At 38.8% G+C, this 136,424-nt stretch overlaps 1 protein-coding gene across 7 annotated transcripts; it reads left to right on the top strand.

The window, feature by feature from the left end:
• Nucleotides 1–25,042: 25,042 nt before the first annotated feature.
• On the top strand, nt 25,043–131,747 carry SEMA4G (semaphorin 4G). 7 transcript variants are annotated; one of them, XM_083363669.1, is made up of 18 exons: nt 25,068–25,221; nt 33,676–33,831; nt 72,732–72,885; nt 73,318–73,386; nt 75,090–75,334; nt 108,119–108,276; nt 109,831–109,893; nt 110,016–110,114; nt 115,262–115,355; nt 116,556–116,669; nt 116,972–117,138; nt 117,413–117,582; nt 121,175–121,319; nt 121,782–122,004; nt 122,883–122,998; nt 127,475–127,629; nt 129,875–129,936; nt 130,621–131,747. In XM_083363669.1, exons 5-18 carry the CDS (start codon nt 75,202–75,204, stop codon nt 131,466–131,468), a joined length of 2,547 nt encoding a protein of 848 aa, XP_083219795.1. In that variant the 5' UTR covers nt 25,068–25,221; nt 33,676–33,831; nt 72,732–72,885; nt 73,318–73,386; nt 75,090–75,201; the 3' UTR covers nt 131,469–131,747. The 7 variants fall into 7 exon arrangements, with proteins under 7 accessions (XP_083219792.1, XP_083219797.1, XP_083219795.1 ...); XM_083363667.1 differs by having other exon boundaries at nt 72,729–72,885; XM_083363666.1 differs by lacking the exon at nt 33,676–33,831 and having other exon boundaries at nt 25,043–25,221; nt 72,729–72,885.
• The last annotated feature ends 4,677 nt before the right edge of the window (nt 131,748–136,424 follow it).

Raw genomic sequence — 136,424 nt, 5'->3', positions numbered from 1 at the left:
ACACCGCAGGTATTTTCTTGGTGGCACAGAAAGATTTTTAATTTTCCTATGTGGCCCTTTCCCTTCTTGGCCTAGAGTACACCCCCCCTCCATGACTATGTGTCTACGAGCAGCGTACAATAAAATCAACAATTAAAACTTTATACAAAAGCCATGTAACAAATATAAAAAACAAATCAAATGAAAAGAAATGCATCACAATATTATACATGATACAATATTATCACAATATTATACACGGGCTCCCTCTCGGCAGGAGATCCCCGGCTTGCTAAAAAAAGCCATGTTTTAAAGAATTTTTGGAAAGTCAAAGTCTGGGCAAACCTCATCTTGAGGGGGAAGATGATCCAAAGGGTGAGTCCCACAGCAGAAAAAACCTGTCTCTTGGATAGACGGATAAATGTAATAGGGAGTGGAAATAATCTGGTCCCATGCCTTCTTGAGCTTTAAAAGACAAACCCTTGGTTGCAAATTTATTTTTTTATTCACACTTATAACTATGAACGGTCACTAAATGACTACCTGTTACGTTAACTGTATATGTTTTAATTTATGTGGTAAAGCTGTAGCGTTGCACATTAGACACCACCAGATGGTGGTATTGTTCATCATGTCCCATTTTTATTCTTTCCAACCCAAACGAATGCAGCAGATATTATGTAATTTCTAGGTTCAATACTCTGTCCATCACCGGTCTGTTAGCATGGTAACTCTCTCAAAATCATACAGTACTGGACTAAATTGAGTATGGGGAGAGAAGCCAGTCAAAGAAAGACTGAGAATAGGCCTGATTAGGTTGGGGACTGCAGAAGGAAAAAAAAAAGTCTAGAAAATCTCCCGAGGGGAGATGGGACACAATTAATCAGTTCCTTGCCAGGTTGGTGTCTTCTTCATTCTAAGCCCTCCTCCCTTCTGCCTCAGGGCACAGCATATGCAGTCTGCCTGCTGCTTCCCGGTGCACACAAATACATGGATACTAGAATAAAGACTTGTATACCCATGCAACATATTACTTCATTACAAAGAAGAAAATGCAGTTGTTGTTTGTTCTATGGTCAGTGCTGGCAGGTAGTGGGATGAATTCTGGAAGCTCTTACTTTGTGTTTCATTCCAATCCAACGGCATGTTGGAAAGAAACTACTTGGGGATTCTTTTTTTATTCATTCATTTATTTATATCCTGCCTCTCTTATCTTCACAAATAAGGCAGCGAACATATCCAACATGCTTTCTTTGTGTTTTCCCCACAACAACAATCCTGTGAGGTGGGCTGGGCTGAGAGAGAGGACTGGCCCAAGGTTACCTAGCTGGGTTTCTTGGCTAAGGCTGCACTTGAACTCATGGTCTTTTGCTTTCTAGCCTAGTGCCTTAACCACTAGACCAAATTGTCTATATCTCCATCAGCAAGATAAAACCCTGGAAACAACAATATAGCCAAGTCACACAGGGGCAGGGGTGAGGGGATGGGGAACCAGAAAAAGCAATACTGAATTTGAAAATGGGTCAGATCTTGCTAGAAGCTGCAGAGAAAAACATTCCCCAAAATTTCCTTGGTGTTCTTTATGAGAGAGTCTGTTGAGTAGTGTTGGCAGCTGCTCCATTCTAAGTCCTCCACCCACAATACAACCCAAAGTCCAGGCAAGTTGGCCAGGTGCTATCACCTACTGAAACATCTTCCTGTTCGTTTTTTAATTTCATTAATCTTGTTTATTTAATGTTATATTATCCAAAATGCCTATTCCCGAGTCCACTTTTTTTTCTTACCAGGAGCATACTTCTTTTTTCTGGATTAATTTTCAGTTAGTTCTCATCCAACCCATTATTACTACCAAACATTTCACAACATTAAAATTTCCTTGATAGTAGATGAAAAGGCAAAACAGCCCCCTGCCTATTGGTATTGGGGTATCCTAAATACCCTAATAAGCTCACCCAATGGTTTCATTTAGGGGTTGAATAATGTGGGATGTAAGAATGGATTCTGAGGAATAACTGTGTGCCAAAGTTCATAAACTTAACTTTTTATATCCAACTTCACCACCTAAAACCAACTTCTGAAGAAGGATAGGAAGCATTTAGAAGCATTGCTTTTTAAACCACAAATTCCTAAGAAGTTCAGAAGAATATGGTCAACGGTAATGAACGCTGCTGAGAAAACCAGTAAGGATTGCTCCACTTGTTTACTTCCCCACTTCATTAGACTGTCTAAAAATATCCTAGTGCAGAATCCAGAGCTGAAACCAGAATGAGGGGTCCTTGGTGCTCTCTGAGCTTAGTTGTTTTCTTGCAGATGTTTCATGAACCAACTAGGTAACAACATCAGTGCTAGCTCACTAGCACTTGTGATGTTACCTAGTTGGGTAATGAAACATCTGCAAGAAAGCAACCAAACTCAGAGAGCACCAAAGAATCCTCATTTCAACTCTAAGCTACAAATATTCTCCTTTATTGAAACCAGAATGTAATAGATAACAGTTTAATCCAATTGGGGATGCGGTGGCTCAGTGGGTTAGGACCCTGAGCTTGTCAATCAGAAGGTCGGCAGTTTGGCGGGTCGAATCCTGAGTGCCGCGTAACAGAGTGAGCGCCTGTTACGCGTCCCAGCTTCTGCCAACCTAGCAGTTCGAAAGCACGTAAAAATGCAAGTAGAAAAATAGGGACCACTACGGTGGGAAGGTAACAGCGTTCCGTGCGCCTTTGGTGTCTAGTCATGACCACAGAGACGTCCTCGGACAAGCGCTGGCTCTTCGGCTTTGAAACGGAGATGAGCACTGGCCGCTAGAGTCGGAAACGACTAGCACGCATGTGCAGGGGAACCTTTACCTTTACCTTAATCCAATTGAAATATGAATTAAAATGAAATATTAAATAAATATATGAACTATTTAAAACTTGGCAAAATAGTTTTTTCTCAAGTTCCTAAATGCTGGGAAAGTGTTGGCAAAGCACCTTTCTCTTGGGAATATATTTCATAGCCTGGGAGCCACAAAGAAAGTGTTTTCTTGCAGAAGGGCCTTTTCTGCTGAACTGAGCAGCCAGGCAAGTACAAGGAGAGAGCCATCTTCAGATACAGAGGCTCCAGCATTTATGGCTTTATAGATCAATCAATCTCAAAGTTTTCAACTCTGTCTGATAGTCAACTGGCAGCCAGTGCAATTTTTAAGCATAGGGATCATGTGATTCTTGTATCTTGCATTTGTCAACAACCTAGATGCTGTATTTGTACCAATTACAATTTCTGGACACTTTTGAATAATAAGTGTTAGGTGGGATTGCAATGTGAAGAGATTTCAGCATCCCATAAAAAGAGATCAGCCAGTAAGAGCAGTGTTTGTAATAAAAGCTGCTTTATAGGGATTCCCTCTTTGTTGGCTCTGTGTGCCTTCTTTGAGTTACTTCATGTCCTTCAATTTGATTAGATGCTCAAGGCTGTCACCACTTTCAGTTCCTGATCCTTTTTTCTGCTTTATTCTTTTCCTTAGAATTCAACTAGATCTGGAGGTTTGCCTTCCTTTCTAAATGTAATTCCCTAATCAAGTTCTTTAAAAAAAGATAAGCAACAGTCTGGAGAAATCTTTGTGCAAATTGCTCTATTACTTATATATCTGCACACATATTTATGCTGCACAAAACTAATCTCACAAAAATCTCTTGAGGTTTACTCAGAGTACATCTTGCTTACTTTCTTATGCCTTCCCTTTAGTCCAGCCTCAGAGTAATTTAAGGATCATGTACATTTTGTTCAGAACTCTGTAACTATTATTGAATCTTGCTATTTGTTCTTTTCCTTTTGAGAGCTGACAGGTAAAAGATTAATCCAGAAATGGATTGCTCTCAAATATTTCTGTTCATCCTTGTTCAACATTAACTTTGGTCCATTCTGATATCTCTCTTAGTATCAGGCAGAGAATAGACAAGATCTGGAAAGCAAATTTAAATGCCTAGCCAAGTGCCACTGTTTAGCTACCTTTTAACTTACTTCTATGCGAAATCCTTACAGTTCAGCTTGAGTTTTTGCCTTTATTTAACTGTAGTTAAAAGCTTGGAGAATTAAAAAAAATAGCTTGCTGTGCCCACAGTCTAATTTTCTGTAACTTTGTAAATCTCCACATTGCAATCACTGCTAAGGTTTAAACTAATAATACACATTAAGTACCTCGATCAATGCAGTATAAATCACTCAATGAAATATAAACTATTAAATTAAAACTGAAAATCTATTTTAATTAGAGTAACAATTCTTTATTTAAAAATATAATTTATGAGTAATGATAAATTTGAAAATCATAATGTTTATAGTATTTTATATCCTTTGTTTACTTATTTGTATTTTACTTTTTTATATTCTTTTTACTTACCGTTTATCTTTCTTTGTTTATACTCTCATTTATTCTCTAAAATGCTTAATTAAAAGAATAATAAATTATCCACATAACCACCAGGAGCAGGCTTTGCCTGAGGTAATCTTTACATTTTCAAGCCATACACAAATTATGGAACAATAGTGTTCTGTTTCTGTTTCCTCTCCAAAACCAATTAAATGTTCTAAGCCCACCATTTCCACCAGAAAAAATATTGTCAGCTTACATGCCCTGTCATGTCAAGAGTGGCTCCTTCCTTAGCTTATTTAGCATTGGACTAAATTCTTTATTTTCTAGATACCTCTCATTTCCCCATTTTATAGAATATGCAGTAGTATAATCAAAATGCTGAGAAAACTAAACTCTAATCATTATTATTTCTGTTACAGTGTATTTAATATTTCCACCATGAACACAAAATAACCACCATAGGCCCCAATCCATTTAATCCTCACAGCAACTCTATATATATGAAAAAGAAGGACAAGAGAACAACTTTCAGATTTCTAATTTGGATGATAGTTTGAGCTACCAGTAAATATTCTCCAATTAGAAGTATCTATTTTTGAAGAAATTGTTCAGAGTGTGACATCATTTTCAAAAAGACTAACACATCAGTGATTGTCTTAAACAATACAGGTAGTTGTCTATGGAGATTCTCAGTCCTCCAGATCATAGCTATCCCAAAGCTGCTTTTTCATGAGGCAACTGGACTTTCTTGTTTTTCTTTAAAAACGTTTCACTTCTCATCCAAGAAGCTTCTTCAGCTCTGACTGGATGGTGGGGAATGGAAGGAGTATAAATCTTTCCATTCCCCACCATCCAGTCAGAGCTGAAGCAGCTTCTTGGATGAGAAGCGAAATGTCTTAAAAAAAAAACAAGAAAGCCCAGTTGCCTTGTGAAAAAGCATCTTTGGGATACAGGTAATCCTCAACTTATGACCACAATTGAGCCCAATATTTCTGTTTGCTAAGTGAGACATTCGTTAAATGAGTTTTGTCCCATTTTACAATTTTTCTGGCCACAGTTAAGTGAATCACTGCTTAAATTAGTAACATGGTTGTCAAGTGAATCTGGCTTCCCCATTGACTTTGCTTGTCAGAAGATCACCAAAGGTGATCACATGATTCCAGGACACTGCAACCTTCATAAATATGAGTCAGTTGCCAAACATCTGAATTTTGATCACATAACCATGGGAGTGCTACAATGGTCATATGAAAAACAGCCATAAGTCACCCTTTTCAGTGCTGTTGTAAATTCACATAGCCAATAAATAAACTGTTGTTAAATCGAGGACTACCTGTATTAACATACTCACATATATACATGTTAAGCTTGTAACATACTCACATATATACATGTTAAGCTTGTATACTACTTAGCTAATGCTAAGCTTGTAAGCCGCCCTGAGTCTTTGGAGAAGGGCGGGATATAAATGGAATTAAAAAAAACATGTGATCTAAAGGCGCATTGCAATATCGTATTTGATAAAACAGAGAAATTTTGGAAGCCTGCAGTTGCATTGAGATAGATAAGACAATAAAATCATGATTGGTGAAACTGGAATTTCTGAGGTCATTTTTTTGGGGTAAATTTCTTGTTGGGTGTCGTTCTTGGTTTTAAGATGTGTTTTCTGGGACTTAAAGCATATCTTGATGACAAAATCTCAACAAACTTGCAATGCGATTACCACATAAATGCTTTCATCATGCGTCCCAACATCTGGCACAAATAAAAGTAGCTGTCAGATTACAGCATTATCCAATTATCAATTGCGCTCAAGATTTACTAACCATTCACATGTTTGCTGGTATCAGATTAATGCTAGGAGAACTATAAATTCCTGTGGAGAAGACATTAATTCTCATATGTTCGTTATTCCCCAATCCTGCCTGTTCATTTCCAGAACATGTTTACTGGTCAGTAACTGTCCTTTTACCATCAGTGTGACTAGATGCAAGACACAATTCCATGGTTTTGCTGGGAAGTGCTGTGAGACTAGCGGATAAACATACTTGCTGAAGCTCTTTGAGCATTATGTCAGTTGAAATCACAACTGAAGCTTCTATGTGAAAGGGGGAAAAAAGCCCAGCATTATGCCAGAGGGGTTTTTAGTCCAGCTGTCAGTCAGTTGATGGCCATCTAATGCATCCAGGAAACTCGTGCAGGATTTGAGAGCAATAGACTTCAATAACGCTGAGCTACTGATTTTTAAAAATTGTTTTCTTTTGATTCTGTAGGTAATACGGCCCTCAAAACTGCTAGTCCTTGATGGTCCTTTCTTCCAAAAGTATGTCCAAGTGTGCTGTCCCATTCACTCACACACATACATAACTGTGGTTTAGTGGGTTTATTAATACTCGCCAGCAATTTCCTTCACCAAAAACCCAGAACGGTCCCAATTAAGTCCAGCCACAAGCAATCCAATTCTAGTCCCCAGAGCAATGGCCAATGTGTTCGGAGGAGTTACCACACCAAACTTCAGCTAACACCATAAATACCAAATTCGAGTCATGCAGTTTGGCAGTTCGAGTTTCACCGGCTCAAGGTTGCCTCAGCCTTCCATTCTTCCAAAGTTGGTAAATCGAGGACCCAGATTGTTGGGGGCAATATGTTAACTTTGTAAACCGCTTAGAGAGGGCCGTAAAGCACTGTGAAGTGGTATATAAGTGCTATTGCTGTGTACTGTATAAATCAAAACAAACAAAAAACAAAAACACCTATTTTGAATCTTATCAAATTTATTGAATTGACTGTGAAAGGAGGTGTTTCTTTTCCTCTATGTTTTCTATAAATTGATGTGCTGCACTTCATTGTCTTTTTCTAAGTTAGAAAGTCCCAAAGACTATACTCTTTCCTTGGAGAGCAGCTACTCTGTTTTTGTTTGGTGAGGACAGAGAAACTCCCTACTCCTGCGCACACACACACACACACACACACACACTTTCCCAACTTGGAAACCATACTGACTTAGTAATTGCCTGAGCCAACAAAAACTGTATCTGTCATGATGGTTCCTGAATCTTTCTTTTTTCTTTCTTTCTTTCTTTCTTTCTTTCTTTCTTTCTTTCTTTCTTTCTTTCTTTCTTTCTTTCTTTCTTTCTTTCTTCTTTCTTTCTTCTTTCTTTCTTTCTTTCTTCTTTCTTTCTTGCCTTTCTTTCTTTCTCTTTCTTTTTCTTTCTTCTTTCCTTCCTTCCTTCCTTCATTTATTTATTTATTAAATTTATATGCCACTCATCTTGCAAGACGTAACCCTAGCCAATACATGGGCTACAGAGTTATGCAAGTAGGGAAATCAGTGGTAAAATAACTAGGTGGTTCAGAAAAGTGGAAGAAATGGTCTGTTGAAGAAACTTGAGCAGTCACACAATGCACTTTCGAATCAGACCCTGAAACTATAAGATTTCCAAAGAAAATGTCTGATATTTGAAAACATAAACAATCAGATTTAGAAGTAGTAGTAGTAGTAGTAGTAAACTTTATTGTCATTTCAACAATATACAGTGAAACGAAACGTTTCCCCAGGACCAAGGTGCTACATCAGACAACATGAATCAAAAAAGGAACAGAACACAAACTACACATAGCTCTAAACTAAAAACTTAAAAAAAACTACAAATACAAGTTTATAGTTATAGAAACTGATGAAAATGAATATGGATCAATGAAGACTTAGAATAAAAAGATATTATCTTGCAAGAATTGGGAAAAAAACAAGTATTATTTGTTTGTTTGTTTCTTGTCTTTACTATTATTTTCACAAATAACTGAAGGTGACAAACATATCCAATACATCTTCCTCCTCCTATTTTCCCCACAACAGCAACTCTGTGGAGTGGATTCAGCTGAGAGAGAGTGACTGACCCAAAGTTATCCAGCTGGCTTTCGTAGCTAAGGCAGGACTTGAATTCACAGTCTCCCACTTTCTAGCCTGGTGCCTTAACCCAGAGTCCCCAACCTTTTGGGCACCAGGGACCGGTTCCGTGAAAAAAGTTTTCCACGGACAGGAGAGTACGTGTGTTTGTGTGCAGCCTGCATCCCATGGAAGGGGCTTTGCTTGTTTGTGCAGACCGGTTGCTGGCATGCTGCAGCCTGATACCGGTCCATGGACCAGGGATTGGGGACCCCTGCCTTAACCAGTATGCTAGTAATAAACTGACAGGAAGGTGGTCATGAATGATTTGAGCAAAGCTGTATGTCAACACCTTTGCCCGGTAGCATTTGATTCTGATACAAAACCAAATCCCTAAGGACATCCTGTTGTTCAAAGAAGGTGTACTACTTATTCTTGTCACAATCTTTTCTTGGCCTTGTTTCCACTTGATTTACAAGCCCGTAATTCTTTGCCAGTAATGAAATGCAGCCACTTTGGAGATAGTGAAAGAGTTCCCTTTGTTTTGAACAGCGCAGTGTAACAACACCAGTATTGCGTTTCTGTTATTGGCTGGCTGAGAACAATTTCCCTTTGTATAGAACTCCGATCACATGTCATGGATCAGCAAGTCAAGGTGAGAAGAATAGAAAGGCATCTCAAAGTAGTGCCCAGGAAAGAAGAGGGTAAAAAGGAAATTGGCAGTTTCCCTTTTAAATTTTCTATTTTCTACAATATTTTACTATGAAAAGTCAATTTACCTTTAGCTACATTACTCAACTCATTACTGTTTTGGGGTACATCATCTGGCAACAATAATGAGTTTTGGTTAGAGATAATATTCTTTCAAAATCAAAAAGCCACTTGTAGCAACGATAGCATGAATGTATGGTAGTAGCAGTGGAGTTCTGGAATCTGCTAATATGGCAACTTGTTAAGAGATGGCTTGATTGTAATAAAAACCAGGTAGAAAATGTTATAAGTAAATCCACACTGAAATAAATAAAATGGCTCCTATTAGGATTCCCCTAAGTGAGGAAAGGTCAGCCCTTCCCTATTCTACGGCCTCCAAAAAAATTGTTACAGTTCCCATAATTGTATAATCCAAGACATAGGAAGAATAGGAAAGTGGTCTTGCATGTATATTTATGTGTATCTTTGAGGTGCACATTTATTTGAATAACTACTGAACTCATGCTGGAAAGGAGGGGGATGGAGGTGCAAACCATTCTGTTTCGCCGATTCCTTTGACAAAAGAAGGTGGTTGGATATCCTCTTCCCTGTTTATAGCTGAAGAAAGCCAAGCACAAGCAAAATGGTACTAATGTTCCATTATATGTGTTGTTTTAAGATTTTTAGCCTAGAAAGCAAAACATGTTTAACGTTGACCCTTCAGTTCTGAGGAATCCAGGAAGTTCAATAAAGCTAATACAAACAGGAATTCAGTTGTGGAAAATAATGACTTCTTACATCTCAAATGCATTTCTTTAGGAAATATTACATATAGTCAGGTTACGCAGACACATAAAGAAAGATGAAAAATCTAAAGAACTTCAGTGAGGGTTTAATGAATACTTCCAGGATGCTTAGTGTAGTATATAATGTAGTATATATAATGGAATCTGGTAAATCTGGTATAGTTTTGTTGCTGAACTTCAGAAGCAATAAAAAGGATCTTCCAGGGACACTACAAGATTTTTGTGTGTCAGAGGTATGTGGGTTATCACAGGTAGTTAATCAGCATAAACCAAACGGGATAAAAATTGAAGAAGTGTGGGAAAAAACTGTATGTCAAGAGAGCTACACTTTTTCAAATGTTCACTCATAAACATAGAATGGATCTAGTATGCACAGGACTCCAATGGCCAGGACTTCAGAATTCATTTAAAGCACTATAGTAAATCCTTAAGTATAGTAGAAGTTGCACACAGATTTCAGATTCACTCTGCTGTCCAAGATTTTCCATTGAACGCAAGCACTGAAAATTTGGCAGACATTGCTACCATTCTGAAATGCTATATCCACAAACTAAACTATGAACCTTAACTGTTTAAAACTGTTGAAACCGTATCCGTTAAATCAGGGAGAAAAAATCTGTGCCATGGGTTGCACAGCCCCACTCACTGCATAATTGCCCTCCTTACTGTATCAGGTTTTCTCTGCAGTCCCCGGCATCGAAACATTGCGCTTCTTTGCATTACAAGTATGACTACTAAATCTGAGTTATGAAAATCTGACTGACCACATTATGCATCACTTTGTTGCTTGTTAGACTTTTGTAGCTCAACTCTAAGAGCTCAATTGCAGATTTCCAATGAAGAAAGTTAAAAAAGAATTTTCCAGTAGCAGTAACTCTTAAAGGAAACTATTATGTTTGCATCAGTTCTAGTAAGATGTCTGTATGTCACAAAGTCTGTATTTTGTTTTTTCTCTGCAAAGGATGCAAAACAAGCTTGGGCCAATGCATGGAGTTAAAATATTACATTAGTTTGTTTGATTTATATTCTGACTTCTTCCCCATTCAGTGCTCCAAGCAGCCCCAGTGTGATGTTCAGATAGATGTTTCCTAGTTCAATTGCTAGTTTACAAGATTTTATTTTGTAAATCAACAAACTCAATTTCTTGATAGCACAAAATATGTGTTGAATAGAACCAGCTCTGTGCAGGCCTTGGCACTATTCCAAACTACTCTGTTGTAAAACAAGTTAAAAAACATGGGGGATGATTGCTGTTAAATTGTCTTGGGCCAGCAGTGACGCAGTAAAACAATGAAAGGATTTAATAAAGTGGTTTCTCTGAAAGGAGTCTAGTGGATTTAATTGCAGCAATGCAAACAAGTTGGAGAGGGAGCAAACCTCCCCCACAGATTCAAATAATGGTGTGTTGCAAGGTTGACAGCACAAGGTAAAAGTGGTGTATGCCTGTAGTGCAAGGTAGGGCTGATAATAATTGCTATATTGTTCTACATTTGGAGACAGCCAAAATGAAAGACTTCCTGGTCATGGTGTTCAAAAAACACAGCAGCACATCATAATGAATAAAGTACTTAGTCATTTTCATATACCGACTATGTCATGCTTTATGCAAAAACCATTATATGGTTTACTTTGTTGTTGTTTGTTTAGTAATATAAGAATCCAATCACAATTGTTTGTAAACTACAAAATATAGCTTTGTGGCATTGGCCTATTCGATAAACTATGATTAAAATAATAGCTTATCCAGCTATATGAATTCAGCACTGAATTACTTCACTATTAACAATTTTTTAGTAGTGGGCAGAGTTAGCCTGCAATGCTGCATTCTAACCACTGTGCTACTTCTTTGTCCCAAACAGGACAATTAATACATAGATTCATGCAAAGAGAAGCATGAATTTTAAAGGTTAAGAGTATATGTAAAGGTAAAGGTTCCCCCGCACATGCGTGCTAGTCGTTTCCGACTCTAGGGGCCGGTGCTCATCTCCGTTTCAAAGCCGAAGAGCCAGCGCTTGTCCGAGGACGTCTCTGTGGTCATGTGGCCGGCATGACTAGACGCCAAAGGCGCACGGAACGCTGTTACCTTCCCACCGGAGTGGTCCCTATTTTTCTACTTGCATTTTTACGTGCTTTCGAACTGCTAGGTTGGCAGAAGCTGGGACGAGTAACAGGCGCTCACTCTGTTACGCGGCACTCGGGATTCGACCCGCCAAACGGCCGACCTTCTGATCGACAAGCTCAGCGTCCTAACCCACTGAGCCACTGCGTCCCTTCTAAGAGTATATATATAACAGCAAAAACAGTCTTTCCAAGAGATTCTTGGTAATAAGTTTACCCAAGGATTTAGGCTAGAAGGGCTGCTGCAATGATTATGGGATCAGAAAGAAAAAAAAACACATCAACAAAGTGAGATGATACGAAATTAGGAAGAAATACCTATCTCAAGTGAGGACAAACAATAATGTTGTCCCAAATACCTGAGGAAACTGTAAATGTGATTGTTGTGGTAGAGAAGGAAAGTAAGATAATTTATTTTATAGTACAAGTTTAGATGAATTCTAGAATGATTGCACACTAAAAGAAAATTATTGCACACTAAAAAGATACATTAGTAGCTAATAATTAAGTCTCCATAGTTACGTGTACTTAGCCATAAGAACATAATACACAGTTAAGTAAAGCAGGAATAACAATGATTAGCAATTACAGAAGAATTAAATTCAACAAAACCAGAAGAGATAGCAGTGTTAAAGATAAACACTGAAACCTCATTTAAAGCTAAACTTTAGCTAAAACAACTTTTAATGTTAACTTTAAAAACTCTGAGCAGCACAAAGATTTATCTCCTGTAGTGTAAAATTATGGTTAATTAAAAGCCATATTAGCAAGAATGTTGATAATGTGTGGCTCTCATACCACTGCCTTTAAACAAAATTATTTTCTTTAAATAGAAACAAAGCAGAAATTCTATTTCCAAATAGACATGTTGTTTAATAGTGAAACAAGATAATTAATACACTGATGAAAATAAATTGGACGCAATCCAGGGAAAGGCTAACACGTTATGTTCCAGGAATATAAATGGGACTAATAACTTAATTCTATACACCTTTAATATCAGGTTTCATGTAATAGGACCCAGACGTATGGAGATCTAGCAAAAACGGTAGGACTGTAGCATGATAGAGCTGCAAACTTTCAGATATGAATTTTTAGGATCCAATCTGAGTTGGTCACCAGGACCAGAGGTTTAGTCTTCCGAGCTTTCAGACTTGTGCAACATTATTCTGGGACATGTATATTTGCCTTCATTTGTGTGTGAAATTTTAGTTACTCAACAACATTGTAGACCTTACCATAATGTGTAGTTGACTAGCACCAACACTTGAGAGTTCAAAATATTATATATAAACATCATTAACTTTAATAAGCTGTCACTTTTTCCAACACTTGATTTAGACCTAAGCTTTGGGCTAACAATAACCAACATTAAAATCAGGTTACATATATATGTTAGCTTTAGTTAATATTGTGTCTCATGTCTCTCCAGGCAAAAGAAAACGTAAGTCTGCAATCAAGTATATATTCAAAAGAAATCACTTCTAATCAGTGGGGAACTTAGGAGCTGATCTCAGTAGGAGTTGAAGACAGTACCTGTTCATAGCCTACACATGAAATTATGCTCAAAGAAGGATGTGCTCCAAACATTTAGGCTCAAATGGCACCTGAGGGACATACACAGCCAGCTAGACTGTTTCTTTCAGCAGAATTAACAGAGAATAGAGCACTTTTCTTTGTTCCAGATATTTACACTGATCTGAGTTACCCTATAATAAAGACAGTAGTGGTAGTAATTCCATCTTTATACAGTTGTCATAGACAGACAGACATGGAGATCTGTGAGTAACAGGCATTTTGTGACAACAGGCCCCTGTGGTTATGTGATATTCAGAAATGGGTCCAATAGGAACAAATATGCTTGTCTTCATTTATATTTTTATACGTAATGCTTACTTAAAAATAGACAAGAGTACCACTGCTCATGAAAGAGGAATGAGAAAGGGGTATACCACTTATGTTAACGTGCATTTTAATAAATATAGATTGTTATCAATTTTAACATTTTCGATCAAAATTGTACATTATAATTTTAACAGTATCATAAACAAAGTACACCAAAGCCACCAAAGAATTTACAGTTTGAGTTGTGGAGGAAATCCTCATTCAAAGTGTTCAGTTGCCAGATTTCTTTCAAAGTGTTTTTTGTCCTCTGGCACAAATTGCCTAGATAATTTTAATAAAGAAAATTATCATTCTTTCCTTGTCTTCATACATACTTTCATTCATGTATGAGAATTGCAGGAGTGGAGTAGGAGTAAAATATAATTCTAAGATAGAAATAAAAATAATCAATCTGTCTCAAAGTGGACTCCACTTTTTCTGATCTGTCCTTATAATACTTTTGGTTCTTGGAGTTTGGTAAATCATTCTTTGACAACCTTGACTACTAGCCTTTAACTGACCATTGCGTTTACTTACCTTGGTTTAATAGTCTTGTACACTGGTAATCTTTGTCTGTTTCTAAGATTGTGGTGGCAGAATTATTCTGATTATTACAAAGCAATGTGAAATGACAGCTGTCAGTTTTTTAGCTGGTGTTGGCCTTCATATGCATAAAGTTCTTCCCAATATTCTAAGATGTTATATTTTCATATAGTATATGTGCAGACCCAAGCAATCTTTTTGTAATTGACAGATGGAAATTTGTCAAGGTGCAGATTTTCTAAATGGTATCAAACTTTTTTGATATGGCACCCAGCGTGCTGATAACTACTGGGACAACCATGACTGATTTAGGTCATAATCTTTCTACTTTCTTATTTGATTTTCAAACCTTGAAATTTTGTAAATTTTCTCCAGTTTTTTGTCTTCTGTTCTGCTTTCGCCTAGTATTGTTGCATAAATTATCCACACTTTCACTTTTTCAATCACAGTTAAATCTGGTGTGTTATGAGCCAAGACTTTATTAGCTTGTATCTGGAAATCCCATAATATTTTAATCTGCTAATTTTCAATTAATTTTTTAACTATATGTCCCTATCAACTTTTCGTCAGTGGCATTTGATCATCTTATAAATGTGCTAATGAATCATTTTGGTGGCTGTTTTGTTATTGTTTATAGTCGGTTTGTGTGATCTTCTGGCATGAGCCGAATATACGATCTACTGTTTCCTCTGCTTCTTTGTACAATCTGCACTTTATTTGATGATTTTTTTCAATGCTTGCCTTGATTGCATTAGTTTGAATAGCTTACTCTTGAGAGCAGTAAAAACCAAACCTTCAGTTTCTTTTTTTTGTTTCGGTTGTAAGCCATTGCTAGGTTTTATCTTCATGCATTTCCCCCTGCTCTTTTTTAGAAATTGACCATGTGATGATTTCCTTGCCAGCAATCAAGTTTTTATTACTTTATTTTGATATTCATGTTTTGTTTCCTGTACATTCTTTTCCATAGTTCAAACATTCGCTTTAAATAGCCCTATGTTGTGATTCAGGGTCAGCCTGTGGGTTCGGCAGTTGGGTCGGACGACTCAGAGGAGGAGGAGGGGGGTGTTGAAGAGCTTGCTGAGGGGATTGGACAGCTTGATGAGAGCCCCCCAGCCAGGCCCCTCTCATCTGGTCACGATGCAGACCCAGCTGTGTGAGCCTGACAGCGTGGATGAAGATGACCCACAGCTGGCCCTGTTCAAGGATGCCTGACGCAGGAGGCAGTCAGTCAGGAGTAAACAGAGGAAGGCAATGGGGCACCTCGGAAAGAGGCAGAGAGAGGCCACGCCCTGAACTGTATTTAAGGGGAATGTGTGGGAGGGCTGGTTTGCTGAAGGCAACCGCTTGGATTGTTCCTGTTTCTTAGCTCGTGTTTTATGGTTGGTGTCTTGTCTTGCTCTGTTTTATGTGAATAAATTTGGCAGGCTTTATTCCAGCCTCTTGCCATTTGTAAAGGGGTTGTCCCTGCTTTTGCTGCAGGGCCGGTAGCAGGCTGGTACAGAACAGCCTACTTTGTGGTTCCAATTTATAATAGCAGGCCATAATGGCATGATTTTCAAACACTGTCTGTGATTGTTGTTCTTCTAGTAATCCAGTTGCCCAGGCATAGCTCCTGAGTCCTGTTCCCCATTTGTCAAGATGCCCATGAAGTCTAACATCTAATGTTGTCCTTCTAGACCCAGAGGATGACTGATCTAGTGTAGGATTCTTCGTCTGTTTTCTCACCCATATTAAATGGGCTGATAGTCTGGCTCTTCCACTACAAGCTGTCTGGAATGGGTGAGCCTTCTGTTAGAATACACTATTGCCAACATAACTCTCAAGCTCATCAGAGCATCACAAGCCCTTTCCCCTGTAACTCCACGAAAGGATTATGATGATGATGGTTGGTTGCACGATCACTCAGATGTTTAGACTAGATTTGGCATTTTTATCCACCTGTTGAGTCTTTCCCAAGAACTAGGATGGGCAGATGTTTCTCTTTAATAATATGAAGGGTAATGTCACAGGATGTAAGCTGTTCCAAGTAAAGCTGCTTTTTGTAATTGACTGATGGTCATTTTGTCAATAGTGATGGTGTTTTGGTATTGGAATTTTGGAATTGCACCCAAGCTGCCTATTACTATTCCTACTACCTTTGCTTTCTTTTGTTTCAGTTATCATACTTTTAAAATATTATATATTATTATTTAGAAATCTGATTTAGAACAGCATCTCTAAAAGTAACAACTCATCTTAGATAGGTCATTAAGAGCTTTAGACCACAGATGCTCAATGTAATGATGATAACTTTATTGTCACTTTGAATGTACACCAATCGGCATACATCAAAATGAAATTTCGTTGCATACAGCTCTCAAAGGGTCACCACCTCCGATATATACTTCTTGTTCGTGGCCCGCTCAAATTTCACATTGTCCATTTTAGTCTCTAGGGAGTGAACGATGGCACACAGGACAGATGGAAATGGGGCTCCATGTGGATTAGCCCTCAAATTCGCTTGTATTCTGACAACCTCGCCTTCTTTCCTTTTTCTGATCCTGACTCTTCCACCTTTTCCTTAAAGAGGCCTTGCTTCTTTTTGCCCCTGGAGCACACTGCCGCCTCCACCAACTCCTCCAAAAGCCTCTCTCTCTTCCTCTGGGCCTGCCGACAGCCTCATCCAGTTCCTTCATTCCATAAGCTCCAGGTCCTCTCCTCCTCTGCCTCCTCTGGAAACAGCCCTGATTTGCGTAGCTTATATGTGTATTATGTGTGTAGCTTATATGCCATAAGTGGTCTACTGATAGAGTGTTAGAGCTGTTCAAAGGTTGGGTGGCCCCATCACAATAAAAGTTTCATTTTTGCCTTAGTTGTAGAAATGGCAACATTAGTGCATAAGGCCAAATAGCATCATTTATAGTATCTCCTCTAAGTGATGGTTCACATAGGTGAGCTGTGGTACTGAGAGGACTGCAGATTTCTTGTCTTTGCCTTACATTTGCCCCAAGTTCTCATTTATTCAGTTACAGAGTATAACAATCTGAAGCTGAAATTGCTGAAAGTTGTCTGTATTATTTATTTATTTATTTTAATTCCATTTATATCCTGCCCTTCTCCGAAGACTCAGGGCGGCTTACAAGCTTAGCAGTAGCCTTCATTCTATGTATATGCCTGCTTATTAGGGCTTTCACACACACACCTAAGCGGCATTATTACAAAGTCAGCTTATGGCCCCCAACAATCTGGGTCCTATGTCATAATTCAATCCTTACTTACTACTTAAATTGCCCCTGTATCAAAATTCGTTTTATGAAACCAATTAGCCATATGAAAAAGAATCAATTACCTTGGGAGTCATCTATTTTTGAAATATACCAGCTGGCAAAGAAAGAACACTTTATAATGTTCTTGCACATACAGCATGCCTTCCTATATTACATGGAAAAATATTCTGCTCTAAAAGCAGACTGTGGGTCAAGGAACAAGGGAGGCAGTGGAAGCAGGAAGAGCTGGCCTAGAAGAAAAACCCACTTGTCTTCATTCCTGTCATCCGGAAGACTGCTTGCAAAAATGGGGGTCATCTTTCCAAGCTACGGCAGTCCAGATTTGTTTGGGCTTTAGAGCTCAGAAACCCCAGCAACCTGGCCAGAGATTCTTGGAATTCAATACTGAACATACGTAGCTGGGGGACTGCCATTTGGTGAAAGGTGAGTTTGGGCAGAAGTTAATATATGGTAGATGGTAATAATAGTTGGTCAATGGACAGCCTATCCTCTTCACATTTCTTGTTTCCATTTTTGTAAGGTTGGCAGGGGGGAGGTGAAATAGGAGATCACGGCACACAGCAACATTTCAGAATCTAATATTCAGGAAAAGAACAAGAGATAAAACCTTATTGGTTCTTGCAAATCTTGCTATACTGAGTACAATTCCAGTCACATGAGGCCAGGGGAAGGGAGGGCAGAAAAAGGCAATTAAAATGGCAGTGGGAACAGTTGGAACCCTTACCCTTTGACGAAAGGTTACAATATCTGGAGGCTTGAAAGAAAACTTAAAAACAGATAAGCAATGGGACCAAGATAGAGGTAAAAATAATCATGCATATAAAGTGCCTGGAGAAATATTTCTCTCTGTTTCAAGTAATACCCAACAGCAAGGTCATCCACTGATTTGAAATAGCAGGAGATTCAAGGCAGAAAAAAAAGAAGCCTTTCTCTTTTTGCTGCACAGAGTTGAACTGTGTAGTCCTCTATACAGGGATATGATAATGGGTGTAAGTTGAGATGACTTCAAAAGAGGATCAAACAAATTCAAGGTGGCTAAAACTATCAGCAATCTCTAATGGCAACACCTACCTGTTATTTCCAGAGTAGAGACCAAATGCTTATGAAAACCAACTGCTCATTTCTTGCCTCTCAGTGAAAGAGAACTGATCAATCACATATTAGATTGATCCCTATCAGCCATTTCCCCCTTCCTATAATTAGTTTTAACTTTCTTTCCTGGTGAAGTTTTAATCCCGACTCCATGAATGTCTACAGTTCTCTGTATTAGTGGTATTTAGCTCCATGTAACTGGATGTTCATTCCCCCGCCCCCATGATCAAAAAATGCCATCTTTTCACCTTGCCTGGTCAACCCTCCCTAGCTATTAAGCTACTGAATTTCAGAAAATATCTAGCAGTGTATTATCTTTTTCCATTTACTTTTTAAGTTACTTACAAACAATATAAACTATTTGGCATTTTTGCCAATTAACTAGTCTAAGGCAGGAGTCCCCAACCCCCGGTCCATGGACCAGTACCAGGCCGCAGCATGCCAGCAACTGGGCTGCACAAACAAGCAAAGTCCATCCACGGGATGCAGGCAGCACACAAAACCATGCACCCTCCTGTCTGTGGAAAAACCTCTCTCCATGGAATTGGTCCCTGGTGCCCAAAAGGTTGGGAAACTCTGGTCTAAGGCATTTTTTTTAAAAAAACCAAACTCATTGGAATACATCGATAATACTCTGACATGACAGCAGAAATGTATTTCCATTATGCAACAATATTTTGCCTGTAATTTATCCACAACACCTAAATGTGATTCCTTCTGAAGCCAGTTTTAGACTACTAAACTAAATTTTGAATGTATTTTCATATAACGCAGTCAATGTGAATACTATAATTTTAGCAGGATACATATATCTGGAAATACTGAAGGAACAATGTAAGAGTCGTCATGGATTTCACTGAATTCATGAATGGGCCTCCTTTACAGTGTGTCTTTCCTCTGAGAATTTGCCATCTGTGACTATCTGGCTGTCTAACTGGCTGTGATCTGAGAAAGGCAGTACACAAGCTGTGAAATCCCCTGCGTTGGGAAATATTGCTATTTATTTGGGGGGGTGCTGTGAAGATCATTCCGTGTCACATGCTATTTATTTGTGTGAGTGCTTTAGAACATCCACTGTGTTTTTCCAGTAGAATAAATCCTGATGTGTCCAAGCTTCAGGAAGATAGCCAGGTAATTATGTTATCACCTGGCTTCTTTACAGCTGTCTGTCTATTGGCCTGCAGGAGGATTTTTTAGTTCAAGAAAACAAACTGGTTTTTACATAAAAGGATTTTCATGCACAATTAATTTACATACTTGACTACAGCAAGCATTGTAGTCTGTGATGCAGAACTTCTGAAGCAGAGATTACCTTTTTTTAGTTACTTTTGCCATATTATTCTAATGGCGTGTCAATATGTCATTACACTACATTCTGCAACATCTTAAATCTCTGGGGACCTTTGCATGGGTCCTTTTTGTGGACTTCAGCTCAGCATTTCAATACCATCATTCCAGAAATTCTCTACTCTAAATTGATCCAGCTTACTGTATTTACTCATACTTGTAGGTGAATAATCAGTTTTTTGACAGATAGGGGGCAACAGGTGAGACTAGAGAAAATTGCATCTAGTACCTGGGTAATAAGCACAGGCTCCCCTCAAGGCTGTGTGCTCCCTTAGTTGCCCTTTTCTCTCTATATTAGTGACTGCACCTCAAGGGAACCCTCTGTTAAAGTTCTCAAGTTTGCTAATGATACAACGGTCATTGGCCTTATTTGAGATGGTGATGAGTCTGCATATAAACGTGAGGTTGAATAACTGGGCCTGTTGTGCAGCCATAATAATCTAGAGCTGAATATGCTTAAAACTGTAGAGATGAGAATGGATTTAAGGAGGAACCCTTCTATTTTACCACCTCTTACCATATTTGCCAGCACAGTATCAACAGTAGAGTCCTTCAAACTTTGGGGTTCTATAATAACCTAGGACTTGCAACGGACACTTAACATTAGAACCATCATTAAAAAGGTACAACAAAGAATGGTCTTCCTGCGTCAACTCAGACTGCCCCAGAAGCTGTTGATACAGTTTTACAGAGGAATTATTGAGTCTGTCATTTGTACTTCTATAACTGTCTGGTTTGGTAGAGCAACCAAACAGGACAGGTACAGACTCCAACGGATAGTTAAGACTGCAGAAAGAATAATTGCAACCAGCCTACCTTCCCCCCCAAAAAACCCTGTATATTGTGCAGGTCAGAAGGAGGGCTGAGAAGATACCTGCAGACCCCTCACATCCTGCACACAAACTGTTTCAGCTTTTTCCCTCAGGAGGCTACTGTAAGGTGTTGCATGCCAAGACAACTAGACACAGGGACAGCTTTTTCCCCCTCAGGCCTTCACTGTGCTGAACACCTAATTGTCACAGTGCTGTCTAGGGTCTATGGGTCTTTACCGATACTAACATATGGCTGTAGTATTATTATTTACCCTTATTATCTTTCTCATTCTCTCATCTGATTGGTATCATCGTCATCATCTTGTTGCTTTGCATGTACACTGAGATTATAATCTCAGTGTACATGCCTGAGACTGGCCAAATAAGGTATTCAATTCAATTCAATTCACTCTCCAGGAGCCCATAAGCAAAGTCAATAGGGGAAGCTGGATACACAACTGCAATTATTCACTTAACAATGAGGGCACAAAAGATTGCAAATTCAGGCATACCTCACTTAACCACTGCATCAGGACTAACATCAGGACTAGTAGTAATGATATTACCTAGTTTCGGTAATGAAACATCTGCAAGAAAACAACCAAGCTCAGAGAGCACCAAGGACCCCTCCTTTGTTAATGCATACCTTTCTATACATTCATGAGTGCTGGCGAGTTTATTTTTGCAAATCTGATGATCCTGAAGCACACAGACTGCATTTGCTTGACCCTCTTTTAAAGAACTCAATATCCTCCTCCTTCTCAGTTTGAATTAATAGTCATTTTAATTCCTTTTATCTGTGTTTAATTGTTTAATATTTCAATTGTTCAGTACTTTAAGAGCCCTTGGGGCAGAAATTTTGGATATACATTAAATTAGCACACACACCCCAACTGTTCTGTACCAGCCTGCTACCGGCCCTGCAGCAAAAGCAGGGACAACCCCTTTACAAACGGCAAGAGGCTGGAATAAAGCCTGCCAAATTTATTCACATAAAACAGAGCAAGACAAGACACCAACCATGAAACAGGAGCTAAGAAACAGGAACTATCCAAGCGGTTGCCTTCAGCAAACCAGCCCTCCCACACATTCCCCTTAAATACAGTTCAGGGCGTGGCCTCTCTCTGCCTCTTTCCAAGGTGCCCCATTGCCTTCCTCTGTTTACTCCTGACTGACTGCCTCCTGCGTCGGGCGTCCTTGAACAGGGCCAGCTGTGGGTCATCTTCATCCACGCTGTCAGGCTCACACAGCTGGGTCTGCATCGTGACCAGATGAGAGGGGCCTGGCTGGGGGCTCTCATCAAGCTGTCCAATCCCCTCAGCAAGCTCTTCAACACCCCCCTCCTCCTCCTCTGAGTCGTCCGACCCAACTGCCGAACCCACAGGCTGACCCTGAATCACAACACCAACCTTCATCACCTGAGTAAAATGTGGTTGGCTAGTTCATTGTGTTGTGCAATACAGCCAATAACTTCATATGCTGCAGAACAGTCAGGAAGGTGGATCAGAAAATCCTAGATGCCTTCCAGATGCAGAGCACTGTCTTTTCCCTGCCAAAATTTTGTTGTAAATCACTGAAGACAGAGGGAGTGACATATAGCCTTCTGTTTGCAAGAGCCATTGGTTTAATTGAAAAAAAAAACAGTTGAAGAATTAGCACTGTTTCTCTTGAGGGTAAAATGTTATTATAAAGTTCTGAACAAAAAATATGCAGCTTCATATACATCAAAGAGTTAAGTTCTTAAAGAATACATCTAAAAGCTGATGTTGTGATTTCTGGTTTTCCAGGTACTGTGATGTGCGTTGGCAGCAGTTTTTCCTCTGCCAAAACTCACCCAGTTCTTTTCTGCACACAGATAAGTCAAGTACAGTATGTGAATTCTAAGCTTCCAAGTATTTTAATTTTGTGTGGACGGAAGCGAGAGGTTTAATGCTGTTTCTTTTCAATTTCCTGATGAAAAATGTCACCTCTTGACTTGCTCTTTGCTCATAGTTGCCTTTTATAATAAAATCTTCAGAAGCTAAATTAACCATGAGGGTGACCACCCCCAGAACGCCTTTTTGTGGCCTAGTGTTCCCATACTGTATGTGTGTATGTATATGCAGGGCTTTTTTCTCTCATAGAACGCACAGAACGGAGTTCCGGCACCTTTTTTGGATAGAACCTTCTGGAGTAGGCAAGGTGGGTTGTATGACATGTGTGAGTTTCGGCACCTTTTTCTTTTACAAAAAAAGCACTGTGTATATGTATATGTATATGTATATGTATATATATGATTTTATATATATAATTACCCAGCATAACAGGAGAATGTACTCTAATACACCTAAAGAAACCTAGTTCCAGAAAGATTGACAGAACATCTCTGCACACAGGTAGTTCTTGACTGATGATGCAAAGTTTCTGTTGCTAAGTGAGACAGTTGTTAAGTGAATTTTGCTCCATTTTAAAACCTTTCTTGCCACAGTTGTTAAGGGAATCACTGCAGCTGTTAAGTTAGTAACACAGTTGTAAAGTAAATCTGGCTTCCCCATTGACTTAGCTTGTCAGAAGGTCACAAATGGTGATCCCCGTGACATTGCAACTGTCATATATATATGAGTCAGTTGCCAAGCATCTGAACTTTGATCATGTGATTGTAGGGATGCTGCAATGGTTGTAAGTGTGAAAAATAGTCTTAAGTCACATTTTTCAGTGTCGTTGTAACTTTGGACAGTCACTAAATGAACTGTTGTAAATCAAGAACTACCTGTATTCAAAAATTCAAAAATGCCTTCTATTGTATTGCAAATGTGTGGGTGGATGGAAAATTCCCTCAGAACACCAAATCATTAACATCTGGTAAATGGGGGAATTAATCTGCTGGAATTGATTTTGATTTTGCACCTTTGGATCATATTTAGTTGTTTATTTAGCATGTATGGCCCAGAGCTCAGCACACATATCCTATGCTGGTAGTCCTCTCCTCCAACGTTCTTTTATTTTTATTTATTTAATTTCTATACCGCCCTTCTCCCGAAGGACTCAGGGCGGTGTACAGGGCAATAAAATGCAATAAAAATACAATATACAAAAGTTAAAATGAGAATTAAATAGAATAGCCCAATTACAGTAAAAAGTTAGTTGAAATTACAATTAAAGTAATTACAATTACAGTTCTTAAGGTGTCTAAGGTATTTTATAGGATCACTTAGAGCTCAATTGACTTTGAGGATCTTTTTTGTGGATTTGGAATTGTGAACTCTCAACCTATTCAGAAGATTTGTAATTATAATTTTTTATTATTTTATTTAAAATAATTTACTTTGTATTCTCCAGAAGTGAACCATGGCACTAGAAAGAAGTTCTAGAGCTAAGAGCTTTGGCTTGTTCATCAGTTGTGGCCTTATCCTAATTAGAAAATAAGGGTATAATCCATGCGCCGATCACCATACAACTGGATAAATCATAACTCCAACTTTGTATAGGGCTGACTTTGAAAGTGATTCAGAAGCTACATTTGATGCAGAATGTACTGATGGGCAGCCAATAAATTCAAATAAATAAATAATAGTGACCAGACTGTTAACCGCCCTGAGTCCTTCGGGAGAAGGGCGGTATACAAATAAAATTAATAATAATAATAATAATAATAATAATAATAATAATAATAATAATAATAATAATAACAATAATAACAACAACAACAACAACAACAAGGGGACAACGACTACTACAGAAAATCCCTACACACCTACAAAACACCCTTGAAAATACTAGAGATCCATATACGGCACAGCTCTTCGTCACATAACAAATTGCGGGTTGCAGCACAAACCTCCCCGATCTTTGTGGACATCTAGAGGAGGAGCTTCAGGCCCACTTTGCTGAGGTGAGCAGACCTTCTCAGTGGTTGCCTGTACAGCATGGGAATATGCTGCCCCAGAAGCCCATTGCTCCCGTCTCCCAGCACTGAAGCAGGTGCTAAAACCCTCCTTTTAAACCAGTTTTGTTGCCTAAACCGCGCTAGGGGGCAATTGTGCGGTTTGCATTAAGATGCATTAATGATTGAATTTAACGGAGGCGATAATGACGCTGCTTTGACATTGCACACCGTCCAAACTCTTTCTATTGGGCGGCGTTAAAAATCGCTGGAATAAAACAATACAGAGAGAGACATGCCTAACTCTAATTAAGTCTCCTCCGAATCGGCGACCCGGAAGCTCGGGACCTTCTCTTAGGCTCGCCGCTAGCCTTCGGAGGGGCAGCCGCCTTTTGCCGCAGGAGCCCGCTAGATGGCGCCCCAGAGTCCTCGCGGGTTTTCGTACCGGTTGCCCAGCTGCCGCTTCGCCTTGAGGGGCCGCCGCTCACTCCGCACCGGCTCGGGGTTGTGAGTGGCGAAGGAGAGAATCTGGGTCGGGCGGCGTGTGGGCCGAGAGGTAGAGTTGGAGCCGCGGCCGGCGCTCAGGTGAGAGAAGGGGGCTACCTCCTTGGTGGATGGGGCGGAGCGGACGAAGCTCTGCGGTTCTGGTGTTGCGCGTGTGTGGGTGTACAGTTGGAGGGATTTCGGAGTCAGAGGCGGCGGATGCGGAGAGTCCCCACGATATGCGCTTGTGTGTTGGCAGGAGGGGAGTGCTGAGCTCTGCGATCTGGAGGTGGGCGGGTTTATACCTGGATTCAAGAAAAGGTCGGGGGCGGGGAATCCGTCTTGCTGGAAAGCCGAGTAGACTGTAGACTTGGGGGTGGGAGGGGTGGGGGTCCGCGTTGGTCACGTGTCTCGACTAGGCTGAGGTACGTCGGAACGTATGGTGGCTAGTCGGAGAAGACTGAAAGTATGGAATGTGCGTTTAAGACAAGGATAGCAGCCTGATATTTTCCAGAGCCCAGACTCTTCGGACTGCAACTCCTGTAAGCGCCAGCCAGCACTGGCATTGTCAGAGGTAATCAGGGTTATAACTGTACCTGGAGAGCCTCGGATCGCTGTCTCCTTGCTTTAAGACGTGGGTGGGAAGGGAAATAGGAGGAACTGGAGCGCTTTAGAGTTGGACTGTGTGGGGCACAGTGTGTGGCTAATGGTTCCCCCCCTCACACACACACACACACCAGTGAGAAGTCACAACATTGACAAGGCTTCCTAGGGAAGGAGTTTTAGGCTAAGCTGGCAGCATGTGAGGGACAAGGGAATAAGCTGAGGCTAAGCCACTAGAGAGGTGGGATGTGGGATTCAGATGCTAGATCCATTGGCTGGAGGGGAGGGGGAAATTGGGTAAAGCAAGATTGACACTGGCTACTTGAGGGATGGACTTGTCCGGAGCATGGCAGCTCTTAGCATTACAGTTTGAGAAAAAAAACCTGGCGTATGGATGGGGGAGACTCAAAGAATGGAATAAAGTTGAGGTATGGATTGCATGGAAATCCAGCCAATGCATGGAAATAACTGAATCAGAAGGAGTTTGCACTAGAGTTGATGCTTGTGCACTGGAGAGCTTGAGGGAGGTACAGAGAGAGCAGTGGTCAGTAGTGACCAAATTGCCCAAATATCAAAACACCTGTGACTTGTGGAAGGTGTTTGTTTTGAAATATTATTATGAAACCAAGGATGTGGAGTTGCACTTTTCTGAAATAAGTTTTTTTAAATGGAAGATCAGAAGAAAAAAAAACTACTCTAAGTTCACTATTAGTCATTCTGCCCAAAAGTGGCAAAAGAGTTACAGTATATGCTCTTTTGTGACATTTTGCTTCATCCTAATTTAGAGATTGTCCAGGTGTTTTGTTCTGTTTTTTGAAACTTGTAAAAATAAATGTGTTGCATTTTGGTAAGAGCTAGGGAAGGCTGAGTTGCTTCCTTAAAACATAGAAACTTTATTAATGAGAGGTTTAAGATTTTTACTGACATAATTGGAGGAAGTTGGGAGGGATCTGTTTATATGGGTCACCGGAGAAATGTCATTTTACTTTCCCTACACAGGTGTGCATGTCTATGTTCAGATATAGGCTAAATAAAGACAGCCTGCCAGTGAATGCTTTCATTTGGAATTCTGCACCAAAGCCTGAAAGATCTCTTCCAATTATGGTTCTATGGATCTGATAATTGGGGTGTTTTCTCATTGGAAGATGTAATCAGTGTACCCACCTAATAAAATAAACACTTGCAACATTGTTATAAGCACATGATTTTGTACTTACCTATTTAAAGCATTTATACATTGCTCCTCATTTTTAAAAAATCTGCACTGTTACATAACGTAATGAGGAAAACATGTGAAATAACCCTCAGATGCTTTAAGAATAGGACAAACTGCACTCTAATGGCATAAGATTATTGGACAAGTGATAATGAACCCACCATTCAACTACCGGTATGTAGACTTCTCTGCTTACAGTGAAGGTGGCTGAACTTCCTGCTGCATAAACCTTTTTGTGATTTTTCAAAAGTGATCACTGTTGAATTTACTTCCACATTAAAAGTGGATTTAAATTCTTACTATTTTATTTTATATTAATCAATATCCACAAATACATTTGTAGTCTTTGATTCTGGCCACTAAAATTTCTGTCTATGCCAGTGATGTAGGATTCTGAATTGGCATGGTTTTTTTTTCTATCAGAAGGTTTACTAAAGTTAGTTTGTTGGGTTTGCATGATGGTCTGTGTTTTTGTTTTTGAGGGCAATGAACTAGATTACTAGAACATTTCAGACTACTGCAGTCCTTTCACTAATATCAGCAGGAAGCTTGCAAGACACAAATAGGAGTCCAGGAAAAAGGAGGAAATACATAAAATTACTACTAATGAAACTAATTTGTTATGGCCAGCTATGGAAAAGACAGATTATTTACTTCTGCTATTGTTGATTCTCTCTTTCTTCTTCCTTTTTAAGGACTGCCTGATATGCTAATATTTTGCTTGTGGCTTACCAAACATATCCCCTATTTTGCTAGTTTCACTGATGTCCTCTTCCTTCCTGTGGGCTGTATATTTAACAAGTTTATGATATAATGGATCTGTTCACTTCTATTTGTCTAGAAGAAAGAGAAAAACACCTCATTTTCCATGATATCTTTTTGTCTAAACTTGCAGTGCCGGATTCTTGTGCAGTGTTAGCCTCTTTCCCTTACAAATCCATCTGAACCTTTTCCCTTTATAAATGTAATGGGTTCTTGTAATGGAGTGATTTATTTAGTCTTCTTTGGCAGGCTGACTGTTGTAAGAAGAAACCAACAGAAGCACTCAAAATAATTGATACTCATCTTTGAGGGTTTGGTTGTGAATACTTGCATAAGCCCTAGCACCTTATTTTGGAGCGCAGCAAAGATGTTCTGTCAGCTTGGCAGTTTATGGCTACTACTGCTATACAAGCTGGCATAAATATGATCTCTCAGTTATTCCAGGCATATCCTCTGAACTGGAACTAAATTGTTCATGAGTTCTTGTGTAAATTCATTATATTATAGGATAGGAATACATAGTGCCTTTCCTTACTTGACCTAACTATAGCACAGTCTTGTCTTGGCAATTTCTTTTTTCTGTTGTCTGCCACTAAAATCATATCAGTAGCTCGTGAATGCAGTTAAGTTGTCCTTGTTGTACAACTTAAAAGAGTATTTCTCCCTTATCCCAGCACCATCCAGGGGCAGCCTCAAGATTGTTAGACTTTTTCATTCTCTTGGAATCATTAGTTGGTTGGCAGTGACTAGGAACAGAAATGTTTGGGATAGGATACGAAATAGACAATAGAGAGCAATTTTAATGCTAGTGTAGGTTGGTTTTTTTGCCAACTTAAGGATGGAGGGATATAAGCGTAACTAGATATTTGGAGAAGAGCATTTGTTTTTGGCCAATACTCATACGCAAGAAGGAGGACATTTCTGCTTTATAATAACAAAGAATAAGACATATGCTGACTTGCAGCATTGAGTACCTCCTGTTTCTGCTTTTAGGGAAATAGCATAGAATCAGAGTATGACAAATCTTTCACCTTGGGAATTGTTACAACTATTTTGTGAAACAAGGAAATTAGATAATTTCCCCCCAATAGCTAAGGGAGAGCAGTTTTTTTCTTAGTAGTTAATTGAATGCTTGAACAAATGGATTTCAGGTTATATCCTTAGAGAGATTGCTGCAACTCTCATTCCCTTTTTATATGTTTATATGAATCTGAATTTGGTTGAAGCATCCGATAGCATTAATATTCTATGAACATCATGTTTTAATTGTATATCCAGAGATGCAAGGACAGAAGCACTATCTATCCAGGTATTTCCTTTTAAACAACTTTCTTCATTTAAAGTTAGAATAGATATGTTGCAATCTTACACACAGTTACCAAGGAGTAAGTTTCATTTAAGATAATAGAAACTACTTCTCAGTACATATGCAGAAATTAGCACTGTTCTCTTAATAGTATTATTGCTTTAGAAAGGTACTTGATCAGACTACTGATCCATCTAACCCAGCGTTGATGATATGCCCAAATTGGTCTTTTGGGGTGTCCAGTCATACTTGACACTCACCCAGATTTGAGTGTCCGTGTTGGTGTATCAGCCCTAAAGACAGAAATATCTTTGTGGACTTCCCAAATTTAGCGTCTTGAGTCTGACTCTGTAAGTCAGCTTCACCTTCCAGGCACGTCTTTCTCAGAATCAGCTGTAGAAAGCTGGAAGTACTCTACCAATTCCAGTTCTCAAACAGCAGGGCCATTCCTGCTAGGAAGATAGACCTCAAGATGACCTACCAAAACAGGTCCCAGAATAATCACCATGACATTCTTACAATTTTGCTCCAAGATAAAAAGGTAATTTAGAATCTATACTAATTCTAACCCCAAGGTAGCCATCGCAACATGCCTACTGGTTCAGCCCCAAGATATTTATTTATTTATTTATTGAATTTCTATACCGCCCTTCTCCCGAAGGACTCAGGACGGTGTATAGGGCAATAAAAGCATTACATACAAAAGTTAAAATAAAATTAAATTAATTTTTAATTAAATTAACTTAAGATAATAAACATAGTTCAGTTAAATCTGTTACATTCTACCTCCTCACAGGCAGGGCAGCACCAATCCACTCAGCCTGCATCCCTTTAACTTTTTAAGAGAATTGTGACGTGAGAGTCAAGAACCAATCACCTTTAGTTTGTTCATTTTGCTATCTTAAATGAAAGCTTATGATGTTTGAAATTGATGCCTAAAATTGTAATCTAAAGAGGGAAATGAGAAAGAAAAGGGAGAAGTTCTTAAGAGGAGATCTTCCTAAGAAACTCTTTGATTGGCCCTCATCTTCCATGGCAGTTGATTTTTCAGAGCAGGACTGGGTGAAGATAGGATGCTTAGTAGTATAGAAACCTACATTGCTGATTCATTTCCAAGAGGCTGGAAGACTTCCTCCTCTTTGCAGTGTCTTTGTTTTAAACTTCAATACATCTTAGAGCTGTTTGATAATTTCCCCTCCAACTGGTTCTTTTATCCCATTTCTCCATATATGGCCAAGACTGCTTGATGCCCTGTTTTCTTGCCTTGCCATCTGTCTGAACTAATGACAAAGTGAAGTTTTCTCACCCTACAGGTCCTTTGCCAGACTGTGGCCACACACTTTCACTTCTTTTTGGCTGTTTGTGGTTGGCTAACAATGCTTGGAGTCTGGGGTTCAAACTGCACCTGTTAACTGTAATGTCTGATAAGAAATGAAGGGGAGATAAAGAGAGGGGGTTTTAACGATCTAGGTCAGGTTTAGCATGGCTTCAATGGGTATTTATCATGGTGTTTCTGCCAAAAGTTAGATTCTTCACTTATTTATCACCCTGACTGGCAGAGCTATTCAGGGTTCAGGCAGGATCTTTTCTGGAAGTCAGTGGAGATGTTAGGAATTGAACTGAGCTCCTGAATGCAGTTACAATGCATAACTTGCTATACCTTCTGTGTGTCTACAAGGTTTCTTACAAATAGCCTCCGTCCGACAGATTTGGATTCTAATTGGTAACCCAGCAAAGGGTTCCAGTCCAAATAGGCTTCCCTGTGGTTAATATTTGCTAAAATATAGAGGAGAGATGTAATTATATTACTCCATCATGTTACATAATCCAGCCTAGAGACTGTTTCTGGAAAATCATTATTACTAACACTGTAAATCTAAAAAACACACACCACATATAAGCATTTCTTTTTAAAGATCAGTAACAATACAGGATTTTGACACAAAGTACTGTAGATTAGCCAATCTTTTGAAAAAACTAATGAATAGAAAAAAATATTTATACCTGTTAATTTATTTGTCCATAATTTTGATCTTCTCTCCACCTATTGATAACTATCTTGAAGCCATCTTCTTGCAATACAATCCTATTAGCTCTTCTACAATTGTAATACTGTAGTAACATAAATCAACAAGTTTGCAGATTGCTTCTAGTAGCATATCATATGGACTAGTCAACCTGGCACAATCTATAGCATTTGGCCCTGATCCTGAAGTTGATGAGAGTAAGTAATCCAACATAGCTGAATGACAAGAAATATCTGAGTGGGCTTAACTTGTAAGCCGCCCTGAGTCTTCGGAGAAGGGCGGGATATAAATGGAATTAAAATAAATAAAATAAATAAATAAACTATATTGGGATTCCTTTGGTTTTCATAACTTCTTCAGTTTTTCATTTTCCTTGCACCCAGATTTTTCCTCCAATTGGCTATAAAGATTCTTCAATTATAGCACTTTCTCAAGTGCATTTTAAGGACCAGATAAACTCAGTGCTAAATTATTTGCAGTAGTTCCCTTTTTGACAACCTTTAAGGCAAAGTATAAATATACAAAATGCTGGGCATTTGCAATTTCTCATTATCACATTAGTTTTTTTTAACACTTCTGCCATAACACACTTGTCATATCACTTTTTCCCACTTGCAAAATAATTGCACCAGTATCTGGATCTTTCCAAAAAATCGGCTCTAGTTTAAGAAAGAACTACTGGGGGAAAAAACTTATATAACCCAAAGAACGACCAAGACGACTCCCACCAACAGTGAAAGGGCAAGCCATTAGAATATAAATTGAGAGCAAACTCACTCCCTACCAGCACTGATGATGTTATCTAGTTTGGGTAATGAAATGTCTGCAATTTATATATTACACACCAACCAAGCTCAAAGAGACCAAGGATCCCTCATTTCCACCCTGAACTGCAAATGTTTTCCTTTTCAGAACCATATATACAACCATGTGTAAATACTAGCAGGTGTGTAACTGGAGATCATTGAATCACATACTTAAAAAATGGTAAAGAGTCCCTGTGGGTTTCATTCCACTAGCCATTGCTGACTGTTAGGGCGGTGCTCATCTCCATTTTGAGGCCATTGAGCCAACGTTGTCTGAAGACATTTCCGTTGTCATGTGGCCAGCATGATATCATGGAGCACTCTTAACTTCCCACTGAGGGGGTACCTATTAATCTACTTGCATTTGCATGCTTTTGAACTGCTTAGTTGGTAGGCACTGAGGTGAGAATGGGAGCTCACCCTGTCACGGGGCATTCAGGTCTTGAACCTGGCTGTCAGCTTTCCAGAGAACAAGCCCAGTGTCTTAACCATTGAGCCACCATGTTGCTGCCACGTACTGCTCCAGGTTAAACCAGGATGTGCTCTTTCATTTAAGGCGGACATGTCAAACTCACGACATCACGTGATGTTGCATGACGTATCAGAATTTTTTTCCCATTGCCGGCAATGGGGTGAGCGCAGGAAGATTACTGTGTAATTAGCATGAGCAATAAAGTAGCTAATTGAACTCTTCACATTTGGATCTGATTGTTTATATCTGACAGCAACAACTTACAATGACAGTTCCAGCAGTCTCAGTTGTTAAGTGAATCCCACATGATTGCAGCATCATGCAGTCATGTAATTGCGTTTTCTGGTCTCCTACTGACTTCCACATTAACTTTGCTTGATGGAAGGCAGCAGTGAAGGTTACGAATGGTGATCACGTGATCACAGGATGCTGCAATGTGATTGCAGGCTGGTTGTCATTTACCCAAATTGTAATCACATGACTGTAGAGATGCTGCAACGGCCACAACTATGTGAGCCTGGGGTCCTCCTGGACTTGCAGCCCTTTTTTGAGGAACAAGTGACAATCATGACTTTTGCACAATTTGTCTTGTGTGTCAGTTGCACCTTTCTTGGATCAGGAAACTGCTCACTGTGACTCGCATTTTAGTTATTTCCTAAGTTGATTACTGCAGTGCACTGCACAGGAGCTGTTCTTGAGAAGCATTTGGAAGCTACAGCTGGTGCAGAATTTAGCAGTGTGAGCACTTACGAATGCACCTTGGTGTTCCATTGTTATACCTCTACTCAAGTAAAAATATCTGAACAGTTATTTTTAAAGGAAGAACTTAAGGCAGTCATGTTCAATATTAGAAGGATGGGCCTTTTTTAAAAGAAGCAACTTGTGCCGTCCAGCTTGAATACTCTCCATAGAGGCAAACATTAGCTCCTATAATTTCTTAGCCAGTTTCCTTATTGCTCCAAAATCTAAGAGTTAGTCTACATATCTAAAAGTTTAGCTGTTACTTATAAATCAAAAAGAAGTAAACCAATTCCAGATTTTTCCATCCATGAGTTCTGAAAGAATTCAAATATAAAACTGCCAATTTTTGCAAGTAGAAATATGTTATATATCATGAAAACTACAGTTTAGTTAGGAATAGGCATTTGTGAAGCTTACTGTTAGTTAACAACATCAGGAAACTTCCAGAATGGAGAGTCAAAAGAAGGAATGACTATACAGCTTACCCAAAAAACATTACATTGAAGTCATGTGTGAACCCAGTTTATGTCAAGAACATGTGCCCTTTTTAAAAGCAGGGACTGCACTTAATGTTTGCATATTTTTATTTATTTTATTTTATTTAGCTATTTGATTTTCCCTAGGACAGTGATGGCGAACCGAGTGCCCAAACTGCAACCCAAAACCCACTTATTTATCGAAAAGTGCCAACACAGCAACTCATACATTGACATCTTTTGTCTTAAAAGAAAAACACAATAACAAAGCTTTCAATAATACAAACAACTTTTTACTGAAAGGTAAAAGTTTGCCTTTGGTATGCTTTTGAACAATTAATGTGATTTTTGCTGTTGTATGCATGCTGATAATTTGACTAACCTTGGTTTATACTTTGTAAGTTTGAGAGCAACACGTGCAGCACTCAGGTCATCTGTTAGTCTGCTGGTGTCAGATTTGATGTAATTCAAAGCTGAAAACAGTGCGTTCGCTCTGGAGGCTTGTTTTGGCTAGGAAGGGGCTTGAAAAATGGCCTTTTCCTGCGAAAACTTAGCCAAAGAGTGAGGTGCGTGTGCCCACAGAGAGGGCTCCAAGTGCCCCCCTCTGGCACATGTGCCATAGGTTCGCCACCACTGCTCTAGGAACAAAGGCTTTGATGAGAAGTTCCATTCAGTTTATGCCCAGAAAAACAACTCTATGAGTTCGGTTGGAAAAACAGACAAAATTATAGATCCAAATTCACCCAGGGATTTTCCATAGCTAAGGCTGAATTTGAATAGGATGAGTGATAATGCAAAGTGGACAGGCTTGAAGGTAGCCTAGAATTTTTTCCTTTTGTTTAGTCAGTGGGAGATTTGCTTTTTAGTTATGCTCAGTTATAGTAGGTTCACATTACAGTTTTCACCTCAAAATGGCACCAATGTAAGTAGTACAATTGGAGAAAGCCCTGATTTGTAAAAAAAAAAAAGAGCTTAGGGGTATCTGTTGCCCAGTTTATAATTTAGTATTAGTTCACGGCACAATAGCTGAAAACTATTTAATATGATGTGTGGACCTAACCTCAGCCTGGCTACTATGTTTGAAAAAGTGTCAACTTAAATTTTTTTGATCCATTTTAAGTGGTTCTCTGGGGCAGTGTTTCTCAACCTTGGCAACTTTGGGCTGCGTGGACTTCAACTTCCAGAATTCCTCTAGAAATTATGAGAGTTAAAGTTCACACATAGTTCCCAAGATTAAGAAACACTGATTTATGGTTTTTGGTCAGCCACTGAAAATCTACTTTTCCCCCACTGATAAATCATTTTCTGAACTACATAAAAAATGCAGTATAGAGTGAGAAAGTTTGGATATGTCAGCAGTGCTAGAGGAGGCAAGCATTCCTGATGCCTCCCCCCCCCAAGATTCCAGGAAGGAGCAAGATGAAAATACTCACCCTGGCCATCCAGACACAGTCTTGGACTACTTTGATGTGTAGTTCGTGGCCCTTTGCCGAATGCTGCTCTTGGGAGTAAAAGATTGTTCATGATTACTTTAGGTTATGTAAATATCAAGGGTGCTACTTCAGCAGAGCTTACCTAGGTAAATATGTCATATTTAAGCTGAAAACAAAATGTTCTTGCAAGCAATTGTTTTGGTTCCCTTTTTGCAACTTGGAAATAAGTTTATTGTCCACTGAGACAGCTGGTCTTATTGAGTGCATTGCCTTCCCAACACTATAACATGCAATCACAAAATTGGGTATTCAGTTGCAGCATCGGCCTAAAGGGAGTTTTAATGGTACAAAAGAAATGGAGTTGAATTTAAAATCTAAGTATGGATTCGTTATTTAAAAAAAACACAGAAAAATGAGAAATTGTTCATAGTGGCGAAAGAATGGTAGTTCTTCCTCCTCATGAATTTGGACAAAGCTTTAGTTGTTATTTATTTATTTATTTATGCATGCATGCATATGTTTTATCCTGACCCTGCATCACTGAGAATGGCTCATAACATTGTAAAAACATTGCATAATAAGACACATTCATTAAAATAGGGAGGCAGAACCCATTGATAAAACAAACCTTAAATATATAAACTATTTAGTTAGCAGATATTGAAAAGAAACACCATCATCAAATGGAAAAAGACATCCAGATGGTTGGACCATCTGCTTTTTGTGGAGCTGAGAGATCCATGGAATAGATTGTCATGCAAATCCTGCGAGATCATCATTAGGAGCATCAGAAAATCCCTGCTGGATCAGACGAAAGTTTAACTAATGTAGCATTTTATGTCACATAGAATTACACGTAGCAGTTGTGTGTATTTGGTATACTCACATGTATGGCCAGAAGCCACTGTTGGTATGTAAGACATGCAGTTATCAACACTTAACAGCCATCAGTAGTCTAATCTCTCACCCATTTGTCTAGTCTTCTTTTAAAACTAAATTGGTGGCTTTCACCCTATCGTAAAGCAGCAACTTCCATAGTTTTAACCCAAATTTTGTAAAAAAAACAAAAAACAATAGCTTAGATATTAACATTGCTGAAGATCCATGGAGCAGATCCATGAACCTTTCATGATTTTTTTGTCCCTGTAATTTAGAGGAATACAATTGCTTTCCTATGAATATGTTCTACGATCAGGTTCAAGTGTTTCATTTTTTTTATATACCTATGAAGCAAAATGATAGACCTTTCACAGAAGTTTTAAATAATGGGGATGTTATTTGGTGAAGAGGACAAGGGAAGGAAAAGTTACAATTCACGATACTGTTATCCCTATGTCACAACTTGTAAACGAAATACCCCTTTAGGACTGTCTTATTGCTTTGAATTTATTCAGAGTGCTGCAGCATCTGATGCACAGGGATCACATAGAGCACCCCACATGTGTGGCAGCGTAGAAAAGTTAAAGGTAGACTTATCTGTGTTGAAAAAGCCCGCTTTCTTCACGCTGCTGGTGTTTGAACCAGCTTCTCCATGGAAACCTGTTCTGTGTGGCTGCCCCAAAGAGATTAGTTTTCAATCACTGAAAACGATCTTTCAAACCTCACTTCAGGTGAGGCCTTAAATCATAGGTTTTAAAAGTTTTGTTTCTGGGATGTGTCAGCAGCAGTGCATTCAGGCTCGCTTTGAATGGAAAAGAACTATACTTAACAGGAAGGACTGGATAATGATTACCATAACATCAAGGATGTAAACTGGTTAAGTAATTTTTAGTTGATTAACATTCTGTCTCTATAATGGGTTGTCCACTTTTGGATAATCCATTAAGTAAATTATCACAGTTTAGTGATCTTGGCTCACTGTTAAGAGAAGGCAAGGTATAAATTCTCACCTTCCTTCAGAAAAGATGTTATTTATAACAGTGTGGGATAATCCAGTGCCATTTCATCTGCTGAAAACATTGGGTTCCCTCTCCGCTGAAATATCAAAATGTTTTTACCAGATTTTTTAAATATGACAGGTGAGGACAATTATTAAATATATGACTATGAAAAAAATAATAATTTGAATCTACTGGATCTAACACACTTTCTAAAATTATGTTCTTTGTTTTCATTTATAGTGATTCAAAATTATTCTATGATTTAAAAATGTAGTCACATAAATTAATAGCAATAAATGCTAGATTCACTGATTAAATCGATTTTAACAGTTGCACGCCTCCTGAAAATTCTTAAAATTGGAAGGAATATAAATATAATGTGGTCCACGTGCCCCATCAGCAAAAACCATTTTGTTTCCTAGTAACAAATGACCACAAATATAACAAAATGTGTGCTACCTGCTCAAGTAACGTCAGCCTTACCAGGTAAACCAGGCTAGAAACATGATCAGATAAGCTAATTCTGCTTTATTGTGAAGCTACATTAACAGAATTTTACAAGTCTGAGAGTACAATTCTCCCACCATCACCTTGACAGCCAATAACTTTAGGAAGGGTACCTTATGAACCTCTTGCTCTATGAACTGTGCAGCTCTTATCTGACCATTCTCTAAGCAGCATCTTTTTGCCAGTCTCCCAAGGTCATCCCCATATATTATTACAATTATATTTAACTTGATTACCCTAATGTAGCTAATTGTAGATTCTATAATGAAGATGTGTGCTCTGGCTGCTTCATTACAAAATACTAATTACTTATAGAAATGCCTTACTGAAACCTCATTTTACCTAGGTAATAAGATGGCCTAGCTTCTGAACCTAATAAGATACTAAGTCCTTGTTAGATACAAATAACTTGCATAAAAGCTGATTTGTCAGTCAATAGATTGTATTCAGAATTGCTTTTGTTAAATGAGGCCCACCTTGTTTGGCAGATGTTATGAAGATAAATTGTCCAATCCTCTGGACCTCTGTTCAAAAGATTTCATGAACTGAATCTGATTTGTTATCATATTGTTTGGACAACCATTTAAGAATTTATGATTTCTGCAGTAAAAGAATTAATTGCTGTTGTCGAATGATAAAAGTTTATAGCTTGAAACAGCTAAACTTTCAGAGTTTAGAAGTTTCTTGAAGGCAGTCAGGGAATGGAAGTAGAAAATATGACCAGTTCTCCAACCATTAAATCTGCGTGAGAGTGGAGTGATGGAAGGTGAAAAGAGTGGATGAGGATGGTGAAGTGAAGGATTATTGCCTTTGATTGTATATTTTTTCTGTCTTATTTTGAATAGTCACTCATAGGTGTTGTTGTTGTTGAGGTATATAAGGATGGTGATATTGTTAGCATAGACCTGTAAGCTACTAATTTATTTATTTAAATTCATTGGCTACCTAATTCCAGTGGGCTCTGTAGTGATGCATAAAACTAAAAAAGACATAAGAAACAGCTAAAAATGTTAAATCCACAACAGCCTGGACTAAAATGTCCTAATAATAAAAGCCACAAAACAAAACAGGGTCCATTAAACAAATAACAAACTACCCTCTAGCCTGGGACCAAAGCCAGGTTTTGTGGGCTGCTAGAACAGGGGCCACCATTGCAAAGACCTTCCTGACCACCGTTGCCACATGCTCTTCAAGCTGCAAGTCCAGAAGGACCCCCAAGCTGTCTGTCACTGCAGCTCCATACAAGACCAAAGATAATAACATCCCTGATCCAGGAGGTCCAAACAGCCAGAGACACTCAGTCTTGTTAGGGTTGAGCTGAAGTCTCTGTCTGCCCTATCCAGACCTGAACAACCTCCAGATGCTGAGTCAATACATTGATAGTTTCACATGTGCCACGCAGGGTAGAGATGTAGAATTGACTGTCCTCGGCATACTGGTGACATTGCTCCCTGAACTGGCAGATGACCTTCCCCAGTGGTTTCATGTAGATGTTTAACAGGAGAGGGGAAAGTTTTAAGCCATAAAGCATCCCACATCTGAGGGGTTGTGGATGTGATGTCTCCTTCCCCCTATTTTTGCTGACTGGAACCAACCACTGAGGAAGGAGGTGAACCACTGGAGCACAGTGCCTCCCACTTCTAATACCCACAGCCAGGCCAGAAGAATACTGCAGTTGATAATATCAAAAGTCACTGAATGATCAAAGAGCAGTAGGATGGATGTACCATCCCCATCAACTTCACCAAAGATCATCAGCAAGCATGACACATGCTGATTCTCTATTGTATTGTGGCCTGAAGCCACATTGAAATAGACCCAGATAATCCATTTCTTCCAAGAACCTCTGTAGCTGTTGTCCAATCCCCTTTTCCACAACCTTTGCCAGAAAGGGAAGATTGGAAATTGGCTGGTAATCTCCAACAGGGAAAGGTCCAGCAATTACCTCTTGAGGAGGGGGCATACCACTGCCTCCTTCAATGTTGGTAGGACCAGTTTGTCTCTCAAAGAAGTTGAAACATCACATAAACATCACATAAATCTATCCTGTGGTGACCTCTCAGGCTGCTTTTATAATCCAGAAGGGCCAGAATCTAACAAAGAGGTGGCTGAATTAACAAACAAAAGGATTTTGTCCAAACTCAGCTGAGATAATATCAAAAGGCAGTTCTGTGGGCAGCTCATTAGAACTTTTCCAGTCAGAGTCTACCTCCGAGTGAATCTGAGTGACTTTGTCTGCTAGACGGCATGAGTATTCCTCACCACAGCCCTGGAAATGGTTCTGTGACCCAGGCCCTGTGAGAGATAGCAGGTCACTCTAAACAGGGCCAGCAGGAAGTGGCAAGGGTGGAGAAATAGAAAGTTTCACCACCCTTATCAAAATGTACGCCTGAATATGGGCTCTTACTCATGTTTGATCAGATTAAATCTTTGACTTTTTTAAATTGCACTCTATGCATCGCTCTTGGTTTTTCATCTCTTGGAGCTTTTCTGAAAACCAAGGAGCACCCTGAGTTCAGCACACACAGGGAGATTGTATAGGAGCAATCCAGTCCAGGTCTTCCATCACATGCCTATTCCAGACTCCAGCCAAGGTCTCAGCCAAAATGCCATACAACTCCAAGCTGCCTCCATCAGTCACACTTAGATGTGTTTGAATGAAGCAAGTAGTGTCAAAGTAGCAGTATACCCAATACATAAATAAATTACAACTGGCACAGATAATGAGCATCTTCTAAATGTGTTTGGAGTTGGGAGACTTCTATCTTTGCAATGTTAGTGCAGTTGAGAATGGCTTGTAATTCCATAGTACTCCTAAGGCAAAAGTAGGTCTCTTATACTGTATAGTTTTCATTACAGTCTCTCTTAAGATGGAAGCATCTGACACACACAGGCTTTTATTACGTTTTTAAAATTGTAGTGCAGGTCCCATCTTTGGCTAATTGAATCTTTTGCGTTTTCCTGTCAAGAAAGATTCTCTTCTCTTGAAAATTTTGGATTAGTAACTGAGTATAAATTTTGAAAAGGGGAAATATATATCCACTGGTGCTTGGTTATTAATGATTACTTGTAATGGTATATAAGTGTGGGTTCAGGAGATCTCCAGGACCCATTTTTCCTCCATCAGTCCTGCCAGCTCCAAAAGCTGCTTACTTGTATTTATTTAATTAATCAAAATTATAAGCCTTCCAAACTTTACAATGACTCTGAGCAACAAATAATGAAAAGCAATAATAAAATACAATTAAAACCCAGACATCTGGTATGAGAGTGAACCATTAAAAAATGCACAGCACCCCTCCCCCATGCTAACACAAAACCTGGGAAAAGAGCTGTTTTTAGGGTTCTTTTAAATATGGCCATGATAAGGGGCTAAAGATATCTCAGGGGATGGTGTTCCAGAGACCAGAGCTACAACAGCAAAGGTATGCTTCCAAGGTCCCATCAGGTAACATTGTTTTTTAGTGGATGAGACTTGGGACAGCTCTGCCCAATTATACAGCCTAGTCAAAAACCACAAAAAAACAGATGGCCCTTTAGATAACTAGGATTTGTACCACTTAAAATTAATAACCTGCACCTTGAATTGCACCCAGAAACTTACTGATAACTAGTGTGGCTCAAAAAGCAAAGTTGTTTGTTGTATGTTCCTGCCCTCCCAGTTAAACCAGACAGGAAATTCTACTTCATCGTAAGTCTATATTAACAGAATCTTGCAAGTCTGAAGGCATAAACTTCCCACTGCCTTTTGGTGGGTCCTTCCTAAGTTTCTTTCTCTGACCATTAAGGTACTGGGCTCCTGCTTCTGTTCTCTTATTATTTCCTAGACAGCATCTCTCTCCCTCTTTTTCCAAGGTCGTTCACACATTTCATTATATGCGGGACAGCAAGGTATGCTGGAATAGTTGAAACTTCCAGAACAGCCCCATAGAGAACGGATTGCAATAGTTCATACATGACATGACAGAGTGTCAGAAAGGTCTAGGTAGGTAGGTGCTCAGTTGGAACAATAAGATGGGTTAAGCACAGAGCTTTTAAAACTACAGCTACCACATGCTCCTCAAGTTGTAGCCATGAGTTCAAAATGTCCTCCAAGTCCTGAAGAAGGAAGTGCAACCCCCTCAGGATTAAGGATGAAACTTCTCTAGCTCCAAGGGATCCAAAGCCCATAGCCACTTGGTCTAGTGAAGATTAAACTGTAGCCTGCCCCTCTCCATCCTGTCCCTACAACCTTCGACAGGACCTTGACAACAATGCCGGGTTAATCCAAAGTCAAGATGCATAATTGGGTATCATTCGCATATTGATCATAACCTGGCCCCAAACTTCACCCAGTGGCCTTATGTAAGACAGATGTGCGGAACTCTTGACATCCTTCACACTCCAGAGACCTTGAGCTCTTCCTCCCCATCATTGCTGACAGGACCTGGGCACAGAGAAGGGAGGAGAACCCTGCAACATTGTGCCTTCCACTGAAATTCCATAGGATTAATCTAATATACACCACTTGTGCAAAAGGATATTCTCATTTATCTGTATGATTCACTGAAATAATGCTTTGAAAACACATCATAAAATAGGCTGTAACTTTATACGCATATTCCTAGTGTGACACCTTGTAATCAATAGTTGCTTACAGCAAAGTATGGACGGAGAAGCAGTCGAATGTTTTATTTCAGTAAAAGGGATTTTAGTAAAGAATGTTTTTTTATTTCATTATGTAAGAAACTGCATATTGTTAATATTGGGGGGATTGTTAAAGATAAAATGTACTGTAAAACTTTTCAATTAAAAAAAAGAAACTGCATATTTCAAAGATTAAAAACTTTGGAACTACTCCACTGTGAATTTCGTTTGATCTTATAAAATGTAATATCTCCAACAGAAAGAAAACAGATCGTTAAACACAAAATGGGTGGTTTTGGATTTAAAATATATGTCATAGAAATGTATGTGAGAAACAGCCTGTTTCAATAATAAGCTTTGTTTCAATATTTTTATAAACTAGGCTCTATAGTGTTCTGATAGAGATTCTTTATTCAAGAAACAGTATGGGAGTGATGAAAACCTCACATTTCTTTCAGTGTGGAGTTTAATATTGTAGCAAATTTAATATACCACTCCTATGTTTAGTGCAGTGGTTCCCAACCTTTTCTATACCTTCACCTCTAGAATGCTTCTTATATATTCTTGCACTCCTTACAAAAGTTCAAAATAATGGCAACAAATTATGCATATACACTATAAATTTTGAAAACCCAAGTTTTTGCACCCCCTGGAATATCATCTCGCACCCCCAGTTGGGAATCCCTGGTTTAGTGAGATTCTGTTTAGTTGGAATGCATTTTTTTAAGTATTTGTAGGAGATTTCAAAATGATAAGCTGGGGAAATATCAGGCTTTCATTGATTTTGACTAGTATACAGTCATGTAATCCCTAGATTCTCCTACCATTATCTCTGCTCTGCTTCACCAGCCATAATGGGCATTAGCTACCACTGGAAAAGGTAGCATTTTACCTTCAGTGCTTCATATCCCCCAGTGCAGCCTTATTCAACCTGATACCATCCAATTGCTTTGCACTACAGTGCCTACTGCAGCCAGCCAGCATAACCATTGTGGCTAATGACTATGGAAGTAATTTAGTAATTTGGAGGGCATTAGGATGAAGAAGATTGTTAATTTTAATTGGGATGTAGGGGTTAAGTTGATACAGAGATGGAAGGCTGTTTTTGCTTTAGCTGTCAGCACGCTGCCAGAATTTGACCTACTTTCTGATGTCTTTGTCATTGTGCTCTGGCAAGTTCTGCTTCCTAAGACTCAGTGATATATATTATTAAACCAACTTTACCTTGATGTGCTCCTTTCATGTATAATACTTCATTATTACATGCTAGACTAGTAGGACAAATGTTTCAAATAAGTCCCTGGATTTCTGGATATTGAAATTCTATACAGCATCCCACCAGGCTCAAGGTTGACTCAGCCTTCCATCCTTCCGAGGTAGGTAAAATGAGGACCCAGATTGTTGTGGGCAATTAAGCTGACTTTGTAATAATGCCGCTTGGGGTGTGTGTGAAAGCCCTAATAACCAGGCATATACATAGAATGAAGGCTACTGCTAAGCTTGTAAGCCGCCCTGAGTCTTTGGAGAAGGGTGGGATATAAATGGAATTAAAATAAAATAAAAAAATAAATAAATCTGGTTTTACAACAATACTTAGTTTTACTCATTTTAAACTAAAATTAATTATTAATCTTCTGGTTAAAAAATGAAAGACACACAGAAATCTTACACGTAGTATTGAAATCTGGCTGGGGTGTTCATTGTTCCAGGAGAGAACTGCTCTTTTTTTCATGGATTTTATTTTCTGAGCTTCATCCCTAGCACTTTTCTCCTAAGTCATGGTTTTTGTCTTGCCATTATTTCTATCTTTCCTACTTAGAGGATTCATGTAATAATAAAACAGACAATCTTACCTTTTCTAGCTTCATCACAGATGGGTTACAAAAATGACTGTAAAATAGGCAACATACTGCTGGCTAAATGTATAGCTTGAAATGGTTTCTAGTTTGGTGTTACATGGAAATAAACTCCTTTAAATAATTGGATATTATTTCCAAGTAAATAGGTGCTTTATATTTAGAATAGGTCCCCAATGCCTAAACTAGGGTTGTAATGCCAGCTTATTTGCTAATGCATAAAAATCAAGTGTGTTATTGTGCAGTAAAATGTTGAGAAAAGACTGCCTGAGGCCAAGAGACAGAAAGAGCTATTGTGTGTTTTTCCTAAGGACTTGTTCTTCCATACTATTAAAAAAAACTGTGTAGTTTAACCTTTTGATGCTTCCCATTTTTGCATAATACAGTTGCTAATAATGGGGAAAAACTATGTAAACCATTAATACCTTGTCCCGTAGCAGCTGGTAAAAATATACAAAGGCCTGTTTCCGTTTTCTCTGGTGATTTCTCAAACTACTATTGTGTTAGTTTCTAGAAACCTGATACTGTTTTTAAATGGAAGATGGAACTCTTGGGATACTGAATCCAGTGTCTTTCACTGTAAAGAAGCCTGATATGGTGCCCTCTCAAGATATTCTTTCCTTCTGAACATTTAAATAGCCATCACAGTGCAGTTAGCAAACTTGTCAGTTCAGACAGAAACCTCTCATTTGAAATAAAATGTAAAGGAAATCTATTAGTCTGTCGGGGAACTTCTCAGGCTTCTCTTGTTAACTTTGTATTGAGTTGGCTTCCTTGATGTGCTTTTCCATAGCTGTGGATTTTATTGGATGTTCCATTACACTCCCAGCTTCCAACCTAGTCAAGCATTCCTCCAATATGTATTCAGATAGATAACCTTTATTGTCATTTTTCTTATGTGGGCATAATGGCATGCATTAAAAATGAAATTTAGTTGCTTGCTCTCAAAGTGTACACATACACAACACATTTAAAACATACTATATATAACATATGTATAGACCTACACCCTTACATATGAGTAACATATAAATATTATTCACTGTCCATCTTGAATACATAACGGAAGGAGGAAGCTTTGGAGTTTACAAGGTTAATACTGTATGGAACAAAGCTGTGACTGAATCTGGATGGTCTGCTTCGGATACCTCCTCCCAGAAGGTAACAAGGAAAACAGGTCATGAAGAGGATGTGTAGTGTCCCAGATAATCTTACGGACCCTGCTCAAGCAACGCTTCTGTGCTATGTCCTGGATGGGAGGGAGGGAACTGCCAATGACATTTTCAGCCATCCTCACCACTCTCTGCACTGTCTTCCTGTCTGAAGCAGACTGTGATGCTATATAACAGGATCTCTCAATCATCCCCCTGTAGAAAGTGGTAAGGATAGGGGAAGGAAAATGTGCTTTTCTCATGCGATGCAGTAAATGCAGGCACTACTGTGCCTGCTTCACCAGTGTCTCGCTGTTGAGCGACCAAGCCAGCCTACTTGTTAACTGCACACCCAGGAATTTGATGCTGGTAACCATCTCTTCAGGTGAATCATTAATGCACAGAGAAGTGTGGCTGTGCCTGCCTTTTCTGAAATCGACAATGATCCCTTTGGTTTTTCCAGTATTTAAAACTAGGCTGTTTTCCTTATACCAGTTCACCAAACCCTCAATCTCCTTGTGGTAAGCACCCTCATTGTCATCATGAATAAGGCCCACTACTGTTGTATCATCTGCAAACTTCACAATATGGTTGGTGGCAAACCTAGCACTACAGTCATGGGTCAACAGGGTGAACAGCAGTGGACTTAGGACGCAGCCCTGAGGAGAACCTGCGCTCAAGAAAATTGTGTTAGAAATATTTGTTCTAGCTCACACATATTGGGGCCTGTTAGTAAGAAAATCAAGAATCCAGTTGCACAAAGGAGTGTTTACGCCTAAAAGACCCAGTTTGTCTACTAGATGCTGGGGAATGATCGTGTTAAATGCGAACTGAAGTTGACAAACAGCAAATGCACATGAGTATTTCTTTCCTCGAAGTGCTTAAAGCTCAGATGGAAAACAGAAGAAATAGCATCCTCCGTAGAGCGGTTTGATTGGTAAGCAAACTGAAGCAGGTCAAATGCTGGCGGAAGGCTAGATAGAGTAATGTCCTTTATCAGCTTCTCAAAGCATTTCATAATGATGGATGTCAGTGCAACCGGACAGTAATCATTGAGGACTATAATTGTGGACTTTTTTGGCACTGGCAAAATGATGGCCATCTTAAAACACGATGGGACCACTGCCTGCTGCAATGAGAGATTGAAAATATCTGTGAGAACACAAGTCAACTCATATGCGCATTCCCTAAGGACATGTCCAGGGATATTATCTGGGCCCGCTGCTTTCTGAATGTTAACTTTTTGCAGTGTTTTCCGGACAGAGGTGACATCAAAGCTAAGCACTTGCTCATCAGGATGGGGCACAGCATTCTTAGCAGGAGTGCTATTTGATGCCTAAAATTTCCAAAGTTTAAAGAGACATGTAAGCAAGACCTTTGAACTTTATAACTTGGATTTTTGTGTGCTTTGCTAGGTCAGAGATTTGGTTAATGTTGTTTGGCCGATAGCTGATCTGCATCGTTAACATTCACATTGTACTTCTGTTTCAGTGGAGCGCAAAATACATTAATATGTAAAATAGTTTTTGGCATTGATACTGGTTTTAGAATTAATACTGATCAGGACTGTTCTCTGGTTGATCAGTAAGCTTCAAAAGATATTTTTACTTTTAAAAGGACACCAATGTTTCAGTAACTCCTAAGACATAAGGGGGATAGTTTTTCTAGATGACATGTTAATTATACAGTCACTTGGCCTTGGGTCCAGTATCTTCTTCTCATATTTTCCTGTTGCTGTTTCTGTCTTTCTATCTTATTAAATATTGTGTAAAGGAAAGAAAGACAGATTAATTAGCCAGTGCTTTTTGACTGATAATGCTAGCATTCACAGTGTAGAATGTTCTCTTGGAATTTCTTGATTGTTCTGGAATTAAGAAACATAAATCATTACAAAGACTGAAAAATTAAATTGTGGCTATCCCTTTTGTTTGTCCTTATACTCCCTTATTTATTTTTAAGCACCATGCTATATACACTGTTTTTGTGCTGCTTTGTAAAATCTATCAATCATCTCTCTGTATATCAGCACTATGCTGTTTTTCCATCAAAAGTCCAATAATGCAGTGCCTTAGAAACACTATGCTTAGCTAGTAAATAATCTATGTAGTCATGGTTTACCTCTTCAGCAGGGATATCAAAAGAAACACTATGTTTTATGACTATAACTGCCAGATTCTGTTTTGGGTCTCTGCTGACACAGGTTTGTTAATTTGCTTGCCAAGGCAGATTTGAAATGTAAGAGCCAGAAAAGTGGTTTTGTCCAGATGAAAAGAATTGTTGATTTTTCCTTTGGGAAGCGTTGTGTTAGGGAAGTGGATTCTTTGAGTCCTAATAAATGCTCTTAAAAGAGATAATTCTTTTTTCAAAAGGAGACAGAATAATAGGACAGGAGAATAACCTGAAGCATTTATGGAAGGAGTTTTATGTTCTATGTGCATATGAGTTTCTGATGCTCATAGACTACAGCTGGTGTTAGCAGGAATAATTGCTTGGCGTATGAGAAGGGTGTGTGTTTTAGGTTAATTATTTCAAGAATATAATTCCTTTCCTGCCCTTAGCTCTTCCCAGTAACCAACCTACGTGTAACCTTCAGGGCAATTCCAATTTCCAGTAATTGTGTAATAACTTAGGGAGAGGGGGAGTAGTGGGCAGTGAGTATCATTGCATCACGAAGTAATATAACTAGAAACATAAGCTGAGGCTTCCTTTTCTTCTCTGCTCCTTTACCAAGTATGATATGGACTTTCCAGTCTAAACCAGGATGAGTAGCTTACTTCCTGCAGTTTCAATCTTCTGCGTTCACGTTGTTAGCCAACGTTTTCATTTACAAAAAAAAATGTTTAAAATTTGTCCTCAGAGGCAAATGGCTACAGAATGACCACCAGCAGATGGCTATTTGGGAAGCTGGTACAATTGCAAAACTGCCCAAGACTAGACATTGTGTCCTTACAGTCCCCCTGGATCAAGAAGGAGAAGCCTAAGAGTTGTCCTGCCGGCCCCACCCACCGTTGATCTTGCCCTCTGCTCTTTTTCTAAATGATTTGCAGAGAAAAGGAGCTTGCACTGATGCTGCTCTACTCTTTGGTTAAACTTTAGTCAGTGTTTGCTTTTTGATAAAGGAGTGCCCTGGCCTGGTTCCTTTGGAAGTCAGAGCTGGCTGTTTTATCATCAGCCAACCACTTTCTATAGGAACAAACAGGTAGAGTAGCAAAGTTCAAAGCCTGTTTCATTTTAGAGACCTAGTAACATTGGGTGATTTTTAACGGAAACGGGTGTGTGTGTGTGTGTGGCACACCCATGCGGTTTATATCAGTCTAGATATGCAAGGTACGTGGCAAATGCCATGATTTTTTTTTCATATGTGATAAAGGTTTGCCAAATACAGCTTACCCGTTTTATTTATTTATTTATTTATTTATTTTATTACATTTATATACCGCCCTTTCCCGAAGGACTCAGGGCGGTTTACAGGGTGATTAAAAAGCAAAGATACAAAAGTTAAAAACAGATTAAAAAAATTATATTCATCCCTGCATAAATAAAACCCCAGTTAAAATTAAGATTAAGGCTAAAATTAGAATTCTCAGCCTGGGCCAGAGAGCTCGAAGAGCCAGGTCTTCAGGTCCCGGCGGAATGAACGGAGGTCGGGGGCAGTCCTCAGCTCCACTGGCAGCTGGTTCCAAAGGGCAGGCGCACCCACTGAGAAGGCCCTATCCCTGGGTGTCGTCCGCCGGCAATCTCTTACCGGTGGCACCCTGAGAAGACCCTCCCTGTGGGAGCGCACTGGACGAAGGGAACTTGATGCCGGCAGCAGGTGTTCCCTCAGATATCCCAGACCCAAGCCATTTAGGGCTTTATAGGTCATCACCAGCACCTTGAATCTTACCTGGAGGGCAACCGGGAGCCAATGCAGCTCGCGGAGTAGAGGTGTTACATGGGAGTATCGAGAAACCCCCATCACAACTCGCGCGGCCGCATTCTGCACCAGCTGAAGCCTCCGAGTAGTCCTCAAGGGCAGCCCCATGTAGAGAGCGTTGCAGTAGTCTAAACGGGAGGTCACGAGCGCATGAGTGACTGTGCGTAGGGCATCTCGGTCCAGATAGGGTCGCAACTGGCGCACCAGGCGAACCTGGGCAAAAGCCCCCCTGGTTACGGCTCCTATATGGTCTTCAAAATTGAGTCGTGAATCCAGGAGGACTCCCAAGTTGCGAGCCCTATCAACGGGGGGTTTTAATATGAATCTTTGAAACTATTTTCTCAAAATTAAGAAATCTGTCTCTCTCTCTGTTCCTCCTCCCTCCAAATCTTAACAGGCTTTTGTTAGTGGGCTAAGAATGCCAGGAGTCCCATGTACAGACCTTATATTATGAGGTCAACAGGTTGCAAAAAGACATCTTGGACATTTCAGCTTACATGTTCAGTTCAGCTGAGTAAATGAACCACTTATTATGCATACTAACAGAGAGAGATATGATCCTTTAGCTGGGAGGAAAAAGGAAATAGGTAACATGCAGAAGATAAAGCCAGAAATTTCCTAGGGCAGGAATGGGCAGAGTTCAGGCATGTTGGATTTTTTTGGTTTGTTTTAATAGAATCTGTAGTTGTAGCAGCCAGATCCAGAATAAAGGTTCAGATATATTTTCAGTGCTTTTTAACTTAGAACTTTGAAGGACAGTTCTAAAGAATTAAAGTTGTGGGCTATCCATGGGGAAATCCACTCATTCTGAATTGGGTTGGTAAAGCTTACTTCCTGAAGACAACTTGATTTGGATATAAAAATAATTTCCTTAAAAAATTATGAGTCAGCGACTGTTTTGTAACATCTTGTCTGATAAAAAGTATTGGAGAATTCAAAGGTTTGCACACTATTTTTGCACCATTTTGCTTGTTCCTAATAAAATAAATATATGGACCTGATTATGGATTCTGAACATGTCTGTGTGTATTCCAATAGAAAACAATATCTGTAGCTCAGGGTTGAATTGTGGAGTTCTTGGTGCTCTTTGAGCTTGGTTGGTGCTTTGCAAATCTTTCATTCCCACTAGGTAATATCATCAGTGTGAGAGTAGGGTTAGCTGCTTGGTTATTTGTGGTAGCTTGCCCTGCCAGTGAGGAGAAAACTACACTCCCATTCAAAACTATGAGTGCAAAAATTGCCTTAGATCCCTATTAAGAATCATTATTAGTCTTGGTGCTAATGTTGCAGCCATGTTCTTTGTTTGGAATGTTGGCTTTCTAAATTTAATTTTGTTTCAGGTCAGGTATCCTTCCTCAAACAAAACCTAAGCCAGAAAATACAATACAAAAGATCTATAGTTTTGCTTTTCAAGAGAAGATAGGTAGTTCAAGAGAAGATAGGTAGAAGTTCCAAATCCAATCACAGTACTGGTGTTGATAAAGTACTTTAAAACTTCCATTATTTCCTGGTCCTTAGTGCTTTGGCAACTATATATTTTTTTTAAAAAAATCAGTTGTGGATTTCTTAGCTAATGTCAGATGCGGACTAATATTGCTGTTTAGGGTAAACAGACTATAGCAATGGTACTGTTTCTTGAAAGGGTGATATTTATCTCCAAAATATGTGCAAAATAAGTACAGTATTTTTTCCTTCATCTCAACATATATGCCCTGATTTTTATTCTGTTCTGTTGAATATCATGCTTTCCTTTAATATTGAATGTTTTATTGAATGACACAACAATGTCTCAAAGAGAAAAAACAAAATCCTGATGTCTTCCTTAATAATGCTTTGAATACCTCGCCTAGTTTCCTTTGACATCTTCTGCAGTCTGTCCTTCAGTTAATCTCAAGGTTGACTCAGCCTTCCATCCTTCCGAGGTAGGTAAAATGAGGACCCAGATTGTTGGGGGCAATTAAGCTGACTTTGTAATAATGCCGCTGGGGGGGGGGTGAAAGCCCTAATAAGCAGGCATATACATAGAATGAAGGCTATTGCTAAGCACATTGATTTGTGCTTTAAATTGTAAGCCGCCCTGAGTCTTCGGAGAAGGGCGGGATATAAATGGGATTTAAAAAAAATATCTGAGTAACGGTAGATTGCATTATGTTATATGGGCTTTCTTGTTAAGATTTTTTCCCCATATTACCCTGGGGTTTGAATAGAGTCTGGGCAGGCTAAAGTCTGTTCTTTCATATGCGTTGAAAGTTATTGAAAACTCCATGAACTCTGATAACAGCAGCACCTGGGTACAGATTAACCTTTGTTTTTCCTTATGAGTTAAAGGAATGTCCTTTATGTCTCATAAAGAATTGCACATACCAAAGTTTAACTGTGCATGTACTTTTGGAAACCAAAGGACAGCTATTATCCAATGAGATCAGATTTAGATCATTCTTGTTTTTCCAGTTGCATTTCACAATGGACCCAAACTTTTCACACAGTTTTAAGCACATTCTAAATCACGGTTCTTGTACTCTTTTCAAAAGTTGAGTATTACACATCACATCAAACCTGCACTTTGTTCCACTCTTGCATAGGTAATTTTGGTTTCTCTGTCCTTGGGATCCCACTGTTCCTTATTTTCTTATCTGTGATGAAAGCTCTATGTAGTTCACTAAGTACTGAACATATATAGTCGCATTTTCTTTAAAAAAATCATCTGATCTATTTGGAAAAGAGAAACCAAAAGGTGTATTTCTAATTCTGAAGGGAGAAAATTTGGAAATACAGGAACATTTGGATCAATATGAGACAGAAATGTGACACTACTTGTGCACGTACAAGTTTAATCTTTATCTACTACTGCTTTTGATTCACATGATTCCTTTATATTGAATCTGACTATGCTCAGTTACCTTATGTAATAAGAGACAGGGAATCAATGGCCTCCCAGTTGTTACTGAACTAAGCATTTCTCACTATTGACCAAACTGGTTGTTAGTCGTAGTTATACAGTAGTTCAGCAGTCAATGGAAGATTTTCAGCCTTGTCAAAAATACCAGGTAAGGGAATCAGATGTGTGGAGATGCATAATGGAGACCACTGTTTATGAGTTCAGCCTCATAAGATACATAAACAATCAGTGTTTAGGCCTTACTGAGGCCTAACTTACTTAGCCACTGAATATAAATGTTGAAAGAACAGTGTGGACTTTTTCCCTCTCCTACACTTTTTGTTTTCTTTTACTGTGAGTGGGGAAGAGATTTGTGAGACTGCTATCAGAATTTCTCTCCCATCTCTTTTGTCAATTTCTTCATTGGTCATATTTCTTTTGTTTTCAAATTGCTTTCAGCCTACTCTAGTCATTGGTTTGGAGCAGTGGTTGAAGGCACTGAGGAACCCGGAGACTGTGAGCCCTGTTTCCTCCTTAGGCACAGAGGCCAGCTGGGTGACTTTGGGCCAGTCACACACTCTCTCAGCCCAACCTACACCTCCCAGGTTGCTGTTAGGAGGAAAACAGAAGGAGGGAGCATTATATACGTTGCCTTAAATTATTAAAAAAATAAAATAAAGGCAGGATACAAAGAGAACAATAGGGAAATTAAAACAGATAGTTTGGGAGTGTGCTAAAAGTATGTATCTTGTCTTAGATTCATTTGTGATCTTGAGAAAAGATAATATTTTTAGCTTCCATATTGCATATTTATATTCCATTTGGATAACTTATTAGGTATTATTTGTTAAAAATGTGTAAAAAAATGAGGACCAAATATGAATAATGGCATATTTGATTTAAAGATTCTTCAAGACTTGATGATTTGTTAATTTTTCACCAGTGTCATTTTTTCCATTTGTAAATATCATAGAGCCAAAGACAAATGTACTTTAGTTTTATCAGTGTAGCAGCTAACAATTACTTCTGTTGCACCATTCTATATCCTGGGGGAAAAGAACAATAAATCTGTTAAAATTAACTATAAAAGCAATTCCATAATTTTTCCTGAAAAACTTTAAATCAAAAGTTTCTGGCCCAGGCTGAGGATTAATTTATTTTAATTGGGGTTTTACTTATACAGGGATAAATTTAATTTTTTTTAAACTTGGTTTTTTTTAACTTTTGTATTTTGGTTTTTAATTACCCTGTAAACCGCCCTGAGTCCTCCGGGAAAGGGCGGTATATAAATGTAATAAAATAAAAATAAATAAATAAATAAAATAGTAAGTAAATAGTAACGAATATATACCATTTTTATTACAACCCCTTCACCACAGTCCAAAAGATTTTGATTAATATAAAGCAGTTTAAATGGGTAGAATAATAATGCATGGATTAATTCTATTGTTAATTCTTAATTTTAAAGTCTAATATAGATTTAAAATTAATTTTATTGTTATAGAGAGGGTTCCAGGGCAATTCATCAAGTTTAAATTTGATGACATTTTCCCCAGCTTTTTAAAAACTTTCAAGAGAACCAGGTATATTCCATATAGAGTTTTGTGTAGCATTTAAAGAAGTTTTCAGTGACATGGATATATGCTGTTTTTTGAATGTTGTTTGTGTTCTTGATTCTCATGAGTATAAGAAGAAAATATTGCAGTTCTCTCATTTGAAACTGAACTGGAATTATTCTTCAGAATATGTTTAGCATTTGCAAGTTTTTCAGTATGTAATCATCTCTCTTCCCCCTCCCTTGAATTAATTATATTTATTTTATACCGTATGTTTAAAACTTGAGTATTCAAGGAGAATACTCTGGGAGAAGAGAAGTATCATGTGCCAGGTGTTCTTCAGAAGGCCGTGAAATTAAAACCTTGGAGGGATCCGAATTATTATTTTTAAAGGAATCAGTTCATGGTATTTAAAACCTGTCATACCAACATTAAGGCTGCTCTGTATTGAATTAGGTGCTGGCTAGCGTATTTATTGCAGGCTTGCAATTAATCTAAATTATTCTTTGAAATCCCATATAGTGCTCTAGTCTAGACTTCCAGAGAATCTGCAACTAGGAAGAGTTGGTTGATAAGATATTTATAGACATTCAGCGCATGACAAGACTGAAGGTCTCTTGGATGACACAGTATTCACAGTATATTCAACAACATTACTCTTTTGTTTGCTTGCAATATAGAAATCCTCACCTCCTCCCCAACTTTAGGTATATGTGTGGATAAGGATGATAGAGAGACAGAGAAATGTACAGTATATAGCATGCTAGAAAGTAAAGCTTGAACTTTTAGCATCATTTTTATTTTTAATATTTTTTTCTAGATCCCATATCACCTGTAGAGGCCTTCTTAAAGAACAAATTTGTTTCGAAGAATGACTGACTAACCAGAAAAAAAATACAAAAGTAAACTGAGATGTTAAGGAATTAATGATCAGTTGGATGTTTGAAAGATTTTTGTTTTGTTTTTTTGTTTTGTTTTGTTTAGTTTTAGGTGGCTAGCTGTTCCCAATCACACCATTATTTTGTGAATATACATCTACTTCTCTTGTGGAGGTAATTTAACGGGAACATCTAGCTCTTTTTTAGATAGTGGTGCCATCTGGTACACAATGAGTTGCGGTCTTAGTTGAGACCTGGAATGGGTATGCAACAAGGACCTTTGATTGGATTGTGCCTCTGTGGACTATCTGTGATAGTCTTGGTTTACAGCAGGACTCAGGGAAATAAAAAGATACAAGAGATGCCTAGAATGCTGCTGGAGGAAGAAAAAGGACAAAGCCAACCAAGCACAAGTATAACCCTTTATTGGGACTTACTTTGTAGCTGAAAGAGTGGCAAAGTGTGCTTATTTCTTTGCTCTTATTGTGTCCATAGATTGCTGGCCAGCAGCCCTTCATTGGCTGACCAGGGTTCTCCTGGGTAAGGGGGGGCAAGGTGAGCCCTTGCAGGGTTGCTGTGAGGACTGTAATAGGCATCTGTCAAATAAAGTCATCAACAGTCATGTTTCAGGCTGGGTTATAATGCTGAGTGCAGTACAAGTACAGCATTAGTCGTATTTGTAGATGATCTTTGTAGGGCTTGGAATGGGGGTGGTGAGAATCCTGGCTCCATCAATCAGGGTATCTACTTTGCTCTTGTGGTAGCACTCCTTTCTCCTTGACCAGTACCAGTCAGTGTTAGTAAGAGAGGAAATGTTCAGCCCTAGGGCCCTACTATGTGGGGTGTTTTAGGGCTTGCATCTCTCTCTCCTCCTATTTAATATGTATATTAACCTTCTGGGAGAGGTCATCCACTGCCATAGGATTCAGTATTATCAATGTGATGGTACCTAATTATACATATTTACGTCATGTGGGGCAGGTGATGCTGTTCAAGTGCTGGTTCAGTGCTTGGAAGCTGTAAGGACCTGAATGGGGAGAAACTGGCTGAACTCAGTCCTAGTAAGACAGAGTGGTTGTAGGTTGCCGGATCCCCAGGGTCGGGAGATTTGAGATTTTTTTTTTTACTTTGGCTAGGATAGCACTTTTCTGCACAGATCTGGTGTGCAATCTTCAACTCCTGGCTGCTGCTGGAAGAGCAGGTGGCAGCTGTGGCCAGGGGAGGCCTTTGCACAAATCTATCTTGTGTGCCAATTGCACCCAGTCACCATTTCTTAGACACTTCCTGTTTGGATTACTGCAACACTCTACATGGGGTTGCCTTTGAAGGCCATCCAGAAGCTGCAGTTAGTCCACTTTAAGTTCCCTGTGGTTCACCTGAGGAACATCATTACTGTGTGAGTTGCACTGGTTTCCAGTTGCTTTCTCTATCCAATTCAGAATACTGATTGTCACTTTTAAAGCTCTACATGGCACAGAGTCTCGTTACTTGCTGGATCGCCTCTCTCAGAGGCTATCTGTCGATCCTACTAAAGTTATGTAGGTGGACATGCACCCTTAAATGCTATCATCTGATAGGACTTGGAGGGGCACCTTCTGAGTGGCCACCCCAGCCCTTTGGAACAGCCTGAGATCCAAGGCTCCCTTCCCTTTTAGCCTTCCAGAGTGCTGTAAAGACCTGGCTTCTCCCCTAAGCATTGGTCCAAGGGGGAGATTGAACTGCAAGTATCATTGGTCGGGTGCCTGGGAGGAAAGGTATTTTTGTTTTTAGCTAAATTTTTATAGATTGTTGCGAGCCATTAAGAATCTTCATATGAGATAGATAGCTATACATACGGTATCCTGTAAATAAATAAATAATACGCTCCACATGAAGAACTGTATACCTATTAGAGCTCTAATTATAGATAATGTGCTCTTTGGTTGGGGTAGTTACTCCTGAGTGGGAACAAGACTAGGCATTCTGAGAGAGTGCCAAATGTTAATTGAAGTCTTACTTTTTATGTGCATTTTTATTAAAAAAAATAGCGGTAACAGAACGAGAGATGAGATAGAATCCAAATGGTACTTTAAATACACTTTTTAATTTGCTTTGATGTCTTTAACAAAATGTTTGTTTCAGAGTAAATAAAATTGGCAACTATAGTGTGCAGCTTAGTAGCCAAAGAAGGATATATGTGTGCTTGGTTTCCCGAAATGCTTTTGATCAGCACTTGCCATTTAAAGCTGCTTTCCTATCTCTAGTTTCCATGAATGTCATACAACTTATCTGGAAGGAGGTAGGATGATTTTTCCATTGGAAGGTTTCCCTGCTTTGGCTACAAAGATGAGTTTGACTGAAATTTTTAACATATGCTCCCAATACCTAAGATATAATCTTCTGTAGTGATCTATTGGATAATAACTGTTCCAATTTTCCCTCTAGGAATGTTTTATATTGCTTTGTTAATGTGAATTGAGTAAGGTGAATTGATGCAGTCAGAATGACATCTTTGAGTTAAAAATATGGTTATTAATCAATGCAGCTGATTGATTGCTAGAGCAGTAGTTGAAATGCAAATGTGGTAGTTAAAGTGTTCGATTAGGAGGGAGGAGTCCCAGGTTCTGGTCCATTCTGAATCACAGAAACAAATGAGTGATTTTGGCCCTTTGGTTGCTGCTGTGGAAAAATAGGGAGAGGGACTCTACGTAAGCCATTCCCTGTATACAGTAAATCAGGATATGTTGTTGTTGTTGTTAGTTGCGAAATCGTGTCCGACCCATTGCGACCCCATGTATTAATACATAAATAGATGCAAAAGCACAGTATTATGGAATAGATCAATATAGGAGAAGTAAGATTTTTTTTGACAAAATGGAATGGAAGTTAATATATTAATTAGCATTTCACAGTCCATATTTTCATCCTTAATGTTTCCTTTGCATGATGTGGCTGTATAATGTTGCTAAAGATATATGGCTTTGTTGCTGTCATATGTTATAAACCAGGATGATTCAGGGAGCTGGTAAAAAGGGCTGACCTATAGACATATTGTTAATAGTCCCTCAGGAAAAAGGCGGTATATAAATTGAAATAAATAAATAAATAACATCCCAAACTCTCATTTGTTAAGCGATAACGTATGGAATAAACCTCTTGGATGTCCTTGTTCCTTAAATCAGGAAGCAGAAGCAGTTGTGTGTATTTTATTCCTTTAGAATTGCTCCCCATATAATATGGAAAGCTGTGTGTTATTATGTTCAGTAGAATTTTTCTTCTTCCTGTGGAATACATGGATATAGCTTTTCTCCATTGGAAAGCATCCACCTCTGTGCTTTCTTCGTGTTCTAAAAATGGTTTTTTGTTTCATCACTTCTTAACAAGAGAGTAGAATAGATATTGAGCAAGGCTTGATTTGCTAACTCCAGTTGCTTCTTGATACTGTCCTTTGAGCTAAGCCAGCAAAACTGATGAAAAAGTGCCTGTGGAAATAGGATTAGCTGCTGGGTTAAGAGAGGCTGATAATCAGATTGAGTTTTGGCATGTTGCCTATCAGTTCCCTATCATAATAAGTTCTGCTGAATTACATAAGTATAAATTTAAGCTCATCAGAGAAAGTTCTGGTTTGCACAACTACAGTATTTGAGAAGGCCAAAACTGGCATGGAGACAGATGCTGCCATTTGCCTCAAGTGACAACAGTGGTGGGATGAGGTATGTGGGTTAGGAAGAGTAAAGCTGCTCTGAGGAGGTGAGACACCATTTCAACTATGCATTAGGCAGCATAATGTCTTGGGGTATTGGTTAGATACAAGGACTCAGCACTGTCATTGTACGGCCTTTTCACTGTATTTTGTTTTCACTTACTGGTAAATAAAATACTGGCATGTTTTATAAGCAATCTTATTTCAGAGAGTTTAACTTAAGCATCTTCCCTTTTTCATTTGTAAAATCTAGTTAGTCTTATTTTACTTAGTTCCTGTCCTTTGACTTTATGTGTTTCAGAAATGTTCTATAGATCACTTTGGGCATCAAAATCTTAAGATGATAAAATATATTTGATACATTTATTAATATGTCGAGACAGAAGAAAATAGACTTACCCAGTGCTTTTTTTTTGTAAAAGAAAAAGGCGCCGGAACTCACACGTCATACAACCCACCTTGCCTACCCTACAAGGTTCCATCCAAAAATGGTGCCGGAACGCCGTTCCAGGCGTTCTATGAGGAAAAAAAAGCCCTGGACTTACCTAATAAAAGTGACATCTGATGGAGGTCACTTGTACAGTGTCTTTGAACGGTATTTAAAACAGTGTGTGATGAAGCCAATCTTGTTTTGTATCCCACTGATTTTCAGGTGAAATAACTTCAGCATTTTCTTATTCCTGCCATTCATTTCTATGAACAAAAGGAAAAAGACTGAACTCTGAACAGATGCCATAATGTTTAGCCTTATTTTACATTAGCTTTCTGCAATTCGCTGTTGCCAAGCATTGAAGAGTCAAGAACAGAAACTTTACTTTTAATTCAATGGCTATTTTTAAATACTTCCTTAAGATAAACGATTCTGGTTTCTTGATGTTATGATCTTGATGCTAGCTCATAAAATAATTCCCATCCCTGATGTCTGGTATTAGCAAATACTGGTGGGATGGAAAGTTTCACTCCTACCTATTTCAGAATTTTGACATTGCTAAGTGAGAGAGAAAAATTGGTTAGGTTTAGGTTTTATTTGCAGGCAGTTTTAAAACAGGGATTCAGAGACAATGTATGGTACCTGCTGTATACATAATATAGTGAGGCAATCATAGTACAAGCATAGAGCCTAGGATTGCCATTCATTTATTTAATTCCTGGAATCCCCAGTTACATGTTGAAGAGTACTTGATTCAGAAAAATCTCTGTCGAAAAAATCTAGAAAACAGTTCAAACTAGAATAGAGATTTTTGATGATACACAGAGAAATATAAGATAGCTGACTTTAGTCCTATACTCAGAGAAGATCATGTCCCAAAGTGTATGTTGACTTTTTGTAGTTCTTGCAAGGGGAGGGAGATATTACATCATCATATACTTTCTTTTGAAGGAGTCTGATCCATCTGGGAACTCTTCCAAGATACTACACAAATGACTTTCACCAGGTTTCTAAATATACCCTTTATTGAAAATTGTCTGGTTTAAGGCAAAGAACAGTGAATCCTGTCACTTTGTTCACCTAAAATGTCAAAGAAATATCTAAGAGAGAAAGGGCAACATGACAGAGCTATTCCTTGATATGCCCAGTTTTAGTTTTTTGGCAAGTTCCGTCTTTGCAAGTGTTAAGATTGCAACATTGCTTTGTGGCCTGAAAAACAATGGTTTTATTTGTCAATCCTTTCACAATAGAATTTTATAAAATATCTGTGTAAAACTCCTGGTAGAGGTCACCTGTTAATTTGAAATGAGGTGTCGCTAATATGCTGATGATCCTCAGCAAGGGATATAGTAGGAATACTGTAGGGCAGAGGTCCCCAATCTTTTAGGCACCAGTTCCATGGAGAGAGGTTTTTCCGCGGACCAGAGGGTGTGTGATTTTGTATGCTGCCTGCATCCCATAGATGGAGCTTTGCTTGTCTGTGTGGGCCGGTTGCTTGCATGCTGTGGCCTGGTACCGATCCATGGACCGGGGGTTGGGGACCCCTGCTGTAGAGTGTCAAAGCAAATTTCTCCAAGATTTGTCATCAATAAACATCCAGGAATTATTAACTAATTATTGTTCAATAATTATTCTGAATAGTGCTGTACTCTTCCTAAAAGAGTTGTTTTTTAAATCTGGCACTCCTCCTAAATTGCAGCCATTGTTTAAATAGCAGATACTTTGCCCAACTTTGTCTTGTGAGCCTGTTATAGTCTCATGTGATTCAGGTTGTCTTGGTAAAAGTAATTCATGTTCTGGTCATCACTTGATTGGATTACTCTATAATGCAATCTATGCGGAGTAGTCTTGGGAGATGGTCCTAAAGCTGCAGCTGGCCCAGAGTACTATAACTACTTACTATAAAGTCACTATGTTGGCTACCAATAGGCTTCTTGGGCCAATACAGAATGACATATTCCCTATGAATATTCCCTATTAGCACTGGATTGTACAACTCTTTGCCCCTAATGTCTCTGTAGCTCTTTCCCTTTTTGCATCATTGTACAAAGCCATCAAAGCAAGTCAAGTCTATCACATTGTAATTCAAAAGTTTATGATGACCATTTGCAGAGGGTTTTTTATGTATATTTATCCTTATGTTTTTAGTCTCTGTTTTTTACGCTGCTATATACTGCCTAGAACAGGGGTCAGCAACCTGAAACAGTGAAAGAGCCACTCGGAACCGGTTCCCTCACAAAAGGAAAAACTGGGAGCCGCAAAAAATGTGTGCACATGCGCGTACATGCGCGCATGCGCAGAACAGGGTTTGACTGAAGAGTGGAGCCAAGGCGAGATATGCACCTACCCTGCATATTTGAATTGATTGGTTGAACTTTTTTAGTCCCACTTTTTTTTTTTTTTTTTGGACTGCACATGGCAGAGGACTGGGAGCCTCAGGAGACGGCGGCTGAAAGAGCCGCATGCGGCTCCGGAGCCACGGGTTGCAGACCTGTGGCCTAGAATCTAGATTCTGAAATACCCATGATGCTTATGCAACATTGTTCCAGATGGTCCATTGTGGTTTATAGTGCCAATTCGCTTGGAATAGAATAACATTTTCCTCGGAAAATATGATATTGACATATCATTGGTCAAATGTGTGGAAAATCCAGCACCTTCTTCCAGAAATGTTTTCTGGATGGAGGATATATAAATATTGTGCAGTCATATTCATTTTTACAGTGTAAACTGATCATTTTAAATGTTGAACTAAATCAGTAGTTTATGATCTTAATTTAGAATTATCTCTCTTCTATCTTTCTCTAATATTATTAGGAGTGGGAAGGAAAATACACACATTTTCTGGAGATACTTCCGGAAATGGATTGATTTATATAAATGCAATTTTAATTTGAAATAGACCTTTTGCCAAAATTGCATTGCATTCTTCTAAGATATTTGTTCAACTTTCCAGTTTACCCTGCAGCGTTAAGATTCCCTAATCACTTCCTCTTCAAGTATTAACTAGACTGATCTTGAAAAAGCTTGTTCGTTGTTTTTTTTAAATCAGGCAAGGTCAGCTATGAGATTCCATAATTTCTTGTTATGAAATAATTCTTATGAAAGGAAATCCAGGGCAGTTGCAGTTAGTGGGTACTTTTTAAAAAAATTAAATCAGAACAAATATTTTGGATTGGATCTTGCATGGAGCAATAGAGAAATTTTAATCATTGTCTGAAGGTTCAATTGCCCAAAAGTAATATATAGATTCAAGGATTACTTTTGGACAATGTGAATTTCAGGCCTATAAAGATAGCTTGGTATTGCAGCAGGAGGAAAAAATGCATTAAACGTCCAACCTCTCCTCCCCTCTCTTTCCAAATTTCACTCTGTATTAGTTCTGCATTTCAGATTAAAGTAGTTTGATGATAAATAGATTTTTTATTAGCATCAATTCTATTGGAAAACTGTATCAGCCGGGAGGAACAAAAAGAAATCTTCCAGTGAATGTTCCTCTTCTTTTATTAAGTTTTAGAAACAGTGCTTTATAGGAAGAAATTCAGCAATTTTCTAGGATTCCTATTGTAGCTTTCCTGTTTATATTGCAAGAGTATAAAGCTATAGTTCATGAATTTTCACATTCTGTAGTACACTACTTCTCACTTTTCCCTTTTCCCACTCTCCTATTGATGTCACTAAGGAATGTGTATTAAACATAAATGCCTTATGGAGGAAATCTTTCACACGTACAATGTGTTTATGTTGGCTCAATGTGGGCCAAGATTCTATCTGATCACTGTTCTAGTTCATATATAGAATAGTGTGTATACATTTGAACATGTGATTTATTTCCTCTGTGGATAGATAAGCTCAAAAATAAAACTGTTTACAGATTTGCATCATTTAAGTAACACTAACAGGAAGCTTTGCTAGAACCTCATATAGTAAGCAATTTGGAATTAAAGATTGGGAGTCTCCTGGATGCTGCTGCGCTGCACAGTGCAGACTTAGTTTAGCTGTGGAATGACATAATCTGTGACCTAAACCAGAGTATCTCAAAGATCCCTCCAGCTTTTAAGTAAACAGAAAAGAAATGTTCATGTCTTTAAGTTGGGTTAGCATGAATTATAAAAAAATATTCTATTGGTTAATGATAACCCAGGAGGCAAACCTAATTTTCATGAATGAGAAGAGGTAATTGTTAACTACCATATGGGACATCATTTCAAAGCTGATAAAACTGAAATAAATTCTGAAAATATTATCGTTATCTGATTAAAATATTTGAGTTGTCAAATAGAGACATCTGTTATTTCTTTGTTATGAAATGTTGTTCTAGAATCTGTTGAATATTATATAATTCATTACTAAATTTACATAGTAATGAGTTGCAAGAATCTCCAGGAGAGATTTGGCTTTGTATTCCAAAGAACAAAAGCTAAATCTAAGAAATGACTTTTTTTAAAGCTGCCACCTGCAGCTTTCTTTCTTTCCTGAATCCAAATTTAGTCCAAAATGTTGTGTGTTAATTAACCTGCAATGGAGCAACCTGCAATGGAGCAACCTGTGAGTCAGGAGAGGCTATTCCTATAAACGTCTCCTTTCCCCTTCAGCAGCTTCCTGTTAACATTTCAGGTGATAAGTTTGGCTGCTTTTATAATTTGTCTAAGAAATATTGGTCAGATACGTTCCTTTCACGTATGATATCACCATGAATATGTTTTATAAGAAAAACTTTGATCAGACTGAAGGCCCCTCTGTCTTGCATTCTGTTTTCCCAATGAGTCATTACTTCCCTCTGAAAAGCCCTTAAGCAGGGTTGAGATAGAACGGTCCACCTTCCCTTTCTCAGCAGTAAGTACTGTAGTTATGTGCACTCTGCCTAGAGTACTGTAATGTAAAGAACGAACAGGAAGATAGGGAGAAATAAGGGCAATGGGGCATGTGTGTGCATGTGAGACTGGGTGGGCCCTCAAAATATAAACACTACTGGTTTCTAGGTTCTGTGTCAAATAGGAAGCTGGTGAACAACTGTACAGTATAACAAAACAGGAAAATGACTTGGATAGCCCATAACAATCCAAGCAGCACTGAAGAAAGATGAGGGGATGAAACTAGGAAGTAGGAACACCTGCCACAAGACTATCATTGCTATAGTGCAACTGACACTAACCAATAAAGCAAACATCTTCCCCACCAGAAGCTTTTAGATTATAAAGTTATGAATTCCCATGAAATAAAAATGGAAAACTCTTGCTAACAACAACAAACAGGTGCATAACTAATCAAAAATTGTTAAAAAAAACCTGAGCCTTCAAGTGGAAAAACCTGGGCCAATTCAAAAACATAGAGACAAATTGGGGTGGAACACAAAAAACACAGCCATATTCATCTTATCCATACTCAACTTGAGGCAATGGAAGACATTCAAGTATTAATAGATATTTTGATACTGTTGACCATGTATTGCCTTCAAAAATCAGAAAGTCTGATATTTTCAGCATATCGATTATATTGAAGAAGTGATCATGAATGATGGCACCAAGGAAGAGAATAAAGATTTAAGGTGCTGGTACTTATCTTTAAAGCCCTACATGGCTTAGGCCCGGGATATCTGCAGGACCGTCTGCTGCCGGGGACGACTTCCCATCACCCAGTGCGCTCACACAGAGAGGGCCTCCTCAGGGTGCCGTCGGCCAGACAATGTCGGCTGGCGACCCCCAGGGGGAGGGCCTTCTCTGTGGGAGCGCCAGCCCTTTGGAATCAACTCCCCCTTGAGCTTCGGATGGCCCCGGACCTCCGGTCCTTTCACCGCGACCTCAAGACGTTCTTTTTCCATCAGGCTGACCTGGATTGATGATGGGTTTTTAAAAGTTTTAATTTTAACTGTGTAATTAATATTTGGGGCTGTTATTTAATTTTTTCTTAACTTTTGTACTGCTGGTTTTTTATTGTTGTTAGCCGCCCTGAGTCCTCTGGGAGATAGGGCGGCATATAAGTCCCATAATAAATAATAAAATAAATAAATAAAATATAACCCATGATTAATCCCTGAGGGAACTGTAATAGGAAGCATTATAAGACTTTAACTAGCATTATAAGACTTTAACCCATAGTCAGTAATGCTCAGAAACAATTATCTAAACAATAGTAATTGGTGGTGAAGTATATCAAAGATACTGTACTCTCATTCTGAAGAAGCAGGGCAGAAGTAAGGCACTGAAAAAAACCCCAAAATCCCTCAGAGATTTCTCTGAAAGCACAGCTGAAAATGACTCACATATGAAACCCATGAATAATCACACAACATGCAGTACCTGTTAGGTGAAAGTTGAGATTGCATCCCAAATCTCAGTTCATTTATTAGTTTCATTAAAAGGCCTGTCTAGTACTGAAATATTGGGAAGGGGGACAGGAAAGCCCTTTGTTTTAATTGTTCTCCCCACGTCATATATAATTTAATTCCTTTGTTTTAATTGTTCTCCCCACGTCATATATAATTTAATTATCATTTACACATTTTCCTGATGATCCCTTAACTTGCTTTTTTTTAAAAGCTTAGAAATCCCAAAACTTTGCAGAATTTCTGTAGTCTCTCAATCATTTTGTTTGCCCTTTTATATAATTTTTAGAATATTTTTCTTAGCATTCTTTCTCAGGTTGGTATATTTCAAAATGATTATGTTGTAGAGACATATGAAGGCATTATGATGTTGGGAATTTTATTGTGGGTTTCATTCCTAATTACCCTCAATGTGGAAATTTAGCCTTCTAGAGCAACTACACATTGAGTCAATTTTTCTTCTTTTTTCTTTAATTCCAAAATTCCTGTTTGACAATATCAGCACCAGCTCCTCAATGAATCTATGGTTAGCATTTTTGCCTCCTGCAGCATGACAATAATTGATTATCTATTTTTTTTATTTGAATAGTAATTTATTTTTCCCTGTGGAAATATGCTTTTAGAGTTCTTTGTTGTCACAAGTGAAAATTTTACCATCTCATTGCTCACATCTAATTCTATAATACTTGTGAGCTAATAAACAAACACTGGCTTCAGTAAAGCTCGTGGAAGGGAGGGTCACTATTTACATTTTCCATTATAGAACTTTCAATTTATGCTTCCCAATCTCCATAAGTTATTGATTCAGAAGAGGAACTCTCTCTTATACCATGACTACTTTGTTAGCTGATGTCTTTTTAAATGAGGTACATCATCAAAACAATTTCACATCTGAGCAGTTTTAAAAATTCTTTGATGGGCAGCATCGGGAATAAGTGGCTTGTTTGTTTTCAGCTTGTCAATTAATTTTAAATGGAATTCCTTCTCTTGACACCATTCTTTCACTCAGCAGCTCATATTCTGTTTCTAAAAATGTCTAGTCCGGGACAATCTTATCTTTTTTTCTGCAATGAAAATAAAAGCAAAGAATTCAACTTCTCAGTCTCAAAATCCTTTCCCTTTTTATGATTATGCAATAGGTTAGCCGCTTCTACCAGCAGGCTACCTGAACCATGTCTGCAGGCAAGCCTTACAGAGTACAATAGATAGATTCACCCACCAATTAAAAAACAAAACATGTTATGGCTTAAACACAGTATATAAACCCGTCTGTTTTTTCAACAATAGAATGTTGGTGAAGTTCAGTTCCAAGCAGCTCCAGTGAACATGGCTAAATGATGATGGATGCCAGAAATTATACTCTGACAACATCTGGAGGAACCCTACTCCCCTGCCTTGGTTCTACAGAATGCTTATAGCCTATTTCTGCCCATCTGAATAATCAAAAAACGTAACTGGCCTTCTTCCCCAGAGGTTGCTCTTCTCAAGCATAAAGCTGTTGGCCTCATTTGGCCACAGCAAGGAATTCATTCTTTGCTGATAAGAAACAAAAAATGGATGATGCTTTGGTTTATATTGCAATTATTTATGAGATGATCCTTGCTTGATTCTTTTGTTTAGGCAACAGTGCTATAATGACTTTCTGGACACATTTATTTTTTAAAGTCCTAAATTGATGTAAAGAACTAAATATCAAAGCAAATAAGAAAACCTTCACATTTCCAGCCTTTGTCCAGCTTGTTTATTATGATCCACATTGGAGTAGCAATTGTCATCTATCCTATTTTGACCATGCCTCAAAGATAGGCAACCTTTTTCTTCTCTCAAGATAATTTCCACTGAGTAATCTGCTGGGACTGCATTCCAGTGGTGGGTAAATCATCCAACTGATACCTTACCACTTTTACTTTCTCTCTTCTTTCTGATCTTTGTTTCCTTTTTTCCCTACACTATAAGCTTTTGGAATTAACAGCTCTTGATGAGATTCAGTACTATCAGTACTATCAGCTATGCTATCTGATACGATTAATGTTTTGTGGTCGTTGCAGTCTCCTGTAGAGCTATGTTCAGAAATGGTATTGAGAGACTGCTATTTGATAATGTACTAGTTTTTGAACTAGAGTTCTATTTTGTCTCTGTGCTGTTGAATATCTAAATCAGACATGTCAAACACAAGGCCCGGGGGCCGGATCAGGCCCGCAAAGTGGTTTCATGCGGCCCGCGAAGCCATCCTGGAAACAGTGAGGGAACGGCCCCCACTGCCTTGGCCCTGGCCCAGAGACTCTCCTTCTGCCAGAGACCCTCAGATCTGTCCCACTCCTGCCCGGGCCCCCATAGGCACCCTTGATGCGAATGATGTAGAGCTGGCCACACCCACCCAGGCCATACACACTTTAGCCACGCCCACCCAGTAGGCCACACCCACCCTGGCCACACCCACCCAGCCCCCTGAGGGCAACCGCAATGCTGATGCGGCCCTCAATGAAATTGAGTTTGACACCCCTGATCTAAATGAAGGTGCTGTTGGAAATTATTTGGAGTTTTAAGAGGGGTGCCATCAATATCTAACTCTAAGGAAGCAATTAGTAATGATTTGTAAAGTTCAAATAATGTTGAAGGGCTAGAAAAGGGAAAACAAAGTAAATTAAGACAAGATAAAGATACTGATGATCAATAAGAAACTGGTCTTTGGGATGGAGGTTTAGACTTTTCAGGTAGGGATTGTACTACCCTTAAAAGAGCAGGTTTACAGTCAGGAACAATTATTAGATCCTCAATTGTCACTGGAGGGCAGGTGGCAACTATGGCAAGGAGCATATTTTTATAATTCTAGCTACTGTGCCAGCTTCTATTGTTCCTTATTGGTTTGGAAATATATTCCATTTTTTATCAGATATCTTGTTGATATTTTAGAAATGTCAGCAGCTAGCAAGATAGGCTGCTAGCTGGTGCAAGGTATAGGAATACCAGTGCTGAAGATTGCTTTAGGCACAGTTTAAAATGTTGCTATGGATCTCTAAAAGGTTTAATGGTTTACAGCAAGCATGACCAACCTGCAGCCCACAGTATGCAGGCAGCCCTGGACAGCTAGTAATGTGGCCCCACGAGATCGTAAACATTTAACATTATTTATACATATTCATTAATATATTTTGTATGTCACCCAAGAAAATTCCTCTTCACTCAATGAGGTCCAGACAAGCCAAAAAGTTGGACATGCCAAGTTTAGGGCTTAGCCTTTTGTATATCTATTAAACCTTTTGGTTCTGAGGTCTTCTGAAGGTGCCCCACAGTCAGAAACTTGTGTATCTAGTATACAGGAAAAGGCCTTATCCTAGATTACTCCCAGGTTGTGGAATCCACTCCTCAGTAATTGCATTTGACTCCCACTCTTTCCTTTTGCCAGGATTTTAATTGTTCATTGATGACTACAATACTTTTTTAATTATGTAGTATTTTAAAAGCTTGTGTTAATTTTCCGTAGTTTATTTATGTTAGGCTTGAATGCTGAAATTGTCTAGTCTTGTGAGTCAGGCCTTGGGTAACAGGTTGCCTTGTGTTGCCTTCTTCTTTAATGTGCCATCTATGCGATTAGATGAGAACAATAGTGAAGTCTTACTTGATTCTTTATACAAATTGAATTGTGCATTAATCCAGACTTGAATTACATAACTTCTTAATCATTAGTGTTAGGGTTTGCATAGATCACTCTATCTAATTCCTTTGCATATCAATTAGTTTTTCACTTTTCACAAGTTAGTTTGGGGATCACCATATTGTAATACTTACATTCTCATGGCAAGATTTTTAGCTAAGCAATAATTAATCTGTTACCATCAGATGTATTGGCTTTACAATATCCAGAATTCCTTTGGTCATACTAGCCAGGAATTTTACAAGTTGTCTTGGCAACACATCTGGAAGGCACCCAAATAGAAGTTTTAGTCTAGTACAACCTGCTTCTTATTTAAAGATGGTGGGGGTTGGAGCTAGATTTGTCTTTTGCCTTTGGTTTCTGCAAAACATAGAAAGAGAGTGAAGCTTCATCAATTTTTTATCTAGAATTCTGTGGCAGTATATGTAACATTAATAAGTTTGTTCGTGGCTGCTATATCACACCATTATGTAGCCAAAAGCTTCAGCAAAGTTTTCTAGCTTTTAAGCTATGAATAACTTCTCAGCTTTTAGCTTGTTAATTAGAATTGCTTTAAATATTGAAGAAAAAAATCTCTTTGCCATTTTAAGTTTTTGTGCTTGGCCTAGCAACGTCTTTTTGATGAAATTTTAGCATTTTGCAGACAGTCTTACCTTTTTAAGAAAGTATTTCTGGTTTGTCACGTGGAAGGCCAAACAGGGCCTTTCCAGTGCTATAGCTTGTGCTTATTTAACCAGGAACTTAGGACATATAGAACCAAACATTTTTTATTTTCCACTTCAGAGCTAAAAGTAACACACACATACACATGTCCTTCAGCATATCTATTTGTCCAAATTAGGTTTGCATTGCAGAATAAATTGAGGCAGAGTGACTCTCATGCACTGTATCTCCTTCTGTCTGCTCTAAGATGCTACAGTTCCTACTGACTTATAATTCCAGAAAGGCACTCTTCTATCATGTCCTGGTGCCTTTCCATTCAAGTGCCATTGCGTCATTTAGTTCTCTTGTTTTGGGAGCTATCAGAGTCCACTTTCCTTTAAGCACTCAGAGCAGAGAGATATTGATGTTTCATTATCTCAAGCCTCATAGTATAGAGCTTTACATTACTTCCACCACCCACCACTTGGGGAGAGGGGTATTTCCCTTTCTTTTACAGTGTGCATACTGTCTGGTATTTTGGTTACACTGACCACTAGGAGGCAGTATGTGACTCTTTTTGTCCTTTTTGGAACTCCTCAGATGTGAGTAGATGTTACTTTATATACATAATATCATTGTTTGGGAAATTACCTGAGAACCATATCTGGTTGTTTCTTAGAAACCTTCATTTTGGTGGTTTTCTACATGGTGTATACTGTATTCTTTCAGAACAAAGTTTCTTCTTCTATAGCTTGTTTTGAGGGAAATTTATACTCTATATTCTATTTTTTTATTCACAGCTTCACACAAATACAGTATATGACATAAGGTATAGATATGTAACTACAAGAATCTACAATTAATGCATATGATAACGTAACAACACTGGTAATAATTTACAGGTAGTCCTTGACTTACAACAGTTCATTTAGTGACAGTTTGAAGTTACAGTGGCACTAAAAAAGTGACTTATAGCCATTTTCCACACTTATGACCATTGCAGCACACCCATGGTCACATGATTTACATTTGGATGCTTGACAGCTGGTTCATATTTATGATGATTTTAGCAGCCTGGGTCATGTGATCCCCTTTTAGAACCTTCTGACAAGCAAAATCAATGGGGAAGCTGCATTCACTTAACAACCATGTTGTTAACCGAACAATTGCAATGATTCACTTAACAACTGTGGCAAGAAAGGTTGTAAAATGGGACAAAGCTCACAACAAATTTCCCAGTTAGCAACATAAATTATAGGGTCAGTTGTCATAACTCGAGGATTACCTGTATCACACTTCTCTCTGTATCCTGCTGCATTATAGTTCTCTTATTAATTTAATTTAATTTATTGAATTTAAGAGGAGTATGCTGAGGCAGTCAACTAAGAAACTATTAGTATACGTTCCTGGATAACAAATACATTTTTCTTTTATACAGTCAGTATTTTTCTTGTAGATGTGATAATATTGTTCAGATCAGGTGCTGCCATAACATTTTTGTTCATTTGGCAAGATTCTGATACATCTGCTTTACATGCTAGAATCTTTTTATAGTGTAGTGTAAGTACCTTGACTACTTTAAGATGTGTGGCCTTCATATCCCAGAATTTCCCAGCCAGTATGCTATGAAGCACACATCTTGAAATAGCCAAGGCTGAGAAACACTGGTGTAGAACTTCTCCAATAATCTATGTATCAAAGAATTGCCAAAATTTAAGGGAAAAAAATCTTAGTGTCTAAATTTAGTTCTCTTTTCTTGGATGTTGTGAGTGAATCCCCGGTTAAATTTCCTTTCATTTTGTTCCTAACAATTATATGGAGAAAATTAGTAGAATCAGAAGATAGTTAGGGGATTAGAAGGGAAGTGTCAGCCGTCCCAGGTAAACGAGACAGGAAACACAAATTGTTGACCTAATTCTACTTTATTATAAGGCTACCTTTACAAAATCTTGCAAGTCTAAAAGTTCTAACTTCCTGCTGCCACTTTTATCTGCATAATCTATTAGGACAGGTGCTTCCTAAGTTTCTTTCTCTGTCTCTTAAGTCACTGGGAGTTTCTGCCTCTCTTGTCTGATTGTTGCCTGATTGTTTCTTAGGCAGCATCTCTTCCCCTTGTTCCCCAACGTTATGCACACATTCCATTTCAGGAAGTATTTTTGACCAGCTTCCACTGAGATTCGTGGTGAATTACTGTAAACATTTTTGAAGGAGTTGGGATGATATTGCAGTGAAGAATGGTGACCAGATTCATGTTGGCCAGCAAAATCTCTCTTGATTGTGAGCTTGCCTATTTGCACTCTAGACAACTGCTTCTTGTGAGTAAACTACAGGAACTGAAGTTTTCATAGTTTTTGAGTTGAGCAGCTGGGAGTCAGGATTCCACCTAAGCTCATAAACATAGTATAGCCCACGGGTAGGCAACCTCGGCTCTTTTATGACTCATGGACTTCAACTCCCAGAATTCCTGAGTCAGCTATGCTGACTCAGGAATTCTGGGAGTTGAAGTCCATGAGTCATAAAAGAGCCGAGGTTGCCTACCTCTGGTATAGCCTATGCAGATGTAAAGCTGAACGTCTTTTATTGCTCATTTTGGATCTAATTAATCTACAATTAAATTTTCTTTGTGGCAGGATAAGGATTTTTTTTCCTGTTTCACAAAGCAATAGAAAAAAAAAGTTTTAAAGACTTAAGAATGTCTTAAGCTTAGTAAGGAGATGATGTAAGAAAGTAAAAAATAAAGGGAATAGTTACTCCAAAAGATTGCTTTTGAATACAATGGAATTAGACAAATGACCTGGGCCTTCATGGGAGTGTTTTCTTGTTATTATTAGAAGTGTAGGCAATTGGTGGAAATAAAAATAAAGGTAAGCGTACTATGAACTGATTATTGTTGACAGAGATGTGGATTGTGATGCTGACTAATTACAGAGTGGCATTAAAGACTAAAGTATTAAAAGGGAGACAAAAGAGGAAAAAAGTGGGAAAGCTTGCCTTTTCTTTTTCCCCTTGTTTGCAACAATTTTTCATTTGGGTTTTAATATAATGGCAAGAACTCAAAAAGTGGCAAAATTGTGTGTGGGGGGGGAGGAGGAGATTGTTAGAGCAATCGGCAGAGAGAGGAATTACACCATATTTTCTTCAGAAAATGTTTTAACAACTTGCCAGTAAATTAGTTGAATCACTGATAACTAAATTAATAGCCGTGGAAAAAAAGAATGGCTGAAAGACTTAATGATGAAAGAGGAGATGAAAGAGGAAGTTAAGAAGATGGAAAACTCTGTAAAATGAGTGTCTGGAGATATAAAACAAATTAATGACAAAGTGGAGATTTTGGAGAGTAAGACAAGTTATAAATAAAAAATTGGAAAGAGAATTAGATAACCTGGCTGTGTGGAATTGAGAGAGAAGGAATTTTGTTTGAGGCTTCTGATGAAGATATTAGAAAAAATATTAAAGTCTTTTGTGGAGGGGGATTGGGAAGTGGAAGATACAAAGGGAGAAATTGATAAAGTTGATAGAAAGAATTTGAGATTTCCAAGAATAAGAAATGTTCTAAGGGATGTTTTGGTGCACTTTGTCAATACGAAAAAAAGGGATCAAGTTTTGCAGCAGTATTTTAATACAAGACTGAAGATCAATAACATGATATAAAGAAATATGTTTAAAGAAATTCCTATTAAAATTTTTACTGATCAGAAATAATAAAAATGTTATTTTTTTTAACTGAAAGATAGATCCCATTTTGATGGGACAAATTGAAAAATGTAATTTTTATTTTTAAACAGCAGAGATTTTGACTAAGTTCTGTTCAGAAGAGGAGAGAATTTCTAGAAAAATTCAAGGAAGAGAAGATAAGATTCAAATGGAGGTGTCAGGACTACATAAAAACTTCAACACATTCAACAGGATATTGAAAGGGATGGTGCTGAATTAGGTCTACAGGTACTGATTTTTTTCTAAATGTTTGGCTTGATTATGGATTACAAATGCTTAATGTAGAATATAAATTGAGAAAATGCTCCACAAAAGAGGGAAAAAAGGTGATTTGAAAAACATAACATAATACAATTTGCGTACAAGAGATATTTATTAGAAGAAAGGATATAAAATATTTGGTTTACGAAAATTTGGGTGAAGAACAAAAGAAAAGAAATAGAATTGTTTTGCATATTAATTTGTATATTAATTAATTAACAACTAAAAATAGAACTTGTATTGACTGATGAGCATGGCAGATGTACTAGACTAGAAGTTAATTTGCTGAGACTTTGGAAGACTTTCGAATTCATGCCCCAAATGAGAATGACGTACTATTCTGTAAATGATGTATGCGAAAATTAATAGGTTTTTCTTATGAAAATTGGTGTTTGATAGGGAATTGGAATGGCATAATCTCTGCACAATTGGATAGAACGTCTGAGAAAAACATTAAAATCACTCAAGGTAATTTACCAAAAGGTTTTGCTTTTTGTTTTTGTTTTGATGGATATTTGGAAAGAGCAAAATGAAAATTCCAGAGAATGTACCTATTTTTCAGAAAGATCTAGCTCCTTGTCAAGAATAGAAATAATCTGGATTTCAAAGAACTTGGATACTAAGGTTTCTAAATTAGAAATACTGTCAAAGATTTTTTTAAGATTATAATCCTGTGAGTTTGGTTTAAAAAGAAAATCTAGTTCTTTCACATGGAGACTAAATGAAATGTTGTTACAGAAAGAAGTAATGGAGGATTGCAAAAAGAAATTAGAAGATTTTTGTTAAAATATACTTTGGGTAAAAGGAACCAATTTAAGAATGGTTTGGGATGTAAGTAAAGCTTTACTAGAGATTATTTTAACCTCTTTTAAGAAAAATGGATGGATATCTAAAGAAACAATGACTTCAGAGTTCATTGGGGGTTGTCCAGTGTTTTTTTTTAATACCCGATACTTCCTTCCAAAATGTCCCTAATCTTTTCTCCAATGCAATATGGAAGCAATAACATCAACCTGTCTTAGAAGGTCATTAAAATGAATTTCTTAAATCAATTTTGACATTAGAAACACCGAGTATTAATAGCAACTAATTGAAATGCAGAGCTACATCAGAATTTTATTCCTTTCTAGGAATAAATCTGAAATGAAATTAGTAATAACAACTATTTTTGTGGATTTGTAGTAAAGCACAAGTGATGTAAGGCATAAAATTGCAAACATGCAAATGTATCTTCTCAGTATTTTCACCTAAGCAATTTCCATGTTTGTGTTTAGGCATTTACAACTAGCTTGTTTTTCCTCCAAATTTTTTAATTTATATAATATCAGCTATTTAATAATTCAGCTATATTTTCTAACTGAAGCTACTATAATGTCACTGCAACAGAACAGAAATTTTTGTAACATTCAAGAGCTGGCCTCAGCGGATCCAGTGCATTTGATCTAGTTGTTTGTGGCATTGGGATTTACTGAGGACAATTTTCAGATCAGGGAAATGAAACAGTTTTTAAAATGTGTTGCTCGGACTATGATGTCTGTGGCTTTTCAGAGCTCCAAGACAGTTTTCCATCTGTGACAGATTGGTTACAGAAGAATCATTGTCTGAAATGATGGGGAAAAATATAGGAGAAAACTGAAGATTAATACAGGAGGTGAGGCAGGGATGAGGAACAGTTCAACAGGGATATAGAAGTTGCTTGTTCTACAGGAACAGCGACCATATGTCCTTAATTATAAAGAACAGCCCTTCATTTCCTTTAGTTCTATCTTTCTCTCTTTCTGTCTATCTATCTATTTATTTTTGGTTTTGCCCTTGAATTTTCCTTTGTAAAGGAAAGTTAGAAACTAAACAATTTTCTTATTTTTATGAAATACTTTCAGATTTGCCCCCTTCTCAAGTTTGCCTTTTATTTTTTCCATGAAAATATGGTCACTGTTTAAATCATGCAAAGTACTCAGACTGTATTTTGTATCTTTCCATTTTGGGGAGAACTTGAAGGACATATTCAATTTGTTGTACAGATCCTCAGATCTAGGCTGAATGAAGTTCACCTTTTAAAAGGTACGAGCAAATGTCTGACTTGAGAGAATGTCTAGGTTAGACGATTATATTGGTGCTGGAATATTCCATTATTATTATTTTTTAAAAAAAGCTTTCATTTTGTATTTCAGGATTTTCTTTGCAACCTGTGATGCCACATGTAGAATCAACAGGATATTTTTCCAACTATCCAAGGCAAACTTGTAGAAAAGGGCTGTCTTGCCCTGTGAGCAGCAGCCTTGGATGACCAGGAAAATGAAAGAAAATGTGCTGTTTTATCTGATGGGTCTCTCTGTGGCCACAATAATGGGATATCCTTCCAGGTTGTCTTCTGCGGATTTGGATGCCACCCCCCGTATAACAATTGTCTATAACGGTAAAGGAAATCTCTGGTTTTCTGGAATTAATATGACATGCTAATTTTGATGCATCTTGAATGCATGTGAAGAATAATATGTAGGTTGTGTGTGTGGGTGATGGTGGTGTTTGTGAATATTTAAAAGATTTTAAATGCATTCATACTTCATGTTTTGTATAAGCAAAGTTCTGGATTCTCTGTCTCTCTCATACACTTTTTGTGACACTTTCAAGGCTAACACATTTAATTTTGTAGACAAATTGTAACCGCCTGTTTGGTGACTATATTTAAATCAAGAAAGAAAAAAGTGATTTTTTAAAATTTCAGGTAACTATGCTTGTGATAAATTATGAAGTTCATGGAATACACTGTAGTCGCGTTATTGACCTCTGTGTTCTTTTCATAGCCTGCTTTCTTGAAGTTGGGAAGGAGGATTGATAGTCTGGTGACCCTTTAGTTTAAATTATTCTACAGTAAACATATTCTAATGTGAAGCAAATCTTAAAGGGCAATTTCAGTAAACCATTTTCCAAACATTTTTGTGGCAGACATTATAATATCTTGAAAGATGCAGTATAACTGTTTTGAAATTTTCAAATCTTTTGAAAGAACTGTTGACAAAAATTAACTTCTTCCAAGATCCAAATCTGGTCTCCTCTGAAATGGGATATGGGTTAGTCAGTTTTGATTATTGGAAGTTAACCCTTATCTCTACTCACCAGTCGGAGATCCATGTATGGAAATACAATGAATACAATAAATGAAATACTAAGCATTTCCATAGTTTCTTGAATTGTACTGATAGGGTAGAGCCAACAGAGCTATTTACAAGTATTTGCTTTATTATTTTAATGCTAAAGTGATAATAGTTGCATCCAGTATTACACTAGCTGTGTAGTCTTTGATTTCTGTTACCAATTATGGAATATTCACTTGACTTTTTGGTGGTAGAATTGTGATTTGCTACTGTGGATTCCAGAACCTTCACAGCTCTGTGATACAGTAACTTAATGGATTTATGAGATAATACCAAAGAGATACCATAGTTGTTTTTGTGAGGCTGGAAACAATAGAGGACTGTTGTACATTGGTGATTTGCATGAGTTATATAAGCCATTAATATTAATGTGGAGAGAGTGCACTATGATGTGAATGAATGATATAATAATGACAGTGTGCTGATTCTTTTCATCTGTTATACTAATGGCTCTATAAACTGGACTGTAGGAAAATCCAAAATATTAAAACTATCAGTTTTATTACCTTCACTGAAATCTATTGTTCTGACTTGAAATAATTATTCACACTTTGGATAGGCTCCAACCTATGCAGTCCAAAGCAGGTGATGTATTGTCAAGGACCTCACTTCTCCCAACCTAAGGATACCAGGTTGGGAAACTCTTCCCTAAATAAACCATGGATATTGGCTTGTTTAAGTATTCATGGATTATCTTACAGAGCACTTATCGCAAATGAAAGACTCTTTTTTGAGAGGCCCCATTAGGTTTGTTTCCCTTAGAATTGTTCCTTATTTTACTATGAAAAGAAAGGGAGAGGAAATTCTGCTTTAAGAGCTGTGTGAAAACTGCCACTGATGATTACATGCCAGGTTGAATCTGTCAGCACTGCTATCTTTCGCCTCAACATGCATGTCTGATTATATCAGCATCTTGGTGCAAATCCCCAGGCTCCACTTTCCTGGGAATCTGCATTCATTAGAAACGCATGATCAGACGTTCCTTCATGACGGCAAGGGAAATGAGGAGGAATTCTGTTTGGTTTGCATGAGCTGCCTTGCCCACAGCTGTCTTGCATATTGGTTGCCTCTGGGTAGTTACCTGGCTTAGAAGACTGAATTTGTCAGTTCCAACCATAGAGTTTGCTAAAAATTTGAATAATCTTATGTCCTTTCCTGTTTAAGAGAACAAATAGCAAAGTGAGGCCATAAATCATGTCACAGAAGCAAAAAGCAATGAGTCCAAAGGAAAGGAGCACAAACTAAACCAGTAGCTACTCCAGAGGCCAGCAGCCAAGCCAGGACACAAGTTTAACAGCAGTTATGAGCTACTGGCATTGTTCAAAAATGCTAAGAGTTCAATCACAAAGAAGGCTAGGCTCAAGGATTGAAAAATCAGAGTGCTGTAATACTAGTAGCTTCACTTCTAAAAGCAGGAAGAAATAGATGAAGAAATAGACAAGGACAGGGCCAAACATACATTTGATTTAATTTAACTTACATTTACATTTAGCTGAAGCTTATTTCATTAAATACAATGAATATGTATAATTATTATAGTAAATATGTACAGAATAGTATTTTATCTTTTGTCACATTAAAAATTCCAATTTGAAAGAGTGTTCTAACTATGGAAGGCTCCTGGCACTGCATTTAAGACTTGCATAAAATTGTCTCTATGTCTATTGCATATATAGCATGTGACTGCGTCTATGTATTACACCCGCAGTTTAGGCAAGAAATATGATTTAGTAGTAAAGGTCTAGTCTGCAGATTATTTTTTTAATCATGCTATCATGTAAGTACTGTATATCAGATCATATGCAGCAGATTCCAGTAAAATTTATGGAAGTTAATATCTTGATAGTAAATATAAGCATTCCAATCTCTAATTGTGGAGATAAAGCAGTGGTAAATTTGATATGTGTGTGTATAAATTGTTATTTAAAAGATTGTGCCCACCATCTTGAAAAAGACAATGAAAGCTCCCTCTTAATAGAATATAAAATAACAGAATTGGAAGGGATCTTGGAGGTCTTCTAGTCCAGGGCTTTTCAACCGGTGGTACTTTGGCACCTGCAGGTGGTACGCAACCCTCCTAGACAAGCGTAGTGGGGGAGGGGAAAGAGCTGAAGTGACACAACCCTGAGGGAGAGGAAGCTGGAGCTGCAGGACTGTCGGGCTCCGCAGAAGCCCCAGGATCGCTGCAGGGTTCCAGCTCATTGGCACTTCCGGAAGCAGCGCATAGCTGGAGGTGAACCAAAGAGAAAAGGAGGTGGGAAAAGGAGAGGAGGTGGTTTTGGTGGGAAAGGGGAAAAAAGACAACAGGGAAAGAGAAGGGGACAGAGCACCAGCTGCGGAAGGAGAGCCCAGAAGGCAGGGAGGAAGAAGAGAGAGGGAGAAGAAGCTGCGGAAGGAGAGCCCAGAAGGCAGGGAGGAAGAAGAGAGAGGGAGAAGAAGCTGCGGAAGGAGAGCCCAGAAGGCAGGGAGGAAGAAGAGAGAGGGAGAAGAAGCTGCGGAAGGAGAGCCCAGAAGGCAGGGAGGAAGAAGAGAGAGGGAGAAGAAGCTGCGGAAGGAGAGCCCAGAAGTCAGGGAGGAAGAAGAGAGAGGGAGAAGAAGCTGCGGAAGGAGAGCCCAGAAGGCAGGGAGGAAGAAGAGAGAGGGAGAAGAAGCTGCGGAAGGAGAGCCCAAAAGGCAGGGAGGAAGAAGAGAGAGGGAGAAGAAGCTGCGGAAGGAGAGCCCAGAAGGCAGGGAGGAAGAAGAGAGAGAGAGGAGCTCAACCAGCCAGCTGATCACCAAGGTAGTGGTGCATATTAATAAATATGGATAAATTCATCATACATTTGTCAGTGCAAAGGGAAAGTGGTTCAGCAAAGGAACCACCACTGAAGAAATTAAAACTGGTGCTTTTCTTTCCTTTTTTTCCTTACAGTTTGTAACATTTTATTAGATTATAGAATAAAATATAGAAATACAAAAGCAAATAGTAGGACACAATAGTGTGGAGGCAAAAGGTGGGGAAAGTTAGGGGGAGAGGGAAAAGAAAAGAAAAGAAAAGGCATTGGCTTCCAACTTCCTGTGGAAGCAAGCATTAACATCGAACCTCAGCTTTTTACTTTTCCATAATATTATAAACTAGCCATTTCTATAACAACAAATGCATCTAATCAGTAAAACCCAAAATCCCCACCCCCTTTTTTTTAGTCATCAAGTTTCTGACACCTTGCTAAGCACTGGTGGTACTCGAATATTGTCATGTCCTAAAAGTGGTACAATCTGAAAAGGTTGAAAAGCCCTGTTCTAGTCCACCTGCTGCTCAAGCAGAAAACCCCACACCATTTCAGACATGGCTGTGATTGCTTTTTCAAATGACATATATATCAGGAGTTGCAAGGAAAGAGTGCATCCCTTCATGTTCTGCTATACTAGTGAGTGAGATTGAGTGCTTTTAACCATGGAATCCTTCCATGCCACCTCTGAGAGTTGGTGAAGCTATTACTTTTCATGATAGGCTACTCATGATTATGACTCCGCTGTCTCTACTAGTTATGTTTTATTACACTTATGTGAACATTTTATCTCTTTTTATCATTTCAGGTTTTTTATGTTTATAACGTATTTTTATTTTATGAGCCATATAGAGTGAGTCTCACACTATAGCACACAAGTACTGTAAAATAAATGTTACAGCTTATATGATTATGCATGTTTGCAATGGTTTTGAAATCCAGTTCCACAGTGACAAGGTAAATAAATATATGACAAGGGCCAAGTGGTCGGCAGCTGAAACTAGAGGATAACTGAAGATTGAGAAGGATAGTGATCATTGGCCAGTTTTGCTAACAGAATCTTAGATTTTTGAATGGTGTTTTAGTTAGAATTGAACTGCTCTCTAAGGAACTGCTCTGAATAAATAACAGACTATTTCCTAAAACAGCATCTCATTCATCTATAATTGCTATACTGAATAGGGCAGAAGTTCTTTTCTTCCTCTGAATTGTTGATGTTCTTGGTCTTTTCAGTGGATAAGGAAATGACGGCTCATATTTGTCGTGTTTGACAGTTTTTGCATCAAGATGTTCCACTAGATTCAGAAGTTACTGCAAATATATCAGTTGGCTTGGGATTCAACAGAAAGTCTGGCATAATCTCCATGCAATAATCCTGGAAATATTAAGATGTCAGGATCCATAATATGTATTTCCAGTTTGGTATGAAAGATGTTTTTGACTCAACTGGTGTTCAACATGCTTCGGTCATGCTGCAGTGGCATAGAATTCATTCTTGTAGAGGTTGTGATCCTCTAATATATGCATCTACATTGAGATTGTTTGTGCTCTTGAATATCGGCCATGCTATTTTTTCTCTAACATATTTACCTGTAGCAGTGCTTATCAGGATTTGAACTCTTTTTTTTTTTGGTAAATACAGGTCATTCTTTGTAGTACTATTTTGAAAAAACAACAGAGGAAGCCAAAGAATTGGGCTTGGTGAAAGTAAAGAAGTGCAAAGCAACTACCCAGGCACAGGAATGCCTATTACAGGAGAGGCCATGCAGTCTGAGTTCAAAATTGCATTAAGACATTATAAGTAGTAGTGATACTGATAAGACCAATAGGAGGTGGGATTGTGTTCCTTATGGAATCTAGTTCCTTGAAGCACCCCTTGGTAACTCATGTAGATTGCTGCTTCTTCTCACTCTTTTAAAGTCATTTGGCATATTATTTCCCAGTCTTCCTTTATGTGGACCATTATATTATAACTGGATGCTTAAAAGAAACAAAAATTGTATCCTTGGCCCTCAAGGTAGCAAAGACTTGCTTGTTGTAATAAGTTGCAGATTTTGAAACAAGTTTTGGAGGGTTTTTTGATACAGGTATCCATCAAGACAGAAACAAATTATTGCAATGTAGCATTTCATCAATATTGTGCACTCCAGTAGTAGACTTGATAATCACCCTTGGTTTCAGAAGCACATTCAAACAGAAGGACTATCTTCCAGTAGGGTTTATGATAAAAGAGTAGTTTGGGTAGAATATAGTACACAGTTTAATTGAGGACCCAGATTGTTGGGGGCAATATGCTGACCCTGTAATCCGCTTAGACAGGGCTGTAAAGCACGATGAAGCGTTGTATAAGTCTAAGCGCTAGTGCTATTTTAATGAAATACCCAAACTGGCAAAAAAACAAGAGAGAACCCCAAAAGTGCTGACTGGGGAATTTCAGAAGTTAGAGTCCATATATCTTAAAGTTGCTAAGGTTGAGAAACTGTTCTAGAGGGCAACAAGGGCCATATGACAAGACTGCAGTTTTAGCACAAGAAGTATAGACCAAATTTTGTTGTCTTTCTGGAGTGGATTTAAGAATAAGGATGGGAGCAGCAAGCTTCTCCTGCCGGAGATCTGAAAAACAGACCAAAAATGGTGTTATTTTGTTGCTAAATTTTGCTATGGTGGTCTCAGGATGCTGGTGGCAGCTGTATAGAATCCACATGTTGTCTATTTTAGGATTTATCCATGCTTTATTAAATCATGGTTTAGTACATAAACCCAGGTCCATGCAACGCACTGAACTGCACACCATAGTTTACCATAAGCCACTAACAAGCAAAACACATTTTGGTTAATAGTAGTGTGTGCACGGAGAATATATTATTAAATGCATTATTGTGATTTATCACTGAATTTACATAATGCCATACATTGCCCAAATATGAGAATTTCATTTGCAATATAGGTACTGCTCAGGATCTATGTTGAAACCTCTGTTTAGTGTTTATTATAAGAAGGAAGTTTTGAAATGTGTCCTTCAAGGTTTAATGTAGCTGACCTGAAGGAAGAGACTGAAATGATAGCAATAAAACATGTCAACATGTTTATAGCTGCTCTCGTTCAAGGATACAAGGCTAACATAAAATTCTTCCTGGCAAGCGGTTTGTGCTAGCAGCTTCTCGTTTTGAATGAAGTTTTTAAGATCTTGAACATCAAAAATAATCTGTTCTTCAGTTTCAGAGTCATTTTCTTACCCCAGGGTTTTTTCATCCTACAACACTGAAATTCTTTTAAAAGTGTGAAGAAATAAGACATCCACTCGGCCATAATCCTCTACAACAAGTGACAATGGATGGTCTAAGTCTAAATCATTGAATTATGTTGCCTGCCTAGATTTTGGAATGGCTGTTCATATTGGAGTAAAATTATAGCATTCAAAATGTGTGCTGAATATGTGCTTATAGATAAGACTGCAGTGGCGAACATTTCATTGGGAGCTGGCAGCTTTCTCTGCCTCGTATCCCTGCATATTAGTTGGACTGAAACTCACAATCCCTCAGCCAACATGGAAGTTGGGATTTATGGGGTTTTATTTTTCAGCTCTATAGTTTAAACACCTTCACATTTTTTTTAAAAAAAATAATCCAACTTTTTCTTAAGATCCAAATAAGTTTATTTTTGATGTTAAATTCAAATACGAGACATTCACTATGCAGAGATAAAGTGATGGGTAGATTGCAAGAAAATGTATGAAATGATAAGATTAAAAACTATTTTGTAGCTTAGCCGGCTAAGCAGCTGTTGATTCCTGTAATAATATATTGATAATGAAGAATGCTAGAAAGGCCAATAAATGCACAGCACCTTGGTATTTCCTAAGATTAGGTTGCTTCAAGGCTTGGCTAATTACCACTGGATTTAGGATGGTCACAATCATTACTATACCGGAAGGAATCTGATAGGCAAGATAAACTAAAATGTCATTGTTTTCTCAAATATTAGGAAAATTCATTGACCCAAAGCAGCCCACAAAGGTTGTCTTTATAAAGGTTGGGCAAACAATTCACTGTGTTATCTTAGGATGACTGAAATTAATAACAGTTTTTTTTTCTTTGTCTGTAGTAAAAGGCCTAGTTGGTGCTTTTTGAAAAGGAGAGATCTTAACACAATATTGATTTGTGACATACTGATTTAACTAATAGTATTTGGATTATATTTCTCTGCATTCAGCCTATTTGTATGATTAGTGACCTGTTTTTAAATCTCTTCAGTGTGTGGTTATTGGGTTGTGAACATTTGCATCCTTGCTGGCAATCAAGTCAGAAACAGCTGCTGAGCCTTCAGCTGTTGCTTATATTTTGGGGAAACTGCATACTAGAGTGTTCATTCAACACACCTGTAATGCCACAAAGCTGAAAGTCTATAGAGCTGTGGTTATTCCTTCTTTCCTATATGGAGCTGAGTCCTGGACTCTGTACAAACGGACTCTGGTAAATGAAACAGCTGGAGAAATTTCACATATGTGCTCTCTACTCCATTCTCGGCATTCATTGGCAAGACCATGTCTCCAACCTGGAGGTCTTGAATCGCACAGATTCCACCAGCATTTAGTCCTTAATTAGAACCAAAATGAGAAGGATGGGTGGATGACTGCCATACAACTCACCGGTTCAGTTCTTCCCTTATGCTGAATTCTGTGCTTTCACGGAACTGCACAACAGCGAGTCTTCAAGCCAAAGGACTGCCTTTAAAACTTAAAAGCTAATAATGCTACCGTAAACTCCAGGCATAAGCTGACAGTCTTTAAAAAGCTTTTTGAATGCTCTGCTTCTTTTATTCATACCCTTTCATGAAGCTGACCTTACGGTTTAAACCAATGCGTATTATGACATTTTGCTTTTAACCTAGACTTTTGCTATTCATTTTTTAGAACTGAAACTATCAACTACTGTTATCGTCTCATTGTTTAATTTTAAAATCTTCTGAACATAATGTTAGTTTTCTAACATTAAGGCAGGGGTGTCAAACTGCCGGCCCGCAGGCCAGATGCGTCATGCCGAAACCACGCCCACCCCATTGCCAGCAATGGGGAAGAAGTCACGATATGTCACGACACGTCAGGTGACGTTGCGAGTTTGATACCCCTGTATTAAGGAAAGCCTTCCCTTTCTGTTTTCCTCTTTTATTGTTAGAATGATCATTCTCAGGTCTTTTCAGTTTCTGATACAAACCTAGTGTAATATCCACAATATTATGAATAATCTGTAGTTAGATTCACAGTCTAAGACTGGTAAAAATTTAATTCGTGACTATTTAAGAATTTTTTTTAAAAAAAATTTTTTTTATTAGTTTTTCAATTTACAACCTATATATCTAGAAAGCATCATGGTACCTGGATAGTCATCAATTGAATAACAGAGTTTTCAATACATAGTTCGAGTTACATTATCATAGTATCCGTCTCTATTTCCCTCAACATTCAATGCAACATATTTAAAATAACAGATTTATCAGAATAGCATGGTCAATTAAAGAAGATTTTGTCAGTCCAATTTCAATGAAGTGTATCTATATCCTGTTACTAAATTTTATCTAATTTTGATGTTAATTGTAGTATACAAGTTTAACCTTTGACATCCCAAATAGTATTCACAACCCAAATTTCCCTTATTTTATTACACCAAAGATTGTATCATGTAACATACACCCAATAGTTAAATAGCTAACTTTTACCCAATAAACGTTGTTTGTTTCATATCCTAATACATCCCAAGTTACCAATCAGAGAACCTATATTTATCAATCTTCTTCTACTTATACATAACCAAAATTTTAACATCAAACATAGGATCCATAAGCCAAATTTCCATTATAAATATAAATAATGGAAATAATATATATAAATTTATAATATTTGGAATAAGCCTAATAAGTACTTAAATACATTTTAATTCTATCTCACGAATATTTTCTATTTCAGATCCTAATAAGTCACTAATTACTAACAAAATGACCTATCATAGTTCTCTAGGAATTCATTTTTTAAATCTAACTCTAGGTTTCTTTTTTTCCCAGTTGGATTTCCAGACCAAGGGCTTTAAATTGCCAAGTAGGTCTTCCTTTGCTCACATGCATATTATTTGCATCAGAGGAGGCCATCCAACCATCAGCAATGTACAAAGGCTGAACCATTTATAGTCACTATATTGTTGCCATGTTAATTCCACTCTTTATTTGCTCTAACATCTCTGTCTGCAGTTTAGTCTGGATTCTTCTTCCATTTGGATTGATCTGTTTTAAAGAGAAAATCTTATCCAGTTTTATAGTTAGTAGTTGACTGTCCAGGGGCTTTCCACAGGTTCTTAGTTGGTCTTCGGCGTCCTCTATCTTGGCATCACTATCTTGCCTGTAGTGTACTTCTGAAGTTAAAGGCTCTTTAGAAAGGGTCAAAAGTTGAGTATTAAGTTTTTCCCTAGTTTGTTGTTGGTCTTTAGGATTGTCTGTCATAGTAGTAGTTCCTTGTACTTTAAAAATTGTAAGTTCTTTGAGTAAAGTCAGTTTTTGGATAATAGTTTTTTCAGTACTTTGTTGTTGTTGCTTATATTCCTCTGTCTCAATAGTAGTATCTTCCAAGTTTCTTATATTCTGAAGTGTAAATTCTTTAGTTGCAGTCTGGGTTTCAGTTTCTAAATTAAAGTTGGCATGTAAATTATTTAATCTGGAGATAGACATCTCAATGACTATAGATTGTTTCAAATATAAGGTTATAATCAAGCGAGGTTTGTGGCTGATCGCTCTCCATTTTGTAGTAATTATAAATAGTCTTTAGTGGAGGCTACTTTTCAAACAAAAATCAGTAAGTGTCCACCTCCTGAAGTCTAAGCCAAATTCATCCCCAGCTGTTTCAGGTTTTTATCTTAATGCCAAGATCAGTCCAAAATGTAAGCAAGCTTGTTTGCCAATGGTATTTACTTGCTGTAACAGAATTGTTAAATTAGCACCTAGGGATATAGGTATTTCCAAACAGGGTGGGTTTTTGTAAAATTAAGAGTATTCAGGTCTGATAAATTCAACATTTCCAAATCAAAAAAGTCCTTTATTGTTCCAAGGGTTCCAATCACAATTGCTACAACAGTATATTTCTTTTTTCCTAAGTAACTTCAATCTGCAAGTCCTTTATTTCATATTTTTTTTCAAACTTCTTTTCCTCAATCCCAGCATCTCCCAGTATAGCCTTCAGTTTCTTTAACATCTGATCTTAACCAATTCCATGTGAGAGTTTTACTGATTTTCTCTTCTGTATTCTTCAAGTATTGACTGTGCATTGGCCTTGTCTTCCAATTTACAAATTAGTTTTCAGTTGTTTCTTTTTTTATACTCTACCTTCTTCACCTTTATTGTTTCAAGAGCTGTTCTCAATTGACTTCCTTCAGCAAAGTTTGTTGGCTTTTCTTAATGTAGTCATTCAAGCCATGTTTTCTCCACAGTTTGTTTCACTATAGGAGTCCTACATGCACTTCAGCTCATAGCTGCCCATATCAAGTACATGATTCTGGGAGGGTCATAACATTAAAAACAAAATATATACAGATAATAAAATAATATAAGAAATAAGACACAACAGCCAGATAATCATAAAAGCCTTCAACATAGCAAGAAACAGGCTCTATCCCATACCTAGGGCCCCAGAGTCAGGCACAGAACCAAGTCTTCTAAGCCTTATGGAAGGCCAGCAGGATGGGGGGGGGGGCAACCTATTCTCAGGAGTGATGATGTTCCAGAGGATGGATGCCATAGCAGAAAAAGCTCTTCTCTGGGGCTTCTTGACTGACAGAACCCTCAACATGCTTCTCCTGTTAGATCAGACAGGACCAGTAGAAACAACTGGGAACAGGCGGTCCCATATGTAATCTTGGGGAATGGAGAATGTAAGGATTTATATTCCTTGCAGCCAGCTGGTTATTTTCATTTTTAGAGAGTCGTTGAGGCCACTTGGAAGTTTGTATCATCAGGATCACCTGAGTGGTGCAAACGGGCGTGGAGCCTTCTTGGAACTGCTGAAAGGACTCTATTGTAGACTGAATAGATGGTGTTATATCCCTCCCCCTCTATTGAGAGAGGGCTGTTCAGTTTTGACATAGATGGCCTCTTTGACCTCTTTTTCAAACTTGCGGTCCTCTCTGTCCAAAATGTGGACTTTGCTGTCTTCAAAAAAGTGGCCTTGGTCTGTCTCTGTCCAGTAGATTTTTGGATCTGTTTCTATTCTCAGTCTTATATTCTTCTTGAATGGGTTCTAAATTATATCTTATTGGGATTGGATATTTTCTAAACTTTTTAAATCTAATGTGTATTTTTTGTGATTAGATGGTCTGATCCACAGTCAGCACCTGGCAGTGTATTGCAATTCAGCATAGAGCTTTTCCATCTGTTGCTATGTAAAATGTAATCTATTTGATTATGGAAGTGACTAGATGTAGAGCCAACTTTGTTGCTGAAATAATGTGTTAACCACTTACAACCCATTTTTTTTTACAGAAGTCTTATCTATCATCATGCATTATTTTTTCTAGTCCAAATTTTTCAAACATTTTCAGTGAAGTTCCTCTCCCACTTTTCCATTAAAGTCATGGAAAAAAACATCCGAAAAGTCTGTAATATTTGGCTAAAGGTAGTACAAATACAGGAAACATTTCAACACTGCAGATATGGTCTAGGCCTAGGAAATATCCACAGGAAAGAAATAATCAATTAACCTAGATGAATTTCTCATGTTTTATTTTGGGATAGGCAGACTTGTTCTCCACAAGCTCCCTAAATTAGCTAAATTTACCCTTGATAATTGCTAGCTGAGTTTGGACTAATGTTGCCTGAATTCAGTTGAAGACTATAGGTTTTGCATTAATTTCCATCTCCCAGCTTATATAAAGAAAGAATCACTTTGCTCTAACTTGCAATGACATTCAAATCAAGTAGGTTTTGGTTAAACTAAAATGATACATACAGCAAGTTCTAGTTTCTCTCACAGGTATATCCTGCAGGGACATGCCGATGACTCATTTAATCCTTATTTATGCATCATCTATAGCAGGGGTGTCAAACTCAATTTCATTGAGGGCCGCATCAGCATTGAGGTTGCCCTCAGGGGGCCGGGTGGGTATGGCCAGGGTGGGCGTGGCCTACTGGGTGGGCGTGGCTAGAGTGCATATGGCCTACTGGGTGGGCATGGCCAGCTCTATATCATTTGCATCAAGGGTGCCTATGGGGGCCTGGGCAGGAATGGGACAGATCTGAGGATCTCTGGCAGAAGGAGGGTCTCTGGGCCAGGGCCAAGGCAGTGGAGGCCGTTCCCTCACTGTTTCCAGGGTGGCTTCGTGGGCCTCATGAAACCACTTTGCGGGCCGGATCTGGCCCCCGGGCCTTGTGTTTGACATGTCTGCACTATGCCGTAACATGGACCGTTGGCTTGTGGCATGAACACAGACAATGACATTTATGACATTTAGAGTGGCATAAAATCTCAACTAAGTCTGGCTTATTCAGTACATCAAATTTAAGCAAAGCAGACCTTAGTATAATATGCAAACATATGTTGGATCTATTCTGTACTTCTAATCCATGTCCTGGGACTAATCCACCTCTAGTATATTTGAAGGCAGAAAGTCATTGTCAGTCATTATCTAATTCACACACAGCACTCTGTGAGAAAGATATCCCAAACAGGAAGTCAAGCTAGAATTTCTTATGCAGTGTTTCCTGGGGATTTCACAAAGGAACTTTGGTTCAATGATTCACCTATCAATATCCAAGGCCGGAGTTCTACATAGTTCCTAGGCAACTGTTAATCTGGACTTTGTTCTTCTTATTTGACCCTGATTTCATAACAATCGTAAATATAGACTTACTAGAAAACTAAATAATGACGTATTTCAATAACCCACCTGCCCAGGAATTTTTTACTCTATAGGTAAAAAGGTAGATAAACACCTATGAGACATCTTTCATCACTAGTGCTTAAAGCCAACCCAACATCACCTGAGAAGACAGCCTAAGACTTTCCTTTTTCCCTTTGTAAACAGACTAAACCATGGCCATTGTCTACCCTTTCATGGCACCCCAAAATCATCCCCCTCAGAGAATTCTCAGGGCCAGATGGGAGAGAAGAACAAAAAAGATGAAAAGAGAAATATTCATCTTTTAACACTTACCTCAGCCATGTTGAGCTGTGATTTAGGTAGCGGGGTGTCTATTTAGTATGCTTTGTCTAAACCAAGAGGATGCCTGGGCTTCCCTTGTCAGGTTACTTCCTATTCTTTGAAGAACCCATCTTAAAAGCGGGACATTGCAGTCACAGTGTTGCAGAACAAAACTGGTGGATGTGTTTGTATTCAATTCTTCAGTAATTCTCTTCACACGGATGTTGTTGAACCGGTTAACCTAAGGGTGCATTAGTAACAGAACACATTATTATTTGTTTGGCAAGTTCACACAAAAGCTGTAAGTCACACACTGAAGACAAATTTTATTTAAAAAACTTTGTATGTCATTTTTTTTCATTCTAAAAACCAGGAAATTGGCATTAAGATATATTACCTTCTACCTTAAATAAATTAGTATTCTAGCTATTTTTTTCCCACATGAATGCATCACAAATTATATAGAAAGGGTTTACGTACCACATTTCTACACAGCCTTGTAATATTGGGAACATTTTTTTTAAATTAAATTTCTGCAATAAAACAACGATTTAAAAATAAAACAGAATCATTTTAAACACAAAACAATAGTTAAAGTGCATCCTTGATTGGTTTCCTTTGAGCATACTTGGTTACAGATTCACCATACAAATATGTTGTTTCCCCATGTTAACTTAGGAGGGTGAAAGTTACTGAAGGTATCTAGAATAAAGGGTTTAAGGCTGATGAAGGCCAGCACTAAAAAAACCTCCCTTTTTACAGCCCTGTAATCCCTTAATTAGGGGTAGAGTTGGGGTGACTAGATACCCTTCCTGACACCACACGGAGTTTGCAGTAGATATTTTTTTCTTTGCCCTTAGGAGAGAAATATCTGCTGCTACCTAGGATTGAACTCTCAACCTACCAAGTGGGAGGTGAGCATTTTTGTCACTAGGTCCCCATGGCGCTCTGACAAAGGCTAGCACTCTAGAACTTAAATAATTAAGGCAAGTTTCTTGGCTTCATGACATCATCACATTTTAAGGGGCAGTTTTGTAAGTACAGTACAACAGACTTTGCCTTTCTTTTCCCCTAGAGAGGAAGAGAAGAAATATAGGAGTGGGAGAAATTACAATAAAACGCACCATAGCATTCCTACACCCTGGTGCCATAACATTTCTAAAATAAAAGAAATAAACAACAACACCCCTTCATGGATTACTGCCTTGTCATGGCGAAGGGGCTTGCGTAATTCAATGAACCTATGAGCTATGCCGTGCAGGGCCACCCAAGACGGAAAGGTCATAGCAGAGAGTTCTGACAAAACGTGATCCACTGGAGAAGGAAATGGCAACCCACTCCAGTATCTTTGCCATGAAAACCCTATGGACAGTACCAAAAGGCAAAACGATATGATGCTGGAAGATGAGCCCCTCAGGTCGGAAGGCGTCCAATATGCTACTGGGGAAGAGCAGAGGGCTAGTACTAGTAGCGCCAGAAAGAATGAAGCGACTGGGCCAAAGCCGAAAGGACGCTCAGCTGTGGATGTATCTGGTGGTGAAAGGAAAGTCCGATGCTGTAAAGATTTTTTCTCCATAGGAACCTGGAATGTAAGATCCATGAATCAAGGAAAGCTGGACGTGGTCAAACAAGAGATGACAAGACTGAACATCGACATCTTAGGAATCAGCGAACTAAAATGGACAGGAATGGGTGAATTTAATTCAGATGACCATCAGGTATACTACTGCGGGCAAGAATCCCTCAGAAGAAATGGAGTAGCCTTCATAGTCAATAAAAGAGTAGGAAAAGGAATACTGGGATACAATCCTCAAAATGACAGAATGATCTCAGTTCAAATCCAAGGCAAACCATTCAATATCACAGTAGTCCAAGTCTATACCCCAACCACTAGTGCTGAAGAGGATGAAATTGACCGGTTCTATGAAGCCCTACAGCACCTTATAGAACAAACACCAAAAAATGATGTCCTTATCATCATGGGGGATTGGAATGCTAAAGTAGGAAGCCAAAAGATAACTGGAATAACAGGCAAGTTTGGCCTTGGAGTACAAAATGAAGCAGGGCACAGGCTGACAGAATTTTGTCAAGAGAATACGATGGTCATCGCAAACACTCTTTTTCAACAACCCAAGAGACAGCTCTACACATGGACATCACCAGACAGTCAACACAAAAATCAGATTGACTATGTGCTCTGCAGCCAAAGATGGAGAAGTTCTATACAGTCAGTAAAAACAAGACCAGGAGCTGACTGTGGCTCAGATCATGAGCTTTTGTTGCAAAATTTAGGCTTAAACTGAAGAAAGTAGGGAAAAGCACTAGGCCACGCAGATATGAATTAAATCATATCCCTGTTGAATATACAGTAGAGATGACAAATAGATTTAAGGAATTAGATCTGATAGACAGAGTGCCTGAAGAACGATGGATGGAGGTTCACAACATTGTACAAGAGGTAGCAACTAAAGCCATCTGAAAGAAAAAAAAATGCAAGAAAGCAAAATGGCTGTCTGGGGAAGCTTTGCAAAAAGCTGAGGAAAGGAGGGAAGCGAAAGGCAAGGGAGAAAAAGAAAGATACACCCAATTGAATACAGAATTCCAGAGAATAGCTAGAAGAGATAAGAATGCCTTCTTAAATGAACAGTGCAAAGAAATAGAAGAAAACAATAGAATAGGGAGGACCGGAGATCTCTTCAAGAAAATTGGAGAGATGAAGGGAACGGTTCATGCAAAAATGGGCATGATAAAGGACCAAAATGGCAGGGACCTAACACAGGCAGAAGAGATTAAGAAGAGGTGGCAAAATTACACAGAAGAACTATAGAAGAACGAGCTTAACGTCACTGATAACCATGATGAGGTGGTCACTGACCTCGAGCCAGACATAGCATCAATTGCTATTCTTCCCAAACTACTGCTGTTGTAGTAGCAGAGGGGTGAAACCTATTTATCAGTGCTCTGTGCTAATAATGGATGCTTATGGGGACAATTTTATAGAGGTAACCTACATTTTGAATTGCAAATCCAAATATGGCTCTTGTGGTTGCTCTTTGGCAAAGAAATCCTCAATATAATAAATTGTTTGGTTACAACTAACAAAGAGTTGGTACAAAATAAGTTTCAAGTCATAGTTTGGAATAAATTATTGAAACAATTATAATTGACCTGATTGCTATGAAAACAGTTCATAGCTACAGAACATTAGGAATGGAAAAAGTGAAATAGCTGGAAGAAAGGAATACATTTAGCATTGACAATTATCAAATCAACGCAAAACATTTGAGCTGAAGAATATTTAAGTTTGCAGGTTTATTAATAAGCTTTCCTGTAAGTCTGGCAAATAATGTATAGCATTTAACTTGTGCTATAACACTTCTCATTGTAGCCAAAATTAATTTACATAAATGTTTTCACTTTAGTACTATACAGTAATAAACTAACTTAAGTATATACAACTGCTGACATAAATTGTTTTCGGAACCTGTTGTGATATGTTGTTTAAAAAATAAAATTGCAGAAGAATTGGTAAGGGAATCCATACAGAATAGAAATTGAACAAAGTAATTATTTAACATTTGGGGTTACAATCGTTTTCTAAAAATCTACAGTCCCTTTGAAATAAAATTAGACTTTAACAAAGTTAGAACATAACATCCTAAGGTTTAGTAATACAATGAAACTGTAAATTCCTTGCCATATTTATTTATTATTATTATATGAAGTCCAAGTGCATATTTTTGGGAAACATTTTTTAAAGCACCCAATTATTTGCCTATAAAAATATCAAAAGTTCTATGTGATTCAAAAGTGACCCATCAGGGGATCTGTTAAGCAACCTTTTTTCATTTTCATATTTATCCCCCAAACAACTTTCCTTTAATATTGAAATGTTTTTTTCCTCTGATTTGGAAACACTGGTAGTTGTGCAAATAAAACCTGAATTTATTTCAAATAAATGCTTGATTTGTAAGAATCTATTCTCCTACATTCACGTTGCTTAGTTCTGTACACTGTGCTAGTTATCATGGCATGCTTTTGGCATTACCTAGTCCAGACATGTCAAACACAAGGCCCGGGGGCCAGATCCGGCCCGCGAAGTGGTTTCATGCGGCCCGCGAAGCCATCCTGGAAACAGTGAGGGAATGGCCCCCATTGCCTTGGCCCTGGCCCAGAGACCCTTCTTCTGCCAGAGACCCTCAGATCTGTCCCACTCCTGCCCAGGCCCCCATAGGCACCCTTGATGCGAACGATGTAGAGCTGGCCAAGCCCACCCAGTAGGCCATACGCACTTTAGCCACGCCCGCCCAGTAGGCCATGCCCACCCAGGCCACACCCACCCGGCCCCCTGAGGGCAACCGCAATGCTGATGCGGCCCTAAATGAAATTGAGTTTGACACCCCTGACCTAGTCCATTAGCTAGTTCATGGTTAAAGAAATAATGGGATGTGTGCACATTGAATATAGGAACCTGATCTCTGTGAGGAATCCTTTCCTCTTCCTTTAGAGTTTTCTGAAATATGGACTATGTGTTGTTGCTTTGGTGTTCAGTAGTGCCTATTTCCTGCTATTAGTAATGAGTGAAAAGGCAACAAAAATATTCAATCACCTCAAATAAAATGAAATCAATATTCTTAATCATTCTTAGAATAAAAAGGCAGGTTTGCTAAATTGAAGCCGAGACCAGAACCCAACTATGGATAGAAGGAGCTTCTCCTGTGACGAATAACATTCAAATATGACTCAGGTGTCTCCTGGATAGTATATTTCTTCAACCCAGCAACGTTTATACTGACCAGGGTGCCATATTCTTCTGACCTCCAATGTAAGGCTATTTCAAGATGAAAAAGGCTAGATAGAACAAATTGATGAACCCTTGAGTGCTCTGAGTTATGTAAAAGTAGTTAGATTTTCAACCAGTACAAAGGGAGAGGATATGTAGTAAATGTGGCCAGAGTGAACATTTCCACAAGGGGAATTTTCTTTTCCATGCTGTGATTCAGAGCAAACCGAGAGACTCTAAAACCAGCCTGACAAGAGATTCCTCTGAACCTTAATCAACCCTACCTCACACTATACAAATATGAGGAAGTCCTGGGAAAAGTTTGTCTGAACACTGTAAGTGTTGAACATAGTTACGTAGAGAAAACATTTTGTGAAAATTATATTTAACAGAAGAAGCAAAAGAGAGTTAATGTAATGCTACATAGACCAAAAATGGATTGTGATTAAAGATGATAATAAACCCCAGCTCTATTGACCAGATAGGGAAACTTTTAATCACTAGTGATTTATTCATATGACACACTTACAAATTAGCCAACCACAATTTAGGGTAGGATGTTGTGTGAATGAATGAACCTTTATTGTCAAAGTACAACCATGTATACATTGAGATTGGCTGAGCCTCCCACCCCCCAGCTTACAGTGACACAAACCCGACCTTCGCTCCTTCCGGCGTGATCTAAAAACTTATCTATTCGAACAAGCCGGCCTGGCCTGATGGGTTTGGGTTTTAACATTATTTTAACTAACCTACTACGTTGGGCACAATCATTTAACTTTAAATCTTGTATCCTGTATTCTTATTTTTATTGCCCTGTACACCGCCCTGAGTCCTTCGGGAGAAGGGCGGTATATAAATCAAATAAATAAATAAAATAAATCTTATTACACCATGTGAACTAATTGCACAACACACCGGCCTCGCAAGTCAATTATGCATAAAGTTTATAAAAATTATTTCCCGTTCAAAAGCCTAACAGCCCATGGATAAAAGCTGTTTTTCAGCCTGTTGGTGCAGCTGGCTATACTCCTGTATCTCCTATCCAATGGTAGGAGAGTAAAGAGGTACCATCCAGGGTGTGAGTCATCCCTGAGAATTTTCCTCACTCTTCCAAGGCAGCAAGCCCTGGCGATGTCATCCAGTGGTGTCAGGGGACAGCCCACAATGTCTTGTGCTATGCTCACCACCCTCTGTAATGCCTTCCTATCTGTGGCTATCAGACCAGCATACCAAACCACAATACCATACGAGAGGACGCTCTCTATAGTAGACCGGTAAAAGAGGGTCATAAACCATTGTTCTACCCTGTTGTTCTGCAAGACCCTGAGAAAGTGAACCCTCTGTGGGGCCTTTCTGGCCACCTGGGTTGTATTAACTTTCCTTTGGTGAATAATTCACCTTTGGTGAATAATTTGGGGATACCAGATGATCACTAAAGGGCAACAAAGATAGAATTTTCAGCGTCTGCTGCCCTCTCATAATTGTCTGGATTTTTGTAGCTCAGTAGCCACAGTTCTTAAGATGCATGTGTTATAGTAAAATATTACTATTGTCAGGTACATCAATTTAAAAAAAAACAAAATTTAATTCTAGAGGTATGTTTTAAGGGTCCCTGTTATAATCAAGATTTCATCAAAAATTCTCCCACTTCCTTGGCACTTGTCAGAGATTATTTTCCTAAGGGTAATTGAAGTGATGGCATCATGTTTATGATGGATCTAAGGATCTCCAGAAATAAATCTGGCATGTATTAATTATTCTTTCCAAATGGAACACACACCCTTTGCTTCTGAAAAAAGAATAACTTACAATAATAGCTGAGCTGGTTCAAGACCAAAAAAACCCCTCTAAAATCCATAGTAAAGTTTCTATCAAGATCAATCCAACTGATAAAAAATAAGCTTGCAAGTTTTCAGATCCCAAGATAAAAATCAGAAAAGGAGAAAGAAAATCCAGAATAGGGCAGTTGTTTCATACATCAGAAAAGGGACGCGGTGGCTCAGTGGGTTAGGACGCTGAGCTTGTCGATCTGAAGGTCGGCAGTTTGGCGGGTCGAATCCCGAGTGCCGCATAACAGAGTGAGCGCCTGTTACTCGTCCCAGCTTCTGCCAACCTAGCAGTTCGAAAGCACGTAAAAATGCAAGTAGAAAAATAGGGACCACTACGGTGGGAAGGTAACAGCGTTCTGTGCGCCTTTGGTGTCTAGTCATGCCGGCCACATGACCACGGAGACGTCCTCGGACAAGCGCTGGCTCTTCAGCTTTGAAACGGAGATGAGCACCGGCCCCTAGAGTCGGAAACGACTAGCACGCATGTGCGGGGGAACCTTTACCTTTTACCTTCATACATCAGATGAGTAACCTCTGGGCTGAAATTGTACTATAGTGTAGAGGAAATGTACTAGTTAGCTGTGGATGGTCAGTGTTAGTGGTACTCCCAACATTTAGCAATAAAAAATAATGTGCTACCTCCAGAAATTCTGTTAAAACAGAAAAGCTGTTAGTCTTCACCTAATTTTAGATTGGTGAGGAATTATAATTTAAAATGTAGCCTTTCTCCATGGCTAGTTAACAGATTCTCCATCTGCCCTCAAGTTGGCAGAAAACTTTTCTGCCATGAAATCTGCTGTCCTCATGGCTGATCCTTTGCTCCCTGAGTTTTAATTCATTTGAATTCCTTCCAATATAGTAGCAGATGATAAATTAAGACTGAGTTTACTCACTATGAAGCTATCTATCCTTGGGTGCTTTGAGAATAAGGGGAAGAAATACAGTTTTAACACTGGTGCATCTTTGGATGACTTAAGCTTGTTTCTCATGATCTTAGATTGAAGGGAACACATCATGATGAGGACATGGTAGAAAAAAAGGAGGTTGCTATGGTTAAGTGCAGGTAAGAAAAGGTCCTTTTTTGATAGAGTGAATTTGTGCTCCATTCCATGATATTTTCTGAGACAATCTGTAGATGCAAAATATTATAAAACAATGCATTTGCTATAACATTTCCTCAAGAAGGTAGTTCTGCTCAGTGAAGGCCCCCACCTCTGCTCTCTTTTACAGAAGAAAGCAACCTCTTTTCAATTCCTTTCATGTTGTGGGATTGTTCTTTAAAAAACTAACACTGCCAGTTGCATTGCATGCCCTGGGTGATTTATGAATCCCTTTGTTCTGGCTAACCGATACTCTAGAAGCTTTTAACTTGCCCTGTAGCCATGTCCCTCCTTCGCTGTAGGCAGAGGGCAGAGATACTGTATTTGTCTTTTCATATGAGGCATTCTTGCCTTTACATTAAGGAAGCCATCCAATTCCCCTGAGGCTCAAAAGGATGTGTGCCTATGCTGCTTTTTCAAAAAAGGCTGAAGGAAAAGATTAACAGAATGACATTGAGCCATGCCTGCTGCAGCTCTGCGCCATCCTTGCAAAAATACAAGAAAACAATCTATTCCTTCTGTTTCACTTGCTTTTGGCTGAGAGTGTGACTTAGTGACTGCTCTGTTTATTGACCAATTTGCCATCCCAATTGTGGTTACTAAATGAGGACTGTCTATATCTGGAAGCAGACCATATCACAAAAAAGATGTTGAGAGTTTGGAAAAAACTCAGACAAGAGCAAGTAAGATGATCAAAGGCCTGGAGGCTAAAACATACGAAGAACAGCTGCAGGACTTGGGTTTGGTTAGTCTAAGAAAAGAAGAAATAGGGGAGACATGATAGCAGTGTTCCAGTATTTGAGGGGCAGCCACAAAGAAGAGGGGGTCACGTTATTCTCCAAAGCACCAGAAGGCAGGACAAGAAACTGTGGTTGGAAACTGATCAAAGAGAGAAGCAACCTGGAATTAAGGAGAAACTTCCTGACAGTGAGGACAATTAACCAGTGGAACAGCTTGCCTCCAGAAATCGTGGGCGCTCCATGACTGAAGATTTTTAAGAAGAGGCTAGCCGGCTCCCAGGAATTCTGGGAGTTGAAGTCCACGAGTCATAAAAGAGCCAAGGTTGCCTACCCCTGGGCTAGACCGTCACTTGTCTGAGATGGTACAGATTCCCCTGCTTGAGCAGGGGGCTGGACTAGAAGACCTCCAAGGTCCCTTCCAGCTCTATTCTATTCTAGTTACTCAGAAAACAGAGAATTAAATATTTCAGTTTATATCAGATCACACAAATGATGGAGGAAAGTTCAGAGTAGTGAAGCATTTGTATAGACAGAAGTTGATTAGCAACATTGCTTAATTGCTATCTATTTTTTCATCTTGCTGAAATGCCATCTGGGTTTAATTTTTGCATGAGACTGTATGCAGCTAATATCACCTGAGGCTAAGCTGCTTGCTGTCTCTGAAAGTGAAATAAAATATGGTAATCAAACAGTGTGGATAATTTGTATGTTGGCCCTATACACTTTCACTGGAAGTTAACTCAGTTTAGATTGGTCAGCTTTTTTCCATGTCAGGGTTTTGTGTGCACTAGGATAACTTATAAAAATATAAACAACTGTCTTTATCCCTTATGTCTGCAAAACTCTCTTACAACAAAGTATATAATTTCTGCTTTATACAAATAGAAGAAAAGCTACTTTAGTCCACGGCTAAACTAGGATTTTACCCAACTTCCAACTGAACGATTTATTGTGTATCAAGACATGTTTTTCATAGAGAGCAGCTGCATCTCGGGGTTTTATTTGCAAGAGGGAATACTTGTGGTCCTTTGCTGCATATTATCGGTTGCATATTATCAGCTGTAGAAATGGACAAACAACTTGTAGTATCAGCTTTCCAGCATAACAAGAAAATACCAATCATATTATTGCTGGTCATAGGTATGCAAGTATTACACTTGCATACATAAGAGATAGGAAAGTACACATCTGTTGGAAGATACATTTATGATACATAGGACAGGAGTGGACACTAAATATATTTTTCTGAATTATTAAAGCAGCTTTTTAGGCTGCATCTATGCCTGGAGAATATAAAAGAAAGAAAACTGGCTATGCACGCAGACATAGGTAAAGATAGCCAAGGGCACTTAAGAAGCCATTGGAAAAGCCTGGCAAAAAAACACCACTGCTTAAATATAAAGAAAAAAGATGCTAGGGATGCCCGCCTTCATATTGCAACACCTTCCTTTTCAAAGATTTCCACCATCCTAGTAGGAACCATCCCACTGAAAACAGATAAAGGGGATGGCTGGTTGATTACTGACCCACAGTGCGGTTGTAGGTGGTTTTGCCCCCCATGGCAGCCATTTTGGGATTGAGAAGACTGCAGAAACTGGGGAATATTTTTTTGAGAGGGCCAACAGGTTTTCAAAATTGCAAATGTGCCACTAGTTCTAAGAATGTTAGAAACCAACCCTCATTCTCAAGGTACTGTAAAATTCTTTTTAATTCTTTTCAGCCATTGTAGTGAGGTGACAAATGATAATACATCTACTGCAGATTTTCTATCTTTGGAGGCTTCCTGACTAGCGCTGCTGAAATAACCTCATGGGAAGTGTTTCCTTATATTGATCTTGTTCCAAAAATGTGCATATTTAGGTCAGGAGCATTAAAAATGAGTCAATTGATCCAGTCAACTAACCACAAGGCACTTTAAAGTAGCCCCAAAATAGATTTGCTATTGCCAGGAATTAAATTCCTTTGAGTCAGCTGTGTTGGGAGAATGTCGAGTGAAATATTTTTATATATAGTCTTCCAAGAAAAATTGTTGGAAAAAAGTAATAGTTGAAAAAACAAGTGTCTCCATTACAGAACTCACTGCCAAGGCCTCGCACTATGTAACAACCTCCCAAACACTGATTGAATGCAATATCCATTCTCTATCTACTGCTGCCTACCTGCTCAGTAGGAAAGGGTGTAGTGATGTCATGAAACCTTGCTAATATTCTCCAAAAAATCTTGGGACACCAGGTATTTCCTCAATAAAATATGGGGATTCTGTTTGCCCAAAATTATGGTTTTTGACCCAGTTTGATTCTGGATTGTCAAAACTGCTGGCAGGAATACTTGACTGGTTGGGTATGTTAAAGGAACAGCATCTGTATCTTCATTCTGAATTTAATTGAAGCAGGGGAAGCAGGTAAATAGATTTTCAGAAAAGTGATGGTTCAGTGAAAGACAGAACTTTGTAAGTGATGAGTGGATTGAGGAGCTGTGTGGTAAAGTAGGACGGCTGGCTTTCTTGCTGGTTTTGACGGTTAACTTTCTGTCTCCACCAGTTTGGGAAGTAGGAGAGCCGCCCAGCTAAGCTGAAGCCCACTTCACCCCACAGTTCCTCAATCAAGCTATTCAGCAGCTTCAGGGAACTGCTAGCAGCTAGCTCTGCTCTCCCCCTGCCTCACCCCCCTGGTCTGGCTTAATGTAAAGAATTGGGGCTGTCAGCATGGGTAATGAAAATGCAATACATTCTAAATGTGTCCTGAAACTATTGGTGGTTGCTATTGGTTTAAGTGGAAAACACTACTATCATGGCCAACCACAACCTTAAGGATATATTCAGCATGGCTGAAGATGAGATGAAGGCAGTGTTTGGGGGCTGTGGCAGAATAAAGCTGTCATGAGGGGACACATGCAAATGGCAAAAACCTTCAATCTTCTTTCACCAGCCTTAATTTCAATCTTGATTCCCCAGCATTGTCTGTGTGATAGTTACTGATATTCATATTGGTGTATTTTATAACTAATATCCAGTAGTCATTAAATGGCCCTGAGTTCTAAGAAACACAGTTTTATGCACGTGCAAATTTCTCCATTTTTTTTTAAAAAATGAAATGCGTTGCAGAACTTTTGGTAATGGAATGATGATCCTGATCAGTGGATTTACTAAGATTGGCAACCTTGAGAAGAATGGTATGAAATGAGTGGGAAAGCAGCCAGGAAAGAGTGTCCTGCAGAAAGCCATCCAATGTGAATGTCACCTTTCTTCATGACATCTCAAGAGACCAATGAGGTTAATTGCTGGCCTTGAATCATGTTCTCTTTCATAATTAGAACTAGCATTCTCTTGGGTGAAAGGAATGTTAGTGCTACAATTCTCTCTGCTGAGATTCATCCTGAAGCTCTGTATTGTTGTTCAGCAAAGACATTTCAAAGGCAGGTATCTACCATCTGTTACTGATCTGATCCCTCTTTGTTAGGGCTGCAGCACAACAAGAATGTCTCTCCGGTGTTTGAGCTTTGTTCAGAAAACATATTTGCTCTAGGAAGGCAGGTGACATCATCAAGGTATAGAAATGTATTATGTAGCAATTTGGTGCATTAAGACTGTCCTTTCTACTTATGCATCATTTGTGTTTGCCATAGTACATATACAGAATTGGTGTTTTCATAAGCAGTATGTTATTTGGAGCACTCTATTCAAAATCTTAGACGATGCAGTAAAAGTGCTACACTCAATTTGCCAGCAAATTTGGAAAACTCAACAGTGGCCACAGGATTGGAAAAGATCAGTTTACATTCCAATTCCAAAGAAAGGCAGTGCCAAAGAATGTTCAGACTATCGCACCATTGCACTCATTTCTCATGCTAATAAAGTTATGCTTAAAATCCTACAAGCTAAACTCCACCAGTATGTGGATTGAGAACTACCAGAAGTACAGGCAGGATTTCGAAGAGGCAGAGGAACTAGAGATCAAATTGCCAACATACGCTGGATCATGGAGAAAGCTAGAGAGTTCCAGAAAAACATCTACTTCTGCTTCATTGACTATGCTAAAGCCTTGTCTCTTGAGAAACCTATATGTGGGCCAAGAAGCGACAGTGAGAACTGGACACGGAACCACTGATTGGTTCAAAATTGGGAAAGTAGTCCAGCAAGGTTGTATACTGTCGCCCTGCCTATTTAACTTATATGCAGAGCACATCATGAGAAAGGCAGGGCTAGATGAATCAAAAGTTGGAATTAAAGATTGCCGGAAGAAATATCAACAACCTAAGATATGCAGATGATACCACTCTAATGGCAGAAAGTGAAAAAGAACTAAAGAGCCTCTTATTGCGGGTGAAGAAGGAGAGTGCAAAAGTTGGGTTGAAACTTAACATTAAGAAAACCAAGATCATGGCATCCGACCCTCTCAATTCCTGGCAAATAGATGGGGAAGAAATGGAGGTAGTGACAGATTTTATTTTCTTGGGCTCCAAGATCACTGCAGATAGGGACTGTAGCCAAGAAATTAAAAGACGCTTGCTCCTCGGGAGGAAAGCCATGACAAATCTAGACAGCACACTAAAAAGCTGAGACAAAAGTGCGTATAGTCAAGGCTATGGTCTTCCCAGTTGCAATGTATGGCTGTGAATGTTGGACCATAAAAAAGGCTGAGCGCCAAAGAATTGAAGCCTTTGAACTATGGTGCTGGAGAAGACTCCTGCGAGTCCCTTGGACTGCAAGGCGATCAAACCGGTCAGTCCTAGAGGAGATGAACCCTGACTGCTCTTTAGAAGGCCAGATCCTGAAGCTAAAACTCAAATACTTTGGCTACCTAATGAGAAGGAAGGACTCACTGGAGAAGAGCCTAATGCTAGTAAAGATTGAGGGCAAGAGAAGAAGGGGACGACAGAGAATGAGGTGGCTGGATGGAGTCACTGAAGCAGTAGGCGTGAGCTTAAATGGACTCCAGAGGATGGTAGAGGACAGGAAGGCCTGGAGGAACGTTGTCCATAGGGTCGTGATGGGTCGGACACGACTTCGCAGTTAACAACAACAACAAATACAAAATGATCAAAGGCCATGTCAACTTGGAATTGTTAACATGTGATTGAATATATCTGAAAGGCATCAGATTGGAAAGAGTGCAGAATCTTAAAACATGATTTTCTATAAAGGCTACATCTAGATTAGTTATGGGAAACTGTAACCTTGCAGACATTCCTGAACTCTGTCCACTGTTACTGCTAGCACGGGCTACTGGGAATTGTAAAATAATGGAATCTGCTGGGAGTTGTAAGATAATACTACCTGGAAGCCACAAATTCCTCATTTCTGTATTAGATGTCTCTAGTTTTTATATATCAGGGAAACTATTTCAAAGTGGTCTGAATTCTATATTCTAGATATTAGAAAATTTATATCGACACTGTATCGCTAATGCTGGTGAACTAATACGTGGTATCCAATAACTAACTTCCAATATTTTGTGCAGGGTTTTCTTGCTTGCCCAAATAATTTTCTTATGTCCCTCATTACAGTATAAGTGTTAGAGATTATGTATTGGTGGGAGATGAAAAAGTTATTCCTTTCCAATAAATACTGTTTACATTTAGGAAAGGTAATTGTGAAATGAATTTTTGGAATTACTTGGAAAGCTCACAGAGGGAAGCTAGTCTGGAGAATTGTTTCTTTTCACACACACACACACACACACACACACACACACACACACACACACACACACAGGATTTCAAACGATTTCCTAGACTGCCAGTGCTGGTATGAGCTGCTTTCTGACGAGAGCCTCAGAAGGAGGTTACATTAGGTGATATAAATAGCACATTATGCAGGTAGCTGGCTCCCAAAGGTCTTTGTGTCCCAATCAAGATGATTGTTTCTTTCTCATTTCTCTCAAGGGGTTTTCTCCTTTCCTTTCTTAGAAGAGGAGGCCAAGATGATTGTTGAAAGGTATTGCTGAATATAGCTTTACACATCTAGAATTGAACAAAATAGTTCATTTTATAAGACAAGCAAAATTTGTGCCTGTAGTTCTCACACGTTTTCAGTTCTTCTATGAAAGCAGATGGTATGCAGATAATTCACTGTTTTCTGTCAATAGGAGGTGCTTTTGTTAAAAGCAATATGATCTGATATCACTAGAATAAGTTTAATCTACTTTGCTTTACAAGTTAGAAATAAAATGCTTTGGGTTTTACCCTGGTGTATTTATATGGCTTAGTGTTTCTTCTGATGCTTGTCTGAGGAAATGGAGATTTATTTTTTAAGTCAATCATATGCTCAGTTTTCTGCCTTTCATTCACCCACACACTGAAGGTTTCTGAAACTCACATTTTCAATTGAAAAACACAGTCTTGATAAGAAGGAAGAACCATCTCTTAATTAGTTTTAATTCATATTGTAGAGAACAGCATTCTTAACCTAGCATCCTGAAGATGTATAGAACGATAATCCCATCACTGTAGCCAGCATGGTAACATGGTGACTAAATATGGCATGGGAATTATAGCTCCACCTGAAAGGTTCAAAGTTTTGAAACGCTGCCATAAAAAATAACCCTTTGGGGTACTAAGCCGAAATTCAGTAGGTATGCAGCCCACCTATGCAACTCTTATTAAATGCCTGCAGAGGAGAGAAATTTGGGGATGCTTTTTCAACATGGTGCCTTGCAATATGGGACTATATAGCTGCTGTAATTCCCAGCCATCATACATCTGGCTGGACATAATGGATTTATAGCCTACTCTAAGCTATCAGGATTAATTCAGATGGGAAAGCTGAAATCTACTTAACAGTTTCTGTTCCATCTAGTCAAAGAAAACAATATTATTAGAACTACCATATTTAGGCTACAACCATCCACATTATTACTGTATAGCAGCAAAGAGAAATGGAAAACTCTTTGCTTCTATCTAGTGGTCATCTAGTGGTAGTTTTGCAGACAAATTCCAATACGTAGTTTAAATACTAGTGACTTTACAGCAGTTACTGGTTTTACTTGTGGTTTTTGTACCATATTCCTTTTTCCTACTGGATTGTAAGTCTGTGAACAGGTGAAGTTTAGTTGTTATCAATTTTTATGAATCCTACTGCAAAACCCACTCATTTTTAATGAATAAATATATTTAAATTGATGTTATAATCCAAGTCATGTCACTTTCAAAATGGATCTCATGCTAAGCTAATAGTGTAGATGGTTGAAGTTTTGTACAGGTATGAGACCAAAATTTCTGTTGCTAAGTGAAACAGTTGTTAAGTGAATTTTGCCCCATTTTACTAACTTTCTTGCCCCAGGTGTTAAGTGAATCACTGCAGTTGTTAAGTTAGTAACATGGTTGTTAAGTGAATCTGGCTTTCCCATTGACTTTACTTGTCAGAAGGCCACAAAAGATGATTATATGACCCAGGTATATATTTATGCAGCTGTCATAAATGTGAGTCAGTTACCAAGCTTTTGAATTTTGATTATGTGACTATGGGAATGCTGCAATGGTCATAAGTGTGAAAAATAAGTCACTTTTTTCAGTGCCATTGTAACTTCAAGCAGTCACTAAATGAATTGTCATAAGTCGAGGACTACCTGTATTCACTTTCAAGCTAGACATCATGGATTAGTGAACAAATCATGGTTAATAATGGGTGAAATTACTTAAAATTAAGTTCTATGAGTTCTAACAGAATTGGCTCCCAGTTAAGGATATATAGAATAACTATTAAAGATGGCAAAACTGCAGCATTTCTACAACTTATCAATATCAAACATTATGGGATTTGATCTTGTGTAAAAACAAATTATTTTATAATAAAGTCTATGCATCTGATTTTTTAAATCATCTTTTCTCTTAATTTAGGGCTTAGAAATTACAGGGAGTCCTCAACTTACAACCACAATTGAGCACAACATTTCTGTTGTTAAGTGAGACATTTGTTAAGTGAGTTTTGCCCCATTTTATGATATTTCTTATCACAGTTGTTAAGTGAATAACTGCAGTTGTTAAGTTAGTAAGCCAGTTGTTAAGTGAATCTGGCTTCCCCATTGACTTGGCTTGTCAGAAGGTCGCAAAAGGTGATTGCATGACCCAGGGACACTGCGACCGTCATAAATATGAACTATCTGAATTTTGATCACATGACCATGGAGATGCTGCAAAGGTTATAACTTTGAAAAATGGTCATAAGCCATCTTTTTTTTCAGTGCCACTGTAACTTTGAACAGTCACTAAATGAACTGTTGTAAGTTGAGGACTACCTATACATGTATTATTTCACATAGCCTGTCTTTCTACTTGGATTTCAAGGCAGCACACATATTAGTCTCCTCTATTATTACCCTCACAGCAATCCTGTGAAGTAAGTTATGCTGCAAAATAATAAGTGAGCACCATTTCTTTGTTATATGTATAACCGTATATTCAGATTTTTTAAATCATTGTAGCATTTTTCTTTAGAAAACAGTGAAGTATAGGAAAATCTCACACTGCAACCGTGTGACCAATTTCTTGGCAGCAAGTACAGTATTGTATAATAGACATGCATAAGGTTGCACTTTTAGTGCTTGAGATGATCTAGGGAACAACGTATTTATGGGGAAGCTGAAATAATTGTGATCAACAGCCCATGCTGGATGATGACGTTTTGCTTTCAAAGACTTTGGTGGTAAGCGTGTATTTGTTTAAAGACATTCACCCAGCCTGGAACAACTATTAATCCACATCAGATCACACCCCAAACATGACTCAGATCCTTTTTCAGACCTAGAAGCTGCTTCATCTCTTCTGGCAGTTTTATCATCAAACCCAAGAATACTCGCAAATTAGGGAATAGGCACTTCTTCCTTCGGGATGATATATGCAGAAATGGCAGCACAGAAAGACCAAAAGGAAAACTGACTGGAATATGCTTTCATTAATAGAGCAGAGGAGTGAAAAAGATCAATTTAGATTACAGAACGGTTGATTTACAATTTATTAGAAAATTCAGCACCACTTCTTATAGATTAAACTGCAGCCTTTAATCACGTAGTTAACCAGCTCATTAATGCAAGGATATTTGTGTCACACCTAACTACAGTATCACATTGTTAGCAGTCATTGTCTACTTCGTCTCTCACCTCTCTTTCCACTATTCTCCTTTCTTTCATTCTACCCCCCCCCCAGCAGCTCTTGTTTAAGTATATTTGTGTATGTTTGCCTGTCTGTATCTATAATGCTAAGGGACGCGGTAGCTCAGTGGGTTAGGACGCTGAGCTTGTCGATCAGAAGGTCAGCAGTTTGGCGGGTCGAATCCTGAGTGCCATGTAGCAGAGTGAGTGCCTGTTACTCGTCCCAGCTTCTGCCAACCTAGCAGTTCGAAAGCACGTAAAAATGCAAGTAGAAAAATAGGGACCACTACGGTGGGAAGGTAACAGCGTTCCGTGCGCCTTTGGCGTCTAGTCATGCTGGCCACATGACCACGGAGACGTCCTCGGACAAGCGCTGGCTCTTCGGCTTTGAAACGGAGATGAGCACCGGCCCCTAGAGTCGGAAACGACTAGCATGCATGTGCGGGGGAACCTTTACCTTTATCTATAATGCTGCTTTCTTAAGACTCAGTGCAACTGATGAAGTCATCTGCAAAAACTTAAGGAGTAATAAACGTGTTAATTGCTGTAGTACCACAAGCTTTTTTGTTATTGTTGCTGCAAAACGTCATAGGCTAACCAGCCAGTATCTCTTTGAAGCTTTGTTGTAAAGCATTTATTCACTTAAAGGTGTCTAAGCTTTTTCCTTTTAGTAGCACAGACATAAAGTAGAGAGGAACTATTGTTAAGAAAAAACTTACAAAATCGATAAAAATTGTTTTAAAAACACATGAATTGAAATGTTCTTGAGTCTGATGAGTGTCTATGTGGGATGAGTCATCAGCACCTTTTTTGTTGTGTTAAGATGTTGAATACTTACTGAATGATCTGAGGTTCTTGGAAAAACTTATTTGGAGGAATGACTCAATAGTACCTGTACTTAAAAATCAGTAATTGCTTGTGATGTCTTGTAGCTTTATACAATGCTTAAAATAATTGTTCAGAATTGCATAAGGCAAAATATCAGGTCGTTGTTGCTGTCCAGAACACAGAGAAATTCTGCTTTCTGGATTCTGATAATGATATTTTTTATTGTATAGATCAGGGGTAGGCAACCTCGGCTTTTTTATGACTTATGGACTTCAACTCCCAGAATTCCTGAGTTAGCATAGCTGACTCAGGAATTCTGGGAGTTGAAGTCCATGAGTCATAAAAGAGCTGAGGTTGCCTACCCCTGGTATAGACCCATGGTGCACCAACTGGAATCTGACAGGTAGACCCAATGGAGATAAGTTCTCCCTCAAATTACCAGCTCTGTGCCATGTTGAGCTTTAGGTAAGGTTATAACCAGCACCTTGAATCACCCCTGAAGTAAACCGGCAACTAATCTAGATTTGTTAACATTACATCTAAAAATCTGTTTGAAGGATGTTATGCCTATTTTGAATAGCAATGTAAGAATTAATTTGCTTGCTCCATAGTAATTCATGCCTCATTGGTTTACTTCAGTCCAGCAATATAATACCCAGGATATTAGTAACCCTTTAAGGTGTCAAATGTCTCTGTGTTCTTGTTTATAAAAGTTCTTTCTTTTTCTCCCTAGCTTTGAAATATGCAAGGCGTTTTAGCAGCAGTGCCCAGAATTACACCACCCTCTTACTGGAAGAAGAGAAGGGAATTCTGTATGTGGGAGCCAGGGGGGCCATCTTCTCCTTAAGTTCCAGCAACATCTCTGATACCACTGATGGCTCCTATCAGAAAGTAAGTGTTTATCTTATCCATTTGCCATGACTGCTGTCTTTCCCTTGGTAAATGTACATTTGTGTGTGTGTGCGTGTTTGTGTGTGTGTGTGTGTGTGTGTGTGTGTGTGTGTGTTCTTCAGATAGGCTCAAGAGCAATGCATACACATCACAGTTTATACTTCAGAAAGGTTGAGTACTTTATTTTTTAGATTTTCGTCCACTCTTTATTGCCTGAAATATTTTTCCTTTCAATTTAAATTTGAAATCTGCTTTGATTAGGGAGGTATCCATGACTGAGAGTTGGCCAATCAAACGTGTGCAATTCCGTTTCTGCTTTAACTAGGAACAAATCCCCCTCCTTTCTCTCTAAATTTACCGGTAGGTTATAGGAGAAAGATATATGTGGAAAACAGATGCAGAGAATTTTTTTCCCTGACCTTCTTAGAATAGATTATTTCTTTTTATTATTTTATGTAGAATTGCATTGGTTGATATTTTAGTATATATCATTTAAGGAAGGAGATTATATATTATTGTGCTTATTATCTTTTTTTAATTGTTTCATTGGTTGTCCATTATATGTGTGTGTGTGTGTGTGTGTGTGTGTGTGTGTGTATGTGTATACACACACACACATTTTAGGCATAGTAACATGGCAAATAAAAATAACTAAGATGCAATGTTCTGTACACATGGTCTCTATTAGGTCAGAATATTGTCACACAAAGGCTGTCTTCACAAGGAAATAGAAATTGGGGGAGGGGGATAATCTGGATTCTGCAGCACACATGAACTTGAGATTTCATTTATCTTATTATTCACCAAGGTAGGGGAAGAGCTGGGTTCTTTACTGAATATGTTTTATTTTATTTTTATGCTATTTAACTGTTACTGGAAATTTCGAGCAGTCTATAGCAGGCAAAATATATATTAGAAATATAGATTGAAACAGTATAAAATGTTTTATAGACAGTTTAAAATACAGAACACAGGAAGGCAAGAATGAAACATTTATGTTCAGAAGGCTGTCAAGAGCCACTCAAATGATATGGTTAAAGTACATCATGAATTTCAGGGCAAAGCATTGTAAACAGTGCAATCACTTAGAAAGCCAGACTATACAGTACATTGTGGCTTAGCATGATGTATAACCAAGTCAGGGTCAAAATGGCAGGTCTAGAAATAATATATTTGTACTCTTATTTGAGGCCCTTATACTTACCTTCCCGCTCTCTTTTATTCAATATGAGAAAGTAGCTCCTGAAGGCACCCCCTCCAATAATAAAAAGAAGCTATTTTTTTCCATTCCTTCACTTGGCTGTTCCCTTTATGTAGCAAAAGCTGAAACTCATTTCAGTCAAGGACCTTTAAAAATAAATGGACTACAAAACTCTCTAGTACTCTCCTGTTTTATATTTAGTTAAATCCACTTACTTTGAACAAGACCAAATATGAACTCTAAATGGGTTTTGTGAGCTTCATAGAATTTGCTTTTAATGTCCTAATTAACCCCTGTTTCCTGTGCTGGGTTGGCTGAAAGAAAAAATGAACTCAGTTTGTGTTACTTTGCAGTTAAATTGGGAAGCATCTCCTGAGAAGCAAGCAGAATGCTTGAAAAAAGGCAAAAACAACAAGGTGAGTGCATTGCCTTTGCCTCTTTCTGGCTGTGTTATGATACTAGCTTGTTTGAACCTTTAATGAATGAGAAAACATAGGAGAAATATTATGAAAATTATGTTCTTGCTTTCTTTTTGCAGACAGAGTGTTACAATCATGTCAAGCTTTTGCAGAGGTTAAATTCAACCCATCTGTATGCCTGTGGTACATATGCCTTCCACCCACTCTGTGCTTACATCGTAAGTAAAAGTGGGGGTGAGTGTTTTCACCACTGCTCTGGGCTTTCATTTTACTTATGGGCGGTGAGGTGAGGGTGATAGTAACTAAATCATAATTAAACAATTAACTCCAATAAGTTTGAAGGAATCATTATTCACTGGTTTCTCATATTCCCAGTCATTATTCTGTTCAACAGCTTTTTGATACAGAACTGGTTGTAGGTATATTCTGTTAGGGGTAATAATTCAGTCTGCAGTCCTGGCTCTTCTGTTGCTAATTCCTGCCAAGGAATGAAAAGATCTGGAGGGTGAGAATCTGTCTTTGTGGCTTGCCATAATGAAGGCAGAACTTGCCAATTTATCCCACATTGTTTTTTGGTGATTTTCAGGAACCAGTTAACCTTAGATTAATATTTTAATTTTTAATTTTGTTTGTATAAAATCAACTTTTGCCAAATTCAACCTTTCTGTATGTTAAATTATAATTACAATAATTCTCATCCAGTTGTCCATGAAAGTCACCAAGATGGTGAAGACTATTTTCCCTAAAGAATAGGGAAATTAAAGTATAAATATACCTTTATTAAGTCTCTGTAAATTCACGTTGCATTCTTTTCATTAATATTGGAATGCATCCTATTATTTGCAGTCCAGAAAAAAATAGTGAGGTGGGATCTGGGAGACTTTTGTTCAGATCTCCCTGAAGCTTACCTTGGACATATCATAATATTCCAGCCTAACCTATCTCACAGTGTTATTAATTGTATCATATATATTCTTGGATTTTTCGAGGAACAACAGGGATCAACATCCTTGGTAGTACTCAAATAAAGGAGATTTTGTTGATAAAAATAATGGTTCAATAGCTCTTTTATGCAGTGGAGAGCAAAGTGGGGCTGAAGGCCTGTTCAGCTGCTTCTTGTTTATGTTGGATCCATTGTTCTTCAAGCTGGTACATCTGTTGCAGATAAATGGTACTCTCTCTACATTAAAATACAGTTGGCTATAGTTGGGAAAATACTCTATATTTTCTCTCTAACTACTGTACCAAGTGAAGTAGGTCATGTAATAAGATGTCACTAGTGATAGGATTTCTTGTTTCTATTGTTGGAACATTTCTACTATTGGTTGATTGTATATAATTTCACTTTCCATCATTTGAAGGAAAAAATATCAACATTTGTCTTTTAAGGGTTTATTTAATCCTAGATATAATGCTTATTTAGCTTTAATGTCTATATTATTGATACTGATCTCTGTATTCAGGACATGGATTCAAAATATCTATAATACTGCAGACAAAGGACTCCAAGAATGTACTGAATTTCATTAAAAATTTCATTAAAAACAATACAACAGATTGGTTTATTATGAAATTAAAAATGAATGGGTCTTGACTTCTCAAATGTAGAAAATAAATTGAATGCATTTCTAAATCCCAAGTTTTATGACACCCCAAAGAGAGGGTCAGGCTTAGACAAATCTCAAAGAACAAAAACCGTTACTGATAAGAATTGGTAAACTTTTGTTATACTCCCACTGCCTCTATTTTTAATTACCAGCATGAGAAGCGGATTTAATAGATAGTGTCAAATTGATCTTGGTATGTCTCACAAAAAGAAAAATTATAATCCCTTAAAACTGAGATGAGTTTTATTCTTTTCCGACTTTTGTTTTCATATTGATCTATAAAGTCCGTTTTAAAGTATAATACAACAAGGATGAGTCATGATCTGGTCTTTGTAACATCATCCTTCCACAAGAACTCCTGTGAAACCTCTATATAAGTGACAGATTTGAGTACTGCAAGATACGATGGTATACATGTTTATATTTCAGTTTTATTTGTGAAATATAGCAAGCCAAAAATGCAATATATAATAGTGATTAAAATAAACTAAGACATAAAGGGAACAGAAGAAAGAAAATAAATTATATTATCCTAGCATAAATTTAGACCTCTAAACTAAAAGATATAGTTGACACAATTATCAAAAGTTTATTTTTGAAAAATAAAAGCTCTTCTTAGAGTTTGAGAACAAAAGTGACAGAATAACCACTTCAGTCTCTACATAATTACATGTAGGATGAAAGTTCTTCCTGTTGCTTGAATATTGCATTTAAGCTTTGAAGCATATACTTTCAAATTTGCTGAACAGAGATCTGTGGGGGGGGGGTTGTTTCTTTTATTCTTCCATTCATTTGTAATATGATGCTTCCATAAATCATTTGATTGGATTACATGTTATCCTGCATCCTTCTATTTTTAATTACAATTTGCATCTATTTCTACTATCTTGTCTCTTAACTATACTAACAATGATGTTTTTTTCTTGTTATGTTTAATTCCATGCATTGTGTCACTTTCATACATATATCTTTTAGGCAGCTCTTTATAAATAAAGGGAACTTCCATCCCACTAGCATTTTTATTCTTCTAATCTAGACCATTGCACTGTCCTCAAAGAAATGGTCTTGGAATAATCCACACCATTCTTCTACATCTCTTTTAAGGAACCAAGCTCAGTCCATCCAGGGTAGGGTATGGTAGAGTGGGAATGGGACAACTTGCCACAGCCAACTCCATGGGACAACTCACTGCGGAACAATTTAAGAATTCTAATTAATTATTTAAAATAAATAAAAAGTTATTTTAATTTTGGCCATTCACATTTCATTCTGTCCCTCCTTTTGCATCCTTTATTTAATTATCTATTCCACTATTTCTTAATGTAACTTTTGTCAGGCAATGAGTTGTCCTGTGGCATGTTGGCTGTGGAGAGTTGGCCATGGTGAGTTGGCCATGGCAAATTGTCATAGACCCCAGTAGGTAGGGTGGTGTGGGTTGGAGTGATAAGGAGTGCAATGGAGTGGAGTGTAATGGGGAGAGAAAGGAAGCTAAGCTAAGTCTTAAAGCTAAGACTGTTTTCCATCAATGCTTATGTTTCAGAGTAAATATTTTCTCATATACCTGTTGGATCAAGAATGAGAGAAGTCCAAATAAAAGAAAATGGTTATTTGTTTTTCCAGATCTTTTTGTGTTTTCATTTATTTTCTGTTTTTATTTCCTAGAAATTTCTGGAAAATGTTTCTATTAGTAACTGTTATACTCTAAATTGTTACTTTGGAATTAGGGACAGTCTTTTTTGGACCCGAGAGTTTCCTTTGTTTCCAAGTTGCAGTTGAAAGGCATAATCCCTCAAAATGGCAGGAAAGTATTAAGAGATGGCCAGGACAGAAATGTAAATTAAGTACAAGTAGTATGATTCCTCCCCCCCCACACACACATATTTCATTATTTTCCTTCCTTCTCTCCCCCCCCCCCCAATTTTGAAGAGGAGATGGGAACAGCGATGTGACCTGGGTCTTTGGACTGCGATTTGTTTTGCTTTACAGTGTTTTATTTTTAAATGGTGGTTGATTATTCCATGCTGTTATCAGTCATGATAAAAGAATGTTCAGTAATTTGGTATAAAGTATGTTAAGTCAGTAGATCAAGACAAAGTAGTAAATCTGCCACAACATATGATTTGGATATATTGAGAGTCTGGCATAGGCATTTGGTGCTATGTATCAGAGTTAGGTCACTTTCAATCCACATACACTGAGTGCAGCTCCTCAGGCCAAGTAGCTAATGCTAATTAGTTAATGCTTCATGCTAACTGTGGCCAACCATCTGGTTCATTGGGAGGGCTTTGAGCTTTTACTCAAAATCAACCCCTGGAGTAGAAAATAGGAAATCATCCAATTTCCAATTATATTTTTGTAGTTGAGTCAACTGCCATTACTTTTAAAAACAATTTTGATACCGGGTTTGGGCAGGAGAGAGGAATAAAGGAGCAGGTCCATAATTTGAGGGTTCTCCTGGGTTCATGGTTCCTTCTGGATAAGTGGGTGGAGACCAGTTGCAGTCTTAGAACAGGAGACTTACTGATTACTGCAAGATACTCTATATGGGACTGCCGTTAAAAAAAATCCCGAATCCCTGCTTGGTGCAAAAAATCATGGGTACTTACCACAAAGTGCATATTAAACCTATTCTGCAAATTTTGGACTGGCTCTCTATTTTTCTGGTTGCAATTTAAAATGCTTTTTTTAACCAATAAAGTTCTTCACAGCTTGGCTACGTAGGACTGCGTCTCCCCAATTTGGGAGTATTGGAGATTGGCCTTGTAGAATATCTTCCCATTGGAGATTCAGTTTCCAAAGTTACTTGCCTTCTGGAAAAAACTAAAAACAATGTGTGGAAAAACTGGGAGCGAAAGTTTCTGCCTTTTGTGAAAAATATTAATGGAAGCAGAAAAACGTATTTATTGACCAGTAGAAATTACACTGAATTCACCTATTATGCTAAACCAAAATCGTGCAACCATTTCAGAGCCAAAAACCTTTGTGTGGTATCCTTTGTGAGCTCGGGGGACGGGTGCATACTCCAAAAGGTAGAACCAGATCTAAAGTAAGCTTTCTTTTAATTAACATTTAATCAAAATTAAATATAATCAATAGGGTTATATTCTGATAATATGTAACACAATTTTTATCTTGTGTCACATTAACTGGCTGGGTGACCCTCTCTTAACCTAAAAGGTTGTTGTTGTGGGGAAAATAGGAAGAAGGAGTATTATGTGTAGTTTGCCACACTGAATTACTTATAAAGTAATAAAGGTAGGATAAAATCAAATAAATAAATGGGTTAACTTCACTTGCGTTAAGTTGTACCCAAACATTTGGGGGCGAACAGCACATGCAGGCCAGGTACTGCAGTTCTGTGCTAAACCACAGTTTACTCTTACAATTATATGCACTAACAAACTGCCACCAAACACACACATGTCCTCCAGAGAGAGAAGTAATCTCAGTTCTGGAAAATGCTGATCTTTGTAGCCTAACAAAAGGATAATGAGCTAGCCATATTGATTCTGATTAACTGGAAGTATGAGTATTGTAAAAGGGCAGTGAGTATGTGGAAGAATGGGAGTCCTTGTCCCAAAAGGCATCTTGCAGTGAGCATACAACTGATTAGAAAGAATCCCTTCCTGTCTTCTCTCTTGCTCCCAGAACATGAAGTGCCGTATTTCCTTCCTCAGTGGGATAGTGAAATTCCAAGAACTTCAAGGCAGAGTTCTGTGTCTTAAGAATGGTTTGTGTTTTCTATTCATCTTCTGCAGGATACCAACAAATTCGTGTTACCCTCTCATTTTGAGGAAGGGAAAGAAAAATGCCCTTATGATCCTGCTCATGGCTATACAGGCCTCATTGTGGGTATGTAGTTCCATTCTCACCAACCCTTTCTCACGCTGCAACTTTGCTTGAATTCAGAGTGGGCAGAGTGAGAAATTCCTCCCTGAAATGTGTATGGAAGGTTTGCGTGTAGCGTCAAAGGAAGGCAAAACCAGTGATCGTTGCCTGAGAGTCTAGTGCAGACATGTCAAACACAAGGCCCGGGGGCCAGATCCGGCCCGCGAAGTGGTTTCATGTGGCCCCCGAAGCCATCCTGGAAACAGTGAGGGAACGGTCCCCTCTGCCTTGGCCCTGGCTCAGAGACCCTCCTTCTGCCAGAGATCCCCAGATCTGTCCTACTCCTGCCCAGGCCCCCATAGGCACCCTTGATGCCAATGATGTAGAGCTGGCCATGCCCACCCAGTAGGCCATACGCACTCCAGCTGCGCCCATCCAGTAGGTCGCGCCCACCCTGGCCATACCCACCCGGCCCCCCGAGGGCAACCACAATGCTGATGTGGCCCTCAATGAAATTGAGTTTGACACCCCTGGTCTAGTGTATCTCTGTCCTTTGCACTTAGTTTTCCTATTCCTGATGCAAACCATAAATATAGAATGATAATGTTGGAAGGAACCTTGGAGGTCTTCTATCCAAACCCCTGCTCAAGCAGGAGATCCTATGCCTTTCTGGACAAACGGCTGTCCAGTCTCTTCTTGAAAACCTCCAGTGATGGAGAAGCTGCAGTCTCTTCTGATATCAGAAAACAAAGCCCAGCTGTCCATGCAGTGCCCACCTCAGGCAGCAAGTTGTATAAACAAACACTTCCGCTCTTTTGAGAGTGATTGAAGCTTCTTTTTAAAATTTGTTCCCAGCTTTGTCATTTGTGCTAACTTTATTCTTGGGGGTGGGGAGGGAGTTGGTTTTCATTCCTCTGTCTTTAAATGTTTTCATTAATCTGTAATCCAACCAGACTTGCTTGGAGGTGGGTTGCATATAAATATATTTTCTTGCTTGTTTATTATAGAAATGTCATGGGTGAGTAAAGCTTGGGTTATTTCTTGAAAAATCCTTCTGCGTCTAACCAAATTAAAACTGCCATGTCCTTGGCAGACCCCAGTGGTTCTAACAGATCTGGAAGACGTAGAGAAGAGTTTATTAAAGAAAAAAAAGGTTGATCATATAATGAACAAATCTATTGGGATCAGCATGCCCTTATTGCTTTTGCTGCATTTATTTCCCAGATGGCAGTTTATATACAGCAACACGCTATGAATTCCGCAGCCTACCAGACATCCGACGCAACCGGCACCAGCGGGTTCTGAGGACTGATGAATCCTCCTTGCATTGGCTGAATGGTAGGTCCTAGAGCCATAGCTCAGGTCTTTCGTTCCTCACCCTCCTAGATAGTAAAAGCAACCTTGCAATTACGTGGGTTAGCCTTTGTATCTCTGAATCATAGCCTACTTCCATTCTCCAGAAAATGACAGCCAGCCACTTGAGCTGTCTTCTGGAAAATTCAAGGTATGAACAGACAGCCCCGGCTTCACTTCCTTGAAAGACTCATGGCTCACTATCATTGACCTCCCCTGTGTAAGCAGCAGCAGCCTTAGACACTTTTCTTTGAAAGACCATGCTAACCTTTCCCCTTCTCTTGCAGATGCAGAGTTTGTGGCTTCTGTGTTGGTCAGGGAGAGCGTAAGGAGCTCTTTGGGAGATGATGACAAAATCTACTATTTCTTCACTGAACGTGCTGGAGAGGAGAGCACATCCATATATGAGAAGACCCAGGTGCCCAGAGTAGCTCGAGTAGCTCGAGTGTGTAAGGTAAAATAAATGGTCTGTTGTGAATATACACTTACACTCATGAGGGCACTTGGTTCAGGCTACTATGCAAATGAAATAGAGGCTATGGACACCTCTGGTCATCCCCATAATTTGGTCAAAAACATTTTAATTTTTTTATTTTTTATTTTTATTTTATTTTTTATTACATTTATATCCCGCCCTTCTCCGAAGACTCAGGGCGGCTTACAAGCTTAGCAGTAGCCTGAAGCTGAGGAAAGGATTTGTTTAACCTGGCTCTCTTCTTCTGTTCCAGAATGATCTGGGTGGCAAGAAAATCCTCCAGAGAAAATGGACATCCTTTATGAAAGCAAGGCTGGTCTGCTATATCCCTTACTATGAAGTACTGAAAGATGTTGCCAGTCTGGATGGTGGTAACTGGACAAGCACTGTCTTCTATGCAACATTCATCTTATCAGCCCAGTGGTGAGCCAAGCATTTTTATACTGTTGAATTTTTGTTACTTTGTTAATTTTGGGCCCAGACAGTTTATAAGGTTGGGGAAAATTTGGAATTTTGAGAACATGGGATGTGCAGAACAATGAACCTATTGTTATGGTTCCTGGCATTTTATCTGAAGAAAATCTCTTGAAACTGTTGTTACAGTTGTTAATTGATAAACCTCTTGTAATCTGTTTTACCTGTCATCTCTCTGCATATCTGCATAACCTCCTTGATTCCTTCCTTCTTTCTTTCCCCTCAGTCTCATTTCAATGTTAACCCTACACCACTATAGCCATTCCATATATCTGTTGAAAGGACCAGTTGTTCACAGAAGCTTATGCCTTTTGATAAATGTTGTTAATCTGAACAGTTGCCTACAGACATCCAGTGTACTTTTATGAGGCACAAAGGCAATGCTGGAGAAAATAGGCTTTGCACTGTGTCAGTTTTTGACATATTCATTTTAAATTAAAACATTCTGTTTTAAAGTCAGTGGAAGAGGAAAGCTGTTAGATACCAAAAGAGGTATGTGAAGGCCCAGTGGTCCTCACATGTGCTATATTGGTTACCTTTGAGATAATTGTACAGGAAAAAGATGTTGGAAAGAGTCAAAAATGAGACTTTGGATGATGTAATCCATCAGCTGTACCAAAAGGCAAGCAGAATGCTTAGCAATGCTTAGGGAATAGGACAGAAACTAGACAGGAAATGCCATGGGCCTCTGAGTATTAGATGCAGTTTTAATCTACCTGTTTTGCTGGAGAACTTGCATTCTTTACTAAATAGCAATTAACGTAGAGAAGTCCTCAAGCAAGAGACATAGATCATATTTGCCTGAATGTTCTAGGAAATGTTTACACAAACTGATATAAATTAGTTCAGTCTAAGTTCCAAGCCAACAGATACAGACTCAACCCATTTTTAAAAGAATTCTAGATAGCGTGTGCTGTATATGTTCTACTATTCACAAACTCATTAAGCCACTGAGAAAATCATCTGATGTTGATAGGGAAAAAATTGGCAATTGAATTCCTAATCTTTTCAGGAGCTCTTGAGCTAACTCCTCTTGCCTTCATATACTTCTTGAACCTTTTTTTTCTTAAATACTGAGGCAGCAGGACCCTTCTTCTTCTAGCACTGCTCACGCTCGGCATTTTATATTGGCCAAGACAGGCAGATTCTCTAACTATACTCGGTCCTCATTCCGTGAACAGCTGTGGTGGATAGATGGAACACAAAAGACTTCTTGGTTGTGATTACCAGTACCGTCATCTGTCCTTCTAAATGTTTTGGTTTGTAATTGGTACAACAACTAGCCAGAATTGCTGTGGACATTTTATGAAACAAAGTCTTCTGGGTGGCTAGCTGTGGTATAGATTAATACTAGCTGCATATGCAGAAGGTGGTAGTGATAGGAAGGAGAATCACACCAATATTTTGGCAAGACCATTTTGGTATAAAAGGTAAAGGTAAAGGTTCCCCTGCACATGCGTGCTAGTCGTTTCCGACTCTAGGGGCCGGTGCTCATCTCCGTTTCAAAGCCGAAGAGCCAGCGCTTGTCCGAGGACGTCTCCGTGGTCATGTGGCTGGCATGACTAGATGCCAAAGGCGCACGGAACACTGTTACCTTCCCACCGGGACGGTCCCTATTTTTCTACTTGCATTTTTACGTGCTTTCGAACTGCTAGGTTGGCAGAAGCTGGGATGAGTAACAGGCGCTCACTCTGTTATGCGGCACTTGGGATTCGACCCGCCAAACTGCCGACCTTCCGATCGACAAGCTCAGCGTCCTACTAGGGACAAAGACTGCAGTTTACCATATGGCCTGTAACTACAACCACAGCTGCATGTTTCTTTTTCTTCGGTATTTTTGAACTAAGCCCAGGCCAGTTTTTTGCTTGTTTCTCTTAATGATACTGTGAATTAAAAGTTCTCCTCAGTTAATTAGCACTTTTGTGCTTTTGTAATATTTGTTAGCTTTGAAGTCTGCATTTATGCCACCCAGGAAGCTACATCCCCACTGTGAAGGGACTGCATATCAAATATATTTATTAATAATTAGCCCATGCCATTGATTTCAAAGAAGCATTTGGAATGTACAAATGTGTGACCCTTTCAAATTTATAAGGCATCCTTTTAACTTCAAAAACAAATCGTATCACTCTTGTAGACCTTCAGTTGTTTCCCCACCCCACCCCAATGGATCAGTGTAGCCGAATTGTGGAATTTGCTGTTAGATAACAGGATGGCCCAAAGAATTTAGAATTTTTTTAAAGGAGACTAGACAATTTTGAGGGACTACCAGTGGCAATTAGTGACTGCTTGCTAGTTCCATACCTTCAGGTGCAAGCAGAATTCCAGCTCTAGAGAGCAAGAGTGAAAAATGGTTATCACACTCTTGTTCATATTTATGAGTTTCTCGAATGAAACTACTTACCTACAGTGTGATACAGATAGCTGAGTGAAATGTGTCCTTAGCCTGATACTTCTATTGTTAAGATTCCAAGTTTTCATCATCCTCTGCTACTGCATCTTCCCTGTTCCCTTATCTTAGGCCTTAGGGAAGACTAATGGACTGTATTCAACCCATGGGCTAGTAGATTCACTGCCACTTCTTTTGACCCAAGAAGTGACAGCAAAGAACTGATAAACATGAATATGAAGAAACGGTGGCTTTGTTCTTCAGAGCATGATAAGGAATGTTGAAACTTCAGATTCTTTATAATGTCCTAGATTATGACAAAAAGTCATCAGATTCAGTTATTAAGTGAAAAGGCTAGCTAAGTGAAAGAGACTGAGCCAGCTCCAAAGAATGGTACAGCTAAAAGACATGGTGTACAATCTATGTTCTAAAACCAGACATTCATAAGATCAAGGTAGCATACCAAGATCCAAGGGCAAGCCTCAGAGACCCTGTGATGAAGTGCTTCCTGAGAGGTTAGCAACAATGATGGGAAACAGCATAAAGAATCTGACAATATTGCTATGAGTTGTAAGATGTTAAAATAGCAGTTTGGCTATTTTAACGTCTTATAACTCATAGCAACACTGTAGCTGAGTTTGATCAAAGCAACAACTAATGATAGATTAAAGATGTTCTGTGGTTTGTAAACCATTAATTATTTAGTTCATCATGTTGTATGAAAGTCCATTGGGTTATTAAATATTGTTGAGTACACCATGATTTGGTCTATTGTGAAAAGGCAACTTATATCAAAAATGCTGTGGGGGATTTAGTGGCGTCAGTAGTGTAGTAACAAAATCTTGTTGGTATTTTAAGACCCTGGCAGTTGTCTAATTGTGTTTGGTGCTATTGATAAATTTTCAGATTACTGACATCCTCTGCCACCGAAGTTGCCTCAAACCTCTTTGTATCTTACTGTAATGCTGATGACAATTTCTTGGAAGTCAAACAAATATAAAAATGAAGAAAACCAATTGTTTGACTGCAAAAAGGTTGCATGTCACTCCTAAGGGAATGTAATCCTTCACAGAAATTAAATTTACCTACCTTGTGACTGATGGTTAGATCCATGAAATTTAGGCTTTCCCACCATTTTCCTATATTTTCCAGGAGGAGCATACAGGTTTCTGCTGTTTGCCGATACAACATCTCAGAGGTGCAAGTAGCTTTTGAAAGGGCATACATGGAATACCAAGACTCCTCCCGCAAGTGGTCCCAGTACACTGGGGATGTACCAGAGCCACGGCCAGGATCAGTGAGTTATATTCATCTATATCTTATCTTCATTTTTATTCAGGTGAACTATACAGGAGTTACATGTATTCCCTTGTCATAAGAGATCCAACGATCCAGGGTGAAATAAACATAGGAACTCCCTGTGATATTTTACAGAGGAGTTATGCCTTTTTTTACTGTGGTTAAATTATCAAAAGGGGTAGGTTGAGTATATAAGGAAATTATATGGGAATTCATCTAAATCTTTGCTGCAGTTTGAAGGTATGCAAGTCCTTCAGAAGGCTTTAGTTTGTATGCTTTAGTTCTTTGTGTAACCCTATGAAAGCTTAATTCCTCCAGTTGTTTTGGATTGTGCTCCCAACATTTCTAATTCATAATGATGGGAACTGGAATAAAACATATCTGGAAGGAGCCAAGTTAAAGACAGGAACGTTAAGCTTTGGATCTGGTGGGGCCAATTATAACAGTTTCCTCTCTGCAGTGCATTACCAATCTTGCTCGCAAAAGAGGCTACAACTCCTCCCAGGATCTGCCCAATAGTGTGCTGGATTTTATCAAGCTTCATCCACTGATGTATGAAGAGGTGAAACCTACAGATAGAGTGCCTCTGCTAATAAAGAAAAATGTGGTCTACACCCAAGTTGCAGTAGACCGAGTCCAAGCCCTGGATGGGCATATGTATGATGTCCTCTTTTTGGGAACAGGTAATTGCCATTAGATTCATTGTGCATGTATGCATGTTTGTGTGCACTCTAACAACTCAAGAGACTTTTAATTGTTAGTTCCTTTCTTAACTATATGCAAGGAAGACTAATCATAATTTGCTTTTTTCGTATAAGTTTTCCAAAGCTCTATTTCTTTATAACACAGAATTTGGCTTCCCTAAAACTAAGCTATTTCAGTATCATGCAGTTTTGATTGATATACGTGCTGTATTTTTTTCCTTATACTTTATAATCTACTTCCCTTTGCATTGCTTCTGGAGGGAGCGCATCCACCCCTTCCCTGCAAACAAAGAATTCACCCTTCTTTGTTTTCAACTTCCCCTGCTCAGAAAAGCTGTCTGTTTTGTGAACATTTCCCTATATCTTAAGCTCAATAGCTTTTGATTAAGAAGAGAGACAAATTTAATCCATAAAGAGGAATGGGAATTTTGTTCTAGAAAGGGGCAGGTGACATCGTGGACACACAGTTCAGGGTAGTATTTAGGATCCTCTTAATTCAGAAATACAATTCTCAGTAGTCAGAACGGGAGGGCCAGGCCAATCTTTGATTTGTAGTGGTTGCTACGGTATAAATGACCACTTGAAATCTGATTTCCTCCAGAAGTCTTCAATTCTTAGAATTTTAGTGCCAAGATATTCTGATGATACAGATTTAGGAAATCTACCCTGCGACAGAGACTAGATCTACATTCTTAAAGTGCACATTTGCTCCATTTCAATATGGAATTGGATAGATATCTCATGTCCTAATCAGGAGCAGGATGCAACCATGTCCTACAACAGGGTCTTCTTAATAATGAGATTGTAAAGTTAATTCTTCTTGTTGCTCCTTTAAATAATTAACCTTCTCTGAATAGGTAATGGATGGATTCACAAGGCTGTCGTCATTGGCTCCACGGTCCATATCACGGAGGAGATGCAGGCCTTCAAGAACCCCCAGCCTATAGAGAACATCATCATTTCCAAGCAACAGGTATAAGCAGTTGTGGACCTTCCCCCAATACCGTTAAATACAGCACTTTAAATTACACTTCTCAGTGAAAAATTGTGCATTACAAAAATAACAAACTAATTTGAAGAGTTGTATTCAAATTTAAGAATCAAATTTGAATGTATTACCAATTTTTGCCTAGTTTCTCTTTAGTTGGTCTCCATGTCCACAACAGGCTGGAAGATAAAATAACTGATAGAGATATTTTACCATTTCATTTTTAAGAGTGATTTTCTGACTTTATTTTTTTATTTATTTTTAAAAATGATTTCAGCTTACTTTTCATTATTAAATGAATTCCAAGGTTCACTACTTAGACCCGAGAGCAAAATGTACTGAATTTTTAAAAGGATGAATATTTTAGACTTTTATATAGTTTATTTTCAGCTTCTTAACTGAATTCTTTCCAGCAGTAGTCCACTCATGGTAACCGTGAACTTCCTTTATTTCTCTTGTGTAGTTGAGGCAGAAAAAAGCCATTCTTCATTCATTCTGAATGAAGGTTTTATTAGTGGTGATGCCACTGCTAGGTAAAAAAAATTGCCTTGAGCTGTTTTTTTGTCCTTTCTGTTAGCTATTTAATCCACCCAATGTAGTAACTACCACTTGTTTAAGGACTAATCACGTGATTGTCCTTTGACAAATGGAGCTTGCTATTCCAGTTCCTTTGTGAAGATATTTGCTTCCCACTTTGCATTGTGTGTTTTTTAAATTTGTCATTTTTCATTAGATGCTTTAATAACTGTTGGAAAAGAAGTCAACACAGGAGCATTAGTAGGAAGTCAACACATTAGCATTTCTCCTGTTGAATTTCTCTGTTCCTATCAGGCAAAAAAGCACTGACTCTGTTTCAGCATTATCCCAGGTTTATTCTAAACTCTAGATCAGGGGTGGGGCTGACTCAGAAATTCTGGGAGTTAAAGTCCACAAGTCATAAAAGGGCCATGATTTCCCACCCCTGCTCTAAATGCTACAATTGATTTATGGCCTTTGCGGGAAGCTGGTTCTCTGTCCGTGAACTGGATTACTCTTACCTTCATTCAGCATGGGTATAAAGAGCTGGCGTACAACACATCTGGAGGATATTGGATAGGCAATTTTAAAACTTAAGTTATTAGTCTTGTAAGCATAGCATAGCTGGCCTGCAAAAATCCAGGGGAAACTAGATGGCAGCAAAGAAATTGAATTTTCTCTATATCTTTGCTATCATCTAGTGGTCATTTGGATTTTTTTAGCAAAGGTATGATATATGCAAATACTCTTCAGCTATTTGTTTGGATGGAATATTTCTAAGTTTAACTGAATCTGCCACTTTGAGATATGAGCAAAAGCAAAAGCAATCCTTTCGCTTGCTAGAAGGAAAATGTAGAAGGAGTGAGACTGTTGGTTTTTCTATTTTTGCCTGTCTTACATTAAAGAGAAAATACCTATTCCCAGATGTTTTGATGTGAAGGTTGCTATTGGAGACCCACTTCATATTAGGAAATGGACTTGAGAAAATAATACTCTTGAATAAATGTTGAATGAATAATAAATAAATATGGAATAAATGGCTGCATGGATAATGCCAGTATTGTGCTCTTATTTCATTGCTTCCCTCTGCTGGAAAACCCTGATGTTGCAGTCAAGATAACAAAGAATTTATCTTTTCTGGATCACAATCCTCCTTAGCAGAAACACAAAATATTATTCTGAGAGAGAAGTATTCTATTGATGGAAAGAGAAGGATAAAGGATAAATTAGAGAGATCAAAAGCAGAACCAATGGTAAATGACCACAATTGGTAGATAATGTCCATATCATTTGTTCTTATAGCATGCCTAACCAAGAATAACCTTGATTTATTTCATTAACCCATATTGCATGGGTTCCCATGACACAATATCCATAGAGGCTGACTTTGTATCATATGCTAAGACAAAAAGTGCTTGCCTAGTTTGTGCCTTTTGTGTAATATGAATACAACCATTGGTTTTGCTTCCACATGTTTAACTAGATTCATGGATGTTTGTTATGGAAACAACAAAGAAGGATCAGTTGACTGATTCAAATAACCACTGAGGGGTGGGGTGGGGGGTTAAATAGACCACCAAACTAATCAAACCTTGCCTTACCTAATTCCACCCAGCTGACCCATAGGAATATCAAAACAAAATTAGTTGCCCTGTTTTGCCTCTCTGGTTCTCCAGGGATATGATTTGAAGAGGAAAGAGTGGCTGAAAAAGCAAGGCTCTCCATTATGGTGCCAATATACCGTATCTCAGCCAGTGATAAATTGCAGCAACCCAGATATACTTAATTCCTTCTGCGTGGCTGATGGGAAGGACACATTAGATAGTAAAATAATGCTTCAGGTGCAAGGACTGATGGAATACTGTTGATTTCTTGGCAGGTATTTTGTGTTCACCAAATAGATACATTTAGTTCAAATAGCATCACTATTTACAAAAGCACCAGTAAGAAAGATCTGACTAGGTCACAGGTCGGCAACCTGCGGCTCCGGAGCCGCATGCGGCTCTTTGAGCCGTCTCTTGCGGCTCCCAGCCGCCCGGTGCGCGCGCACCTCTTCCAACGGGCAGTGGTGCGCGCGCACCTCTCCAAATGGAGAGTGGCACCGCCCGTTTGGAGAGGTGCACGCGCACCTCCCCGAATGGGCGGAGGTGCGCGCGCACCTCCCCAAACCTTTGGAGAGGTGCGCGCGTACCTCCGCGCGAATGGGCAGCGGTGCCGCTCTTTCAGGAAGCCCGCCGCGGCCCGTCTGCGAAGCTGCCGAAAGCGGCAGCTTAGCAGACGGGCCGCGGCAGCTTCCGCAAAGAGCGGCGCCCCTGCCCATTCCGAGAGGTGCGCGCGCACCTCTCCGAACGACCGGAGGTGCGCGCGCACCTCCCCAAACCTTTGGGGAGGTGCGCGCGTACCTCCGCGCGAACGGGCAGCGGTGCCACTCTTTCAGGAAGCTGCCGCTTTCGGCAGCTTCCTGAAAGAGCGGCGCCGCTGCCCCTTCGCTTTCGGCAGCTTCCTGAAAGAGCGGCGCCGCTGCCCCTTCGCACGGAGGTACGCGCGCACCTCCCCAAAGGTTTGGGGAGGTGCGCGCGCAACTCCGGTCGTTCGGAGAGGTGCGCGCGCACCTCTCGGAATGGGCAGGGGCGCCGCTCTTTGCGGAAGCTGCCGCAGCCCGTTTGCTAAGCTGCCGCTTTCGGCAGCTTCACAGACGGGCCGCGGCGGGCTTCCTGAAAGAGCGGCACCGCTGCCCATTCGCGCGGAGGTACGCGCGCACCTCCGGTCGTTCGGAGAGGTGCGCGCGCACCTCTCGGAATGGGCAGGGGCGCCGCTCTTTGCGGAAGCTGCCGCAGCCCGTTTGCTAAGCTGCCGCTTTCGGCAGCTTCACAGACGGGCCGCGGCGGGCTTCCTGAAAGAGCGGCACCGCTGCCCATTCGCGCGGAGGTACGCGCGCACCTCCGGTCGTTCGGAGAGGTGCGCGCGCACCTCTCGGAATGGGCAGGGGCGCCGCTCTTTGCGGAAGCTGCCACGGCCCGTCTGCAAAGCTGCCGAAAGCGGCAGCTTTGCAGACGGGCCGTCGCCATCGGGCAACCGGGAACCGGTTCCATCTCATTTTTTTAAAAATGGCAGCCGCGTGCGTCCGCGCATGCGCAAAAAACCTTTTTGCGCATGCGCGTGCATGGACACACGCACGCGGCTCCCTCTTTTTTTAATTTGTGATGGAACCGGTTCCCAGTGGCTCTTTTTCTTTTTTAGGTTGCCGACCCCTGGACTAGGTCAGTAACTAACTGAGCTCTTTTTATTATGGAAACAGGGTCACACTTCAATTTTCTTTTACTTTTATCTCCTAATAATGGCCATCTAATTATATTCCTTTATCTGCCTAATGGGAAGAATAAGTGGTTAGAATATTAAGGGTGCTTCCAGATTGTAGGACTAGTACATGAACAAAAAAAATGGTTGAGCATCTGTTGATTCCATTCAAATGCTTAATGTGGTTATTGAACTAGCTCATTAAAAATGTAAACAAGTATTATCTTAACCAAGCTGGTGAAAACACAGCTACTGGTTCTTTAATTGAACAAATTAAAAATGTTTTGTAGAAATAAGAAAAGGCTGGAGCACTGGGGGAAAGTCAGTTGAGATATCTGAACTCCTTGTACATTTTTGTGAATGAGTCTGGGTAATTGCACAGCAGAAGCTCCATCAGAAAGCTCTCTTTGTGTTATCCTAGTGATTGTCAGTGAAGGTTTCAGTGGTTAAAGAGTACTGTCCGTGTCTTAACATTTCTACTCTTCCATGTCTTAAGACAGGCCTTAGAATGCTGCACCTTAAGTTGCCATTCATCTGTGATTTGGCAAAATCAATATATCCTGCCTTAGGGTAGGATGGGGAAAAGATGACAAACTCATTCATCAAGAATAGTATGCAGAATCAATGCTAAGCATCTTTCTTTTGCAGAGGAACATATACATTGGGGCCCAGAGTGGCGTCCTGCAGTTACCACTGTCCACTTGTTTGCAATACATCACCTGCTTCACTTGCATCCTGGCCCAGGATCCATATTGTGCCTGGGATGGCAAAAGCTGCCGAGAAGTAGCTGATGTTCTGAACAGGTATGTGTTGTGATTCCGTGCCAGCCTGTGATCCCAGTAGTTGAGTCTGGGGAATCAGAGGAGGAGGAGGGGCCTGGAGACCTATCCGAGTCTGAGGGAGGCTCTGATGAGCTGCAGGACTTACAAAGTAATGAAGAGGCTGGTCCTTCCACTCTGATTAAGCTGAGAGCCAGCTGTGCTGGGAAGCTGAGTCAGATTCGGAGGAAGCACAGCTGGAAGACCTCAGAGATGCTCATAAACACAGACAGGTCACACGAGTAGGACAGAGGGAGGCAATGGGGCGACTCCAGGGGAGAAGGAGAAAGCAGTGAGAAGCCATGCCTTGGGGGCTGCGTAACAAAAAGGGAATGTGTGGGCAGGGCTGGTTGCTGGAGGCAACCGTTTGCAAAGACTTCAGTTTCAAGAGATCAGGGTCTGTTTATTTTGCCTGTGAGTTATTTCCTGTTTGACTTGTGCTCCATTTTGCTTTTGGACAAGGTGTCCGTTGGAAAAGTGTTCTGTTGCTTTTGTCTTCTGGGACAATTATCAGGTCTGTAACTCAAATAAAAAGGGTTTATTTTTTCAGTCTACTGTTAAAAGAGGGGTTGTCTTTGTGAAGTAACAAGGACATACGTAGGCTGGGACAGAACAGTATGAAAATGTTGATTGTGAAGAAGAACAGATGGGTTCAGGCTTCCTATCACTAACTGAGGTCAGATTATTTTTTGAGGATGTGCTGCAGCTTCTGTAGACATCCTATTTATTAGTTCACTAGAGTCACATTAAGTCTTCTCTGTCCATTTCTTTCAAAAGAGGGCATCCAATAGAATTCCTTCGCTTGGGTGTTTGTTAAAACTTGGATTAGGTTTATCCTATTGAGAGCCGGTTGTAATTTCCAAGCAACAACAGCAAAGGACATAGTTGAAAAAAAGTAAAAGCATATTTATTATTATGGTTGGTCACAGAGTCAGTCAGATATTCAGACCGGATTTGGCATTTTTATCCGTCTATCGAGTTCTTCCCAAGGACCTGAGATAGGTAGATGTTGTTGTTTGATGGTGTATTAATTAAATTTATAGGCTGCCCATCTCCCAGTGATTCTGAGTAGTTTACACAAATGATACCAAAAAAACTGCAAAAACTACACAAGACAAAAGAACTATGATAGCAAAGAAAACAAACCCAGAAGGAAACAAAAAGGAGCATTAGTTGTCTTCTCCAAAGATCTGGGCAAAAGGCCAGGTCTTGAAGCCATTTTGAAATACCAATAGGATTGGAGTTGTTTGATTTTTTGGGGGGGGAGGGGGGAGGGAGACCCTCATTCTAGAGCAGGGGTGTCAAACTCAATTTCATTGAGGGCCACATCAGCATTGCGGTTGCCCTCAGGGGGTCAGGTGGGTGTGGCCTGGGTGGGTGTGGCTAAAGTGTGTATGGCCTACTGGGTGGGCATGGCCAGCTCTACATCGTTCGCATCAAGGGTGCCTATGGGGGCCTGGGCAGGAGTGGGACAGATCTGAGGGTCTCTGGCAGGAGGAGGGTCTCTGGGCCAGGCCAAGGCAGTGGGGGCCGTTCCCTCACTGTTTCCAGGATGGCTTCGCGGGCCGCATGAAACCACTTCGCGGGCCGGATCTGGCCCCCGGGCCTTGTGTTTGACATGTCTGTTCTAGAGGACAGGTGCTGTTATAGAAAAGGTACACTTCTGGCTCTGATAATTGTCATTGTTTAATCAGTGGAACCTGGAGCACACCAACCCAATTTCAGCTATAGAGTATTTCTGTTGCTATACAAAGCATATTAAAAATTTCCAAAAATTAAAGCTCGAAAATGTAAGGCAGCTTACTCATTAAACATTTATACACCACTTTAAATAAATATCTCTTATCTATTTCTTTATAAAAAATATTGTGAGGTTAGGTTCAGGTTAGGTCTCCCCAGATAATGCATTCCTGAGAATCAGTATCTCATGTAGAAAATCTTAGTTTCATCTAAGCTCTGAAGAGTTATTTTATGCTATTATTATGTGCTTTCTCAGTATTTAGATCTCTATAGATTATATATTAACACTGTGAGATGAAATAAGAAATGTTGGTTTTCTTATTGTGCATATTGAAGTGCTGAGCAAGCGAGTATTTGTATAAGTATGTATTAAAGAATCTGCATACATGCCAAAGAAATTTCATGTGAAATTTGCTGAATATTGCAGAGATTAAATATCTTCTAGCTGCTGTCTTTCCCAGCTAATCAGAGTCCTGCTTATTTTCACCAGGTCTCTGCTAATTCAGGATGTGCTGCATGGCAACATGGGCTGCTGGAATGATTCTGTGTCGGGTAAGGTCTGTTCCCTCCTTGGTCCCCTCTCCTTCCTAGTAGTTGAAAGAAAGATCCTTCAGAAGAGATCAACTGCTTCCTCATTCTTTTGGACAGAAAGAATTATTTTCCTTCTCCTTTTGCAGACTTAGTATTCATAGATAATCAAATATAACCAGTATAAATATTTGTGCAATAATAAAATAAACACAAAAGCCCAATTATCCATGCACAAATTGTAGCTACATTATTAAGGCAATCTGCATATAATTCTTAGCCTTATGAGTTTCTTCTGCTTTCGAAAATAATTTCCTGGATCCTGCAAGCAAGTTCAGTGATGTGATAAAAGATAAAAATAGCAAGTTGCTTAGACTCATGGGCATAGATGGACCCAGCCAATGGAAAGAGGTACTGGATGAAGCAGTTGTGATAATTCCTGACCTGAGCTTAAATATCTGGATCTCTTCAAATTCTGTTTTCTTTCCTAAAAAGGCAAAGCACTTGGTTAATTTGTTTTTAAACCATATTTTCAGTGTTTTGAAGTTTTCATTCTTACCTGAGCACTTGGAATCTTACCTCCTTCAGACTGAGAGTCCCAAACCCCTCTTCCCTACTGTTAAAGTGACACTGTGTGCTGACACTTGAATTATTACAACAGAAGTTGGGTAGTGAGAGAGCCCTTGTCTGTTATTGTGTCTCTTACAGCTATGCTTCTGCAGAAGAACCGGACAGTGCTGCGTGGTGGTGATGTGCTCTTGCCTTGTGAACAGACATCCAACTTGGCACGGGCGACTTGGATGGTGAATAGCACCAAAGTGCTTGCTGACAATGGGCAAGGACACTTCCACGTAGGTGTAGATGGATTGTTGGTGACAGACACACAGCTTGAACATAGTGGGGAATACCAATGCTACGCTGAGGAGAATGGTCTGCAGGCCTTGGTAGCTACCTATGCTCTAACTGTGCTGCCCAAAGAACTGGGGCCACAGCAGCTCAGCACTCCACCTCTCCCGTCTTGGCATTTGCCCAGGGATGATTCTGGGAACATGAACTTTATCTACATTGTGATCATCACAGTGCTGAGTGGATTATGCTTCGTGCTCATGGCTGTGCTTTTCTATATCTGCTGCTTGCAGAGTCGTAGAGGCAAATATCAACTGGGGGGTCCCCAACCATCAAGTGTAGAACTGCAGACTGTTTCTTCAAATTGCCTGAGCAAAGGAAGGCAGGATGAAGAGGAGCTGAGCACCTATCCAGATGGCTGCCTTCAGATCATCCCCGGAGAAGCCCCTACCTTGTCACTGTCACCCAAAGTGACACCTCTGGCTCTCCCTCCTCCCCCTCCCCCTCTCCCTGCTGAGTTCACCAATGGCATTTCAACATTACCCAACATGCTGCGCAAAATGAATGGCAACAGCTACATGCTCCTGCGACAGAACGAGGAGCCGTGTACTTCACCGCTGTACAACTCTTTCACTGAGGAGCTGAGCAAAATTCTGGAGAAGCGGAAACACACCCAGCTGGTAGAAAAACTGGATGAGAGCTCTGTGTAAGGGGGGGGGAAGAGAGTCCACGTGCTGAACTATTCTCTCTTGTCACTGCACAATTCCGCTCCCTCAGGCCCAAAGAACCAGTGTTAGGACTCAGCAACTACCTCCGGAGCGGCCCTCCGGAGCCGCCATAGACTCCGCACTCATTTCTTTTATCTTGTTGTTGTCTTTTTTGTTGTTGTTGCTGTTGATTGTTTTGTTTTTCAATTGCTGTAAACAAAGAAATCTGTTTAAATGGGAATTATATTTATATAAAAGGCTGATCAATAAACATGTGCCACAAAGATGTGTTGGGTTTGTCCGGTTGTCTCCTACTTCCTTCCATCGTGAGTGCCATTAATTTCCTGACAAGAATCGTGCCAGCCAGGAGTCTTAGTAAGAAATGAAGGCTTAACTATGATTTTAAGAAGTTGGTAGCAAAACTTAGATAAAACGTTTTTAATGTGAGAACTGCATTTGAATTGTTCTTAAGGTGAATTGTGATCATGAATGGTGATAGACAAATCCTCCTTAAACGTGATTTACCATGAATAACTTTAGGCATTATTGTTTTGTTCTCTATTTTGCACACACAGTTTATATTCATAGTTGTTGAGGAGAGTCAGCATAGTGAATGAATAGGTCATCTCTGATCTTTCTCTCAGTAGACTAGCCCACAAGGCCGAGAAAGAGAAGTACTGAGTATTGCAATTCAGCTACATCTAGAAGGCTGTAGGGTGCTCCCAGACAACAGCAACTGGGGAATTATGTTACAAAGCATGGCATTTAAATTCTAGTGGCCATGAAGTACATTTAAACAAACTTTATGCCCATTAAAGGTTAACTTACAAGTTTTGAATGCCACCTTTCTAAGACAGAGTAAAAGGTCAGAATTCATTTGTCATCGTTTGTCTCAGAGCTACCCAGATAAATTTGGGTTACAGTATTCTTTTGCTTATCTATATAAACTTTCTTCTGTTTCCTTCAAAGTGGAAAGCTTCTTTTATTCCTTCTCTGAAATAGATCTCATTCACTGAAAAATGTGTAAATGTTGAATTTAGTGGGGTGCAAGAATAGATGCTTAGATCTTAAGGCATACTTTTCCAAAATCTACCACACAGAATATTTTCTCATTTGGATTTAGTATAGTGAGAGAGTGACATCTGCCAAACTATGAGACAGAGCTGCTTATGCCTAATATAGAGCAGGAGAACACTGAAGTATATTTTATTTATCTCCTTGGGTTAATATGTTTCTCTGCTTGATGGAGACTCAAAGTAGTTTACAAAATCCTCTTCAGTAAAATGATAAAAAAATAGACTGACAAAAGATGAAATATTTTTATTTATTGATCACATTTAGGTACCACCTATCTCACTCTCAACATGACAATGAATTAGAACTGCAATAAAATTTTCACCAAAGAAATAAACACCAACAAATGCTATAGTAAAGGGTCTCCTCCTTCACAATATTCCAGCCACCTTGAGTTTCTAAGACACTGCAACATGGTACACTTTAAATGTGTTGCCTGTAAGCCTCAAGAAACCATTCCCTGTACTTGCTATAAATATGGGTTTGTATTCTAACACATCTGGAGGGATGTGAAAAGCTTTCCCAAAACTATCCAAAAGTCATCTAGAGCTGCCTTCGTTCTAACATGAATGAGTGAGGATCTACATTATGGAGTGAGAAAATAATTTGCTAATGAAAAAATGACTTCAGTGATAGAAAGGAACATTTTATTTTCAATTTTGATCAAACCTAATCTGAATCGGAAATAATCTTTCTCTTTCCAGATCACTGGAATTAATGGCATGTAGATATGGGCCCTAATATAGGGTGTTGTTAGGATTTCTAAGACAACAATATGAGCATTGAAGAATACCATTATTGTGATAATCATGTTTTTGATGGTCTTTTCTAACATTAGGAAATCTGATTTTTTCCTACATAGCATTTGAACGTAGAAACTTCAATATATGCTGTAATTTACTTGCTCCAGCTATATTTAAGGTAACTCTAAGAAACTCATTAATAGCTTTTGTTTTGTTCAGATCACTCAAAAATTGCTTAAGGTATTTATGGCCACATTAAACTTTTCTGTTATGTTACTTAATGATAATGTGTACAGCTAAAGACCATACAAAGGTATTTTTGTACTGCAACTTTGTTAAAGACCATCTGAATGAAACCTTAACAATCAGCTTGAAGATCTTAGAGCAGGGGGTCTTTAAACTTGGCCATTTTATTTATTTATTTATTTTAAAACAAGTTTTATTGGTTTTTCAGTTAAAATCTACATATTTAGAAAGCATCATGGTTACTAGGTAATCAGAGATTCAGTAACAGAGTTTTCAGTTCATAATTCAGGTTACATTATCAAAACATCCTTCTCAATTTCCCTTAACATTTCATACAACCAGTTTAAACTAATAAATTTCTAGAAATAGCATGGTCAGTTAACAAATTTGTCAATTCAATTTCATTGAGATATTTGTCTTGTTATTAAATTTAACCTAATTTTTATTTTAATTATATTATTCAAATTTAGCCTTTAACATCCCAAATAATATTCACAACCCAAATTTCCCTTATTTCATTACAGCAAAAACTATAGCATCTAACATGTACACAGTGGCTGAGTAGCTATGTTTTACCTAATAAACATTGTCTGTTTCATATCCTAATACATCACACGTTACTGACAGGACCACAGCCTATGTTTATCAATCTACAACTATTTATACAGAACCAAATTCTGTTGTAAATTTTAGCTAATTCTTAATTCTTAAATAGAATAATCAAACATCTTTTAACATCAAATGTGGGATCTATAAACCAAATTTCCATTATGTCTGCACAAATTATAATGTCTAAAATAAGCCTAATAGATACATAAACACATTCTAGTTCTATCTCATAAACATTTTCTATTTTAGATCCTGATAGATCACTGATTACTAAAAGTTGTAATTTACAGTTGTAAATTCTTTAGCCTTTAATGATTCTAAACTCACTTTTAAAATCTAACTCTGGCTTTCTTTTTTTGCCAATAGGTTTCCAGACCAAGGCCTTTAAATTGCCAGATATGTCTCCCTTCGCTCCAATACGTATTATTTGAATCAAAGGAGGCCATCTAGCCATCAGTGATCCACAAAAACCAAACCATTTGTAATCATTTTGTTGTTTCCCTGTTAGTTCTAGTCTCTGTATTTGCTCTAAAAACTTTAACTTCGGTTCGGTTTGGATTCCTCTTCCGTCTCGGTTCATCTGCTTTAAGTAGAGAGTCTTATCCAGTTTTGTAATTAGTGCTTGGCTATCCAGGCTTTCAGGAAACTGTCTTTGTTGATCTTCCACATCCTCTATGTTAGCATCACTATCTTGCACGTAGTATACTTCTAAAGTTATAGGCTCTTTTGATGGAGTCAAAAGTTGAGTATTAAGTTTTCCCATAGTTTGTTGTTGGTCCTTAAGGTTATTTGCCATAGCGATAGTTCCTTGTACTTTTAGAGTTGTCGGTTCTTTGGATAGAGTCAATTTTTTTGTATTAGTTTTTCAATATCTTGTTGTACCTTGTGTTCCTCTGTCTCAGTAGTAATTTGTTCCAGTTTTGTTATATTCTGAGTTGTAAATTCTTTAGCTGAAGTCTGGATTACAGCTTGTAAATTGGAGTTGGCACCTAAATTTTCCAGCCTGGAGATAAACATCTCAGAAACTTTATGGATTGTTTCTAATATGAGCTTATAGTCAAGCGAGTTTTGTGGTTGATCAGTCTCCATTTTGAAGTAGTGGTAAATAGTCCTTAGTGGAGGCTAACTTTTAAACAAAAGTCAGTAAATGTTCACCTCCACAAGCCTTGAGTTCACCTCCAGCTGTTTCAGGTTTTTATCTTTAGCTGATAATGTCAAGGGCAGTTCCAAAATAAACAGGTTTATTTGCCAAAAAGGCCACAAGATGGCCCCAGCATACTTAAAATCTTTTTCAGACAGTAAATTTATCAGTTTTGAGTACTTTTAAGTAACTTTTAAGTAGTTCTTTTCTCTCTTTTCTCCCTTTTTAAAATCAAATAGACAGAATAGCCAGTTTCTGTAAGGATAGGAGTTTTGGGTTGCCAGAAATAGAAAGGAAGTAAGTTGATAGTATTATTCTGTTCATTTTCTTTTTTCTCCTGGCGTGATCATAGGCCGCCCTTAAGGAAGGTGGGGGGAAAAAAGCTCCCTTCCCTCTCTCCTCACTGGGAGAAGCAAATTCAAGGAGCTTTTGGCAGGAAAAAGTAGACAATTAGGAAAGGAAGAAGGCAATTCTCACCCAGTTTTCAAGTGCTTTGTTGTAATTTTGGCTTCTTTTTCCTTGCTTCGTTGGTTCGGAGAATTGCTCCAAGCTGACAGGAGGGCCACCGCCCTTCTACCGCTGACTGGAGAGACCTCTCCCCTGCTCATCACCCCTCCAGGGCGACTTTTGACCCATTTACAGGGTTCCCCCCCCCATGAAGAAATACAGACGACATGGGGAGCATTCCCTCACACATCTGGTCATGCCGAAAACCGGAACCGGCATGCTGGCTGAGGAATTCTGGGAGTTGAAGTCTACAAATCATAAAAGGGCCAAGTTTGAAGACCCCTGTCTTAGAGCATCCAAAACACTTAACAGCAAAAGTTGCTCTGAGTATAGTTTCCACGCTGGAGAAATGGCAAGCTTCAAAATATTTTCACTTCTGTTGCAGCTGCAATGGATATGTTACCACCCTGAAACTTAATCAGGAAGTATTGATATCTTTCTTTTACAAAAAAATAAAAATACTTCCTTTCATCTCTTTCTTCCTGTATGAGCAGACCTCTAAATTCTCCCCTTAAAGTACTTTAAAAGTACTTCTTTCAAATTGACAATAATCCTTTCAAAATAACTCTATTGCATTCTAAAGTACCAGGTCATAGATTTATATAAGCATGTTGATATTTTGATATCTTTAATATACCC

This window comes from Vipera ursinii, assembly GCF_947247035.1.
Source record: "Vipera ursinii genome assembly, chromosome: 5".
NCBI lineage: Eukaryota > Metazoa > Chordata > Lepidosauria > Squamata > Viperidae > Vipera > Vipera ursinii.
This window is presented reverse-complemented; position numbering and strand designations above follow the sequence as displayed.

Excerpts from the sequence above, each read along its gene's own strand:
- SEMA4G (XM_083363671.1), top strand. The coding sequence starts at position 75,202 with ATGACCAGGAAAATGAAAGAAAATGTGCTGTTTTATCTGATGGGTCTC. Across the intron at positions 110,115-115,261 it reads ACCCACTCTGTGCTTACATC|GATACCAACAAATTCGTGTT; the intron begins GTAAGTAAAAGT and ends CATCTTCTGCAG. Across the intron at positions 122,005-122,882 it reads TGTCCTCTTTTTGGGAACAG|GTAATGGATGGATTCACAAG; the intron begins GTAATTGCCATT and ends TTCTCTGAATAG.